At 43.1% G+C, this 144179-nt stretch overlaps 4 protein-coding genes across 4 annotated transcripts; 1 reads left to right on the forward strand and 3 right to left on the reverse strand.

The window, feature by feature from the left end:
• Positions 1-7075: 7075 nt before the first annotated feature.
• On the reverse strand, positions 7076-13422 carry myl7 (myosin, light chain 7, regulatory). The gene is made up of 6 exons (XM_078238568.1): positions 13387-13422; positions 11559-11634; positions 11176-11280; positions 10398-10476; positions 9357-9405; positions 7076-7180 (listed from the first exon to the last, which is right to left on the reverse strand). Exons 1-6 carry the CDS (start codon positions 13420-13422, stop codon positions 7076-7078), a joined length of 450 nt encoding a protein of 149 aa, XP_078094694.1.
• Positions 13423-21137: 7715 nt separating this feature from the next.
• Positions 21138-65467, reverse strand: gck (glucokinase (hexokinase 4)). Its single transcript, XM_078238569.1, has 10 exons — positions 65432-65467; positions 49966-50128; positions 44285-44439; positions 43945-44064; positions 42413-42508; positions 41616-41715; positions 31907-32090; positions 29145-29300; positions 25422-25655; positions 21138-22316 (listed from the first exon to the last, which is right to left on the reverse strand). Exons 1-10 carry the CDS (start codon positions 65438-65440, stop codon positions 22184-22186), a joined length of 1350 nt encoding a protein of 449 aa, XP_078094695.1. The 5' UTR covers positions 65441-65467; the 3' UTR covers positions 21138-22183.
• A 4957-nt stretch (positions 65468-70424) lies between these two features.
• LOC144510131 (V-type proton ATPase subunit B, brain isoform) lies at positions 70425-97062 on the reverse strand. The gene is made up of 14 exons (XM_078239483.1): positions 96927-97062; positions 92806-92861; positions 89050-89148; positions 87255-87348; positions 86044-86121; positions 84442-84581; positions 82848-82949; positions 78698-78795; positions 77051-77174; positions 76286-76436; positions 74486-74568; positions 73671-73775; positions 72917-73046; positions 70425-72453 (listed from the first exon to the last, which is right to left on the reverse strand). The coding sequence occupies exons 1-14, from the start codon at positions 97042-97044 to the stop codon at positions 72311-72313; spliced, it is 1521 nt and encodes a 506-aa protein (XP_078095609.1). The 5' UTR covers positions 97045-97062; the 3' UTR covers positions 70425-72310.
• Positions 97063-111767: 14705 nt separating this feature from the next.
• Positions 111768-134955, forward strand: LOC144509719 (chromaffin granule amine transporter-like). The gene is made up of 15 exons (XM_078238498.1): positions 111768-111828; positions 112630-112945; positions 113814-113872; positions 114493-114576; positions 117421-117513; positions 117876-117965; positions 118434-118477; positions 120322-120382; positions 121993-122088; positions 122195-122273; positions 127561-127612; positions 127726-127789; positions 129218-129337; positions 130454-130587; positions 134842-134955. The coding sequence occupies exons 1-15, from the start codon at positions 111768-111770 to the stop codon at positions 134953-134955; spliced, it is 1467 nt and encodes a 488-aa protein (XP_078094624.1).
• Positions 134956-144179: the final 9224 nt, after the last annotated feature.

The following is a 144179-nucleotide window of genomic DNA, read 5'->3' on the forward strand; positions in this document are numbered from 1 at the left end:
TAGTGAGAGGATTTGAGTATAGGGAAAGGGATGTTTTGCTGCAATTGTTTGTTGGTGAAGTCACACCTGGAGTATTGTGTGCAGTTTTGGTGTCCTTATCTGAGGATGGATGTCCTTGCTATCAAGGGAGTACAGCAAAGGTTTATCAGACTGATTCCTGGGATGGCAGGTCTGTCATATGAGGAGAGACTAATTCGCTTAGGATTATATTCACTGGAGTTTAGAAGAGTGAGAGGGGACGAAACTTATAAATTTCTAATAGGGTTAGATTGGGTAGATTCAGAAAGTATATTCCCAATGGTGGGGAAGTCCAGAACTAGGGGTCATAATTTGTAGATAAGGGATAAACCTTTTAGAACTGAGGTGAGGAGAAATTGTTTCACCCAGAGAGTGATGAATGTGTGGAATTCACCACCACAGCAAGTAGTTGAGGCCAAAACATTGTCTGATTTCAAGAAGAAATTAGATATAGCTCTTGGGGCTAAAAGGATCAAGGGATATGGGGGGGGGGGGGGGGGGAGGAAGTGGGGATCAGGATATTGAATTCGATGATCAACTATGATAAAAATGAATGGCAGAGCAGGCTCGAAGGGCCAAATGGCCTACTCCTGCTTCGAGTTTCTCTGTTTCTATGGCTGCTTCGTCTTTTTTTCAATATTTGTAAAGTTCTCAGTGAGGAACAATGGCAGTGTCAATCGCTCTACTAAAAGCAATGCTTCTTTCCACACTTGTATCACGGTGGGTTGCCTGTTTTTATCATTCCGCTGATTTTATGAGACGTGCCATCACTTTGGTTGTGAATGAGCTTCTTGGGCATTTCATTTTGTTCCTGCTCCAATTTAGTTTCATTTAATTTCAGTTCAACTCATTCTCTGTTAAAGAATTGCTTTTGATGCGATCAAAGCAACTCATCCACTTTGTGATCAGTGTTACAACCACAGATGTTATTTGCTGAGCAAACCAAATCACAGAGGGAACTTGTCTTACTGATCATCACTTTATGTTTTGTATTTGAAAACTAGGAGAAAAAACTACTGATTCCAGAAGCATAGAATTCCAGTAACACTGACAGGATTTTAAAAATTAAAAGATTTATTAACAAGAAGAAGAAAATTTAAGCACACAAGATTAAAGTCACATAGTTAAAAGATCTTACTGTCGGAGTGTTTTTCAGAGACTATGTATGAAGCTGGCTTTCACTTAATTATAGCTCAGCTAACACAGTTCCAAATCACTCTCCCTCATGTGTTGACCAGGCTTGGAAATAAAGGTACATCTTTAACCAGGATACTTGTCTCCACTAGTCTTCGTGTTAACTGAGCCGTAATTAAGTGAAAGCTAGCTTAATACATCGTCTCTGAAAAGCACTCTTGCACTTACAAAACCTCCAAAAAAACTCGTAAAGGCAAAATAACGTGGTGCCGGAATCTAAACAAGGATCCAGCCCTGACAAAGGGTCATCCTGACTCGAAACATTGGTTCTATTCTCTCTCCACAGATCATAAAATAGAATCATAGAATCCTAAAGTGCAGAAGGAGGCCAAAGATGCTGGCAGACCTGCAGAATTTCTCCAGCATTTTCTGTTTTTGTCTCCCAAGAAACCCACTTAGTCAGAACACACAAAAAAACTACTTGGCAACAGTCCCCTTATGAATTTGTAACTATAAAAATTTAGAAATATTAACCAAGACAAGACTGGTTACTTCAGTAAGATATACCACACAACTTCGCAAACTCCTCCACTCTGTTGTGGAAATCCAAGAAAGTTCAGAAACAAAACTGCTGTCTGAACCAAGTATTTTTCTGGTCTCTGGATGTCCAGCACCTTTACCCTTCCATTTCCCAACTCTCCCAGACAAGCTATCTCTAATTCCCTTCCCTTCAGATAAATGGACACACAGGGCAGGATTTTCTGACCGTGCTCACCCCAAGACTGGAAAATCCCACCCAAGGTCAATGGACCTTTGCATGATCTGTGTCCCGCCCATGGGCAGGATGGGAAAATTCCACCCACAGTGTTGTTTACAGAACCACCATATTCGCAAAATATTGAAATAAAATCAATCTTCACACAAAGTCTTCAAATCCTTTCCTCCAACTCCTCTTGTCAAGTCATCAATCCGGACTACTTAAACATCCTCATTGTGGAACCCTGTGAAATTATTCACAGCGTCAGGCCAAACTTTTTTTCCAACTGGCACCTATGGTTGAAGCTCTAACCCATGAGTTCTTAATTACGTCTATTGCAATGACAATGTTGAATTCCTTCCAGCAATCACAGGCTATAGTTGAAGGGTCCGCTCCCATAAGATGTAGAGCTGGAGCAATGTGCCTTGAATAAGGCAATGGCCCTCTGGTCTATTGGTTGGATGTGGGATTGCATTTGGGTAAAAACAAACTATCAACATCCGATGCCCAGGTGCATTATCGAAGATTAGTCGCACCTTGAAAGACAGGTTATTTTTTCTCAGGTAAGTCCTGACCACTGGCAGAAAGCAGTCGGCAAAACAGTCTTCAAAGACAGCTGCAGTAACCCAGGCACTGCTGTTAGCCTTCCAAAAGAGTGACAAAATGAGATTTATTTTTCCCTTTAAAAAGCTCAAGGGTTTTCTGATCTATAAACCAACATTGATTTATATTTAAAGACAGCCACGTTGGCACACAGTAAAAGTGTCACCCTGTCCTTTGCTGCTTAATAACCAAGGCATGTGTTTTTTTCTTTCAAAATGTAGGTCCTACCTGGCATTTTCGTTCAGAACAGGCCAGCTGTCCTGCAGCACATTGAGAAATGCTCCTGCAGCTGTATGGTCAGCTGTTGCAGTCTTCCCCAACAACTTCACATTATGCAGCTCAAAACGCTTTTTAAAACAATCAAACCATCCTGTGTTGGGGGAAAAACCTGTAGTCATCTTCACTGTCACTGGTCACACCAGCACTGCCCCGCCCCGCACTCCCCCTCCCCACCCTTTACTACTCTTTAGGTGCTGGTACAATTCCATTGCTTTGTTTCAAATGATTGGACATTAACTGGGGCCCTCCTTTGATGCTGGTGCTCTATGCACAGGCTGAATAATTTCTCCATTTCCTCCAAGTACAGATCTCCCCTGTTCGCACACATACTTTTTCTTCTGACTGCTGAATGTACCTGATAGTGGATTCATTGACAGGGTATTGTCTGGCCAACATGGGAGTACTTGCACCATTTTTCAGCCTGTCTTAAGATTTTTGTTCAAGTGTCATCACTTTCCTGAGACATTTTCTGCTCTACTCTGACTCACTCATTTTTAGTAAAATACTTGTAGCCAGCAGGCTATTGTCTAATACAAACATGGCCAGGCAAAAGAAAGGACATTGCTATGGCCTGATGGGAAAATGGCTAACTTCAGGACAAGATTTTTAAACTCTGGGCTGACAGCATCCACTGCTTTTGCTTCCCGCTGGGCACTATGGCCTCTGCAAGTCTCCGGGCGCCAGATTTCCAGTGCTGTCAGCCAGAAATAGGTGCGGAGCTGCATAAATTATTTAAATGATCATCTCAATACAATTTCCATGTAACTAGCGGGCCGGGACTTAAGTCTGCAGGCCCACAAGCCTCTCCCCCGCCCCGCCAGCAGTGGTTCACTCCAGCAGGGTTTGCAATAGCTCCCCACTGATAGGGAGCAGGTGGCCTGACCATGCTGGAGTGAAGGGGGCCGTCGAGGCCCCCCCGGGAAGTCGGGGAGGATAAGGGGGGGGTGCCCCTGGAGATTGGGACTGCCGGAGGGGAAGACCAGGACGGTGGGGGGGAGGGGAAGATCGAGGTGGGCTTATGGGGGGGGGGGGGGGGGGGGGCAAGGTTGGCCTGGACACATCTGGGGGCCAGCAATCAGGACTTGAGAGGGGGGGGGGGGAAGGATGTTGGTGAGACAGTGATATGGGGGTCGCGGGGCTGGCCAGCAACCAGGAGGCCAGCAGTGCAGGGATCCCGCGCATGTGCCAATCTCAGTTTTGATAGATGGGCTCGCTCAGCGCTATGCTGCTGGCCTCTCCAGTGGGAATAGGCCCTGCCCACAGATTTTTCGCGTGATTCACGATAGTGCACTCTGCAGCGCACAGAGTGTGGGAGATTCATTTTGAAAATCACACTGAAAAAAACCAGCGGGATTTATTCCATTTTTTATGCGAATTTGACACTTAGAATTTCTTTGGGAGAATCGCCCCCTATATGGTGGAGTTTTGAAGAACAGAATCAGAAGAGAAGGACAACGGAACAGAAGAAAGGAACATCAAGCTTAATGAAGTCTGATCCTTCTCCATGCCTGGCCAGCATAAGTGGATAAAGACACCTTACAGGTCCATTAGCTAAGGATAAATAGTTAAAATGTATACTTTATAGTAGATTTATAGGGGAATAGAAGCATTTAATCGTGATAGTGTGAGTAAGTCAAGTCTTGTAGCAGTCGTACGTATTTAAAGTTTTCTTACATTTTCCTAATAAAGGTGTGATTTGATTTAAAGATATGTTTTGTGTCTCTCAATTAACCAGAGCAAGGGTCTCGGTTAATAGACTGTCGTGCAAAATATTGTTTGGCATTATTGTATCCTATTAATCACAGTAAACCACTCGCCATTGGGGATGGCATGTGTGCATTATGTGGAAAAGAGAACACAGAAACATGGCCTCATTCAGTCCCTTATTTAATTTGGAATCGACATACGTTTCGGTGAGAAATCACAGATGGGTAAAGATTTGGGACCATGAATTGCAATCAGGTGTACAAACACGATCACACAGGTAAACAAATTGGCAGTAGATGGGGGTCACAAACAGCCGGAGTCGATTATATTTGACTCTCGCTTTCTGACACGATCCTGCAATTGAGGTGGAAAAGGAATCAGCAAAGAACGCAAACCCACCACCAGGGCAAAAATAAATCTGAGAAACAAATACAGCTGATGTCACTCAACTTGTGGCGCAGGCAAATGCATGAAAGAATAAAATTTTAAGAAACACACACAAAGGAATTGCCCCACCCTCGTTTTCTGCCTTATTTTTGAAATAAAAATATCTGTGCTCTATTCACTTGTTTTGACTCCCGGTCTGCATCAAGATGGTTCAATTTTAAAATTCTCATGCTTGTTTCTAAATCCCACTCCACAGCTTTACCCTTCCTCATCACCAATCTCCTTCAGTCCCACACAGACCTCCCTTTGTTCCTTCAACATTGACCTCTTGTGCATCCAGTGCTTCATTTGCCCCCATCATTGGTGGCCATGCCTCCAGCTTCCCAGGCCTTAAGCTCTCAAATTCCTTCCCTAAATTTATCCAGCTCTCTCCACTCTTTTAAGCTGCACCTCAGAAACCACCTCTTTGACCAAGCTTTTGGTCAGCTGTCACTTGGTGTCAAATTCTGTCAGCTATTCGCCTGTTCAGCATGTTAAATATCTACACATGAGCAAGATTTTTTATTGTTACCTCATTTCTTTGTTTACTGGTGCATTAAACTGAGTAAATGAAGAGCCTGTGACAATAAAATGCTCTGAGGGGTGGCGGTGTGTGTGTGTGCGCGGTGAGGGTGATGGGGGGGCGGAGGGTGGAGGTGCGGTTGGAGGTGGAGAATTAAAGCCACCCTGTATCTCCAACGAATCGAGCTGTCCCAAAACTTCACACCTTCAGTTCAGCATGAGGTTGAAGTTGCACCCTCATGAGTGTCCTCAGGTTGGAGAATATACAAAATCACCCTTTCTTCTCAAGCAGATTTGAAAATTAACAATGTTGTTGGGCTGAATCCAAAATTTGTGACTTCTATTCCTTCATCTTTGCCTTGAGCAGTCTCTTGAAACACAACACTGTGGTAGCAGCAACAAGAGGACTTTTCTTCGAACCCACTGAATGTTAATCTCGACATGTGGAGTGAAGTTTTAAAAAGAAATCATGTAGCATTTGAGGCTGAAACAAGCATTCTTGTCCCATCAGCAGTTGTCTTGATGTTCAAGCAATTGGAGAACACTCCACCCAACCATAACTGCCAAAGACATACATGCCAACTGACCAAAGGTTTGCAGAAGGCTGACACAAGGCCAAAAATGCTGAAACTCAACAAGAGCTCTGGCATATGGGCTTTGTAACTTCAGCGGTATATGTACATAACGTCCCTTCATGTTATGCTGGAAAAATCTTAAGGGGGGGGCGAAGCAAATTGTGCAAGCAAAATTAGACCATCGCCTTTCCAGTCACCAGCTCAGCAGGCATTCTCTCAGATTTATCTTAGTGAAATTTCGGTGGTGCAAATCCATGCCATTCCAAAGATACCACTGAGCACTGCTCTAAGATTGGGAACCACAAGGAGTGGAGAATCGTGTGTCCACGACAAACAAAAGTATTTGCACACACGGAGACAACCCCATTAACTGGAGAGAAGATGAATTGATTTTATTGCTGAATTTCTCTTTGGAATTACACCTTTTAATAAATATAAGTGGAGGAACAGCCTGAGGGACCTGAAACTGCAAAATAAGTTGAAGTTGTCACTGAAGTAAGATTGCCTGATCACAACTCAGCCATTAAAAAAAACTAGATTTGCTTGCCCAATGGAGTAGAGTGTTTATTCAGTCAGTCACTGAGCATAGGAAGACTTCAATAGCAGCCTGTGCTGAGTAACATTCACAATGTTGAGTTCAGAAGGGAAAGATTAGATAGACTCCTGCTTCTCATTACTATCTAGTGTCTTGCAATGAAGTGGACATGTGTGTGTGAACAGGATTACTCCTCAGTAACAGAATATCCAGTCGGCAGCCACAATCCAGTCTGACACAAGCATCATGGACAAAAACCCAGAAGTATTGACTCTCTGAAGCATCTTCCAGTGAGGGGCCGACGTCTTCAGTGGAATGGGGAAAAATGGCGTGAAAACAATGATTAATGGTGGCCATACCTGGAAAACAGAGCAAGCTTGACAATCTGACATAAGCTGGACATCAGAGGTTAGGTCGTCCATTTTGAGAAACCATATTTAATTTAATGCTGAATCTTACAAACATTATCTTGGATTTTTTAATTGATGTCAGCAAGTCCCTACGTGAACTGCTTTCAGATTATGCCTCTTCCTTCTCATCTCCATGTGTGATGATGTAGCAGAGTGATTTATAATCAATGTTTCCTGCAACATCAATAGGAGTCACAGCAAACATCTGCTGTACCTGTGGGGAGAAAAGGACAAGAACAGAGACATTCAAGATGACATGGTCACACATATTTTGTGAAAAGAATTTATTCAGTTTTACAAGTCTTTTACTACATGATATTTCTTTTGATGACACAAGAGTGAATAAAAAACCGTACCATCATACTCTGCGCATCCCAACTCTTTGTCCCTTTCCATGTCAATAAATTTCCTACACGCCAGGGACCCGAACATTAAAGATGGGGATTTTCACAGTAACTTCATTACAGTGTGAATGTAAGCCTACTCGTGACTAATAAATAAACTTTACTTTTTAAACTTTACTTCATTCCTCACTGGTTAGAGAACCATCCATTGGAAGATCAGTCCTCAGTAAAGTTTCATCTCCTATTGCAAAGAGAACACCCAGAATCACGGAAAGGTTGCAGCACAGAAGGAGGCCATTTGGCCCATCATGTCTGCAGTGGCCCTCCAAAAAAGCAATTTACCTCGTGCCACTCCCTGGCCTTCTTCCCAGAGCCCTGCACATTTTTCCTTTTCAGATAATAATCTAATTCCCTCTTAAAGCTTCAACTGAACCTGCACACTCTGAGGCAGTGCATTCCAGATCTCATCCACTTGCTGCATGAAAAAGTTTTTCCTCATGTTTCCATTGCTCCTTTGGTCAATTATCTCAGATTTCGATCTTTCCAAAAACATGAACTTGTTCCCTCTCCATCCAGGCCCCTCATGATTTTGAATACCTTCACCAAATCGCCTCTCAATCTCTTCCCCAAGGAAAACAGTCCCAACCTCTCTAATATACTCATGTTGCTGAAGTTCCTCATTCCTGGAACTATTTTGTGAATCTTTTCTGCACTCTCTCTAATGCCTTCACATCTCTCCTGAAGTATGGTGTCCAGAACCCCTGATAGTTCAGTTGAGATTGAACCAGTGTTCTAAACAAGCTTAATCTCCTTGCTTTTGCATTTTTATCAAGTTTCAGTTCTGTGATCAAATGGACAAAACCTGAGAAATTAGGCCCAATATAAAACTGGGCACCTTTTAATTAATACAGCTAAAACTGCTTTTATGAGGTTACCGCAGGTCAAAAGCCAACAAGGACATATACCAGAACTGTCTCACGTGTCAAACAAGGGTACTGCACCTTCACAATAGGGAGGTCAACATGACCCGAAACCAGAAACCAGACCTCTTACAAATTGAATAGAGAGTTTCATACTTTACAATAGATGAGTATTATAGCCCAAAACCCATCAGGGGGTACTCAGAAGACATTATGATTGGGTATTCCCTCGTTTCAGCCAGACTCACTGCTTTTAAAGAGATATATATGTACAACTAGGGTGATCTGGCCAAACCTCATTGGGTGTTGTGACTCCCCGCCAACCTTTCACCCCAATGGCTGAAAGCTAGGGAATGTTCAGAGAAGGAAAGAGGACAAAGTAGTCATATTGAAGACAAACTCCAACGAAGACTCCACCAAACCTCATGTGACCTGGGATGATGCAAGAGGGCGTGCGAGATCCACCTTTGTGCTAAGAGGATCCTGAGTTCATCTGTTGCTATGAGCTCAGTGAAGTGAATCCAACAGCCCAATCAATTTCACCAGACCAGCTAATACCTATTTCTTAGGTAATTAGCCTAGATTGGGGAAAGTTAACTTAATCTATTGTGCAAGAATTGTTTCTTTAACCCCTGAGTTTGCTAAGTTTGAACCTTTGTCTGTCTCATGAAATAGAAACACTTGAGTGAATGTAATGAGTAATAAACTTGTCGGAGTGTCTGTGTCTGTATAGAATACTTCATAGACAACAGTTGCTAAGGAGGAACGACCCATTGGTGGTTCATTATTCCTGAGCAGAGTATAGCTGGACACCTCCACTTAGTAAGTGGTCAGTCACCATGGTCAGAACTCTATCCTATGAAGGGTTGATTGCCCAGACAAATAGTTAATTAAACTTATTTCAGAGAACTCAGTTACCCCAGGAGTTAAGTTTACTCAGTGAAGTATCAGCCATGCTTGGCAGCCCTATCCCATGGATGGTTAATATAATCCTGTTCCTGTTTAGATCCACCCCAGATATACTCCTATAGGTTTGGTCTGGTTCCACGCACATCCAACCAGAAAAGCTTGTTGAATACCAACAATCTCATACACAATACTGCTTTTTATTAAAGTAAAACCTTACCTCATCTGCACTGAATTTATCGGCCTGTGACATCAGTAGTCTCTGAAATCTATGAAAGCAATAAAAAAGATACAAGCTGTTAAGGTGTGGCTGAGCAGGATTTGAATGCTTTTGCCAAATCAAATCATAAATGGATTGAACTTGATGGTCTGGACCTATCCTCAGTGAATCCATAATCAGTTCAACTGCACTAAATTCAATCAGCCTTAACTTTATCTTTTGTTGGTGATCAAAGAAATAAAGAACTTGTATTAAAAAGCATCTTTCATGCCTTCAAGAAAATACATCAAGTATATCTTCACCAAATGGGTTTTTAAGACAATCTAGGAGTCGCATAGTCACCAATGTCAATGCCTTACCAATTACATTGTGAATGTTTTAAAATGTCAACTGCATTGTTTGCAGAAACAGGTAATGGGTATTTGCACATATATAAATGGGAGAGAGCTGGGACACTAGGTGAGAGTGAGGAGTATTATTATTGAACAAAGCGAATAAACTCTCTTTGTGTCTTAGTTCCTATTTCACCAACCAGCATAGGCCCCTGTTAACAACCAATACTGATAGGAGCATTTTATTTCCAATTTTAAAAAAAATATCTGAACTTAAATTCCCCAACTGTCATGGTCAAACTCAAGTCTCATGATCATCAGTCAAGGCCTCTGAATTACTAGTTCAGTAATATATATTGCTATGCTACCATATTTCAAAGTACTTGCATTCCAAAGCACTACACAGGTAAGTGTAATCATGGATGCTGCTGGGACCGTGGCCCCACACACGTCAATGCCTTCAGCAGAAGAATGATAAGGTGCAAGACAACCAAGAGCATAGCCTCAAGAAAAAGAAACAACTATGATGATTGGATTAAGAACACACTCTCAGTAAATGTCCTATGTGAAGAAGCTCTGATAATTCACACACTATTTTGAAAATTCAGATTTTACAGGGAGCAGATATTAACTGCATCTCCTCATCTTCATGCAAGGCTTTCATGTGGGTTTGATCTCAGCTCATGCTTTCAATGGCTTTGTTACTCACTCATCCTTGTTCACATGTCCTTTTTCTTGGGGATCAAACAATTTGAAGGCATTCAAAATGGTTTCTTCTGGGTCAGTGCCTGCAGCAGAGATAAAATAAACTGCAAATTTATTGCTCTGGCTCGCAACAGCACTTGTTAGAACATCAGTTGTAAGGTGTGACATTGAAAAAGAAAGGCTTGCATTTTTACACCAAAGGACATGCCCAAAATACTTTACAGCCAATGAAATGCTTTTGTAGTCACTATAATGTAATGTAGGAAATGTGGCAGCCAATTTGCACACGGCAAGGTCCCTCAAACCATAATGCAATCATGGCCAAATTATCTGTCTTCAAAATGCTGGTTGAAGGGCAAATATTGGTTACATCACAGAAAAAAAATCTCCTGCTCATCTTCAAAACAATGCCATGGAATCTTTAACATCCGCTTGAGAGAGCACAGAATCTTGGTTTAATGTCTCATCCGAAAGATGACGCCTCCAAAAGTGCAGTTCCTTCAGTACTGCATTTGAGTGTCAGCCTAGATTTTGTGCTCAAGTGCCTGGATTGGGACTCAAACCCATGACCTTCGGATTCAGAGGCAAGAGCATCTGTCAACTATAGGCCTTGTGACACCAAAGCCACCATCACCACTCTATAAGCAGCTTCAAAACAAGCAGTCAAAAATCCCTCCACTGTTACAAGAGGAAGATAGTTCCGAGAATTGGGGAGATTCCTGAATTATGGAAATAAAGTTGATGAATGACCAACCATTGTAAGATTACTGCCTTTTTCTTACCGTTCAGTTTTTCTCCAAAGAGACTAAGGAACACTGTGAAGTTCATGGGCCCCTTCCCCTCTTTCAACATTTCCTCCAATTCTTCATCCGTCGTATTCAACTTACCTACAAATATATTAATACAAATTAATATTCATATAAACTACCTATTTCAATGTATTTTTAAAATGGCTTCCTCAAACAATCTGATTGCTCTATGGGGCCAGAAACTAGTTAACACCAGTCATATAAGTGCCACAGACTAATTCCAACACTCCTTTCCAAAGGTAACCTTTCCAATCCTATTGGTGTAGCCGATTTCAGTAAATGCTTTGATTCTGGAACAAGATGGATTGTCAATCTCTGGAGATTACTAGCAAGAACTAACAGACCTGTTCACTTACCCAGTTGCATAAAGGTCTCCTTCAGGTCCTGTTTACTAATGATCCCATCACGGTTCTGATCAATGCAACCAAAGGCCTGTGAATCCATGACAGAGACTTAATCAGTAACTGCATTAGCTAAGTTGATATTTATTCTTCATCACTCATAGGATTACCTTCCCAACACAATTTACACTGCAGAGAAATCTCTTACTCCTGTGTGTGCATGTGACTCCAAAACTAATTCTTCTGTAAATGCAGTTCGTCCTTAATCTGCTGATTAAACAGGTAGTTCAAACTCTTCCACTGTTAATAATCTTCACCCTTGCTGTGCTCATTGTGGGAAATTATGGCCCCAATGTCAACTCCAAGTCAATCTTCAGCAGATTGGTTTCACGTCAACCAGGCGAGAAAGACTGACCACGTCCATTTTTTTGGAAGTCCGCAAAGAACACTTGAATGAGGTCTGACTACTAAAATTGGCCAGATAAGAACTAATTTGCACACTGTTTGCCAACCTCCTAATCAAATCAGGCATGATGTCAGCCACAAATAGTTGCCTTGGCATGAAATTCATGCTGATCAGAGGTCACAATCAGGAACCAGAGGAAACAGGAGCCAGATATAGATACATCTGGGTGGGAATTTTGGTAAGAAGTCTAACAACACCAGGTTAAAGTCCAACAGGTTTATTTGGTAGCAAAAGCCACTAGCTTTCGGAACGCTGTTCCTTCGTCAGGTGGGTGGATGTTCTGATCACAAACAGGGCACAAAGACACAAACTCAATTTACATAAATAATGATTGGAATGTGAGTCTTTACAGCTAATCAAGTCTTAAAGGTACAGACAATGTGAGTGGAGAGAGCATTAGGCACCGGTTAAAAAGATGTGTATTGTTTCCAGACAGGAAAGTTAGTGAGATTTTCCAAGTCCAGGCAAGTCATGGGGGTTACTGACAGTGTGACATGTGACATGGGATCTTGGGTTCAAAGCGCATGATTTTTGCCTGATTACCTGTTAAACATATCTTCTAATTAACTTCACTGAGAATAAAGATTGGCAAATGTGTTTAATGGGTGTCTGAACCAATATTGTGTTATGCGAAGTCAAAATTACCCACGATCAGTTTAACAGTTGTTAATGCAGACACCAAGCATTAATATTTTATTTAGATTTGTTCAGCACAAATTAGAGGTAAACATGAAGATATCAAACTGGGCAAGAAACAAAACAGAAATATTGAGGGAAATTTGGCATGGCAGATCCAAACTTCTAGCTAAGTATATGTTATGTCTTCTGGTTCCCGTAAGTTGTCTTTTTGTTTGTTTGTTTTTTATTTATTAGTCACAAGTAAGGCTTGCATTAACACTGTAATGAAATTACTGTGAAATTCCCCTAGTCCGGGGACCACAGTCCGGGACCACAGTCCCCGGACTGTTTGGGTCAATGCACCCTAACCAGCACATCTTTCAGAATGTGGGAGGAAACCGGAGCACCTGGAGGAAACAAATGCAGACACGGGAAGAACGTGCAAACTCCACACAGACAGTGACACAAGCCAGGAATCAAACCCAGGTCCTTGGCACTGCAAAACAGCAGTGCTAGCCACTGCTACAGTGCCAGCCAATTAGAAATAATGCCACCTGAGAGTCAAACGCTGCAGTTTCAGCAAGTGTATTTCTTGTTGCTATCCATCTGGCTGGTCAACTGATACATTGTTACTTGGCAAATGATTGCAGTGTGACAGTGAACATGGTACCCCGGCATATATATTCACATAATGATGAATTCTTGACTGTTTACCAACAATGTAACAACATAATAATATAACAGTATATGGACTCTCACCTCCTTGAACTCCTGAATTTGAGATTGTTCAAACATAGAGAAGACATTGGATGAGCTTCGTTGGTTCTGTTTGGATGAAGCTTTCCCTCTCGCTGCTTTCCTGCTTGCCTAAAAACCAAAAAGGACAAGCAATGTGACAGGAGCTAGTGCATCATAAATCAGCAAACCAGAAGTCTAATGGCACTGTTGTAGGCACTTTGTCAAGCAATATGGTACAATTCATTTGGAAGTTCATTGTTTTATCAGAAGAAAAATCAGAATATATTATTAATAAAGCTAATGGCTGGCTAAAAGATTAAGATCAGTTCCATCTGCTGTCTCAATTCAAACAAAAATTGGATCAAAAACATGCCAGCTGACACATGCAACTCTCCCCTTCCTCAGATACATACAGTTCACTTGGTCACAAACTACCCACCCATTAAAATCTTGAGAGAAAAGTCTGCAGAGATATTGTAGTAACCAAATGGCAGAATATCTATCTCTCCACTTTTCCACAACATAACTTTGGCTTGCAGTCCACCAGAACTTGCGTGATAGATGTTCTCAGGAATCTCCAACGCGTAAAACACGTGTACAATATTCCAAATCTGTCCTCGCCAGTGACCTTCGTGAAGTTACAGGAACCTTTTCAACTTATGGTTAAATTCCCTCATGGTGTCAGCAGCAATTGATGAGCATTGTTGTTAATGGCTTCACATTGACTGAAAATTTTCACAATAAGATGAATAATAATAATCTTTCTTTGGACGATGACTGCCCTCTCATTGTATGTACATCTGTTGTTTTTGGATCCAATATGCATTACACTACACTTACATCCAAACAGAACCAACAAAGCTCAGCCAATATCTTTTCCTTGTTTGAACAGTTGATCTATGATTCCATAGCCCATCTGCTGAGTTTGTTCACGTGTCCATAAATGTTGTTTATCGCTCAGAAACCTGTCAACTGTTCACAAACTTGGTACGGTGACCAAACATTCCTTTCTTTCATTCACTTATGATTGGTGTCAGCGTACCTGCATTTTTCCATGACCGATGTGGAACTCATTGTCTGTAACTCACTACCAGTCTTTGTTGCCCTGTATAAAACTCTGCCAACACTCTTATCCTCTGTCAATTATGACCAGTATTATATCAGATAACAAGCAATTTTAGCAGCATTGAAAAAAGATTACATTCTCAAACCTGACATAATCCAAAGCTCTGCAACATATTGCTATTTGATATTCATTCCCAAGCATCTATTTTTTGTATAGTATTAATTTACCTCCAAATGGATTTTTTTATGGATAACTTTCTGTCTGTCTCTTAAACCATGTTATGTCCTCCTAGGTGGAAACATTGTTAACATTGTATCTGAAGAAATTCTCAATAGCCACGAGAGTCAGAACGTACATGTTTCAATATTTATTTGTTTGTAACATATAAAATATATATTTCAGCTTATTAAGGTAAAAATAAGGTATTACAATCCACTGTACAAATAATCCAACTCTCTCGATGATCAAGGTATTATCACAATTTGCATTCATATAGCTCCATTAATATAGTACAATGCCCCAAAATGCTTCAAGGGAACATTATCTGACAAAGTTTGACACTGGACCACATAAGGGGATGTTAGAAAAGATGACCGAACACAATGTTTTAGAGGTAGGTTTCAAGGAGCATCTTAAAGAAGGAGAGGTAGAAAAGCAGAGAGGCTCAGGGCAGAAATTCCAGGTCCTTGAATCCAGATAGCTGATGGCATGTGCCAATGGTAATGCTGTTAAAGTCAGGTATGCACAAGGGGCCAGAATTAGAGATGTGCAGTGATCTCAAAAGGTTGCAGGGGGCATATGTGCTTTTGGAAAGGGAATTAATAATGACACTCTGCACCCCACATACATTGCTGTTAATATAATTTCAGCACAAGGATTTGGTGCAGTTTCCACTTCCCTTCACCATCAGTGTTCCCTTTGACATCACCAGTGTTTAGTTTTGACAAATCTACAGATGAACAGACAATTCAAACATATTAGAACTTTTAATAATAGATTTGAAGGCTGCAAATCTCGTCCTTTCTTCCCACTGGAGGCTGTGAAGAGATTACATAATGCCTAAAAGCAATAAAAAAGAGCATTTAAAAATGCAGATTTGATTAAAATTGAAAATATACTGGGTGGGATTTTTCCACCGCACTGCGCTGGTCAAGTCGTGTAGTGGGTTGGGAAATATGAGTGTCAGGCATGGGTTTGGGCCTGATTTCTTGTCTCTTGCAATCTTGCTGGCTGCGTTCTACTGCTGAAATCAGCCCTGCACCAGGGAAGGGCACGAGGCTGATTTAAATATTAGTGACATGCTTTGCTGGTACCCTGACACTGCCCAGTGGCCACCGGGCAGGGCCAAGGGGGTATGGCCTGAGGAGGATCCGACGGGGGTGGAGCCAGATGGGGGAGGTAGGGAGGATGGCGGGGGGCAGAGGGGGGGAGGTCCATAGAAGGGAAGGTGGGAACTCTGCACTGGGTGGTGGGGACAGGTTGATGGAGCCAGTGATCAGAGATTAGGCTGATGATCAGTGGTTTGGGCCAGTGATCGTGGTGGGGATATTTGGGGGGGGCAATCAGGGGGTCCATGAAGGAGTGGGGGGCCAATGTCCATAGGTGGGGGGAGGTGATAGTTCTCCCAGTATACTATGTATACAGTGTACACAGTACACTGGGAGATCGGGGTGCCTGTGCAATGGCGCCGCTAGCAGTCTTCAGCCAGCTTCCAGGCATGACTAGGCTACACTCACTCCTCCGACTGGTGAGAATCACATTATGGCATCTGCATTGCACAGAGTGCCGTAAATTACTCGCACTTACCTCGTGAGGCATTTAGAGTGTTTCTGAGAAAATTCCGCCCACTGTGTACTGTGGAAGCTTGACACAAACAAGACTCAGGGCGCAATTTTCCCAAAATATGGCAAAGTGGCAGGTTCTAACTGAAAACAGACTTGTTTCTCCCCAGAGACAGGTTTTCTCTCCAATCTTCTGACACTGTCAAAAAAATCATCACCCACAACCACCCCCCGGCCCGCCCCGTACCTCCCCCCCCACCCCCCCACCCCGCCCCGCCTCCACATAAAGCTCATAATGGGAAGCCCCAGTGGGCTTCCCTGAAGGTCTTGTCGTTGAACATGTCCGAGCCCTGCTCCTGGCAGTGTCAACATTCTCTCTTCCACCTTCTTCCTTCGGGAAAAAGACACAAAAGTCTGAAGTCACGTATCAACCGACTCAAGAACAGCTTCTTCCCTGCTGCTGTCAGAATTTTGAATGGACTTACCGTGCATTAAGTTGATCTTTCTCTGCACCCTAGCTATGACTGTAACACGACATTCTACACTCTCTTGTTTCCTTCTCTATATTTTGTCAGTATAGCGTGCAAGAAACAATACTTTTCACTGTATGTTAATACATGTGACAATAATAAATCAAATCAAATCAAATCTAACATGGTCGTGCCAACTTTGTTGTGCCAATTGGCACTGCCAGAGTGCCTAGTCATTTCCCTCACTATCTGGGGGTTGCTTTGAGTTCCTGGCATGGTCATCACATTAGTTTCCATTTTTGGAAACCAGTCGCGATTCTCATCAGCATGACATCATGCTGGTGGAGGCACATATGGGGAACTCAGAAGTTACGGCATAAAGCCATCTCTGCATATTTAAATATATTTAGATTGATGGAAATCAGGTTCATGTCCTGATTACATTGACAAGGGGGGATAGGGAAGTTCTCATTCTGAGATCTTCCTGGCACAAATCCCATTATGGCCCTTTTGCGCGAGTTCGCAGCTGTAATGCGACTTGTGCCTGTAGTGAACAGGGATGGAAAAATCGTCTCCTCACTAATGGTTGCCCAATTTCTGGCAGTCTTGAGAAGGCTGGAAAGGCTGGAATATTGTTAATAGTGGTCAATGAAACAAAGTCCTGTCATTCCAGTGGACAAATGAACCCACAAAGGGATGTTTGCAGTAAATATTTGAAAAAGAGTCCATTAAATTTCCAGGTAATTAACTGAAAAATATTAATCATTAGATTTGCACTGATAACATCAACATTTATAATCTTTCAGTGTGAATATTGTTATAATTTAACAATAGAGCAGGCAGCCAATCCTGGGGCAGAAAAAAACCAAATTAAATTATGTGCTGGATGAGAAAATTAAGTTTTATTTTTTAAACAAGTGGTCCTCTGGAGTAATTAAGCTCAGTTAACTCATTGTTCCAATACTCTAAATTTCTTGCACAATTTATGACATCTTCTAAACTGATAAATGGCAGTTCTAAAACCATTCCCACTAAATACCTTACTGCCTCTAAATCAGATGGCAAATAATAGTATAACATTGTAAAATATGAATGACTTCAGAACTCATCACTGATGCTAAATTTTGATGACAGCTCATTCAGCTTTTTACCTATATATTTCAGTGAAGATCATGTTGAGTTCATTAAAGTTGAAGAGTGAGACATACATCTTCGTGGAAAATTCTCACCGGCACAAAATGCAGCAGAAACAAATGATCAGGAAAGGGAAATATAGTAAATTATCTCTTCCCAAAGAGATAGTAGTAACATAGAAGGTAGTAAATGATCTTTCTAAAGACGTAACTTTGTTTGACCTTGACAATTTGTACCACACTGAAAAAAACAATGGATTGAGTACAATAAAATATTTTATCACTTACCATTTTGTGTTGCAGTTGTTGGATACAAATGCCAATTGACCTGGTCGCGAAGTCTATATAGTCTTCTTTATCTCCTTTATTTCTAAAAACAGATACACACTGACGGATAAACCTTAAATGGAAATATGCAAGCCAGTGTCCAACTGATAAAACAAATTCCTTCTCTACAGTCCAGATAGTGTAAAGAGGGCAGAACATTCCAAAGTAACTTCACCCTTTAAGCTCAAAAACAGTTTCTTCCCTGCTGCCATCAAACTTTTGAATGGACCTACCATATATTAAGTTGATCTTTCTCTACACCTTAGCTATGATTGTAACTCGATATTCTGAACCTTCTCCTTTCCTCTGCCCCCGTGTTTTCTATGAATGGTATATTTTGTCTGTATAGCACGCAAGAAACAATACTTTTCACTGTATCCCAATACATGCGACAATAATAAATCAAATCAAAACATAATTCATTTTGTGCACTATTCACATGGTGCGCCCATCCATTTGAGTCCCATTTACATAGTGAGAAACCATTCAATTGGTGTCCTCATTAAACCAAACTCAGTTATCTCATTGGATAAAAGCAAATTACTGCGGATGCTGGAATCTGAAATCAAAAGAGAAAATGCTGGAAAATCTCAGCAGGTCTGGCAGCATCTGTAAGGAGAGAAAAGAGCTGACGTTTCGAGTCCAGATGACCCTTTGTCAAAGCTGGACAAAGGGTCATCTGGACTTGAAACGTCAGCTCTGACATCTTTTAAGGATGTGATTTAAGTTCAAAGTCCAGTGAAGAAATGAATACTGCGTAGTTGGAATGTAACCTTTGGAAATGTGAACGTCAGTCCACACTCTCTGCTCAGATGAGCATGAAAGTTCCTGTGACACTGCTTCAAAAATCTATATTCCCCCCACCACTTCCCGTGCCCCTCAACCACCAGAAATAGTTACTTTAAAATTATTCTGAAGACTGAAGGTTCAAATTCCCAAGACAGAAATAATGTAGGGAGGAGTTATACAGTAAATGGCAGAGTCATCAGGAGTATAGAAATACAGAGGGACCTAGGTGTGCAAGTCCACAAATCCTTGAAGGTGGCAACACAGGTGGAGAAGGTGGTGAAGAAGGCATATGGTATGCTTGCCTTTATAGGACGGGGTATAGAGTATAAAAGCTGGAGTCTGATGATGCAGCTGTATAGAACGCTGGTTAGGCCACATTTGGAGTACTGCGTCCAGTTCTGGTCGCCGCACTACCAGAAGGACGTGGAGGCGTTAGAGAGAGTGCAGAGAAGGTTTACCAGGATGTTGCCTGGTATGGAGGGTCTTAGCTATGAGGAGAGATTGGGTAAACTGGGGTTGTTCTCCCTGGAATGACGGAGAATGAGGGGAGATCTAATAGAGGTGTACAAGATTATGAAGGGGATAGATAGGGTGAACAGTGGGAAGCTTTTTCCCAGGTCGGAGGTGACAATCACGAGGGGTCACAGGCTCAAGGTGAGAGGGGCGAAGTATAACTCAGATATCAGAGGGATGTTTTTTACACAGAGGGTGGTGGAGGCCTGGAATGCGCTGCCAAGTAGGGTGGTGGAGGCAGGCACGCTGACATCTTTTAAGACTTACCTGGATAGTCACATGAGCAGCCTGGGAATGGAGGGATACAAACGATTGGTCTAGTTGGACCAAGGAGCGGCACAGGCATGGAGGGCCGAAGGGCCTGTTTCCTGTGCTGTACTGTTCTTTGTTCTTTGGTAGAGATCAGGACTGAAATAATATTTATCACAAAGAGTATTTTTATTCCTATGCTGTAATTTCAAAACCATCTTTTGTACTGCGTATAGCATCTCAATACTGTGTTGACTTCTTGCTGCATTTCTTTGATCATTTGGGCATCCCACATTCAAGATAGCACAAATTCAGTGTTATGAAGGGCCAGGTTAGGACAAGGAAGGAATTCTTTACAGATAGGTGCATCAATAGCCAAAATGAGTGGTGAGTAAGAACAGTCGGAATCAGGACATGATTCATTTAAGAATGGGCCCAACGCTGCAACAGAAAGATTGAACAGTCAATAATTTAAATCACTGCTCCTGTATCGAGACAGGTGGTACAAACAGTTTTGGGACAGAGGAAATTGCTGAACACCAGGAAATATGCATATGATCATCCTGGAGTTACATAATACAAGATCTGAAACTGTTGACTGATACTGACAATCAACCTGTATTAATTATTCTACAATGGACCCAGCACGATGCAAAAAAAAGTTTGAAGTACTGTTTCCAGCTTTATTATAAATTTGTTGCTGATAGCATCAGAAATAATCAATTTAAAGTAGCTTGCTTTTAAAATACTAGGGGAGCCACAGTGGCACAGTGTTTAGCACTGCTGTTTCACAGCGCCAGGGACCCCGGTTCAATTCTGGCCTTGGGTGACTGTCTGTGTGGAGTTTGCACAGTCCAAAGATGTGCAGTTGATTGGCTAGGGCCTGGGTGTGATTGTTGTCGGTGCAGGTTTAATGGGCCGAATGGCCACCTTCTGTACTGTCAGGATTCTATGATAATGAAACTTGCTGATAAACCTTTTACAGTGTTCAACCAGATGATAGATTCTGCTTTCCCTGGGGGTTGCATGTTCTCCCCCGTGTCTGTATGGGTTTCCTCTGGGTGCTCCGGCCTCCTCCCACAGTCCAAAGATGTGCAGTTGATTGGCTATGCAAAAATTGCCCTTTAACGTCAGGGGAACTAGCAGAGTAAATATGTGGAGTTATGGGGCTAGGGCCTGGGTGTGATTGTTGTCGGTGCAGGTTTAATGGGCCGAATGGCCACCTTCTGTACTGTCAGGATTCTATGATAATGAAACTTGCTGATAAACCTTTTACAGTGTTCAACCAGATGATAGATTCTGCTTTCCCTGGGGGTTGCTCCATTATTCCCGTAGTGCAGGATGGCAACTGGAGACAAACCAGATCAACCATAAAATACAAAACGCCCATCACAGGAACAAATTAAATCAGACAAAAACACTTTAAGTGAGTATTTATTCTTCATTTTAACACAGTAGCATTAAATTTGTCGTGTTATTCATTATCTATCTGTAGTTGATTCATACAGTACTCCTAGATAGCAATCATAGGATGTCTAAAAGGTATAATGTATTTCACAATATTTACACTGTTTGGCTGTCGTCATACAGACTGTTACAGGAATTACAAAATACAACAAGGAATGTTCCTATTTGCACTTATCTGAAATTTGTAGTTACAAATGTTTTGCATGAGAAAGTATTAGAATTAAGAGTGAAACTTAACTTTGGTCATGATGACACTGTATATTTGTACATTAATATGGCATTGATGTTTTCACAAAAGATGTCTCAGTAATAAAGATCAGAATGATCCACATTAAAATAAACACTTAAATTTTATCAAAACTGCCAGAGCCTGAAAAATCTCAAGTCGAATAAATTAATATAAAATGCTGTTTCTCTGCAGTATTTCACTCGACGTACTGAGTCTTTGCTCCTTAGATGGACTTATTTTTAGAATAAGTTCATTGCCTACTCACAGCTCCTGTGTGTGAATCCAAGGGAAATTCTCTTTAAAAGATAGCATTGTCGGGATCTGGGAGCAGTTTCTCTTGCTGAAGACATAGGATAGGGCCTGATGTTTACAAGGTTAATGTGGGACTAAGTACAGTACTGTCCACACAATGATGTAAGAAAGGACATGGCCGAAAATCAGGGTCAGATAGTTCATTGACCAACATAATTCTTTCAATCATATTTCTTCACAAAACATGATTTTTACTCAACCTCTGAAGAATTTGTGTGATATTTTATCTTGAGATTCAAACGTGCCAAGTAATTAATAATCTGGCATTTCATTTTCCACTTGCAATTTATAGCTAGTCTTTCAGTGGATATCAAGTACTATACTTTAATCATAAGTGGATTGGCTGAATTATTTTCACCAGTAGTCCTTAAGGAAGTCATTATGTTCAGCCCGTCACAAAATACTGCAGAACTGACCATAGGGATTCTGCAGCTTGTTGCTTATTTTTAGCTCAGTCACTGGTTTGCAAGGTTACCGGTCAATCAGCTGGCCATCTTGCTCGCTACTGCGGAGATTAACGCTGCACCTCGGCCGCTGCCTTCATCGGACTGGAGGAAAGTGATGTCACAGGTAGGTGCAAGTTCTCTTACCATTGTATGAAACCTGTGTTTGAAGCTACGGAATCAAAATGAGATAAGAAAATGTGGTTAACACTGCGGGGAAAAGAAAACCCTCAGCATGAAACTGCCAATTTGGACTCTTGATGGGAAACTGCTGGCTCAAACACACACACACCAGAAGTTACTTTGCATTCAAATAACATCTGGATTGGAATCTAATCCAGACAGAAAGGATGAAACTCTATTCTCTCTGAGGAGGACTGAATTTTGCAAGGTCTAGAAATCCAGTCAAGAAAGATAGGAAGAAAATCTCTTTCTGATCAGGGACATGATTGCTTTTGTAAATTAGACACTGCCTCTGGGACCTGAGCTCATGATAAGGTTGGTTGTGTCTCGTCCAGTCCTTTCTTTGAACATACCAATATAGCTTACAGTTGAGGTCATGTTAACTCTTTCCATTTCCCTGCCGCAGAAGCCAACCACACTTGGGGTTAGCTCCACCCACCTGACTACCATGTAAATCTGTGCAATTCTAATACAGTATCATTCATTGCTAAGAAAGGCATGTATTTGCCGTCAAATCCAGGAACGCACGTTTGTGTACTCATGCCCATAAGCTCCACTCTGTGATCCTGGGGTTTTGGCACGTGAATGGCAGAAACCTACAAATAAAGAGTGGAGATCAGCAGCATAAGAACAGAAACCCCGCTGTCTTTCAAAAATATATGCTTTTTAATTAGGGTGTCGGTCAACTGAAAATACATTTAGATGGTGAGTTCATGCATTATGTGAAAACAGGTAAGAGCAAAGTAGCAGCCTGTTCTACATTTCTCGCAAATTCGATGTTAAAAACTGGCTGCTGATTTGCTTTTACCTCTTTTACAGTGTCAAATAAATTCAGGATCCAGCCCAGTGTGCTTTAGAATTATATAGAAATAGAGGAAAGAGTCTGTTTTCTTAAGGGATAATTGTAAATGTAGCTACATGGTTCATTATTATACACAAATTAGCTGACCTTCTGAGGCACTGTTCACTGGTAGACTGTGGCCTGGTGGAATGACTTGTGATGTTCAGCTGCTAACCTGATCTGTCCCCTTAAGGATACTGCTCAGGCACTCCCTGTGGGGAAGTGGTCTAAGTAGGTACTGGAAACAAACATACGTTAATTCCTGTTAGCAAACATAATCAGCAGATTGTCATGTGCTGTAAATTATTGGTACTAGGTCAATTTGCAAACTTTTCTTTCTGTCATTAATTGGCCTATAACTGACTTTGTGTGAAATTAGGGTCTTGAGGACATCTTGACTCCTTGGAATGCTCAGATGTCAGGAATATATGCAAAACTTACAGATGAAAATTCTACATTTCTACTGGTACTGAATTGAACAATAAAAGCCAGGGTGTAAAGTTTATAAGGCTTAACTGCAAGTACAAAATTTAAGTCAACAACAGCATGGATCAGAGAAGTGAGGTCAATGCATCTAATCTACTGCAGTCTTAATTTTCTGATGATTATATTCAATTGCAGGCAAAAAGGCAAATTGGGAGTGTCGTGAATGGATCTGATTCAGTGCAAAATTTATTCATGTTGCGAATCTACAATCTGCTATTGAATCTGCTTGACATTGCTGATCAGCAATGATGGTCACCTTGGACACACTGACAGGTGAAGCCAGTAGGATGCGAGTCGAGAGTATGAAGTCTTTGCAGAACCACAGCTTTGAGTTTATATTGATTTCTACATAAACCCAAATCTCTCCGTGCGTCTGAGAGAATGCCAGTTCATCTATGCTTTATCCTGACTCTCAATAGTGTGGGTAAAGCTGGTGCAATATAGATGGGGGGTTTGCATTCAATACTAAGGATTAGAAGCTGGCAACTCATTACTTTAAAGTATACTCTAGCTCTCACTCTTTAACCTACAGAGATTTCCTTTCCCTTGATTTAAATACTTTTAACTGAGCAACCTGCTTTTTTAAAGCGAAATAAGGATTGGGATGGGAGTAACTGTTCCATTTAACCAGGATACTTTTGCTAAAATACTAAAGGTCACAGTGTGGGCTTGGAATTAGGGCAGTGTCTCCTTCATTTTCCATGCTGCTGCAACACAAGTCAGCAATATAAATACAATATGAGTCAGCCAAATTTAACTTCACTTCTGATGTGAACAGGGTAACATATCATCATGTTTTGACACTGTTATAAATTGTTTGATTAATGTTCAGGAAAAAGCCTGTATTTCTCCTGCCATGTTCTCAAAAGCCTTTCTCAATACTGCAGATAAGGGAAGCATTTGAAACACAGAAGATGCCTTGGGTACATAACTCAAGAGGATTGACAAGAGCAGGATCATCGTTTATGGGAGCAGTAAATAGCTAAACAGTTTGATGTCAAAAGGGAATGAGGCCTTTCATCTCCAGCAGACTATGTGAAAGAAATGTGTGCTTGTAAAAGACGAGGTAGGAAGAAAAACATTAGCCAAATGGAGACAGATGTTATGTTTACTTAGAAAGGAGGAATGAAAAGTGCATTTGAGACGATTGGGTGTGAAGAAGCCCAGCAGATTTAGCAGTGAGTTTGTGCATCACATCGTCAATTTTGGACACAGGGCTAACATGTGCTATATTGTGAAGTTGCCGGCGTTGGACTGGGGTAGGCACAGTACGTAGTCTCACAACACCGAGTTAAAGTCCAACAGGGCACTCACCTGATGAAGGAGCAGCGCTCCGAAAGCTCGTGCTACCTGTTGGACTTTAACCTAGTGTTGAGAGACTACTTAATGTGCTATATTGTACAGTCGGTTTGGGTGTTTCAGAATACTTTGTCAATGATAAATGGAGTGAATTATCAAACATGTTGCTGTCTCCAGTAAAGATAAAGAATGAACTATGTAATACACAATGTCATTTAATATCTTTCAAACTGTGTAAAGAGCAGCTTCAATGTTGAAGCTGTCTATAGATTCTGTCATGGGAAACTAATACTTGGTAATAATTATAGATCAGGCTTTTGGAAGACCTGGGCCATACATTTCCATTTCCCCCATACCTGATCCGCATATTCACAATTCTGGATGTGCTCCCAGCACAGTCAACGCACCTTGAAGAACAGCGTTGACAACAGCTCCAAAAGATCACTATTCGCTCAGGTGAACACTTACTGAGGATGTAACTTGTAAACTGATCCATCAATTCCGACCGAAATCTTCATTGTTTCTTTGCGCTTGTTCTCCCACATTCGAGTTATAACACCTGCCAATCCAGCAGCACATAGATGTGCTGCCCGTGTCGACACGGTCTCACACACCAAATGGGTAATATCACAATCTGCTTCAGATGGCAACACACCTAGTTTTGTCAGAACTTTATAGATCTGCTTCTTGTCCCCTGTGTCACTTGAAGAAAATAACAGGGATAAGTCAATATGAAATTGTTCTAACTTGCTTGACAGTTGGTAACTGGCCCTGGAATATGGAGAACAGTGGAATGTCAGAATGATACCACAACAAGTGGCCTGAAAATTAGCAAATTCCTGCCATAACTCTGGCCAGGACTCAGAAGAACCAGGTCTCAGCCTGAAGCCCATATCTCCAGGATGCCTCGTGGTGTAGAACCTTGATTTGTCTCTTGAAAAGCCATCAACTCTGGATATATATTAATGTGGAACCAGAGAATTTTACACACACTGGGAGGTCCTTGAGCCCATCAAGCTCATAATGTTACCCATTAATTTCCACTGTTTCCCAGTATGCTCTCTCTGGTTGTTTTTTGATCATTTACCCAACTCCCTTTTAAAGCCTCTTGGGAATTCTGCTTCCATTAGTGGTCCTGGTTGGACATTTTATGTTCTTATAACATTTTACATAACAGTATTCCTTCCAGCATCTCTCTTTGGGTGACAGTCTTTAAATTTATGCCCTCCAATTTCAAGCCACTGAAAATGGAAATTGTCTTTTCCTATAAATTGCATACAAGACAACAAAACACAATTTCTGACTGAGAAAAGAAATAAAATGCAGTTTTTATCTTGCTTCTTTGTCCCTTGCACTGCAGGTCCTGCATTGATCCATTCATACTAAATGTACTTTGACTTGTGCACGTTCAAGCAAAAAATATATTTTATAAAGTAATCTCAATAAATGATAGGGGAAATTGAAACAAAAATGGTTCATGGCAGATCAAGCAGGTATATTATATCTGTATATTCGAGACGTAGGAAGAGAGGGACAGGTATATGATATCAGTATCATTTTTAAATGTACAATAGTTTTTGCCTCAATATGTGAGAAAGTGTTTCAGTGATTTTCATGTTTAAGAAACATTTTCATGTATCAGAAACCTCACTTCAAGTCTTGAGCTGCTCGTGAGAAATGCAAAAGACACTTTAAAAGGATGGATCAAAAACTTCCGGTTGGATTGTGAGTTCTTGTGTGAATAACACATTAGGAAACAGTCAACACCAAAGAATTGGTTAAATGGATCCTTTTATATCACCAGTATATTAAATGCAAATGTAGCATAAAATCATAAAATCAAGTCCAGTGACACTAGCCTCTAATTTTATTTAAAGTTATCTAAAAAGGGTAACTGAATAGAAGAATTGCGAGTACATTGAATGCAAAGAAAATGGAAAAGAGAAACTTCAAATACTGGAAACCTGGAACAGATAACGTTGGAAATAATGCAACATCTTGCAAAGGAAAAAAAGATATGTTAACATTTACTGTTTAAGTCTTAATCTATTTGGACAAATGCTAATCTGTTTTGTCTCCTGCTTAAATACATGCTATGCCATGATTGTCTGTTTCTGCCGCTGAAAAAAGCCCAGTCAACTCTGACAAGCTGTACAATGAGAAAGTTACAAGTCACACACATTTCTTTCTCATGGAAGAAGGTGGATGGGCTTTATGATAGTTGAACAGTTCCAAATACAGTTCCACTAGAGCAGAACACATGAACAAAGAAACAGGAGAAGGAGTATACCATATGACCTTTGTACCTCCTCCACCATTCAATGAGATCATGGCTAATCTTGGGCTTCAGCTCCACTTCACTGCCCACTCCTTTGATTCCCTGACAGACCAAAACTCTGTCTATCCTAACCTCAAATGTATTCAAAGATGAAGCATTCACAACTCTTTGAGGCAGAGGATTTCAAAGATTCACAACTCTTTCAGTGAAATAATTTCTTTAATCTTAGTCATTAATGATTGGCTCCTTATCCTGAGACTGTGGCCCAATGCCTTAGATTGCTAGCCAGCAGAAGCAATCTCTTGGCATCCATTTCATCACCATTTTCAAGTTAGACCACCCTAGTGGGTCGGATCTCAAACAATGGGCGGCACGGTAGCACAGTGGTTAGCACTGCTGCTTCACAGCTCCAGGGTCCTGGGTTCGATTCCCGGCTCGGGTCACTGTCTGTGTGGAGTTTGCACATTCTCCTCGTGTCTGCGTGGGTTTCCTCCGGGTGCTCCGGTTTCCTCCCACAGTCCAAAGATGTGCGGGTTAGGTTGATTGGCCAGGTTAAAAATTGTCACTTAGAGTCCTGGGATGTGTAGGTTAGAGGGATTAGCGGGTAAAAAATATGTGGGGATAGGGCCTAGGTGGGATTGTGGTTGGTGCAGACTCGATGGGCCGAATGGCCTCCTTCTGCACTGTAGGGTTTCTATGTTTCTATGTTATGTTTAATGATGAGACGGAGTACAAGAAAGAGATAGAGAATCTGGTGAAATGATGCGACAACAATAAGCTCTCCCTCAAAGTTAGTAAAATGAAGGATAGTCAGCGACTTCAGGAAGCACAGTGGAGAATATGCCCCTGTCTACAATGGTGGCGAATAGAAAGTCGAGAGCTTCAAGTTTCTAGGTGTCTAAATCACCACCAACCTGTCCTGGTCCCTCCACGCAGATGCTATAGTTAAGAAAGCCCACCAATGCCGCTACTTTCTCAGGAAGCTTAAGAAATTTGACATGTCCACTATGACTCCCACCAATTTTCACAGCTGCACCACAGAAAGCATCCTTTCTGGATGTATCACAGCTTGGTTCCTGCTCTGACCAAGACCATAAGAAACTACAAAGGGTTGTGATCGCAGCCCAGTCCATCACGCAAACTAGCTTCCCATCCATTGACTCCGCCTACATTTCTGCTGCTTCGGAAAAGCAGCCAGCATAATCAAGGACCCCATGCACCCCAGACATACTCTCTTTCACCTTCTTCCATCGGGAAAAAGATACAAAATTTTGAGATCATGTACCAACCAACTCAAAACAGCTTCTTCCCAGCTGCCACCAGACTTTTGAATGCACCTACCATAAATTAAGTTGCTCTTTCTCTACACCCCAGCTGTGACTGTAACACTATATTCTGCACACACTCCTTTCCTTATCCCCAATGTACTCTATGATCAGTATGTTTTGTCTGTTTAGCACGCAAGAAACAATACTTTTCACTGTATCCCAATACATGTGACAATAATAAATCAAATCAAATCAAGTCCTTTCAGAATCTTGTTTGTTTCAGCAAGATTACCTCTCCATCATCTAAACTCCAAAGAACATAGGCTCAATTTACTCAGCTTCTCGTCATAGGACAACACCCTCTTCCCAGGGACCAATTTCGTGAATCTTCACTGTACTGCCTCCAATGAAAGTACATCCTTCTTTAAATCTTAAGCCTCAAACTGCACAGTGTTCCAGAAGTCTATGAATGCTGGAAATACACAGGGGGTAATCAACACATGAAAAGGGAAGATAGACTAGATGCTTGTTGGCTGTGCCTTTCCAGAACATGCTGTATTTAAACTGAAATATACTCTCAACACAGGAGGAAAGTGGAAACTCAAACCTCTCCAATTGATCACAAACAACTCAGTTTCTTTGTACCTTTCTATTTGTGAGAGGAATCTTGTTTCAAAGCTGCCTTGTGTTTTCAGCAGCTGGGATGCCTCTCCATTGAAGAGCAGGTTTTGATCTACCAGTTTCAGCAGCACAAGTCGTGTTAGTTCACCCATGTACTTCCCACCAATAATCTTTTCATATCTGGTTAAGAAAGAGGACATGAATCAAATGCATTGAATTTCTTGTCCATCCCAAGCTCCGATTGTATCTTATGGGATTTTGTTTAGAAAAATAGATATGCTTCAATAATAGCCCAAAATTAAATTGCCTTCATATTCATCCATGCTGCGTTCTGAAAAGTCCATTTTGTTTTCCACTCTATCAAGGTTGCAGGTCCAAAGTGCCATTTTGTGATGCCTCAATTGTTTTACCTTATCAAGCTAACCCCATCTTCCCAGTGGTTGATTCACCTGCTGTTTGTGTTGTTTGTGCTGTTTCTAGGAACCATAATTTTTCTTCCTGCTCCCTCACCCAGTGGGGTTAATGTCAACTCCAGATGCACTCCAGTCAAAAGGCTTTAGCTTTGAGCAGAAACTAGAGAAACTGGGCCCATTTTCAGCTGAGCAAATAAGATTTAAAATAAATTAAAATTACAAGAGGTTTTGATTAGGTAAATAAGGAAAAATTATTTCTATGAATCAGTGATTCACGACCGAGGGGACCTAAATTTGAATCATTCCCAAAAAAGCAAAGGTTCAGAATTTGTATTTTGTTAAGAAAACAGAGGGCGGGATTTTCTGGCCACGCTCGCCCCAAAACCGTAAAATCCCACCCGAGGTCAACGGACCTTTGCATGGTCTGCCCCCTGTTGAGTTGGTAATTGCAGTTGCTATCGGCAATTTAGGTTGATGAGTCGGAGCTGCGTAATGGCACATCATTACTCTCATAGTGTTAAGATTTATTGTTGAATTATGGAACAGTCCCGGGTTCGATTCCCGGCTCGGGTCACTGTCTGTCTGGAGTTTGCACATTCTCCTCGTGTCTGCGTGTGTTTCCTCCGGGTGCTCCGGTTTCCTCCCACAGTCCAAAGATGTGCGGGTTAGGTTGATTGGCCAGGTTAAAAAATTGCCCCTTAGAGTCCTGGGATGTGTAGGTTAGAGGGATTAGTGGGTAAAATATGTGGGGGTAGGGCCTGGGTGGGATTGTGGTCGGTGCAGACTCGATGGGCCGAATGGCCTCCTTCTGCACTGTAGGGTTTCTATGATTTCTATGATTTCAGTGCACACGAGAAACACCAGAAAAACAATGCAGAGAATAAGGATGGGTGTTGTTCGGAAGTAACTGCTTGGTATAAATATTAGGGCAGTTCTGCTCAGACTCTGTCAAAATATTATGAATCCCGCAGCTGGCGAGATGGGAAAATTCCCCACAGAGAATTGTTAGAACACAGACAGTTTGACCAGAAACAGTGAGAAACCAGAATTCAGAATAGTTTTTTAAAAAGAGAGTGCATAAATATTTGAAAAATAAAGATTTAAAAGGACTTTGGGAAAACTGAATATGTTGATCCGAATGGTCTCCTTGTATGATATAAAATTTTATGAACTGTCAGTTAACTCTGCGCATTAAATCTGGGGCCCTCAAATCTGCAAATCCCAATGCCACATTTGCTATACTTTCCTCAATCTGGTGCCCTAAACACAGAATGATGCCATTTAACTGAATACAGAAATCTTCCTATGCCGGGAAGCACTTTAGACCTGACCTTTCTGAGCATCACTGCATTAACTAATAGGTTTAATAATGCTTTGCATCAGCACAAACTCAATCTTTGCCTGCTGCATCCACCATACAGAATATGGTAAAATGCAGCAATTAGACTTTGACCAACTTTAATCTGCTGAGGCTGCGACTAGGTTCTCCCAGCTGTTCTGATTTCAAAGCTGTGACTGGAAGCCACTGAAGTACCTCAAACAAGAGATGAACTTTGACTCCATAACTGCAACAATACTGATCAAAATGGTAAACACTTTAATTCAGATTCTGTTCATCTCATGCGGCTGAAACAGCCATCAGCTGAGTTGGTAATTGCAGTTGCTATAGGCAATTTAGGTTGATGAGTCGGAGCTGCGTAATGGCACATCATTACTCTCAGAGTGTTAAGATTTATTGTTGAATTATGGAACAGTGCACACTAGAAACACCAGAAAAACAACCAAAAGCAGTGATGCAGAGAATAAGGGTGGGTGTTGTTTGGAAGCAACTGCTTGGTATAAATATTAGGGCAGTTCTGCTAAGATTTTGTCAAAATATTACAATCAAGAATGCAAGCTGGGCCCTTTGAACTAGTTAGTTTACAATAAAGTAGGAATAATCCAAATTACTTTTGGAAACATTGTTTATTGAACCTGTGTGAGTATATGAACAAAGCTGTGGGAACATCATTACTAACAAGTCACCCTGCACATTATGTATTATTCTCACTTGGACATGTACTTTGCTGTTACTTCATGATCAAAGTCCTGTCATTGGTTATACCATTGTACATACACCTTCCCCATAGAACTGCAGCAGTTCAAGAAGGATCACCATCACCTTCTCATTACCACAAAGCATGGGCTATTATCAGGAACTCTCAAAGGGAAAAGGAAATTTTAATCCAAGCACTGTCCATCATTCTCATTTTTGTAAGATGTTGATGTACTCCATTTCACCCAAATCTCCTTCACTAATACAAGCGTTTGTGATGCTGCTACGACATTCAATAACAACAATGTTAACTTCAGATATAATGCAGTTTTACTTACAACTGATACCCTGGATTGTTAGATGTCTCATCAACAACACAATCGTATTCTAGACGGAACTCCTCTAGCTCACCCGTGTCTCCAAACCCCCCCCACTCGGTGTTAACGCACATTCTTCCTTCTTCACCTTCCACCAACTCCACATTTTTCATTTCCTCCATGTAACAGGCATTGCAGCCAGTACCTAGAAACATAAACATAAAATGTAGCCACAGACAAAAGATTAAGAGTGAGTGTTAAAGGCTAAGTATTCCACTTGAGAACATTTTTTTGGAGAAGTGGAGATGGTCCAAATCAGCCAAGGATCAAATCATCTTGTGCAGCCCGGCTTTCCTGTTTGTTATTCCACCTGAATGACAATTCTTCATTATTCTGCTATAGCTTATTTGTGCCCCCGTCTCACTTGTTCTAGTTTTTATCTGAAGCCACGTTGATTGTTTTGTAAACATTGTTGAATGCAATTGTGGTAACATGGCCCCTTTGAAAGGATGTTCCTTTGAGGGCCACGTGATTGGGCCAGACTCGATGAAGAGGCTGCATGGGGAGCCAAGTTAATCTGGAACAAAGGTGCATGTCCTGGAATGGGAGGAACTCAGTTGGATCAAGGGAGAAGAAGAGAGCAGACCTGTGTTTATGTTCTGTCAGAACCTTATCTTGTATATCTGTTATAATAATAAATTGTTCATTTATGAAGCCACAAGTCACATGCAACTTTACTACGCTGGAAATGAGGAAAATCTATGCCAATTGTTGGGAAATCACAGTGTTCAGTCAGAGGGGAAGGAGATGATGGTCAAAGCTAAGAAATGCCTTTAATTGGGAATATTGAGTCAGAGGTTGAGAGCTAAGGGCAATATATCGAAATGGTGTGTTCCTTCTTTGGAGCAAATGAGATCATGGCAGATAAAAGACGAAAAGTGATACTACTCAGTCGTTGGCCCACAAACTTACAGCCTAACCTCATCTGACATTCCAGACAAAAGAGCTGGATTCTCGTCAGACAGCCTGCGGGAATTCTGATGCCCCGCTGAATGGGGCATGGGCCAAAAACTGGATTCCCGACAGACATCAAGACAACTGGGATTCGCCTGATCCACCATGCTGGCCGCAATTCGGGTCCCGCCCATAGCGGACAGCTGATTAATATGCAAACCCACTAATTGTAATACAATTAGCAGGTTTGTCAGCACATTCGCTGGCCCCTCCTCATGCACCTGGCCCCTCAGTGGGAAATAAACTGGGCAGGCTTTGGTGCTGGTAATGCCCATCGTGGGCCTGGCATGCTAGACCCCGAGGGTCCAGAGGAGCACCATTAATCCCTCAGCAAAGAGAGATATCTTTCTCCCACCATTCAAATAATGGGTCACCCCCTTTCCCCCCATTGCCACACCACCCAGAAATGAGGGTGCCCTGACTCCCCTCACTCAGAGCCCGACTCCCACCTCCTAAGACTGCCCCATCAGCCTCCTTCCTGCCTCAGATCCCAACTCAGACTCCCCTTCAGGCCATGTGCCTTGGCACTGCCAGCAGTGCACTGCCTCCAGTATTGACACCTTGCCTGGCTCTTTAAGCCCTGAGGGGGGGTCAAGGAGGTATGTCCAATGGTCATTTGCCCCTCCGTTGCCAGACTGAAGAGGGAGGGTCACCCAAAGGTCCTGGGGGTTAGGTGTACTCAGGCTTGGGGGCAAAGGGTTGACCTCGCTATCTCTGGCAGGGAGAGGGTCTCATGACTGAGCTGCCTCTTCTCGCCCTCAAGACCACCCCAGGCATGGTGCACTCAGTCCCAATGTATTCACACAGATTTTATTTGAATCAAAGAATCCTTACACTGCAGAAGGAGACCATTCAGCTCATTGAGTCTGCACCAACACTTCAACAGAACATCCCACCCAGGCCCTGATCCCATAACTCCACATATTTACCCCGCCAATCTCCCTAACCTACACATTTTTGGAATGTGGGCGGAAACCGGAGCACCCAGAGCAAACCCTTGCAGACATGGGGAGAAAATCTCCACAGTCACCCAAGTCTAGAATCGAACCAGAACCCTGGCGCTATAAGGCAGCAGTGCTAACCACTGTGCTACTGTGTCGCCCTTGGTCTGCAAAAAAGGAAGTGAAACCACTTAATCCCTTTGAAGAAACCACAGTTGTCAATCAGGCTTAGAGGTTATGTAAACATTGCGGTTAGGATGGAAGTATTTGAGATGCATTCAAGCATGAAGGGAAAGCTAAATAAACATAGATGACTGGAGGTTGAGTAGAAATCCATTAAGCTGTCAATGAAAGCCTACTTCAAAGCACCTGCAATCTGAAATTGACAGCGATCCGAAAAGTATTCAAGGGAATAGAGAGGATTCCAAAGGTTTCCACGTACTAGGAAGGCTCAGAGACTTAAATAAAAGCTATATGAATACATGGGGGCTGAGTGCACAACTGTGGCGAAGAAACCTCCGCGCCCCCCCCCCCCCCCCCCCCACTGAAATTGACATCTCCTCTGTCTCTGTCTGAGCGGACTTAAAAAGGGTCTAGTCACATCTGTAGCTTCTGACAGAGAGAAAGGGAAATCCCTATTGCTGAATGGACCACTACTGTGATTTAAAAGCCTGTCAGATGACCAGGGTCATGGAGATTAAAGAGACTAGGCCACTTCAGAGTTGACAGGCAAGAATGAAGATGTTGATCACAGGGCTGCCTGAAATCACCATGCGAGGGATGAGCTTTAGGTCTTCCAGGGCTAGAAGGGACAGTCCAGCTACGAGACCCCCATCCTGGGGGAGAATGGTGAGGTCAGCCCTTTGCCAGATCGGGTCTCCCTCATGCCTCTGTGGTGTTGGGGGAGGAGGTGATCACCCATAATTTGAGTGGTGGTGGGGGGAGAGGGTAAAATGCCACTCTTTGCTGAGGGGTTGGTGGTCCTCTCCTAGTCAGCAGCCGGGGAGTCACCATTTCATATTTTGGGGTGAGGGGGTCTGTCACCAACCATGGGTGGGGGGGGTGTGGAGGAGATCAGGGCACTGTTTAAAAATGCGGTCCCAATCTCTGAACAGTGGGGTTGGCTGCCAGGTTTTGCAAGAAGGGCTCATTTGCATCTTTCAAGTGGGTGAATCCCAGCCAACAGACACTACCAGCACCAAATTTCCCATTGGCATACTTAGCCTGAAAAAGGGAGAATTTTGCCCAGAGTTTATTGACCAGATAGTGGAAATGGTCAAGGATCATTTTAGCTCCTGACCTTCAATCATCACGTTGAGATATGAAATTCATTCTGCTGCCAGGGAGCCGGGGGGCGGGGGGGGAGACCATCTCTGGGTTAATGGCCAGATTGAGAGGGTTAGCGGAGCACTGCGATTTCGGCCCATCTTCAGGGGAAATGTTCAGAGACCTTTTGATCTGCGGGTCAACAGCCCCACAATACAAAAAAACCTGCTGGCTGAGACTAAATCTCTTTGGAAAAAGTTGTAGAGATTCCCAGGCAATTAAATGCGCTGAGCAGAGTAAGATGAACTATTTGTGGTGGGAAACGCCTGTTGCAAGGAACAGCCTGTGTGAGGGTGGAGCAGAGCCCAATTGGGGTCGTACATCATTAGGGATGGAAGCTTGTTTTTGGTGTGCGTGAGTACACTCTCAAGAAACTTGTTGCTACAGAAGTTACCTATGTTTCCATTGCAAGGGAAAGATCACTTACAAGCATGGTGCAGAATGAAGCAAGCAGGACAGAATTCACAAAAAAAACAATGGTTAAAGAAACTGGCTAAGGAGCCCAATGAGGGATCTGAATTGTATACTTTAAACCAGGTGCAACTCAACAAGGTGCCACCTATAGAAATAGCCTTGATGGTCAAATGGAGGTTGACACAGGAGCCGTGGCCACAGTCAAAGGGGAACAAGCATTCCCATACCTCTAAAAAGGTCTGCAACCCTTGAGGTTGAGTAATTCAGAAGCCAGATTGTTTTTGTCTATAGGAGAGATGGTGAAGAAAGTAGCGTAAGTTACAGGAACAGTATCCTTCAGAAACCAAACAGCATAATTATCTGTCCTAGTGATTGAGAGTTACAGACATTGTTTCATGGGGCAAGACTGGTTGTAACAGATAAAATTAGACTGGTTGGAGATATTAAGTATTTGGGATTGAGGTTTTCAAGAACTCCTGCAAATACTCTGAAGTTTTCTAGAAGACACTGGGACAAATAAAGGGACGAAAGCCAAAATCTATTTGAACCCCGAGGCAACGCCAAAACTTTCACGGGCCCAGCCAGTGGCTTATGCACTCCATCATAAAGTAGAAATGGAGCTAGGAAGATTGAAAGACTTAGATGTCAACTTGTACAGTTTCCTGAATGGGCTGTGCCCATAGTTCCTATTTGGAAGCCAGATCGCATAGTAAGAATCCGTGGGGATTATAAATTAACTGTAAATTGAGGAGCTCAGATAGATGGGTACCCCATTCCGAGAATTGCGGACTGCTATGTAAAATTAGGCCTTAAGTACGTCAAGTTAATCTCATTCACTCCTATCAGCAGCTGGAGCTGGACTAAGATTCTGAGCGGTTAATTACTATCAACTCCCACAAAGGATTATACCAGTACACACATTTACCCTCTGGAGCCTAATCAGCTTGTCTCATTTTCTAGTGAACGATGGAAAGCTTATTGCAGGGCATTACTAAAATAGTGGTGTACCTGTATAACATCCCGATTACTGGAGTGTCCCCTGAGGAGCACAGGGCAAAGTTAGAAGATTTAAAGAAGATTTAAAGAAGATTTAAAGAAGCAGGCGTTCATTTAAAATGAGAAAAATGCACTTTCCAGGCAGATGAAGTTACGTATCTGGGTTTCACTGTAGACACAAAAGGCCTACATCCTTTGGAAGATAAAGTCAAAGTCATAAAGGAAGTACCACAGCATAAAAATGTATCAGAGTTAAAATCATTCCTAGGAATGGTGAATTATTATCGCAGATTCTTAAATGTGTCTACTATTTTAGTCCCATTTTACCAGCTTCCGAAGAAGCATCAGTGATGGGAATGGGGAGAAGCACAAAAAGATGCTTTTGCAAAAGTAAAACAAGCCTAACAGTCGTCAACACTGCTTGTACATTTTGATCCAACCAAACCATTGGTAGTTAATTGTGATGCATCACCAAATGAAGTGGGAACAGTCCTGCCCCACATGATGCCATTCAAAATAGAGGGGCCAATTGCATTTGCATCAAGAACCTTATCAGATGCTGAGAAAAAGTAGTCTCAGATTGATAAAGCGAGTTTGGCAGTAATTTATGTGGTGAAGAAGTTTCATCAAAATATATATGGTAGACATTTCACCACAGTATCAGATCACAAGCTGTTGGGTTTATTCCAAGAGGATAAGCCAGTGCTTCCAACTCCTCCGCAAGGACACAGAACCTTATTGTTAGCTACATATAGCTACTCTTTCCAGCATGGTCAGGGATGCAAATATCAAATGTGGATGCACTCAGGCACCTCACAGTGACAATACCATCACTGCCTTTACCACAAGAAATAGTGTTGGCGTTTCACCTGATAGAGATTTTGCCAGTCTCAGCTACTCATATGAAAACCAAAAGAGACCTTGTACAATTATAAGTTCAAAGAATGGTGATGTAAGGTTGGTGCAACGATAAATCAGAGCAAATCAAACCTTACTGCAGTTTTTAAAAATTCATTCGTGGGACACAGGCGTTGCTGGCTGGCCAGCATTTATTGTAAGGAGTCTAACAACACCAGGTTAAAGTCCAACAGGTTTATTTGGTAGCAAACGCCACTAGCTTTCGGAGCGCTGCTCCTTCGTCAGGTGAGTGGGAGTTCTGTTCACAAACAGGGCATATAAAGACACAAACTCAATTTACAGAATAATGAATAATGATTGGAATGTGAGTCTTTACAGCTAATCAAGTCTTAAAGGTACAGACAATGTGAGTGGAGAGAACATTAGCACAGGTTAAAGAGATGTGTATTGTCTCTAGACAGGACAGCCAGTGAGACTTTGCAAGTCCAGGCAGGTTGTGGGAGTTACAGATAGTGTGACATAAACCCAAGATCCCGGTTGAGGCCGTCCTCATGTGTGCGGAACCTGGTTTCAGTCCTGCGAAGACAGTCGCATTGAAAACGAGGTTCACCATTAGCCGGATTTGATTAAGAGTTTTTTTAAAAATGTCTGCTCAGCGACTCTGCGCTGCCGTGTGTTGTGAAGGCCACCTTGGAGAATGCTTACCCGAATATTAGAGGCCGAATGCCCGTGACCCACATAAATCCACAGCATTTATTGCCCATCCTAGTTGCCCAAGGGCAGTTGAGAGTCAACCACATTCCTGAGGCTCTGGGGTCACATGTCGGCCAGACCAGGTAAAGACAGCAGATTTCCTTCCCTAAAGGACATTAGTGAACGAGATGGGTTTTTCCGACAAGCAACAATGGTTTCATGGTCATCAGTAGATTCTTAATTCCAGATATTTTTTATTGAATTCAAATTCCACCATCTGCCGTGATGGTATTGGAACACGGGGCCCCAGAACATTAGCTGAGTTTCTGGATTAATATTCTAGCAATGATACCAAGAGTCCATCACTTCCCCTGGTGTAGGATGGAGGTTACATGTGAGGATGGCGTGTCATTGTGGGGAGCTCGTATTATAATGCGATTATAAGAAGCGATGACATTTATTACAGGAGTTGCATGATGCACTCCCCAGACAAAGTAGGCTGAAGGCACTGGCCCCAAATTTATGTTTGGTGGCCGGATATCAATAAAGAAATTGAAAAAATGGTCAGCCAGTGCCCGAATTATGGAGCTCAGCATCATTGCCCACACTAGCAAATTTGCATCCGTGGGAGTGGCCAGGTCGGCCATGGTCAAGACTGCATAGATTTTGCAGGATCATTCGTGAGACATACATTCCTCATTTTGGTTGATGCACATTCAAAATGGCTGGATGTCCAACAGCTGGAAGTCTACAATGGCAGCAGCCACCATTGACAAGTTACGGCAGATTTTTGCCATCCATGGCATCCCAGAGGTCTTAGCATCAGAAAATGGCACAGCATTTACAGTGGAAGAGTATTGAAAATGTTAAAATTAAATGGTGTTCGCTACATTCGATCAGCCCCTTACCACCAGCTTCCAATTGATTAGCAGAACAAGCTGTACAAACATTCACACCATTGATGAAAAAGCAAGTTCATAGGCCACTGCTTTTACATTTGGCAAGTTTCTTGTTGTCATATGCTACACTGAATACTACATTGAATGTGGCCACAGGGGCTACGCCAGCTGAATTGTTAATGGGATGCCAAACCCGGTCGGATATGGTATTTCCAGATTTGGCAGGGAAAGTGGAGGCGAGGCAAGCCTCCCAGAAAGAAAACCACAACTCAAGAAAAAGGCACAGAGTTTTCCAGTTTGATGATTTAGTCTTGTCCAGGAATTTTGGTGGTGGATCTGCATGGGTGGCAACCAAAATTGTGGAAAGAATGGTACCAGTCTCATACCTTGTAGAAGTACAAGGCTGCCATATAAAAAAACATGTGGATCATTTAAGGAAGAGAGTTGATCTGACACAGGGGACCAATAGGTGTGTCCTGTAGTGGACTTGGGCATGCCAGATACTGATACAGGGGTTGCTGCGATTAATGTGGTGCCAAGGTGACCTGCGGTTTCCAAAGCTAAGAAGGATGTTAAGCCCAAATTGATTAATGTGCATTTTACATCTGCCTGCCAGGATTCTATACTCACTGGAGGATCTAGTACTGTGTTGAGACGTTCCTCCAGAGTCCAGAAGTCTCCAGATCGATTGACTTTTTGAATGACTTTTCCCTTGGGTGTCCCTGGTGTGTTATTGTGTTATGTATGCCCATTTATAATGATGTTCTTTTTGCTTTCATTTGTAGGTGGACTCAGGAGTTGGAGGGGGGAAGAGTGAGGTAAAGTGGCCCCTTTAAAGGGGTGATCCTTTGAGGGCCACATGATCGGGCTGGACCAAATGGAGAGGCTGCATCAGAAGCTGAGCCATTCTGGAGCAAGGGCACGCATCCTTGGACAGGGAGGAACCTCAGTTGGAGCCAGAGGGAGGAGAAGAGAGTTGACCTGTGTTTGTGTTCTATCAGGCCCTTACCTTGTATATACAGTATATTAATAATAATTTTTTTTTTCTGAAGCCACAGGTTGCTTTCGACTTTACTACAGCAATCATATCATCAGAGCACAGTAAGTACAACATGCATCGCTATTCTCAAAGCGGAATAAAATTTTAAAACACTAATTAGATGAAGTTTTCTTATTACTCCATATTTCTGTTACAGATCTCATGATAAGTGGTGCTTCCAGTCATCAGACTACAACAAGGATAGTCACTTTTTTGGAAATGAGCTGGAGTGCACGAAGGACCACAAGCATCTCTCACTATCAGAGTGAGACAACTGGTTGCATAGTTTGAGGGGCACAACTCCACATCAAGCATGAGGCAGGCCTCCAAAAGCTACCACTACGTGTATGGGGATTGAACCCGAGCTGTTGGTTTCATTCTGCGCCACACCCTTGCCATCGAGCCAACTGAGCTAACTGATCTCTGCAACATATTACTACTGGATATTCCTCTACTGATATGGAAAATGCAATGAAATCTTTAATATCTCTGACAATACAGCACTCTCAGTACCGAAAGGAAAGACTGGCATTCCAACCATTATTTTGTAAATTGAGTTTGTGTCTTTATATGCCCTGTTTGTGAACAGAACTCCCACTTACCTGACGAAGGAGCAGCGCTCCGAAAGCGAGTGGCTTTTGCTACCAAATAAACCTGTTGGATTTTAACCTGGTGTTGTGAGACTTCTGACGGTGAATACAGCACACGATCAGTGTTGCATTTTTTTGTCAATCCAGATTATGCACTTAATACCTGAATAGAGGCGAAAACTCACAGTTCTTTGGCTTAGAGGGAAAAATGAGACCACTGAGCACAGCAGCCACTTGTGGGGAGTGAGGGAGAATGAATACAGCTTGTGCTGGCATTCCAATATTTAAACATGATTTGGAAAGTATTCCGCTGATTTAGTCATCAGACCACATCTGTACAAAGAGCATAGTATTTTTTGCCTTGCAGTTGTGCTGTTATTGGAAGTAATTTTTATAACCAAACCCTGACTGCAGCAAAAGATTTTAAAATGTGGAAACAATTACAAAATTCTCCTTCAGGTTCAGCTGGCAGTTACAAATTGCAAATGCCTAAATTTTGCATTGTATGACAGTTATCTGAATCCGTTAAAGAGGTCTGACATCATCCTGAGATTAATGTTGCAAATTTTCTCCAAAGCTTTCTGATTTTTTTCCAATCAACAATTCTTATTGATTCACATTTCACCACCATTGAGAAGCAGCTGCTTCAATTTCATCAGCATGCCTTTTAACATTGGTTGCCTGTCAGGTCAGCACAGATTAACTTGTCCGATCATTCTTCTTTGACTCTGCTCTGCACTTCTCAAGATAGTTCCACACAACATGGAAATTTGCCATGTCTGAAACTTCAAATGAACCTGCAGTCTGTCAACTGTTCCACTGCACTTAGAGTTTGCAAGATGGGCAACATTGTCTATTCCTTAACTGAACCGATAACGCTTTGGCCAACTGATCCTGTACGATGCTATATTTCCAATTTTCTTTTCATCATTGTAACTAGGAACTTCAAGTTCTCCTTACCTACAATCATGCCAACCTCACAGCTGTGGTCTTCATAATAACAGGAGATCATTGTTGCAACAGTGTCATTCACCATGGCAACCACATCCATTTCAAAATCCTGCAACATTAAAGAAGCATTTGGAAAACACAATTCATGGTTCCTGTCTTAGCTTATCTAAAGCATATGAGAGAAAACTACCAAGAAACAGAAAAACATACAGTGCAAACTTCTCCAACTATATTAAAATGAAAAGAGTAGCTAAAGTTAGAGCATGAGACTGGGGAATTAACAATGAGAAGCAAGGAAATGGCAGGGACTGAGATGAGGAGGAATTCCTTCTTGAGAGAATTATCTGTCTTCAGAGTTCTCTTTCACAGAGAGCAGTGGACGCTGGGTCATAAAACATATTCAAGTTTGAGTAAGGCAGATTTCTGATTGACAAAAAAGTCTATTGGGGCCAGGCAGGAAAGTGGAGATAAGGCCATAATCAGAATAGCCAAGGTCTTACTGAATGACAGAGTAGGCTTGATGGGCTCCTAAGTCCTATGTTCCTATGTCTGTGGGCTGAATGGCCTACGCCTGCTCCTATTTCTTCTGATCTTCCAAACTCATTTCCGTGGGAAGAGAGGAGTTAGTGTCACAAGACAGATGTCTCAGCACCAACAGTATTCCATTTGGGGCCAGAAGTGCTGGTGATTTTTGATACAATTAAGAATGAGAAATATTTCACATTTGCTGCAAGAAATTTCATTTAATTATAAATATTGAATGGCAACAGCAACGTGTTGTGAGATGTTCTGAATTCAAGACTCACCCCTCTCCTTTTAATGGCATCACGAAGCAGTCCTACCACATTGTTCCCTTCAGCTCCAGATGCTTTAAATCCTTTAGTCCAGTTCAAAAGGATCCCCTGTGAAGAAAATTCAGTGTGATTAGATATAATGTATTCTTGTGCAGAAAGCAATCCGTGACAAGCAATCTGTTTGGGTGGATGTGGCAGCCTCCTCTCATGAGAATGCAGAAATAGTACAACCTGTGGTGAATCATAACTACGTTCATGCTCTGAGCTCGAAACTGAATTGAGAAAGTAAAAAACCCAAGAACCTTCTTAGCCAAAAGAGATCTTTATCCCCTCTGTCTAAGGTACATTTGAAGGCAGTCCAAGAGATGATTACTGGAAGCCAGTGACTGGAAGCCAGTGTCCACATAGATCTGTGTTGGGCCCCCAATTATTTGTCATTTATATAAATGACATTGATAATTATGTTGGGGGTAGGATTAGTAAGTTTGCCGATCATACAAAGATTGGACGGGTGGGGTTAACAGTGAGACGGAGTGTCTTGGGCTACAAGAAGATATAGACGGAATGGTCAAATGGGCAGATCAGTGGCAGATGGAATTTAACTCTGTAAAGTGTGAGGTGATATGCTTTGGAAGGAGTAATTTGACAAGGAAATACTCAATGAATGGTAGGACACTTGGAAGTTCTGTGGAACAAAGGGACCTTGACGTATTTGTCCACAGATCTCTGAAAGCAGAAGGGCATGTTAGTAGGGTGGTGAAAGAGGCATATGGGACACTTGCCTTTATCAATCAAAGCATAGATTAAAAAAGCAGAGAAATCATGTTGGAGTTGTGTAGAACTTTGGTGAGGCCACAGCTCGAGTATTTTGTGCAGTTCTGGTCGCCACATTATCGGAAGGATGTGATTGCACTGGAGGGGGTGCAGAGGAGATTCACCAGGATGCTACCTGGGATGGAACATTTGAGTTATGAAGAGAGGTTGGGTAGGCTTGGGTTGTTTTCTCTGGAGCAGAGAAGACTGAGGGGTGACCTGATCGAGGTGTACAAGATTATGAGAGACATGGACAGAGTGAATAAGGAGCAGCTGTTCCCTTAGTTGAAGGGTCAGTCACAAGGGGACATAGGTTCAAGGCGAGGGGCAGGAAGTTTAGGGAGGATGTGAGGAGAAACTGTTTTACCCAGAGGGTGGTGATGGTCTGCAATGCGCTGCCTGGGAGGGTGGTAGAGGCGAGTTGCCTCACATCCTTTAAAAAATATCTGGATGAGCACTTGGCACATCATAACATTCAGAGCTATGGACCAAGTCCTGGCAGATGGGATTAGGTGGGACTTCAGGTGTTTCTAATGTCTTAGTGTGGGCTCAATGGGCTGAAGGGCCTCTTCTGCGCTGTATGATTCTATGATTTTAGAAAAAACAGTACTTTGGTAATAAAGGAAGCCATTAGTGTTTATTATGATAGTTGTGATGCGAGTGCATTTATACTGCGGTTTGATGTGTCGTACTGTGCAACTGTTATTGACGATCCTTGCTGGCTTTCTCACCTTGTCAATATCCTCATGGCGGACAGGGAATGAGAATGTGAAACCCAATGGCAGCTTCTTATCCTTCATATTGTGCCCATCAAGGAAGTTGGAGATACACAGAGCAATGTAATCAAAGAGCTAGATAAAAACAAAGCAAATAAAATTAGAAAGTTATTGTAATCACAGATAACATGATTAAGAGATTATAAGAAACTCATCTTGTACAGTATATTTCAGGAAAACAGGTTATGGTATTGCTGCAGAATAAATATGCAGAAAAAAAATCAAAATCAGTCACACAAACAGATCATTTCATTTACATCAGACTGAAACATTGGGCAAGCTTATAAAGTCTTACCATTTCTGCTGTACCAGTCATGACAGCGAATGGGATGGAGTACCTCTGGTTACTGGTTGCAATTTTCCAACCCCTTTTCTCATCTTCACCAACTTTCACCAGCATCACACGGAAATTTGTGCCACCCAGGTCCAGTGCCAGGAAGTCTCCCACCTCTGAGTGTAGAAGACAAGGGAGCAATGAGTCACCCAATGTACATAGGTGAACATAAAGCTCAGTTTCAAAAGGAATGACTCAAAGAAAGAAGAACACATTTCAAAGAAGAACAGAGAATTCTGAAAATACTCAGCAGCTCTGGTGAATTGGTGAAGACAGAAAGAGAGCTAATGTTTCAGAATGAAGCCCTTTCAACAGAATTCTTACTTTTCAAAGTTTTGCTTTATGAGTTTTCTGAGGAGAAAGAGTAATCAAAGGGAAAGCTGAAACAGTTCTATGAAATAAGAGGGATCATTTTGTTACAGTGTTAAACAAAGAAATCGCTTATGTACACAAATGTGAAAAGGTACATTAATGAGCTAATGTGCTGGAAGCACTCACCGTCAGCAAACTCTCAAAAACCATAAATACTTCTTAGGTGGTGTGGATAGGTGGAAAACTGTAGAGGAAAGCAATGAGACACGTCAGCCTTAGCCTTGGTGGCATTCTTGCCTTTGAATCACAAGGTCATGGGCTGAAGCCTCACATCAATGACTTCAGCACAAAATGTAGGCTGACACTTCAGTGCAGTATGGAAGAAGTGGTGCACTGTTGGGTGTGTGTCTTTTGGGCAAGATGTTGAAACCCATCTACTCGATGTAAAAGATTCCATGGCTTGATTCGCAAGTGCAGGGGAATTCTTTCTGGTGTCAATATTTGTCTCTCAATCAACATTATAAAATCAGATTATTTAACATCAATGAAACAGGTTACTTGGTCATTTATTTTCCTGCTACTTGTGGGAACTTGCAATGCACAGATGAGCTTACCTGATCCCTGCATAAAAACAATGCTTTCACTTTTAATTACTTCATTGGCTGTGAATTATTTCAGGACATCCTGAGAACATGAAAGGTGCTGTATAAATGCAAGCTCTGTTTTGTTTTAGAACAAAGAACAAAGAAAAATACAGCACAGAACAGGCCCTTCAGCCCACCAAGCCTGTGCTGATCATGATGCCTTAACTAAATTTTTAAAAAACCCTCTGCCCTTACTCGGTCCGTATCCCTCTATTCCCTCCCTATTCATGTACCCATCCAGATGCCTTTCAAAATGTTGCTAATGTGCCTGCTTCCACTACCTCTTCTGATAGCGTGTTCCAGGCACCCACCACTCCCTGCATGGAAACTTGCCCCGCACATCTCCCTTAAACTTTCCCCCTCTCACCTTGAACCTGTGCCCCCTTGTAATTAGCACAGCCACCCTTGGAAAAATCCTCTAACGATCCATCTTGTCTATGTCTCTCATAATTTTATAGACCTCTTGTCAAGTCTCCCCTCAGCCTCCATCTTTTCAGTAAAAGAAATCCTAGTTTATTCAACCTCTCCTTATTGCTAACCTCGAGACCAGGCAACATCCTGGTGAACCTTCTTTGCACTCTCTCCAAAGCTTCCACCAAAGGTAGTCCTTCTGGTGGTGTGATGACCAAAACTGCACGCAATACTACAAATGCAGCCGAACCAAGGTTTTATATGGTTGCAACATGATTTCACAACTCTTGTACTCAATGCCTCGGCTGATGAAGGCAAGCATGCCATATGTTTTCTTTATCACCATGGCCACTTGTGTTGTCACTTTTAGGGAACTGTGGATCTGCACGCCCAGATCCCTCTGTATGTTAATGTTCCTAAGCTTTCTGCCATTTACAGTATAATTCACACCTAAATTTGATCCTCCAAAATGCAATCACCTCGCATTTGTCTGGACTAAACTCTATCTGCCATTTCTGTGCCCAAGTCTCCAATCTATTTTTATCCTGTTGTATCCTCTGACAATCGCTGGCACTATCAGCAACTCCACCAATCTTTGTGCCATCTGCAAACTTACTAATCAGACCACCCACATTTTCCTCCAGATCATTTATATATACTACGAATAACAGAGGTTCCGGCACTGATCCCTGTGGAACACCACGAGCTGCAGATCTCCATTCTGAAAAACACCCTTCCATCACTACTCTCTGTCTTCTATAACCAAGGTAAGAAGTCTCACAACACCAGGTTAAAGTCCAACAGGTTTATTTGGTAGCACAAGCCACAAGCTTTCGGAGTGCTGCTACTTCATCAGGTGAGTGGGAGTTCTGTTCACAAACAGGGCATATAAAGACACAAACTCAATTTACAAAATGATGGTTGGAATGCGAGTCTTTACAGGTAATCAAGTCTTAAAGGTACAGACAATGTGAGTGGAGAGAGGATTAAGCACAGGTTAAAGAGATGCGTATTGTCTCCAGCCAGGACAGTTAGTGAGATTTTGCAAGCCCAGGCAAGCCGTGGGGGTTACAGATAGTGTGACATGAACCCAAGATCCCGGTTGAGGCCGTCCTCGTGTGTGCGGAACTTGGCTATCAGTTTCTGCTCAGCGATTCTGCGTTGTCATGTGTCGTGTAGGCCGCCTTGGAGAACGCTTACCCGAAGATCAGAGGCTGAATGCCCGTGACTGCTGAAGTGTTCCCCAACAGGGAGAGAACACTCCTGCCTGGTGATCACCAGGCAAGAGTGTTCTCTTCCTGTTGGAGAACACTTCAGCAGTCACGGGCATTCAGCCTCTGATCTTCGGGTAAGCGTTCTCCAAGGCGGCCTACACGACACATGACAACGCAGAATCGCTGAGCAGAAACTGATAGCCAAGTTCCGCACACATGAGGACGGCCTCAACCAGGATCCTGGGTTCATGTCACACTATCTGTAACCCCCACGGCTTGCCTGGGCTTGCAAAATCTCACTAACTGTCCTGGCTGGAGACAATACACATCTCTTTAAATGTGCTTAACCCTCTCTCCACTCACATTGTCTGTACCTTTAAGACTTGATTACCTGTAAAGACTCGCATTCCAGCCATTATTTTGTAAATTGAGTTTGTGTCTTCATATGCCCTGTTTGTGAACAGAACTCCCACTCACCTGATGAAGGAACAACGCTCCGAAAGCTTGTGGCTTGTGCTACCAAATAAACCTGTTGGACTTTAGCCTGGTGTTGTGAGACTTCTTATTGTGCTTACCCCAGTCCAACGCTGGCATTTTCACATCATTCTATAACCAAGCCAGTTCTGTACCCATCTAGCTAGCCCATCCTGAATCCCATATGATTTTAGTTTTTGTACCAGTCTGCCATGTCTGGTCAAACACCTTGCTAAAGTTCATACAAACTACATTCACAGCCCTTCCCTCATCAATTATCTTTGTCACCTCTTCAAAAAACTCAATCAAGTTGATGAGACATGACTTTCCCCATACAAAACCATGCTGCCTGTCATTAACCAATCCTTTTTCTTCCAAATGTGCACATATCCTGTCCTTCAATATCTTCTCCAAAAGCTTCCCCACGACTAACGTCAGGTTTACCAGCCTATAATTTCCTGGGTTATCCCTGCTTCCTTTCTTAAACAAGGGAATAACATTGGCTATTTTCAAGTCCTCTGGAACCTCACCTATGGTCAAAGGAGATATGAAGATATCTGTTAAGGCACCAGCTATTTCTTCCCTTTCTTCCCGTAGTAACCTGGGATAGATCCCATCCGGCCCCGGATTATTACCTTAATGCAACTTAGGATACTCAACACTTCCTTCTTTGATATATTGACATTCTCTCGAGCATTCACACACCTATCCCTGAACTCAACATCCGTCATGTCCTTCTCCTTGGTGAATACTGATACAAAGTACTCATTAAGGATCTCACCCACTTTGAGTGACTCCACACATAATTCCCCTCCATTGTCATTGAGTGGGCCTACTCTTTCTCTTGCTACCCTCTTGCTCCTAACAATATGTATAAGAAGCCTTGGATTCTCCTTGGTCCCGTTTGCTAAAGACACTTCATGGCCCCTTATAGCGCTTCTAATTCCACATTTAAGTTCCTTCCTACTTTCACAATACTCCTCAAGGTCTTCGTCAGTTTTTAGATGCCAAGACTATTGTATGCTTCCTTTTTCCTTTATACTAAGTTTACAATTTCCCTTGTCATCCATGGTTCCTGAATCCCGCCATTTCTATCCTTAATTTTTGCTGGGACACAGAATCATAGAATCCTACAGTACATGCCTGTCCTGCACTTTAGTGAACTGGCCTTTAAAAACCTCCCACATGCTAGGCATGGATTTGCCCTCAAATAACTACTCCTAATCCACATTCCCCAGTTCCTGTCTAATTTGGATGTAATTGGTCCTCTTCCAATCAAATACCCTCACCCGAGGGCCATTCTTTTCCCTATCTGTGACTGCCCGAAATCTTATAGAATTATGATTGCTGAGCCCAAAATGCTCCCGCACTGAAACATCGATCACTTGGCCTGGCTCATTCCCCAATACCAAATCCCCAATAGCCCCCTCCCTGGTTGGATTGTCAACATACTGTATCAAAAAGCTCTCCAAGACACCTCTAACAAATTGCTCTCCATCCGAGCCCCTGGGTGGAAGGGAGTCCCAGTCAATATAGGGAAGTTAAAGTCACCCATCACAACTCCCCTGCTTTACAAATCATAGAAATCCTACAGTACAGAAAGAGGCCATTCGGCCCATCGAGTCTGCACCGACCACAATCCCACCCAAGCCCTACCCCCATATCCCTACATATTTACCCACTAGTCCCTCTAACCTACACATCTCAGGACACTAAGGGCAATTTTTAGCGTGGCCAATCAATCTAACCCTCTCATCTTTGGACTGTGGGAGGAAACCGGAGCACCCGGAGAAAACCCACACAGACATGAGGAGAATGTGCAGACACAGACAGTGACCCAAGCCGGGAATTGAACCCAGGTCCCTGGAGCTGTGAAGCAGCAGTGCTAACCACTGTGCCGCCCCTGCTTTATTCCCCTGCTTTATTCACACCTTCTCAGTATCTGACTACACAACTGCTCCTGTCTCTTGTGGGCTGTTGGGTCTATAGTGCACTCCCAATATTGTGAATTCACCCTTCCTATCCCTGAGCTCCACCCATAATGCCTCACTGCAAGATCTCTCCAATGTGTCCTCCCTCGACACAGCTATGATGTGCTCCCTAATCAGCAGTGCAATTCCCCCACCCCTTTTGTTTCCCCTTCTGTCCCGTCTAAAACAATAATATCCTGGAATGTTAAGCTGCCAGTCCTGTCCCTCCTTTAACCATGTCTCCGTAATTGCAATAAATGTCATGTGCATGTTGAAGGAAGCAAATATTTGGCAGAGATGGGGAATAGGAAGAAGAGAGAGTGTCATGTGTGCAATATTTTGAATTTTGGCACTCGGATTAGAATATTGTCTTTCAGTTCTACACATTCCTCTAATCTTATGGGATGACTGAACGGGCAAACCATTGGGCAAATGTCATATACTGGTGAAAATTGTTGTCAGATAGGGTTTGATTGTTCCAATTCAGAAGCAGAGTCAAGTCATTAATGGGAAATTTAATACTGTATTTACAGTAGTAATTTGTCTGATTATAATCATTTTGTCATTAGTCATTAGAATGTGTTGGGACAATGTTACTCAGCAGATTTGTTTTCTACCTGAGCCGTCTGGTGTTGAACGTACGTAAGTGGGCAGCATCTTGACGCTGGCTGTTTTGTGGGTCTCCAACTGTAGGCCCTTCTCCATTTCCTGCTGAATTCTCCGCATCACTTCCAGCAGCTCCCTTTTCTCAAGGTGAAATTCTGACAAAATCTGCTGTACCTATTAGGAAGCAAAGGACCGCACAACAGATGGAAGATGGGTAAAACATATATATGAAAAAGTACGTGCTTCATATGTGAGGCAAACATGGTATGTGGATATGGAACAACAACTTGCATTTATATAGTGTCTTTGATGTAGAAAAGTGTCCCAAGATGTTAAACAAGAGGGATATCAATAATAACATTTGACACCAAGCCACAGAAGGTGATCTAAACAGATGACCAAAAGCTGGATCAAAGAGATAGATTTGAAGGAGCATTTTTAAGGGAGGGAAGTCAATAAAGTTTGGGAGAGAGCTCCAAAGCTGAGGGCCGAGACAGCTGAAAGTCTGTCAGCCAATGGCAGAGTGATTAAAATCAGAGATTGGCAAGGAGCCAGAATTGAAGGAGCACAGAGATCTCAAAGAAAAACCACAGAAATTTACAGCTAAAAAGGCAGTGTTATCCAAAGCAAATCTCACTATCCTCGTTCTTCTCGTCAGAGCTCCATGTTTGTCTTTGCTTCAAATGTTTATCTATTCTCCGAAATAAGATGTAATGATCCCTCCTGCCTCAACCTCTTTACATGGTAAACCATTGCATGTTTATATGGTACGCACAGATTGATGCAGGCTAACCAACTAATTGCGAGGGAAGGTTTACAGTAGGTAGTTGTTGAATATGATGTGTACCATGTTTATACAGGATAAGTGTACTAGAGGCATTACATTAACAAGATATGGTATATACAAGATAAGAACGGGATACCTGTTGTGTTTGGTATAAGCAATATAAATCCAGGTATATGGTAGAAATATGCGAGGAATGGGAAATTCTAAATGTGGTCTTGCACTTGGTAGTGTTTGGACTCTGTGCTGAGATGAAGTTCCCTGGCAGCCCAGCCAGGCATAAATGCTTCTGAGGTCATTATACTTCACTCAGTCCCTGGAAAGTTGTACAAAATAACCTCAGCACCAATTAAGACTGAATTCAAAATGAATATAATGTATATCGACAGTAACATTTAATATTGAATATAAGATCAAATTGCAAATTAGAATTTAGCGAACTGTAACATCTGTCCTGCATGGTTGCCTGGAACATCCTTTTCCTCTAAAATCTTATCAGGTCTCTGCACAACACTGATTCCGAGGACTGCAGAAGCAGGTGTGTCAGTCTTCATGACAGAAAGTTACTATCGTGTAGCGAGTTAAGGCTCAAACTCTGGTCAGTGAATTAACAAAGATTTATTAACAGAACAACTATACACATTACAGAGCAAGGGAAGTCTTAAACTTAAACTTTACAGGCCTAAAACTCCAACTGACAGGAAGTCCCAGTAAGTCCTCCGGCGCTATTTTACGACCTTGCTTGGGCAAGGCTTGTAAAATCCCGCCCGAGGCCAAAGGAGAATTCTGTTCTGCCAGCCTCGCCCGTCTTGATTCCAGGGCAGGCGAGGCAGTAAACTTCCGGCAGGGACGTTCCTGATTGGGCTAGCAGGTCACATGACTCTTTCAGGGAACGGCACCTTAAAGGGTTACAACACCACAGGTATGATGACAATTCTTGGTTGTATGACCTAAGTATAAACCCCCAATCTTTCAGTAGGGTACTGTAGTAATTCAGCCAAATCCCAGTTTCCTGTCATCAACACCCTTTAATGTGCATCAAAGGAAAAGGCTGCTCCAGTCAAGTAGTCTTCATCTCGAAACATTCAACTCTGGTCCAGGTAAAATTAAGGCTTAAAACGCCCCGCTGGCTGATTCCCATTGGGCGAGCCTCCACTCGCTCAATAAGACAGCTGGTACTCCACAAAGCCCACGGGTAGATCTATTGACGATCCCCCTCTTGGCCTTTGTGGTTGTCATAACATCCATCCCCCTTAGGTCCATGTCTCTCCCAGCGGCCGCACTGTGAGGAGGTCCTTTCTGTTATTTTGGCGCTCCAATGGAGGTCCATTGAAGGCGGGGTTGAATCAGGCGTTGTAAATCGGAAGGGGGACCTTCTTTTTCGAAGGGAGTATCACAGGGTTACCGAAGCAGGTTCCTCCTCAGGTTCCGCTTCAGCCCAGAGGCCCACTTCTTCAGCTTCCATCTCCAAGTCCATCCCTTCACTATCTGGAGTGACCAATGCAGAGTCAACTTCAAGGTGAGGATTGGCAGTAGATATCTCCATGACCTGTGGCGGGGGCGCCTTGGGCAAGGACTCTCTGGCCCTGAGGTGATCTAAGTGTTAATTGCTGATCCCCCTTGGTCTTTGTGGTCGTACTAACAGGTATGCAGCAATCTTAGTAAATTAGTATGCTTATTACCGAGTAAAAAAAATGCAGGAACATAGGACAATTTGACAAAGGAACAAGAGTAGGCCATTTAGCTCCTCGAGCCTGCTCCGCCATTCAGTGAGATCATAGGTCATCTGCATCCTAACCCCAGATCGTTTGCTACCTTTGGTGCACAAACTTCTATCAATCTCAGATTTAAAACTAACAACTGACTGAGCAGCAACTATTGTATGGAGAAGAGAGTTTCAAACTTCTCTCATCCTTTCTGTGCAGTCGTGCTTCCTCATTTAATTCCCCAAACAGCAGAAATTGTTTCTTTCTATCCACCCTATATGTTTCTATTAGTGACTTGGAAACTTCAATCAAGTCATCCCTTAACTGTCTAAATTCCATTAAATACAACTGCACTTTGTGTAATATCTCCTCATAACTTAACTTAACCCCAATGTGTCAGCCCTGGCTCACTTAGCAGTCTCTGAATCACAAGGTTCTAGGTTCCAAGCCCACTCTAGGACAAAAATCAATGCTGTACATGCCAGTGCAGTACTGACAGAGCATCATGTTATTAGAGTTGGTGTTTTCCAGATGACAAATTAAAATAAAGCCCCACTTGCCTGCTTGATGGATGTAAAGGTTCCCATCGTACCATTCCAATGAAGAGCAGATAAGTTATACCTGGTTTCTTGTCCAATGCTACCTGGTCATTATCACATGCTGTTTGTGGGAGTCTGCTAAACACCAATTAGTTGTTGCGTTTCCTATGTTACAACAGTAAAGAACCTGTTTTGGGAGTCTTGTGTCAGGCATGCGGATGATATTAGCTGGGTACCCCTAGCCAATGTCTCAACACTGGGGACTGCACCAAAAGGTACTGTTTTGGCTGGCATGTATTTTGAGAAAAGAACTATATAAGTGCAAGTCTTTCTTTTAGAAATCAGTAGCCATAGACTGTTGATTTCCGTCTTGGACAACATATTATTTGAACTCTTAAGGAAAATATGTCACAGTTGTGTATTATTGTGACTGGGTGTGAAGTCTTGACCCGGTCTGAAGAATTCTAATCTCTTCTCCCCTGGTACAGGAAGGACATTAACTGGGTGAAAGGTCACAATGGCAATTCTATTTCATCAGGGTGAGCCAAGGATAACCTCTTCAAGGGAATATACATACATTATTGAATGAGTGTCTTTTCGTGTCCTTTGATGAACTGCTGTGACATGATACCAACCTGGCACTGTTAGCAGTACAGGTTGGCACAATGAGATGGGCAATGATGTTTCCATTACTCTTAAATTAGTAGGGAACTTCAAATATGGCAACCTCTTTCATTACATCTTCTGTCATACCAAAGAATGATGTGGACCAAAGAATCACAGAATCCTGAAAAGTGTTAAAGGAGGCCATTTGGCCCATCGAGTCTGCACCAACTCTCTGAAAGAACATCTTACCCCTCCCCTACCCTATCCCCATAACCCCACGCATTTACCATGGCCAATCCACCGAAGCTACACCCCTTACACATACACACCACTGCCACATTCCTTTGTCTATTGAAAACTCAATTTTACTCCATATCACTCTTTGCCCTGTGAATTTCTGTGATGAACTCCCTATCTCTACTCCCATCAACTTCATAAATAACATGGCAGTGAACTCTTCACAATAGATGGTTGTAGATAGGCCACTGTTAATTAATAACAGAGTCACACCATTCTTGGAAATCTGTGAGTCTAATTTCTACGAAGCAACTACACGAACACGTGAGCTTCTTGACACATCTTGTTATGATGTGAAGTGACAGAGTTAATCAGTAACTTATCACTAATGAGGACAGCAAATCAAAGGTACATGCTTAAAGCATGATCGATTATTCAGAATATCAGTACAACATAGGTGGCCACTGAAAGATTTCCGCTGATTAATGACACCAGATGACAGCAACATTTCGATCCGAGCAGCAGTCTTTCCTTATGTCTATATAATTAGCTTGATACTATGGTGATAGATTTACGATGTGAAAAACAGCAATTCCATATTGCTGAACCAGTCTCTATCATATATATGTGCGTATACAAACACAAATTACATCAAAACCATATTAAATGGACCACAATAGTGAGCTAACAGAGGCAGATTACTTACTATACAAGCAACACAATACAATATCATTAATATCTTCAAATATCAGTGCCAGAGGACTGGAGACTTGCAAATGTTACGCCTTTGTTCAAAAAAATGTTCTCAGGATAGCCCCAGCAATTACAGACCTATCGGTTTAACATCAGTGGTGGACAAGCTTCTCGGAACAATTATTCGGGATAGAATTAGTAGTCACATGGAAAATGTGGGTTGATTAAGAAAAGTCAGCTTGGGTTTCTAAAGGAGAAATTGTGTTTAACTAACTTGCTGGAGTTTTTTGAGGAGGTAACAGAAAGGATCAATGAGGGTAATGCTGTTGATGTGGTGTACATGGACTTTCAAAAAGCATTTGATACAGTGCCACACAACAGTGAGAAAAGTTATAGCTCATGGAATAAAAGGGACAGTCGCAATGTGGATACAATATTGGCTGAATAAAAGAAAGCAGAAAGCAACGGTCAATGGATATTTTTCAGGCTGGAGGAAGGTTTGTAGTGGTGTTCCCCAGAGGTCAGTAGTGGGATCCTTGCTTTTCCTGACATATACCTTGGATGCAGCAAATAATTTCAAAGTTTGTGGACAATTCAAAACTTGGAAATATTGTCAACTGTGAAGAGGACAGTGTAAAACTTCAAATGGATACATTTGGTGGAGTGGGCAGATCGGTGGCAGATGAAGTTCAATGTGGAGATGTGTGAGGTGATGCATCTTAGTGGGAAGTAAATGGAGAGGCAATATAAACTAAGGGGTAAAATTCTTAGGGGGGTACCAAGAGCAAAGGGACCTACTTGGGTGTATAATGCATAGATAATTGAAGGTGGTAAGACAAGTGCAGACAGCAGTTAATAACAGGGTTTTATTAACAGGGGCACAGAGTACAAGAGCAAGGAGGTTATGCTGAACTTATACAAGACACTAGTTAGACCACAGCTGGAATATTGTATACAGTTCCGGGTGCCATACTACTGGGAAGATGTGAATGCATTGGAGAGAATGCAGAAGAAGTTCACAAGAATGGTTCCAGGGATTAGAAACTTCAGTTAAGAAGATTGATCAGAGAAGATGGGACTGGTCTCCTTGGAGAGAAGAAGACTAAAGAAGGGATTTGATAGAGATGTTCGAAATCATGAGAGGGTTGGAGAGGGAGAAACTGTTCCCGTTTGTAAAGGGATCAAAAACAAGAGGGCATAGATTTGAAGTGATTTGCAAAAGAAGCAAATATAATGTGAGAAAAAACTTTTACACAGCAAGTGGTTTGGGTCTGGAATGCTCTGCCTGGAGGTGTGTTGGAGGCAGGTTAAATCAAGGTATTCAAGAGGATATTAGATGATTACTTCCGTCGAAACAATGTGCAGGGGTGTGGAGAAAGGCCAAATGGCCCCTTCTACTCTAACAATTCTATGATTCTGTGATCAATCACCAAGTTATTGGACCAGCTGATCAATGTTTTGATTTGAGACTTACCCCAATACTTTTGTTTCTATCTTTTTTTCACAGCAAAAGGGTGGTTTCTACATGATAGAAAGAATGTATACTCATCTCCTTCCTTTCATGACCTCAAGATGCCCCAGTGTCCTTCATTTATCAAAGGAAAATTCTCTTTGGAAAATCTATTAAAGCTTTTTGAGATACTTAAGTTTATGTTTATTTATTAGTATCATAAGTAGGCTTATGTTAACACTGCAATGAAGTTACTGTGAATCCCCAAGAAATCGAGTAGATAAAGGAAAATCAGTGGATGCAGCATTTTTGGATTTTAAAGACTTTTGAAACAGGCACGCAAAATGTTGCACGGGCTCACAGGCTGGTGGGTACAATATATAATATTACATAATATATTCACATGGATTGAGGATCAATTAAAGGACAAAAAACATGAAATAAATGGTTAATTGCCAGACTGGCAGGCCATTATGAATGGAATACCACGAGTATCAATACTGGAGCCTCAATGACAGACTTCGAAGAATGGACTGAGTGTTTGCTGATGATACAAAGCCAGGTGTGAAAGTAAGCTGTGAGGAGAAAACAATGATTCCACAAAGAGATATAAATAGAGTAAGTGAGTGGGCAGGATGCTGGCAGATGGATCAACTTGGAGAAGTGTGAGGTTATTTGCTTTGGTATGAAGAATAGAAAAACCTAATATTTTTAAATGTTAAGAATGTATGCAATATTAGTGTTCAGAAGGACTTGGGAGTCCTTGTGCAAAAAACACAGATTTAAAACAAGCATTTAGGAAGACAAATAGTCTGTTGGGCTTTATTGCTAGGGATTGGAATTCAATTCCTTTCTTGTTCCTATTCTAGAAGGAGTGAGCATAATAGGCCTATATTTCCAGCAGCTTAAAAAAAATTAATGGTGATTGCATTGCAAACTAGGATTTTGATGGGAGGTTTACAGGGTAGATGCTGAGAAGTTTCCCCTAATTTGAGAGTCGAGAGCTAGGGGTCATCATGTCAGGATAAGGGCTACAGTGTCTCATCAGGTTCCCTTCAGTCACGTATCTTTCATTGTGGCATCATGTTATCATTTCAGTTTCATTGGACAGTGCATAATTCAACTCCATCATGAGAATTCAATGGCAGGACAAAATGACAAAAAACAAGGTCCTTCATCAGGTTGGGTGCAACAACATGGAGACAACCCTCGAGAAAATTCACCTTAGATGAGCATGCCATGTCTCATAGAAACATGTAAACTTCGAAAATAAAAGCAGGAGTAGGCTGTTCGGCCCTTCGAGCCTGCTCCGCCCTTCATTTTGATCAAGGCTGATCATCAAATTCAATATCCTGATCCTGCCTTTGCCCCATATCCTTTGATCCCTTTAGCCCCAAGAGCTATATCTAATTTCTTCTTGAAGTCACACAACATTTTGGCCTTAACTACTGTGGTACTTTCTGTGGTAGTGAATTCCACAGATTCACCACTCTCTGGGTGAAGAAATTTCTCCTCACCTCAGTCCTAAAAGGTTTACCCCTTATCTTCAAACTATGACCCTGAGTTCTGGACTACCCCATCATCAGGAGCATTCTTTCTGAATCTACCCTGTCTAATCCTGTTAGAATTTTATAAGTTTCTATGAGATCCCCTCTCACTCTTCTAAACTCCTATGAATTCAATCCTAACCAACTTAGTCTCTCCTCATATGACAGACCTGCCATTCCAGAAATCAGCCTGGTAAACCTTCACTGCACTCCCTCTCTAGCAATAAGGACACCAAAACTGTACACAATACTCCAGGTGTGGCCTCACCAATGCCCTATACAATTACAGTTAAACATCTCTGTTCCTATACTCAAATCCTTTTGCTATGAAGGCCAACATACCATTTTCCTTCTTTACTGCCTGCCGTACCTGTGCGCTTACTTTCAGCAACTGATGCACGAGGATGCCAGGATCTCGCTGAGTATCCGCCTCTCTCAATTTACACCCATTCAAATAATAATCTACCTTCCTGTTTTTGCTACCAAAGTGGATAACCTCATATTTAGCTCCTGCATGGATGACTGCAAATTATCCAACCAATCATCTTTGGGGAGCTGGTCAGGGCAAATTACATCAAGGTAGTCAGTTAAAAGGCTACAAGGACACCTTAAAAAAGGAGCCTTACAAAGTTATGCATTGCAGAGCAAATCTCCTTGGAAAACACTGCAGTTGACCATCCCACGAGGAGGGAAGCACTGAAATTTGGCTCCAAGGATGATCAACACAAAACTCAGAACATCCAATGTACCCAGAGAAGGCCAGAAGTGACACAGCTGTATCAGATCTCCCAAACAGCAAAAGCGACAACATGAATTGCTAGTTTTGTGGACAAACTGATCTCGCAACGGACACTTCAGTCATGAGAGGGCCCGAGAAGAAGATGAAGCCTTGAGGCTTGGACACACCTGAATAATGAGCAGTCTGCCATCTCACAATTCAACCTCTATACTGAGGTACGCTGTGAAGATTGAGTCAACAGGACTTTGACACTTCTCAACTCTTGAAATGCTCAGAAGCGTGAATGGAATGAATGGTGCCAATGATAGCACACAACTGGGACTTGAGAATGCGAATCAGTGGGAAAGTTCTGATGAGGACAAATAACTGTGTGACCATTAGGCATACACAGATGAACAAAGCTGTTAAGGCACGATGATGCTGATGATCACATGGTGCGACTGATTAAAAGGAAACTAACAGGAAAATGATTGTAGATGTTTTGAACATGGAGACATAAAGGGAGCGAACTTACGCGCTCATCCTGCCACCGATCAATGGGTGTGCCGAGCTGGTGAGATTGGGCAAGAGGCAAAAAATCAGGATGGTGCCTGGTTTTTGGTCTCTTGCAATTTTATCACTCAATATTCATGACATGATTACCATGTTATTAGTGAGTCCCAGACGCAATCATCCAGGCTCACTTGAACTTACCTGCTTACCAGTCCTCACCAGCGTCCCCACCAATGTGGACCAGACGTGATGGCCTCGCTGGTGAGAAAGGAGGCCATTGAAGCCTCCAAGATTACCAGTGCCCCTGGGGCAGTGCCAGCCTGGTGCACTGTCACTGAGGTGAGACCTGAGAGGGCAGGGCCTGAGAGGCTCCTGAGGGGGGAGGGCCATGACATGGGGGAAGCAGGGCATGGAGCTCCATAGTGGGGGGAGAGGGGAACTCTGCAGAGGATAGGGGGGGGGGTGTGATTAATCAGCTCGGCCAGAGATTGGGAGGCTGATCAGCTGGGATGGTGATCAGGGTGGGGGGGGGCAATGTCAAGGACAGCGATTGGCAGGGGGGAGCAGGGGATGATGTCCAGGGTGGCGATCGTGGTGGGGGGGGAGGTGGGGGGGTGGGATGTCCGGAGGTGGGGGGCCCGGCACCGATCAGCGGCGGGTTCCAAGGGGGGAGGGATTGGGGGAATGACAGGAGATTGTCTAGTGCACTGTGTACACTGTGTGTACAGAGTACACTGGGAGATAGTAGCACCTGCGCAACGGCACCCCTTGAGCTCAGCGGCTGACTTCCTGGTGAGATTCGGCTCCACCCCCTCCCTTTGCTGATGAGAATCACATTGTGGATTTTTTTTGACAACGTGTCATAAGATTGCATTTTTCAACTCCCCAAAAAAACAGGTCTAACGCTGAAACGGAATTGGAGCGGGCAAAGGGCAGACAACAGAAATGTCTGTTGACCTCGGGCAGGAATTTCCGGTCTCGCCCGAGTGAGGCTGTAAAATCCTGCCCTGAAGCTCTCCCGTTTTCTCACTTGTTCAAATTTTTTTGATAAGTTCGCCCCCAAAGACTTTCTTTTTGGAAAATGAAGGGATAAAGAAATACTTGGCAGGATATTTTTGAGGGTTTTGGGATCCCGATTGGATCGGGGTGCTGAGCCCTCGCTTGCCTGTTTTGCAATTTTCCTACAGAAGACTTCCTCATAGACCATCTCCTAGCTCGCCAACCAAATAAAGACAGCAGCCAGGAAACAGAACTTGCCACTCAAATATAGGAAGTTCTGAGGCCTTGGCAGCCCCACCTGGAGAGGTGGGTGATGATAAAATAGCTCAGAGATTGACAGGACTGCTCTCTTATGAGGCAGCCTCAAAGACGACAGTGAAAAATTTTAAATCGGAAGGTCCAAGAGACATGATTCTCTGGATGGGCAATGAAGCCAAGGGGACAGTCTACTGCGTCTGCGGGTGCCTCATTGGTCCTTAGGACCTCCAGCTGAAATTAGCACACCACCAGCTCCAGCTGAAATTAGCACACCACCAGCTCCTGTCCCCAGGAAGGCCACAGGGCAGCTGCCTTAATGAAGCTGGTAGACTGCCCATGGCATGGGGAACCTCTCTGCTGCTAATAAAATGCTGGCAGCATAGGAACATTTCCCTTTTAGGACCTTTAATTATCTAACTTGGCTGACCGTGCTTGGTTGGCAGGCAGCCGAATGGCATCCATTCCCACCATGCTCTTGCAGGCTAATGATTGACAGAACAATCTTTGCAAAAGACAGTGGGCAGGATTTTCCCTGGGCTGAAGTGGTTAATTGAATGGGTGACTGAACCTATATCTTCAGAAAAGAATGGTGAGGTGCTATATCTTGACATCAATATCATATGCCTCTGAGATACTGGGGACCTGCTTGGGTAGTGGGACTGAACAGAGAGCCATCTCAACAGGGCTCTCTGATCTTTTCAAGGCCTCCCAGCCAACCACTTTGTTAAAAGTAATTTTCTGTGGAATCTAAAACAAAAACAGAAAATGTTGGAAAATCTCAGCAGGCCTTACAGTGTTTGTGGAGAGAAAGTAGAACTGATGTTTCAATGGACGACTCTTCATCAGAGCTTGAACCCCACTTTGTTCATCAGTTGGCGGCATCGTCTTCCCAGAAGGTTGATTGCAGTGGGTGTGCACCTATGTCTGTCTTGTGCTGCACTTACACCTGTCACACCCATATAATCCCCCCGACAGTGCAGGCGGGGCCACTGGACCCATTCTTAGAAGTAAGGGCTTCTTCCCCAGCGTTCCCCCCCCCCCTCACCCCCACCTGAGCCCTATCCCCATAACCCCGTGCATTTTTACCATGGCTAATCCACCTAACCTGCACATCTTTGGACTGTGGGAGGAAATTGGAGCATCGGAGGAAACCCACACAGACCCGGGGAGAACATGCAAATTCCACAAAAACAGTCATCCAAGGCCGGAATCAAACCTGGACCCCTGGCGCTGTGAAGCAGCAGTGCCAAACATTGTGCCACTGTGCTGCCCCACGGTTCAACTGTTTGCCTCTCCTACATCTTCCATTGATTTTTCCTTCCAGTAATTGTCTCTGTCTGCTCTAATGGTGACACCAAAATCTTGTATCTTCCCCTCTTTGATGTTAAACACTAATTTCCTCTTTTCTCCTTCCTTTCCAGCACTTCTTCATTGGCCTGTCTATCCGTGTAAGATAAGTGGAGCGTTGTCTTGTGTGCACATCTCAAATGCATTCAGGTTATCGATAGCGTATTTGTTTATTGTCAATCTCTCAGAGGCGTATGACATTGATGTCAAGATATAGCACCTCAGCGTTCTTTTCTGAAGATACAGGTTCAGTCACCTGTTCAGTTAACCACTTCAGGCCTTGGAAAATCCTACCTACTGTCTTTTGCAAAGGTTGTTCTGTAGATCATTAGCCTGTAAGAGCATTTACACCAAGTTGCAATTGCTAGGAAGTTATTGAGTGCAATTAGCAATCTGGCCAAGGTCATCTCTTCAGTTAATATGTTACAGAAGAGAGAGTAGCAAATCATTAAAAAAACATATATTTTTTAAATTGAATCTTCTTTCCAAGAGCCTCATTTAATGTCACTCCTCATAGGTTTGTTCTGAAGCACTATTAGGGAGCTCACATCACTGCTTATTAACTTTGGAACTTCTATATCTCGATGTTCACACTGTTCACAGATTGGGTCGTGTCATTCATTCCGCAAGCATGACTCCGAGCTTGTTGTTTGCCATTTTAATTCTCTACCTTGCTCTCATGTTAACACCTTTGTCCTCAGCCTTCTGCTGTGTTCCACTGAAGCTAAACGTAAGCTTTCATCATTTGGCATTTAAAAGCCTTCTGATTTCAACACTGAGTTCAACAATTTCAGGCCATATTCTCTATCACTGTTTAGTTTATTTTTCTTTACATGTTTCAATCTTAATCTTGTTCTTGCTTTTGGATGGCAGCTGTTCATTATTCTGTCATTCACACCTCCGATACATGCACCTTTTATTGGCTCTGCGCACCAACTCTTTTGTCATTTGATGCTTCCCGTCACAGGCTTCCACTTTTAGTTTTTCTTATTCACTTTTCGTCTTTTGCCACTCTCTAGCATTTGATGTAGTTAAAACCTACTGTGTATCTCACTTCTCCCAGTTCTGATGAAAGGTCATCGACCTGAGATGTTAACTCTGTTTAATCTCCAAAGGTGTTTCCTGGCCAGCTGAGTAGTTCAGGATTTTCAATTTTTATTTCAGATTTACAGCATGTGCAACTTTATGCTTTTGTATCAGAAGTTGTGGCAAGTAATTAACTTCTTGACTTCACAAAGCCTTTCCATCGTCTCCAAGGCAGACGTGTGATGCAATACTCTCCACTTGCCTGCTTGACTGGAGGTTCAACAACACTCAAGAAGCACAACACCATTTCTGACAAAACAGCCTGTTTGATTGGTGTGCTATCAATCACCTGAAACATTTCTTCCTGGCATCACTGTGGCTGTGGTGTGTACCAGCTACACAAGGCAGTGCAGCAGCTAGTTATGGTTTCTTCAACATCACCCTCCAAACATGCAACCGTTATTGTCAAGAAGGAGAAAAGCAGCAGACACATGGGAACACCACCTCCTACAAGTTGCCCTCTGTCACCCACTATCCTGACCTGGAAAGAAACCACATCATCACTGGATCAAAAATCTGGAATACCCTCCCTAACAGAAAGTACTGACATGACATAGACTGGAGTGGTTCAAGAAAGTGGCTTCCCATCTCTCAAACACAATTAGGAATTGGCAATATATGCTAACTTCCCAGTGAGACCACATCTCTGAATTAATACAAGAAAGATTCTGAACACTTGACAGAGTGGATGCTTAGAGGCTGTTCATCTGGTTGGAAAGTCTTGAACTGGGAAGCACGGTCTCAGGATGTCTCAGGATAAGGAGGCAACCAGTTTGGACTAAGAGGTGAATTTCTTCACTCTGAGGGTTGTCAGTTTTTGGAATTCTTTCATCCAGGAGGCTATGAATGCTCAGTTGTTGAAAAAATTCAAGGCTGAAGTCAACAGATTTTTGGACTGTAAGAGAATCAAGGGGTATCAGGATCAGAAGAGAAAGTGCAGTGGAGGTGGAAAATAAGTCATAATCTCAAATAATGGTGCAGCAGGCATGAGGGACCAAAAAGCTTAAACCTGCTGCGATTGTTTGTGTGACTGTGTGCTGATGGTTTTAAGTTTATTTATTAGTGTCACAAGTAGGCTTACATTAACACTGCAATAAAGTACTGTGAAAATCCCCTAGTTGCCACACTCCAGCGCCTGTTCGGGTACACTGAGAGAGAATTTAGCATAGCCAAAGCAGCTAACCAGCATGTCCTTTGGACTGTGGGAAGAAACTGGAACACCCGGAGGAAACCCACTGAGACACGGGGAGAATGTACAGACTCTGCACAGGTTGTGACCCAAGCCGGAAGTTAAACCCGGGTCCCTGGCGCTGTGAGGCAGCAGTGCTAACCACTGTGTCACAATGCCACCCTATGGAAGCATGAAGATAATGAATTTCTATTTCAGTGGTACTTTGATGCTGAAATGATAGACCATTTTATTTGCTCCACATTACAAGCTGGCTATTCAAGGTCCGTTCTCCTGTTTTAACCTACACCATTTAATATTTTCATTCAATTGCTCATCTATTTCTCTCTGAAATGTTGATACTCACTCAGCTGCAATGTGCATTCTATGTCATAGTACACTCCGCTCACCCATTACCCATGTTTTATTGGTTTCCAGTCTGTGTTTAAATCTCTCCTTGGCCTCATTGCTCCTTACCTCTGTACATCCTGCAGCCGTACAATCCTCTGACAAATCTGCATCCCTCCAACTCTGGCCTCACGTGCATCCCCGGCTTTCCTCTCCCCACAATTGCTGGCTGAGCATTCAGGTATTTCCTCAAAGCTTTGGAATTTCCTATTTAAACCCCCTCTGCCTTCCTCGAAATCAATAATACGCTTTTGAAAATTTAGCTCATGCCTTTGGTTGCCTGACTGATTACTCTTCTGTGAAGCACCTGAGAATCTTTTGTTCCAATCAAGATGTTATAAATATACAAGGTATAATGATACAATAAAGTTGGTCTGCAGATTTATCATTTCCCCACTTTAATATTCAATTCAGCAAACCTTTTGCCCGTCATATGGACTTCACTTGTGCAATCTCTCTTTTAAAGATCAGTTAACCTGCAATTTTTAATCCCTCAGATCTTCTATTAACATTATTGATTGCATTTGTTATTCCAAATATGCGACTTTACATTTAACTTCTTTGAACGGTAATTCTCATAGATTTTTTAAAATTCTTCTGACCTTTAATTTAAACCCAACCAGCCTCTGAAGTGAGCACAGCAATTATATGATGTGGCCTTAAAAAGAGACATCAAATAGCAAACTGTCACATATTAGCAGCGTGCTCCTGCCCTTCACTTAAAAGAAAGGAAAATATGCAAGTTCTGTTGAAAGTGGACGATTCACTCCATCAGATTACTGCATAGGCAGTGAAGAAATCAACCTAACCTCATGGGGTGGTTGGCGGTCTGCTACTGGTTATTCTAAAACACAACATTTCTGATCTTGAACGTGTTTGTCAATGATTGCAAATCATCTGAAACTCAAAGTGCGACAACAACTTTTTAAACATCATGTACATGAAGGAGAGCAATGTCTCAAGATGCTTCACAGACGGTGAATGAAGGAAAACCCCTGTATCTTCAATCCTGCATACCGATTTAAAGTGCGGGGCACTTAGAACGGTGATCTTTAAACATATTACATTTTCAACACACACAGGTTTGGGAGGAACAACATCCCAGTCTTGGCCACAATTTAATTTCAGAAGTTGGCTGAAGAGAACACAATTATTCCACTTTCTTTTGCAGCAACTTTCTAAAACCAGGGTAGGTTCAAGGGATCCATTCTTCCACTTCCCATTCACAACTTAACTTGCCCAAAAAAGAAACAGAAGTGCTTTCCACAAACTGGTGCCAGTGCAAGTTCACAAATCACAGAGCAACATTTCACTTTCGCTTCAAATAAATAGTCTTCTGTTTGGAAATCGATTTGAAATGTAAAATTTTTTTTGCTCTTAATATTGTATCAGCTTTAAAAACAAATGCCAAGTTTTACCTTCTGCATCCTACTGTGGTCTATCCTGGCTCTGTTGCTCGGCATTAAGGCAGTGTTTGGTCGGGGGGTCTCAGCTTTGAGGATGTCACCCAGCTCCTCTCCTTATTCCTTTATCGGGTTGTCTCCCTCTGCTGATTTTTAATCTCTCCCTCGGATTGTTTTCCTCGTTTTTCGGAATTTATTTACTGATCCCAAACGCTGTCCCCACACACACCCTCTCTCCTGAAATGTTCCCTTCTCCTTGCTGCGTGTGTCTGAGATGGAGGGAGGGATATTCCTGTCACGCTGACTGATTCATCTCTTCCCCCACTCGCGCCGCCGCCGTTTGAAGTCTCTTCCAACCGCCCCGTCACCATGGAGACGGGGCCTGCCCCCTGCCAACCGAGCCTACTCCCAGTCACCAGGGCTGGGGGAGGGGGGGGGGGGGTTGTGGAGAAGAGAGGGTGAGAGTGGCAGCAGCCTCCTATGGCCAATCTCACCACCCCCCCTCCAACAATCTCCAGACCCCTCCAGGGTGGGTGGGTAGGTAGATGGGAAAGAACTTCTCCCCTTCAGTGGAGGGGCCAATTCACCAGGGAACCCAGCCTGAAGGGGGTTAAGGGGCAGGAGATTTGGAGAGCATTTGTGGAAAAGTTTTTTTTCACCAAGAGGATACAGGGAATCAAGAACTTGCTGCCTGAAATCTCACCCACCCCCCCATCCGCAACGTTTAAGAATCGTTTAGATGAGCATTTGAAACACTGTTGCGGATTGGGCTATAAAATTGGGTTAGAATGGCTTGATGGCCAGCACAGACATGATGGGCCAAAGGGCCTCTTTTTGTGCTGTAAAACTTTGTAACTTCAAAGTAAGGAGCCACAGTCTCCAACAGCTAAAATCATCAGGGAGACTGCTTCCAGCATCCCCACACATACACATTGTCAAATCTAGGTAGCCACATTCAGCAAGTAGTGCTGCCAGCCTCCATTCACACTGATTGGTCCTCCACTAAATCCATTAAATCTACAATGGCGGGAGAGACATGTTGCAAAAAGTACAGACATGTGGGCATTTACTAAAGTGAGGTGTTGGTCCACTTCCACAACCCTTCTTTTTCCATGACCAAAAGGGGGCAATTACCTGATACAATACAGGTAAGCCCTAGTCAGTTTGAGGGGAACAAAAATGGGAAAATGGCTTGTGACACAAAGGAGGGAGGTAATGTGGCAGCTCTGGCTCAGTTGGTGGAACTCACCTCAAGTCCGAAGGCTATGTATTCAATTCTCACCACAGAAATGCCAAACCAAAACTCAAAGTTGATGCCCTGGTGCAGTATTGAGGGACTGCTGCAGTGTTGGAGGTGCTATCTTTCGTGAGACATTAAGAGAACAGAAAGAGCTACGGAGCCTGTTTAACATAAAAGGTGCCTTGTAAAAGTTTGAAGAGCGTGGGGAGAGTTCACCCCAGTGTCTTGCCCAATATTTATAACCTCAATCAATATTGCTAAACAGATCTCATCATCATGTTGCTTTGTGGGAGCTTGCTGTAATCACAACCCAAGGTCATGAAAGATGTTATGTAAATTCAAGCTTTTCTTGACAGCAGATGGATAATCAAAACAAAAAGCAATGGGCTTATTGAATTTAATCACATTTTCAAATTATGTTTGAATACTATTTTTCACTAAAAGCTGATGAATGTTATGCAGATTAATGCATACAATTTAAATTGGGTCAAGTGAGCTTAATAAAGATTCCTGAACTGGCTTTGGACTTAACGCTACAGTCTATACTTATTGTAGTTTTGGTGAAAGCTGAAACAACTTCGCATTGATACCACTAAAACGTGATGGCATTCTTAAAAAGTAAGGTGCCAAAATTGAATAGACGATAAACCAAGGAGGGTTTCAGCACACAATCCAACAAAGTTTTAAAATTGTGTAATCAAACTGCTCATTATACTGGATAAAAGCAAATTACTGCGGATGCTGGAATCTGAAACCACAAGAGAAAATGCTGGGCTTTGACAAAGGGTCATCTGGACTCAAAACGTCAGTTCTTTTCTCTCCTTACAGATGCTGCCAGACCTGCTGAGATTTCCCAGCATTTTCTTTGGTTGCTCGTTATACTGTTCATCCTTTTCAAACTCACTTTTAATTTTCCAATATTACCTCCTTTCTACCAAGTAATTAAACAAGTACCACAAGTTTTGTTTTTGTCAATCAGGCGTTCGTAATGCCTCATATGTAAAAATTCAGTTGTGTGTAAATGTTTTCGGCTTGCATGTGTTGGATCAGTATTTTTAAATTATTTTATCACTAAGTCACCGAATTTATTCCCTTGCAACAATTTGATCCTTATATTTAATGGCTTTATAATGGGAACTGTTTGGTTATACCTTGATACAGTCTCAGTGGAGTATCATTTTTTCCTCAGAGTGGTCTTGATACAAGTGAATGGAACAAATTAATTGTGTGTTGAGAGTGTCAAGTCGCAGACTTTTCACAAAAATCTCTAAGTATCTTGGCAAGGTTTTACGGATTACATCTTCCCAAATATAATTCATAATAGTTAATTTCAAATTTTAGGCCTGTGAACTTCTGTCTGAATTATGTTATTCATATCTATGAACATAGAGTCAGAGGTTTACAGCATGGAAACAGGCCCTTCAGCCCAACTTGTCCATGCCACCCTTTTTTTTAAACTCCTAAGCTAATCCCAATTGCCCGCATTTGGCCCATATCCCTCTATACCCACCTTATCCATGTAACTATCTAAATGCTTTTTAAAAGACAACATTGTACCCCACCTCTACTACTACCTCTGGCAGCTTGTTCCAGACACACCACCCTCTGTGAAAAAATTGCCCCTCTGGACACTTTTTTATCTCTTCCCTCTCACCTTAAACCTATGCCCTCTAGTTTTAGACTCCCCTACTTTTGGGAAAAGATATTGACTATCTAGCTGATCTATGCCCCTCATTTTTTTGTAGACCTCTATAAGATCACCCCTCAGCCTCCTACGCTCCAGAGAAAAAAGTCCCAGTCTGTCCAGCCTCTCCTTATAACCCAAACCATAATGTCCCAGTAGCATCCACGTAAATCTTTTCTGCACTCTTTCTACTTTAAAAATATCCTTTCTATAATAGGGTGACCAGAACTGCACACACTATTCCAAATGTGGCTTTACCAATGTCTTGTACAACTTCAACAATCCCAACCCCTGTATTCAATGTTCTGGCCGATGAAACCAAGCATGCCGAATGCCTTCTTCACCACTCTGTCCACCTGTGACTCCACTGTCAAGGAGCTATGAACACGTACCCCTAGATCTCTTTGTTCTGTAACTCTCCCCAACGCCCTACCATTAACTGACTAAGTCCTGCCCTGGTCTGCCCTGGTTCAATCTACCAAAATGCATCACCTCGCATTTGTCCAAACCAAACTCCACCTGCCATTCGTCAGCCCACTGGCCCAATTGATCAAGATCCCGTTGCAATCCACTACGCCACCAATCTTGGTGTCATCTGCAAACTTACTAACCATGCCTCCTATATTCTCATCCAAATCATTTATATAAATGACAAATAAGTGGACCCAGCACTGATCCCTGAGGCACACCACTGGTCACAGGCCTCCAGTTTGAAAAACCCTCTCCAACTACCCTCTGGCTTCTCATAGAAACCCTACAGTACAGAAAGAGGCCATTCGGCCCATCGAGTCTGCACCGACCACAATCCCACCCAGGCCCTACCCCATATCCCTACATATTTACCCACTAATCCCTCTAACCTACGCATCTCAGGACACTAAGGGCAATTTTGAGCATGGCCAATCAACCTAACCCGCACATCTTTGGACTGTGGGAGGAAACCGGAGCACCCAGACATGAAGAGAATGTGCAAACTCCACACAGACAGTGACCCAAGCCGGGAATCGAACCCAGGTCTCTGGAGCTGTGAAGCAGCAGTGCTAACCACTGTGCTACCGTGCAGCCCTGTCATGAAGTCAATTTTGTATCCATTTGGATACCTCACCCTGGATCCTGAGAGATTTAACCTTATGCAACAATCTACCATGCAGTACCGACTCAAAGGCCTTGTTAAAATCCATGTCGACAACATCAACTGCATTACCCTCATCTACCTTCTTGGTTACCCCTTCAAAAAACTCATCATCAGTCTCCATTTTCCTGCAGAATTGTAACATTACCAGCACAATGTACATGAGGTGATATACTTGTGTCAATTCAGCTTCCTGACTTAGTGTGCTGCATGGCAGTTTCCAATGAAGTGCTCACATTATTAGATTTCAAGCATTTTGATGGTTTCTTAGCTTTTGAAATATATTCCAGCAACTACATTATCAACATTTCACTTGCAACAGGCAGTAAGTTTGCTTACTATATCGAATTCATTTCGGAAGCAAATATTTAATCCAAAACAACAGAACTTGTAGTTTTGTCTGGCTATATTGGCTTCAAAGCCAATTGAACACAGGTTTTCCTTATGACATCAATGTCTTGGCTGCTTCTATTTTGTTCCTAATTCTGCCATGAGGACATACTGAGTCAAAAATTGGTTTATTTGAATCGTAAATGGTATCCTTATGTGTGAGCATCAATGTTACTCAACCTTTGGAAATAAAAAGTGAAGTCCTGAGGAGTGTACATATTACAGAGGAGTGTGCTGGAAGTTTTAAAGCACTTCAAGGTAGATAACTCCTGGGGACCTGATGAAGTTACTTCATTGCAGTGTTAATGTGGGCCTACTTGAGACAATAATAAATAAACTTTAAAAAAAGTATATCCCAGGAGTTGTGGCAGGCTAGGCAGGAAATTGCAGGTCCCCTAGCAGTCAGATTCATAGGCAAGGCCATTTTGAATCGAGTAAAGTGTGTTTCCTTCAAATCTGGATGAAAATATTAAAAGCTGGACAGCTGGTTTGTAATTAATAGCATGATCTTTCAAAGCCTCAATGGACTGAGTATCTAAAAGTATGAAAAGTCAACACTGGTCATTGTTCTATTAACATTTATTTATACATTGTGAACATTTAAGATCTTCCAGTATTTTCAGTTTCAACCAGTGGATCCTTGATACACATATCAGAATGGAATGCTTGAAACATAACACAATTTATCAAAAGTAAGCTTACAATATAACATCTAACAACTAAACAATTTGTAGATTTCATGAAGCAGGGTAAATACAATGAAAAAAGTTGCAAGAGAAAGTCAGGTACAACCAGAATTACCCTCTTCTGTGCTCAGAAGGGCTTTAATGTGAAGGACATGAGTTTGCAAGCGACATTCAGGCAGTAATGAGCATAAGAAAAACTCAACTAAAAGACAAGTCATCAGTCATGACAAGGTAAAAAGACCACTGTTCTCACATTGCACAGAGTAAAAAGTGCTTACAGGTTTCATGCAGAATGCAATACAAAAGGCCTGTATTTTCCACGCCAATTACTAGCACACGAAGATAAATATATTACTGATAGATCACACTACATTCCAATTAGGTTGATCCATCTGCAACTGACTAGAGTCCGAACCCAGCAGAACCTAACTTAGACCTGCCCAAAGAAAGGATGGGACCGAACCTCCAGATGGAATAGAAAACCTTTGTCCTCAAGCTACATTACATTTTACAAAACTTGTCCTCATCCAAATGAGAAACAAATATGTAAACTCCCAAAAGCTTAAAGCACAAGCCACATTTTAAGTGCTGACAAGTTTGTTCTACATTTGGCCTTAATACCATTGACTTAGAGTATCATGCTTAGGGTAATATGCAAAAATACTAGCTGCATATATATGCTGGTTGGCCCAAAATAATCAACAGTGCTCTCTGATGACAGCAACTTCAGTAACACACCAATCGTGTGCTGAGAAGTGCAGCAACTGAAATATTCCACAAACTTGGCAGATGCAAATTCAGAAGAACAGCTCAATTCCCAAATGACTTCCTGCATGCTTCTGTAAGTGCATGAGTTGTCTCATCTCTGCTCCAAAATGAACTCAAATCTTTTCCTATTTATGCTCAACTTCACAGACAAAAATGAAAAGATTGCTTGTAAATTAAGTACCTATCCCACCTTCAAAAATCTATAAATGAATTTGAGCACCAGCCCCAGAAACCAAAGAATCAGCGAATCCCTACGATGCAGACCGAGGCCATTCGATTCAAGCACATTCCCCCTCCCTACCCATGTAACTCCACACATTTACCCTGGTCAATCCACCTAACCTGCACATCTTTGGACTGTGGGTGGGCCCAGAGGAAACCACGCAGACATGGGGAGAATGTGCAATTTCTTCACAGACAATCACCCAAGACCGGAATGGAACCCGGGTCCCAGGTGCTGTGAGGCAGCAGTGCTAACCACTGTGCCACCGTACTGCCCTAGCAGGTTGGAAAATGCCATATTTCTGAGCATGAGTGCAGCGAAATGGATTGTGTCATTTGAGAATGTCATATTGTGAAACAGCATGTTGTAAATGTTTCTATTGTTCACTGGATATTATGATACACATGAATTATCGATTGACAGTTATTAACTGCCCATGACACATCGGCAATCAGTTCAGCACCTTTCGCACACTTGAAAGAACAATGGCAATGGTCAATTTCTTGCAAGAAAACCCTCTCAAACCTTCACAAACCCCAATTTGTGCTATGCACAAAATACAAACCTGTCTGGGTAAAGGCCTGCAAGACCAGCAGACACTGACAAGACAGGTCCTTCGAATCCTACTCAGGCTGAAAGATCTCAAAATAAACACCAGCAGAGTCACAAATCTTTGCTTTGTTTAAATACAACTTCCCAAGAAGTTTAACCACTGAAAATAAATAGGTCACATGACGAAATAAAGAACACACAAATACAGAGAGTGAGGAGTTAATGCTTTGCGCCAGAGTCCCTTGGGTAGAACTCAGCCAGGGTGGCCTGTGGGATTCGCTTCAGCATTTCCTTGGGGAAGATGCGCAATAATTGCCAGCCGATATCGAGGGTCTCGTACACAGTGCGGTTTTCGTAAGCTCCTAAAGAAACACAAGTTAAAAAGCTAAACAATCCCCTCTGAATTTCCAAATCATGGGATACACAGCTCAAACTTTCAAAAATATGATCATAATAAAGTACATTAAGTTTAGATCATTCTAACTATCCTGTGTTCCTGGGATTTTGTCAAATGTGAAAACTGTAGCTGGATAGGCTTGATATCAAATTTTTACTCCAGCAAAGGTCAGGTCAGACTTTGCTGATCTCCACAACCACCCAAATGGGAGGGGTTAGGATGTGTGCAGCATCTAACAGCCATGTAGGTGGGTCATCAGCTGAGGCAGGCGATTTGAATATACTTACTGGACTTCCAACTGCTTTCGCTTATTGAATGACCAAAAAGTACTAATTTGAGGCAATACTTTGAGGAGAACAACACAACGTCTATTTGCCACTATGACAGGAAGAAGAGCTATTAAAATTCTGTAGGAAAAGAAACCTTACCCTGAGCAATAAAGTTTTTCTCAAATTTCTGTAAGAATTCCAGAAACAGTAAGTCATCAGCAGTAAGTGCTTCCTCTCCAACCACAGCTTTCATCGCCTGGACATCCTTACCAATAGCATAGCATGCGTACTGCGGACAGAAAAAAACATTGGTAAAGACATCTTCAAAAGACTATGATGGCATTTTGGATGTCATTTCTTTTGTACTTCAGGAATAAAAGCCTACCAGAGATTCTACACATTATCTCTCAATCTCATCACTCTCCTTGAACACTTCTTCAAACTGACTGTGCGTAATCGATGGCTTGTTTGACCCAGAGTTAAGCTCCAAACCCCACATCCAGCTGATCATGAAAGCCACTGACTTCCACTTCCAAAATAACAGTCATCAATCCCTATTTGACTCTCATTGATGGTAAGAATTCAGTTGTCACACAACAATGGATCTAAAAACAAACTCCCCAGAATAGTATTAAATTCTGTGCTTTACTCTGCACAACATTAAAATCAGAGGTCAGCCATTTAGGGTGATGTCAGGAAGTATTTCTTTGTGCAAAAGGAAGCCGTAAGCTGGCACTTGCTCACTAAAAGCTGTTCAGATGAAAACAGCTGAAAATTTCAAACTGAGATGCATAAATTTTTTTACAAGGTATTGATGAGTACAGACGAGGAGAAAGAGCTCCAGTACATATCAGCCATAACAGAGGAATGGCTTTGAGGATGATTGGCCTGCTCCTGCTTCTCTGTTCCTTACCAGCTGGTTGGAAACATCTGCGTGATCCTTGCGTGTCATACCCTCTCCAATCGCCGACTTCATCAATCGTGAAAGTGAAGGAAGCACATTAATTGGAGGATAAATCTGTGGGGCAGCAGCAGCACAAAGTAAAAGAAAAGAATCAAATTACAAACCTGAAAATTCTCACATCAAGGAATTTTCTTCTTAAAAATGGAAATATCATCTTGTCAACACTTCAGGTGACTGTGCATAATCTGTGTCCTGTTTGATCCACAGCTGAGCTTCAAACTCCACATCCAGCCCATCACTAAAGCCACTGACCTCCATCTCCAAAGTAACATCTCTCTGACCTTATTTGCCACTCAATGATAAGAATTCAGCTGCCTCACTTTTTATTCACCCAATCATTCCTTTCGATGGAAATAGTGCAGGGCCTTTGTAAGCAACACCACTTAATGGAGCTCACAACCCATCTGATCAGAATGGGGATGGTATATTGTTTACTAGTGTCACAAGTAGGCGTATATTAACACTGCAATGAAGTTACTATGAAAATCTCCTAGTCGCCACACTCCGGCACCTGTTCGGGTACACTGAGGGAGAATTTAGCATGGCTTGTGCATCTAAGCAGCACATCTTTCGGACTGTGGGAGGAAACTGGAGCACCCAGAAGAAACCCACGGAGACACGGGGAGAACATGCAGAATCCGCACAGACAGTGATCCAAGCCAGAAACCGAACCCTGGTTCCTGGTGCTGTGAGGCAGCAGTGTTAACCACTGTGCCAGGTGCTCACGCAGCGTTTAGGATCAAAGAAAAGCTGTCCTGGCTTACCTGTCTGTTGTGCAACTGTCGATCAACATAGATCTGTCCTTCGGTGATGTAGCCAGTCAGGTCAGGAATGGGATGAGTGATGTCTACATTTAACATACAAAACACCAACCCAAAAAAATAATCAGCCATATGAAAATGTACCAACATCAGCACTATGTGCCATTCCAGCATAATCTACCAGTCTATGAAAGGATTCCCATGCTACCAGACTGGGAATAAATCTGGACTATTTGGAATGTTCTTTTAAGGCAGTATGACTAATTAAAACCCAATGAATAGATTTTCTCATTTGCAGCAGTAAGCTGCAGTTTTAGAGCAGCATGCAATCAATTTCAGTAGAACAGGCTAAGTATCCCTCAGTCTCATCAGAAATGGGTAAACATATGTAATGTGCTGAAACTGACTCTTCAGTTTGTTCACATTAAAATGCAAAGTAAATGCTAATCCTGGACATACTCCCACACAAAGTCATGCATAATTCCCCAGGCTCTGAACCATGAGTGACTCAGTTGACTTTTGGAAAGCATAATTTCACCATGAGCACAAAAACCAGTTTGGGGCGGGGGAAAGTCCATCAGTGACATAAAAATAAAAACTTTTCTGAGAGCTAAGCAAATATGGCCTCTTGTGCATTCCCAATAACTACTTTACCAGTGGTGGTGGTTCCTTCAGTTGCCTCGGCCCAAGCTCTGGAATTCCATCCCAATACCTCTTGTCTGAAAAGCTCGCTTATTTCCTTCAAGGCACTTCTTAAAACCTACCACTATGATCAAGGTTTGGGTCGTCGTACGTAAAATCTCCCCATGTGGCTCGGCATCCATAATGCTCCTGTGAACAGGCTTGGGATGCTTCATTGAATCAAAAGCACGATCAAAATCGAAGTTATTGTTCGAAGAAGTATCCCGAAAGTGCAGGAGGCCACTCGGCCCATGGAGTCTGCATCTACTTTCCGAAAGAGCACCCCATCCAGGCCCTATCCCCTTAACCCCAAGTATTTACCCCAAAAATCCCCCTTCCTGACATATCTTAAAATCAAGATCAAGTGAGCTTTTGCCCTTCTGCTCCACAGGAGGTTTCTGTCCTCCCTGAGCTCGCCTTAGGACACCTGCGTTACAGTGTGACAGGTGTACCGCCCCAGTCAAACTCGCCACCTGCCACTGTCCGCGGAGCGGAGCGGGTCACGCCCGGCTCCGGAGATCTGAACCCGACTCCTTTTCGATCGGCTGAGGGCAACGGAGGCCATCACCCGTCCCTTCGGAACTGTGTTCGCCTATCTCTTAGGACCGACTGACCCATGTTCAACAGCTGTTCTACACACCTTGGGTCACGAAGCGGCACTTTAGCATGGCCAATCCACCTAACCTGCACATCTTTGGACTGTGGGAGGAAACCGGAGCACCGAGAGGAAACACTTGCTGTAATTTGACAGCTAGCAACTTGTAGAGTCACAACTTCCTGAGAAGACCCAAGGAAAAAGATTTTGGGACAACCTACTTTAATGTTCATGTGGACTTCCAGAACGTTTGTGATAACGGTATCTCTCTTGACTTGAAAAACTTGCTTCATGATTCAATTATCCTCGAGATGAAAACATTCCACCTGACTTTTTTTTTAAAAACTTTGTCCAGTTAACAATTTGACTGGATTAATTTTCTCCCTTTCAGAGTAACTTACAGGTCCCCTGAAGCCCAGTAAACTTCTGTATAATATCTAACTTCTGTTAGATTTCGATAAATGGCCAGCGACACCCACAGTAAATGTCCACTGAAGAGCGTTCATCCTCACACTGATAATGCTTACCATCATTAGGCATGGTTAGGATGGGGATCTGTGTGATCGAACCATTCCTGCCCTCCACACGCCCAGCTCTCTCATAAATGGTGGCCAAATCAGTATACATGTAACCAGGGAAACCACGACGACCAGGCACTTCCTCTCGAGCAGCTGAGACCTACCATGATTCAATAGGACAAAATATCCTGAGCTTGTTATATACCAATACAGTGGACAATTGTACACTGACCCCATCAGAAAGGTTTACGGCAGGAAAATGGAGGCAATAGGAGCAATGTGGAAGGTCTGTTCACGATTCTTAAAAATGTAAACGTCCAATCCATTCATCCGGACAGTTACAGTTGTCATGTACAAGTCTAATTTGACTCCTGCAAACTAGACACAAAATGCCCTGAGCAACATCCGAAACTGCTGTTCAAAAATAAGTAAAATGGAAAATTCTAATCTGCAAAGTTGTACAGACCAGGTTTTTATGGCTCGACCACAGCTTGTCTTCCCACTGGCAGATTTTCTTCGGTGGGACTGTAATACCCTGCTGCACAGGAGGGGCTGGAAAATCCTGTCCTATGTCTCGACAAATTTCCAGCTTAGACCTAAATTTATCAGATTTGATAACGAGCTGCTTTGGTGCAACATTTCTTTAAAAACCCAACTGGAAATACAACAATGAACATTATCCTTTCAGCCCCACCTCCAAAATAAGAAATGTAACAAGGCTTTTCCATTATGCAGCTGCGCACAAGTTTATTTTGGTTTCTTGCCGAGACTTACCTCTCGAAGTGCCTCTGCATACGAGCTCATGTCAGTCAGAATAACCAGCACATGCTTCTCACATTGGTATGCAAGGAACTCAGCGGTCGTCAGTGCAAGGCGTGGAGTGATAATACGCTCAATGCTGTGGGAGATAAGTCAAATATTTAGTTCAGAAATACTGGCCGCGATTCTCCCAAAAGCGCTGAATTGGCAGGAAAACTGTTCGAGATCCCGACTGTTTTCTCAGTTTAGCTTCTCACCTGAATCTCCACACTCTGTGCACTGCAGAGGTCCCAGTCATAAATATCATTAAAACCGGAGTGGGCTCAATCACTGGCCAGCCCGGGACCCCTGCAGTGCTGCCGCTCCAGTCCCCCCCATGGCCCGATCATGGCCCCCACAACAATTCCTGGGCCGGGCCAGCCCTGAACCCCTCTCCCCCCCCCAACCATCCCGGAGCGCCCCGATGTACAACCCACCCCCTCCCCCCAGCAGCGGCAATCCCCCCACCCCACTCCCAGCAGACCACTGCCCCCCCAGCAGACCATTGCCCCTGCCCACCTTCCCCCCCCCCCCCCCCCCTCTCAATCGCTGCCCTCCCTCCATCCCAGACCGATTCTGTCTGCAGAGTGGCAGTGGGACCCTCCACCCCCATTGATCATCCCTCGTCCCCTCCCACAGTAGGCCCAGTGGGCAGTGCCAAGGTGCCCTCTGGACATGGGAACTTCCCCCCTTGGGCAGCATCAGGCTGGCAGTGCCAGGGTGCCCATGCCCGGGGCACCACCCCCTCCCCACCGCCTGACCCCTTGGAGAGCCCGGATTGCTCCCCCCCCGCCATTTCATTCCAGTGAGGTCTCCCCCTAGTTCCCCAAACATGGGAGCTAGTCTAAACCCCGCCGGAATGAAGTACTCCTGGCGGGGTGGGAGATTCAATGGGACCTGAAAGTTCCCGATAATCACATTGAAAACATATTTAAAATACATTTAAAAAGATTCAAATTACTTAGCTGCCTTCTTGCCGGTTTCCAGCGTCTGACCGGCGACTGTTCGCCAGCTCTGGGAGACGCGCATGCGTTCCCGGCGCATGTGCAAATCCCGGAACAAGGGCGGCAACATGCATCTCCCACCGCGACCTGCCAGAAAAGTTGCGGGTCGCGATGGGAGAATCGTGGCCACTGTTTCTAGAAGTAAAAATGCTCTTTTTTAACCAAGAAACCAGTCTCTTTCAGAATTGAACTACAAATTCTACACTTTTATCTGTTTTATTATCAAATTGTCGTCAGAACCAATTTATACCAAACTTCCAAACTGACAACTTGCGCCCTTGGTATCTAGAACTGCAATCCAGTTACCTGAAGTCTCCTCTTTAGCAAAGAAAACTAGACTAATTTCCTTCACCCTTTTACATAACTTAGAGTGTTGATACTCAGTCACATCCATTGTCATTTCTTTATTGAACTGTTTGAATTAAACGGCTTCGACAGCTTTCAGCTCTCCTCACAAGAACCAGCTTAAATACACATCAGAGCTTCCCAATATTAGGCAATGCAGGGTCTTCATCAATAGCATTCTAGAACCTTCTGGGCAGTGGAGTCCTCACATTAATTTGGCTGGAAAGGAAGATGCACAGCTTCCCCATGCTCCCCTGGGGAAAAACTAACTTACGTTGGGTCATTGGCCAGATTCAGGAACAGACACACATTATCCATCGAACCATTCTCCTCAAAGTCCGATTTGAAGAATCTGGCAGTCTCCATGTTCACCTTGAATGAGAAAGGTTTGGATCAGAACTTTCAATTCACTTAGTCCCCCTCTGAACAGCTGAACTTAACTCTTTCCTGATCACACACGTTACTCTCAATATTTTGCAATATCTGCTCTGATGATGACATATTCAAAAATGCTGCTTCTAACCTGTCTGCATTTTTTCCTTAGCCAAGGCCTCTCCCCACCTCAGGTTGTCATGACACTCAACTGGGTTCGACCCACTTCCTGCACCTCTGCCCTCACCCCTTCCCCTCCCTCCCAAAACCATGATAGGATCTGCCGATCCTCACTTTCCACCCTACCAGCATCCGTATTCCTAGAATCATCCTCTACCATATCCACCGACTCCAGCATGATGTTACCACTAAACACATCTTCCCCTCAACACCCCACCATCAGCATTCTGCAGACATCATTTCCTCTGTGACAACTTGGTCCATTCCTCCATCACGCACAACTCTCTATCCCCGGGCATCCTCCCTTTCAAATGCAGAAGATGCAACACCTGCCCCTTTACCTCCTCACCAAACACTCCTTTCAGGTTAAGCAGTGTTTCACTTGCATTTCCTTCAATTTGGTCCATTATATTCACTGCTCCCAGTGTGGTCTCATCTACACTAAACGCACTTTGTGGGACACCTTCACTCGGTCCACAAGCACAACACCAACTTGGTTGCTTTCCATTTTAACTTCGCACCTTATTCTCATGCTCACATGTCTGTCCTAGGCCTGCTGCAATGCTCCAGTGAAGTCCAATGCAAACTGGATGAGCAGCATCGCATCTTCTGATCAGGCACTTAAAAGCCCTCAGGATGCAACACTTTACATTGTGACCTTTCTCTTCCATCTTAAACCCTTTATAAACAAAATCCCATACATGTATTGCCCTCAATGCAAACACCACACACCGCCCACCCTCTGCCTCCCCCCACCCCCGCACCAACAGACCACCTATCTTTTGTTCTTTAAGTTGCTACATCTAGTTGACATTTCTCACAGTTGCAGTTTAATATCAAACACATTTCTCCCTCTCTAGCTCTGATGAAGAGTAAGCAGGCTTGAAACACTAACTCTGCTCCCTACATATGCTGCCAGACCTGCTTAGTTTCTCCAGCATCCTCTGTTCTTGAGGGAGCTTTCCAGTTTGGAAAAAGCATAACTTCTCTCAGTTCCTCTTGTACCTTACTCTCCTCACACAAGGTGCAGGAACCCCAGATATTCAGTGTACAAATGCTGACTGGGAGCATCATCAACATGCTGACCAGGTAATCATAACAAAACTGGTCTGTGGAAGACAACGACAAGTCTGGGCAACAAGACAACATCCATTATAAGATACCCGATAGTCGAAAAAAAATAATTGGGTTCACTGCTGCTTTGATGGGACCTATTTTGTGCCATTTGGGCAAATTATCACATTTATGCTTTGCACACTGTATTCCAAAATGTCAAAAACCTCCAAATATTCAGCACTGCACCAGATTTGAATACTAACCTAATTGTGTCACACTGAAGTGAGCACTCATAGCTACCAAGCTACTTGATCCAGCGCTATCCAGCGGGTGGATGGAGCTATTACAAGGGGGCATAACTATAGGGTTCGTGGTGGGAGATACAGGACGGATATCAGAGGTAGGTTCTTTACGCAGAGAGTGGTTGGGGTGTGGAATGGACTGCCTGCAGTGATAGTGGAGTCAGACACTTTAGAAACATTTAAGCGGTTATTGGATAGGCACATGGAGCACACCAGGATGATAGGGAGTGGGATAGCTTGATCTTGGTTTCAGATAAAGCTCGGCACAACATAGTGGGCCGAAGGGCCTGTTCTGTGCTGTACTGTTCTATGTTCTATGTTCTATTCTGCTTCCGTTATACTGTATTGATGAATCTCTGGTCACAACAATCACATTGCAGCTCTATTTAAATGGGAGATACAAACATTGACCTCAATGGGCCAAAAACAGAGGCTAAATTTCCAAGAACTTAACTTGCTTCATCCTCACTATTTGAATCATCGATAGTCACGGGTGAGGTGCCTGAAGATTGGAAGGTGGCAAATGTTGTGCCCTTGTTTAAAAAGGGCTGCAGGGAAAAGAAGCCTGGGAACGACAGGCCAGTGAGCCTCACATCAGTGGTGGGTAGGTTGTTGGAAGGTATTTTGAGAGCTAGGATCTACAGGCATTTAGAGACGCAAGGACTGATTAGGGACAGTCAGCATGGCTTTGTGAGTGGAAAATCATGTCTCACAAATTTGATTGAATTTTTTGAAAGGATGACCAAGAAGTGAGATGAGGACAGTGCAGTTGATGTTGTCTAGAGGGACTTCAGCAAGGCCTTTGACAAGGTACTGCATGGTAGGTTGTTGCATAAGGTTAAATCACATGGGATCCAGGGTGAGATATCTAAATGGATACAAAATTGACTTCTTGCCTGAAGCCAGAGGGTGGTGGTAGAGAGTTGTTTTTCAAACTGGAGGCCTGTGTTCCTCAGGGATCAGCGCCGGGTCCACTGTGTTTGTCATTTATATTAATGATTTGGAGGAGAATATAGGAGGCATGGTTAGTAAGTTTGCAGATGACACCAAGATTGATGGCACAGTGGACAGTGAAGACAGTTATCTCTGCTTGCAACGGGATCTTGATCAATTGGGTCAGTGGGCTGACGAATGGCAGATGAAGTTTAATTTAGATAAATATGAGGTGATGCATTTTGGTAGATTGAACCAGGGCAGGACTTACTCAGTTAATGGTAGGGCGTTGGGGAGAGTTACAGAACAAAGAGATCTCGGGGTACATGTTTATAGCTCCTTGAAAGTGGAGTCACAGGTGGACAGAGTGGTGAAGAAGGCATTCAGCATGCTTGGTTTCATTGGTCAGAACATTGAATACAGGAGTTGGGACATCTTGTTGAAGTTGTACAAGACGTTGGTAAGGTCACACTTGGAAAGCTGTGTACAGTTCTGGTCACCCTATTATAGAAAAGATATTATTAAACTAGAAAGAGTGCAGAAAAAATTTACTACGATGCTACCAGGAATTGATGGTTTGAATTATAAAGGTGAGGCTGGATAGACTGGGACTTTTTTCTCTGGAGCGTAGAAGGCTGAGGGGTGATCTTATAGAGGTCTATAAAATAATGAGGAGCACAGATCAGCTAGTCAATATCTTTTCCCAAAAGTAAGGGAGTCGAAAATTAGAGGGCATAGGTTTAAGGTGAGAGGGGAGAGATACAAGAGTGTCCAGAGGGACAATTCTTTCACGCAGAGGATGGTGAGTGTCTGGAACAAGCTGCCAGAGGTAGTAGGAGAGGCGGGTACAATTTTGTCTTTTAAAAAGCATTTAGACAGTTACATGGGTAAAATGGATATAGAGGCATATGGGCCAAATGCGGGCAATTAGGATTAGCTTAGAGGTTTAAAAAAAGGGCGGCATGGACAAGTTGGGCCGTAGGGCCTGTTTCCATGCTGTAAACCTCTATGACTCTAGTGCATCAATTTTCTCCAAGCCATGCATATCCCAAAGTGCCTCCATCTACTCTGACTGGGTGGAGGTTGCTCTCACTGCCACCTCAGGTGTATCCACTGCAGCGAACAAAAAAACCTGGCAGGCCCAGGCCCATATATGAAATCCACTGATAGTAACAGTAGTTTGAGAAGACAAGTGCCATCAAGGTACCCACTGCTTTCCGCATTGTGTAGGAAGTTGCAATTTTCTGCTGACAATTCTGGATTCTTTCAGCTTCCAAGGATCCCTTTATTTAAGCAGATAAAAACCACCAAGGGAATTTCAACCAAGAGAAACCTAACAAATCCAAGATTGTGGACAGTGTCCGACTTGAGGTCACGAGTGCCCCATATCAAGTCGATGCAAACCATGCAGTTCTCGGCCTCTTTGAACAGTCTTGATGAGTTTCTGCTAATTTTCCTTCATAGGCTGTCACCGACACAACTTTCTCTACACAGCCTCGCTTCCTCACCCTTCACGTAGGCACGCTTCAAGCAGATAACTTGGATTGTTTTGAGGAAGGTGATAGTTCATTGGATACTTACACCCATAGCAGCAAACACGATGGCAAAGTTCTCTTCACTGTAATCCAGAACATCTTTGGATTTCCTTACAAGACCAGCTTGACGGCAAATCTGGGCAGCAATCTATCACAAGACAACATCCATTATTAAATATTCTATAGTTAGTAGAAAAAAAGTATTGGTTCACTGCTGCGTTTTATTTTGTGCCATATCGTCTTCATGCTTTGCACACTGTGTTCCAAATAAATGTAAAAACCTTCAAATATTCAGCATTTCACCAGATTTGAATAGTAATAAAATTGTGTCATGGCTACCAAGCTACTTCATTCAGCACTATTCTGCCTCCTTTATACTGCATTGCAGAATCTCTGATCACAACAATCATATAGCAGCTCTAATTACAAACAGTGACCTTCATTTTTATGTGAATATTCCCCATTATTTTCCAATATCCTCCCCAAACCATCCCTCAGGGCTATAAGACAGCATCGAAGGCCCACTCCACTGACAATGTGAGAACCGGCCTCTGTTTGGCCCAACGGGAAGTACTTCAGCAAAATGGAACAGCACCCACCATTCTTATATGATACAAGGATGTTGGGTCTGGCAGATGGAGTACAATGTAGGTAAATGTGAGGTCATTCATTTTGGTAGGAATAACAGCAAAATGGACTATTATTTAAATGGTAAAAAATTGCAGCATGCTGCTGTGCAGAGGGACCTGGGTGTCCTTGTGCAAGAATCACAAGGAGTTGGTTTGCAGGTGCAGCAGGTAATTAAGGCGGCAGATGGAATTTTGTCCTTCATTGCTCGAGGGATGGAATTTAAAAACAGCGAGGTTATGTTGCAGCTGTACAAGGTGTTGGTGAGGCCACACCTGGAGTCCTGTGTACAGTTTTGGTCTCCTTACTTGAGAAAGGATATACTGGCACTGGAGGGGGTGCAGAGGAGATTCACTAGGTTGATTCCGGAGTCGAGAGGGTTGGCTTATGAGGAGACACTGAGTAGACTGGGGCTATACTCATTGGAATTCAGAAGAATGAGGGGAGATCTTATAGAAACATATAAGATTATGAAGGGAATAGATAAGATGGAAGTAGGGAAGTTGTTTCCACTGGCGGGTGAAACTAGAACTGGGGGACATGGCCTCAAAATAAGGGGAAGCAAATTTAGGACCGGGTTGAAGAGGAACTTCTTCACACAAAGGGTACTGAATGTGTGGAATTCCCTGCCCAGTGAAGCAGTTGAGGCTACATCATTGAATGTTTTAAAGGCAAAGATAGATAAATGTTTGAACAGTAAAGGAACTAAGGGTCATGGTGAGCGGGCGGGTAAGTGGAGCTGGGTCCACGAAAAGATCAGCCATGATTTTATTGAATGGTGGAGCAGGCTCGAGGGGCCAGATGGCCTACTCCTGCTCCTAGTTCTTATGTTCTAATTTAGACAGTCAAACACTGCCCTCGGTTGAGGCCCCAATTTAAACCACTACTCAGCCATGCATTATTTTATGCATGCTACAGACAGGTTCTCTCAAATGTAAAAGCAGTATTTAGATAGTGCCTCCTGATATTCTTAACCGTTGCACTGTGTGGGCTGAATGGGCCCTATCATTTACCTCATTGTGTGGTAAACCAGCTGCTGAGAAGATGGGAATTTTCTGTCCTCGAGCGATGCTGTTCATGCCATCTATAGCAGATATCCCGGTCTGAATCATCTCCTCTGGATAGATGCGACATTGAGGATTTATGGGCTGACCTGAGAAATCCCAGTAATGGAGAAACACAAATTGAAGAAAACTAACTGTAACTAGCTAGCAAGATTCAAGCAAATTTTACTGAAATGGACCACCATGGAGTATGCCAGCTTAGTTGAGACTTTTCTCTTCAAATTCAAAAATGTTGTGCCAAGAGCTGGAATTGCAAGCTCACAATAGCATGGCAAGGAAATGGAGAGTCTAGGATCTTCGTGAACAATGGGATGAACCACTATATTCTGTTAAATACTTTAAGGTTTGAGGAAACAGAAAGGTAAATGGGGCCAACTATAGTCCTATCAGGTACAGAAAGAAAAATAAAAAGGGAAGAAAAAGTGGCTTGAGGAGAGGAAAGGAGACAGAAAAGCAAAACAAAAGTCTAAAACTTTTAAATAGGGTTTAAAAACTCTAAGAATGAGATTCCAGCTTCAACTGATCCCTTTCCGGCCTGGAGAGGTTGAGGGAACAATTAGGAACATGTATCGAGATATTAAAAAGGTTCAATTACAGAATTAACATTCTGCAGTGAGTTTAATTGCAGAGAGTGTGTCATTTTTACGAGGCTAATGGCAGAGCAAATAATGCAGCAACTTCTGGTGATTTACAATCCATGCCATCTTTTCCTCACCATAAGTTGCTGGGCAATTTAAACAATCATATCCCGTGCATTAAACTCATCGTTATTTAAGCATCAAAATCTGGACAAATGATTTGAAGTTTATCACATATCAAATGCCCCAAAGTTATGGTACAGGCAGAGACATTACACATCAAGATGCCACAAGTATCAACGATAACAGCAATTAATCTGTTTCAGGTGATGTTAGTTGAGACTAGGCCATGGAGATAACGCCCCCCCCCCCCCCCCCCCCCCCTCACCTGTGCAAACAGACAGGCCTTTGTTTAATGTGTCAATCAAAAGATGGCATCCCAGACACTGCATACGCATTCAGTATCAGACTGAGGTATCCATTTAGATTTTTTTTCCCTCAAAGCCTAGTGACACTTGGGGTAGGAACGTAACACACTAAAAGGAGGTTTGGAATTCAATGTCATATAATTCCAGCGTTGTTTCACAGTTAGCATAAATTTTAGTGGAGAAAATGTTTCACCATATTTAGCCACATTGTTCCTAGGTTTGAGAGGAGATTACTGACTAGAGTTCCTATTCTTGATCTTTATCAGTTGCACACAATGTACTGTGTGTGAACATCAATTCTGCACGTGAGGCTCAAGTTGATGCATTATGTAATGAAATGTGCTGAGTATACATTAGCTAGTTATACAGGAAGAAAAGTACAAGACTGAGGTACCACGAGATGACAGGCACCAATGAGCACTGGTCAACAGTCCTCAGACAGGCAATTAGGGGATTTGGCTGAAGGGGCTTCAGAGAAGAAATTAGTTTAATTTTACTGCTGTATTTATGCAGAAAACGTTTAGTAATAAAAGTACACCCCATACCCATAATGTCCAAGTAGTCCTCAGCGAGGACAGTGGGACCTCTGTCGATTGGCTTTCCGGATCCATTGAACACACGACCTGGAAAAAACAAAATATAAACTACACTTTGCACAAAAATCATGCAACAATTTTCTTCATTGCTTCCAAGCGGATTTTTCACTCAAACATCTAACACACAAAACAGTCTAAATTTCATCAATATAATTTAAGTGCAAAGAGAACCATATATGAACATAAGAATTAGGAACATGAGAAGGCCAGTCAGCCTCTCCTGCCTGCTATACCATTAAATTAGATCATGGCTGACTTGATTGTGGCCTCAACTCTACTTTCCTGTCCATCCTCGAGACCCTTGTCAATCAAGAATCTACCCAAGTCAGCAAAATACAAAATATTAAAGCACAGGAGGACTGAAGATGCACTATGCTGGATTCTGTTCATTTGTCCAAGACCTGAATCCAGTCGGTCTGCTCGCCGAAAAAACTTCAAGTGAGTCGAATTCAGGGAGGCATCGACCCTCAACACAAAACTCCTTTCTAAGTGGTACAGGTGGTTAAAGCGAAAAATAGAAGGAAAATAAGTAAAAATGCTCCAGTTGGTGGACCCTTCTTGAGCCGAGTCACATGATTATGAAGCTTTAACCGCTATCTAATTGGAAATATTTGATGCTATCACCAATCGTCGAGATGGAAAGTGCTAACAGTACCTAAATAAGTAACTTAAACTGCTCCTGCCTATTTCAAATCGTTTTTGTGAGGGAGCTGAACATGTGCAGTAGATGCTGAACCAGTTTTTCAGCTGGTCACTTTTTCTTCTGTTAATAATTCAGTGCCGACTCAGTCAGCCTCTGTAACTCATTTCAGACTGAATCTGTTGTTCACTTTTCATAACAGAGTAACAAAAATTATGTAACCAGGATGTTGGATGATTTCCTGACATTGAAACCTCTCTTTTTCATTTCAATAATTCACTCAACTTACTGATGCAACCAGCAGATAGAACTACAGAATCGCACAGTCAGGGAGCCGGGCAGCACTTGTGCACTGAGTGCAGGAACATTTTAGCACTGCATTTGGCCCGAGCCCATTATCATGTACACTCACTCACTTCCAGCTGTGATTAAATACAATAGATTGTAAAATGTAGACTCCATCTTGAGAATCACTATTTTGGTGACACTGCACTGTGGCCATGACATCCAAGACACTTACCAAGCATATCTTCAGAAACTGGGGTGCGCAGGATGTCTCCGGTGAATTCACAGCTTGTTTTCTTTGCATCAATACCAGAGGTTCCTTCAAACACCTGTTTAAGTTTAAAGTTTATTTATTAGTGTCACAAGTAGGCTTACATTAACACTGCAATGAAGTTACTGTGAAAATCCCTGAGTCGCCACACTCCAGCATCTGTTCAGGTACACTGAGGGAGAATTTAGCATGGCCAATGCACCTAACCAGCATGTCTTTTGGACTGTGGGAGGAAATCAGAGCACCCAGAGAAACACACGCAGACACGGGGAGAACGTGCAGACTCTGCACAGACAGTGGCCCAAGCCAGGTATGGAACCCAGGTCCCTGGCGCTGTGAGGCAGCAGTGCTAACCACTGTGCCACCGTGCTGCCCATAGGATAAGAAAAATGCCTAATATTCCATGGGTACGGCTTACATTTCACTGTAACTAATGGTAAGATTTCCCAGTACTAAAGCATGACACACATGGGGCATATTGTGCAACTCTACAATCTAACAACATTCACAGCATAAAGTCAACCATTTGTCCACAGCAGAGAGGTGTCATGTGCATACAACAACTGACATCTGTCTGGAGTGAGAGACAATATTTGAAAAAAAGGTGCCTACAGTTCTCTTGTCTAACAGTGTTGTACAATAAAAGTTCTCTCCTTTGAAGAATACTTTATGGTCACTCGTTCATCGGTTTTCTTCTCCTTAACTTATACTGCACAAGCTGAGAGCTTGTCACAACTTAGGAACCAGATACAACCTACTGTCTCCACACAATGGAAAAGGGTAAGCACAGTCCTGATACCAAACACGAAAGTGACTGTTGATTCACAAAACCTCAGTGACACTAATGTTCCATAAATGTCCTGAAATAGTAAATGCCAATCGAACAGAGATGTCTCGGGACTTTTAAAAAATAAAATTGCTCCCGGGATGCGGCATCACTGGCTCGGCTGGGAATTTTACACCAAGTTGAGTTGCTCCAACAGGACATCGGTGTGTTTTCTTCTTTAAGTGCTGTAACTGTCGTGTTTTGTTCCAACTGAGTGACCTGCCAGGCAGGTCAGTTTAAAGCCAACCACCTCGGTGTAGCACTGGAGTCTCCCTGGGTGCGAGGATGGTAGGTTTCTTTCCCTGAAAGCACATCACTGAACTAGCTGGGTTTTTGTAACAATTCAAGAGCTTTGAGGCCAGTTTTATCCATGCCAGATTTTTAGTTCCAGGTGTAACTTGAAACTGGATTTAAATTCTTAGACTGCCATGGTGGAATTTGGCCCATGTTTGTGAATAGTGGATTATTAGTAGGGCTGATGGATTACAGCCCCACTAATAACTAATACAATTACCAAATCTATGGCAGATGTCACAGAATGTCAAAATAGAAATTTATCTGAGTGGCTGATCTCAGCCAAACCATGAACAGGCACGTTCATGCCTAAGGGAAAGGAGGAAGACTCAGAAATGGCACGATATGGGGAGAACACACAGGAGGACAAGAATCAAGAGTTTAGATACAATTAGCTGAAACCTGGTTTTGCAAATGTTGGGAATTTGAAATAATAAAAAAATGCTGCAAGGCAGCCAATGTCTAAAAGAGAAAAGTTAAATCTTTAGGTTTAACCCTTCTTCAGAAGCAAATGTTAACCTCTCTTCCAAATGCTGATTGAGCGGCTGTGCACAATATCCAGTGCTGTATCTTTATCTGCAATTCTGTTCATGTTAAATGCACATTGTCAGTTTACCTGGATACTGAAGGACATCGTACCTGGACCACTGCCTTTGAGCCACTGACTTCCAGTACCTGTCCACTGCGCCTTGTGCCATCTGGGAGTGTCAGGTGCACAATCTCAGCATACCTGGGAAACTGGTGGTAAAACATTTTACAGATAGTGTATTTCTTAAGAGACAGGCATCGAAAATATCAACATTTTAAATGAAAGCATTTTAGACAACCTCATCCAGTTTTGCAGCAGCTTTCAAATTTCACTCACCGGCTGTCAAAGAGGTCACCACTATTTTACGTGACAACTTATATTTTACACCTGGGCGACCCCAACTATGGGGTTGCCAATCCTTCTGGTTCAACTGGGAGTCTACTGGAATCGGTACCTATCCCCTAATGGCTATTGAAAGCAATCCAAGAGATTTCAAAATGTATTTACAGCAAATAACTTAATATGATGCACAGAAACTTAACATTCATTAAAAAGTGATCTGATTGTGTACTTGGCAGTATGATAAAATAAGATGTCACCCAGCACTGACATGCATGGGTACTTCTGAAACACAGCTGCACCAACCAGCTAACAGGAGCAACCACCAAGAAGGGGAAGAAACTCGAACTCCCATCAGATCAGGATCAACACCGCCCAATAAAACTCAAACCCGAAACCAAAATAAAAAAGCAGTGGGCCTCTGATTGGCAGGGATTTTGGCTGACCATGATCGAATTGGTGGCTTTGAATTTCATTGCGGAATCAGGTGCCAGCAGCAAGAGTTAGTCCAACTGTGAATAGGTGCAACGTGTTGGATCTTGCATCTAGCCCCTTAAGATAAACTGTTTTTCTACTTACAGTACAAAAGGAAGCCATTTGGCATGATGTGCCTGTGTTGGCTCGAACGTCCAATTTAGTCCAACACCTGTGGGTGGCACAATGGATAGCACTGCTGCCTCACAGCGCCGGGGCCAGATTCAATTCCACTCTTGGTTGATTGTGCGTGTGGAGTTTGCGCTTTCTCTCCATGTCTGTGAGAGTTTCCTCCGGGTGCTCCGGTTTCCTCCCATTGTCTAGAGACATGCAGGCTAGGTTGATTGGCCATGCTAAATTGTCCCTTAGTGTCAAGGAGATTAGCAGAGCAAATGCGTGTGGTCACAGGGTCTGGGTGGATTGTCGTCGGTGCAGGCTTGATGGGCTGAATGGCCTCTTCCCACACTGTTGGGATTTTATGGTTCTATCTCAGCTTTCCCCCCCATAATCCTACAAATTCATTCTCTTCAGGTATATGTCTGATTGCCTTTTCAAAGTTCTTGTTGAATTGAATATCACCATCCTTTCATGCAATACATTCCAGATCTGAATGACCCTTCAAGTAACAAAAATCTCCATGTCCCTCTAGCTTTCTTTTACTAATTATTTTAAATCTAAGATCTTTGGTTACTGACTCACTCACTCGAAGAAACAGTTTCTCCGTATTTGCTCTGTCAAAGCCCCTCATACTTTTGAATACCTCTGTTCAATCTCCCTTTAACCTTCTGTGCTCTCACAATCCCAGCTTCTCCAAAATATTCACACAACTCAAGTCCTTCATCCCTGGTGTTATTTTGCCAAGTTTCCTCTGTACTCTTCTCAGGCCTTGACGTTATTCCTGCAGTATGGTGGCCGGATTTGCACACAATACTCCAGCTCAGGCCCAGTCAGTGATTTCTTTTTATTCATTCATGCAACATCAGTGTCGCTGGCTGGCCAGATTTACTGCCCATCCCTCGTTGCCCTTGGAGGGCAGTTGAGTGTAAACTATATTTCTGTGGCTCTGGAGCCACATATAGGCCAGACCAGGGAAGGACAGCAGATTTCTTTCCCGAAAGGACATTAGTGAATCAGATGGGTTTTTCCGACAATCGACAATGGTTTCATGGTCATCAGCAGATTCTTAATTCCAGATTTTTTTTTATTGAATCCAAATTGCACCATCTGCCGTGGCGGGATTTGAACCCGAGACCCCAAAACATTAGCTAACTTTCTGGGTTAATAGTCTCGCAATAATACTACTAGGCCGTCACCTTCCCTAGTTTAGCTTGACTTCCTTGCGCTTTTGTTTTTTAGGTGCCTCGTCAACTTACCCTGTCACCTTCAAAGATTTTTAAATATGCATCCCTAGTCTCTCTGCTCTGATATTCCTTTGAAATATTGTTTAGATTTGCATCGCCATGTGTTCTTCCCAAAAGGCACGAGAATGTTAATGGTGAAATGGGAATAGAATTCCTACAATATGTGCTTGACTCCTGCCTCGAGCAGTTTGTTTGAATGCTTACAAAGGAAAGGACATTAACACATTTCGTTAAAGTTAAATTATTAGTCACAATAAGACTTAACACTGCAATGAAGTTACTGCGAAATTCCCCTCGTCGCCACATTCCGGCGCCTGTTCAGGTCAATGCACCTAACTTAACGTCTTTCAGACTGTGGGAGGAAACTGGAGCACCCGGAGGAAACCCATGCAGACACGGGGAGAACATGCAAACTCCACACAGACAGTGACCCAAGCCGGGAATCGAACTCAGGTCCCTGGCGTTGTGAGACAGCAGTGCTAACCACTGTGCCACCCCGATATGTGTAGCAAAATAAATGTTGGCCAAGCATCTCAAAAATAGTGACAATAATATGATGTGACTTCAGTTCAAAATAGAAAGTTAATACAGAAATAAGGTTGGAACAGAGCAGATTTTATAAAGGTAATCCCTATGCACACTGAGATGGAACAGGAAGTTACACACAGAAGACTTATGGTCAATAATGGAAATTTTAAAAAGCTGGTTGCAAAGTTTTATTAATTTGTTCATGTTGTGTAGGTGTCACTGACAAGACCAGCACTCATTGCCAATCCTGAACTGCCCTCTAAAAGGTGGTAATGGTGGAGAATCACCTTCCTAAACAACTGCAAGCAATGTCAGTACAACCACAGTGCCATTGAGAAATCTTGACAGTGACTGTGAGGGAACAGTGATATGTTTCCAAGTCCAAATAAAGTGAAGTAAATAAAATAAATGGGTCTTGGAAAACAAGGTTATCTTAACTTTCAGGATGACTTTAATCTCTATTTATTGATTACAAACTAAATTTGTCAGCAACAGAAGTGCTACATCCTGGTTAAAAAGTAATGGTTACACTTGGGATGGAGAAAGACAGGGTGCTGTGGAAAATCAGAGGGACTTGTGTCCAATTCACAATATGTGACAAAGAACTCCTCAAATGGAGTTTTAATGCAAGAGGTAGAGGATATGAAAGTTGGATTGCGACTCTGTATAAAAATTAGCAAGACCACTGGTGGCGTACTCTGGGCTCAATATTACTTGGAACGTTGGAACAAAAGCAGGTAGGGGACACATTCCGGATACGAAGAAACAAAAAGACTTGCAAAACTTAAGTCATTTCATTACAGAAGGAAATTAGTGAATGATTCAACAGGTAAAATTGTGAAGGGGGCGTACATAGGAGGTTGATACAATCTGTTTCCAGGGATTGTGTGAACCAGGAAAGAAGGGACACAGGTATAAAATTAAATGTAAAAGATTTGAGACAAAGTGAAGGGGAAACAATTTTTGAAAAAAAGAAGCAAGCTACTGACAGGCTTTGGAATGACAAGCAGAGATGAGGTTAACATTTAAAAACAGGTTGATGGAGAAAAGGATAGAGCTACGGCAACAGGATTATAATTACTGTCAGTATGAAGGATAAACACCAAAGGCTGGATGCGCTGAACCTGTCCACTTGAATTCTACAGAAAATATTGAGGTCTGTACCTTGACTTGGTCCAGGATTACCAATGGTCCATTAACACCAGATACAGTCTTGTAAGCTATAAAGCAAAATGCCACAGTAACTCATTTATTCCTAAGTTACTAAACCCAGAACTTGCTTACTGGGCTGCAAAATACATTTTAAATTTATTGAATTTTAAATCTATGTTGATCAAAATGTAAACTTGTTCATATTGCCAAGGTACAAGTGGAATTCTTATATTGGTTCAGTGTGCCCATATGTGCATTGCAAGTTCAATTCCTGTACTGGCTAAGGTTATTCATGAAGACCTCGCGTTCTCAGCCTTGCCCCTCGTCTGAGGTTTGGTGATCCTCAGGTTAAATCACCACCAGTCACAGTCATCTGGTACTATGGCAACTTTACCTTTGTGTTTCAAATGATCAGGAGGGATTGGTTACAGGTTTTGTGATTGGCATCAGACATTTTACAACACGTGTCGAATGCTATCTATCGTACCAATGCAAGCCAAGGCAAGGTTCAGTCATCACATTGGTAACAACTGAAGGCTACAGTTTCAATAGGCTTATACAAGGCTCCAGTGGAACTGGAACATCAAATCAGTTCCACTGTATCAATGCAATAATCATTACAATTTAGAGAACAGGTGAAGCTGTATCAAACTCTAGCATTGATAGGACACTGAAAAATTAGTTACTCAACATTATGAAATAGAAACAGAACAGGCAGGACAAAAAAAGAGAAAAGGTAGATAATTCACTTCGAACCCGAGGAAGGCAAATGAAAATTTGAGAGATTCCGAGCTGTGGGAGAGCAAAGGGGTTCAGGTTCTATGCACACAAATTATCAAAAACTTTATAGGCAGATCCAAGATCAGTCAAAAAGGTCAACCAAACGTTGGTCATTTTCTTGGTCAGATTCCATCAGGCACCAAACCGCAACAAGAATATGAAAAGGATTTAGCAGGGTTTACCAGATTGACCAGGGCTTAACAGGTCAAATGATGAGGGAAAATGGCAGAAATTTATTTTATACAGCTGAGTTTCGAGTGTTAAGGGTGACCAAATCAGGATATTTGAAATGATAAACAGCATCAATAAGGTATCTACAGAGAAACTATTCCCTTTGGTAGAGGAATTCAGAATTTGGGAACAATAATATCAAAATCAGCTTTGAGCTGTCTGAAAGTGAAAACAGGAAGCATTTTTCACGCAAAAGCTGGTAAAATCAACTTACTCCCCAAAAGGATTGTACACGCTGGGTCAATTTAAGCGGTCAAGACTCCAAGCAATAGATTATTTTTATTCAATAAAGAGCATCGATGGATATGGACCAAGGATGGTAAATGGAGTTGAGGAGCAGGTCTGCCATGATCTAACTGAAGGAGATGAGTGGTCCACTTCTCTTCTTTTGTTGGGTTGGACAGAATAGTTATTAAATGCTTCAGCCTCTACTTTCTCAGAAGGTTAAAGAAATTTTGGACTCTCACCAATTTTTACGGATGTCCCCTAGAAAGCATCCTTTCTGTATTTATCACAGCTTGGTGTGGCTCCTGCTCTGACCAAGACCGCAAAAAATGACAAAGGGTTGTGAACATAGCCCAGTCCATCTAGCAAACCAGTCTCCCATCCATTGACACTTCCCACTGCTTCGGAAAAGCAGCCAACATAATCAAGGACCCCATGCACCCTACATATGCTCTCTTCCACCTTCTTCCATCAGGAAACAGATACAAAAGTCTGAGACCACATACCAACCGACTGAAGAACAGCTTCTTTGCTTTTGAATGGAACTACCTTATATTAAGTTGATATTTCTCAACCCCTAGCTATGACTGCAACACTATGTTCTGTACCCTCTCCTTTTCTTTCTTTCTCCCACTGTACTTCATTACTGGTATGCTTTGTCTGTATAGCACACAAGAAACAATGCTTTTCACTGCATACCAATATATGTGACAATAATAATATCAATTTTTTGAACCATGGAAAAGCTGATTTATAGCTTCATTTTCGCTGGTGAGGTTAAGTGAATTCGTTAGGCACATCCTGACTAGAACAAGAGAAGGGGACTGCTGGAGGGGGATCTTTAACAGCCAGATGCACTCTTTTTTTTCCAAGGTGGTAATATTGCCTGTTCCGTAATTTTTCCAAAATCTCACTGGAGGATCAGCTGTTTTTGCTGTTGGGTTTGCCAGTTGTATTTCATCATGATCACATCACTTCATTCAACTGGCACCTGGGAGGGGAAAGGAACAAGTCAAAATGCTAAGCTTTGTGGCCCAAGCAAAATTGTGAATGAAGTGGATTTTGGACTGGAGTATGGACAATCCACCATGATGGGAGTTCAGGTGTTGAGGCCAATGTTTTGTATGGAATTTCCCTGCAGTCACATACTGAAATAAAAATAATAAGAGTTGAACATCATGTAGTCACTGCAGGAAACTTGTACACAAAAGCATGACACAGGTTAGCAAAGAAGAACTGAGACCAGGTCTGAGGAGTCATCCTCTTGGATAATTATCAAATTGGAGAACGTTATCAGACTTCCTATCATGTAAATACATGTTTGACTGCAAAGAATTTCACCTGCAAGGCCTCTGCTGCACACTGCCTCAGGCTTTCAGAGCTGCTAGATCTCCCCACCAGATCTGCACGCAAGTGGAGGGCAGTACGGTAGGGGGATGAGTGTGTGTGTGTGTGTGAAAGATTGGGTGGTTGGATGGAACTAGTGTGTGTGTGTGTGTGTGAGAGAGAGAGAGAGAGAGAGAGAGAGAATGAGAAAGATTGGGTGGTTGGAGAGTTGGGGTGAGGAATTGACATATTCAGTGGAAAATTAAAAGTTTTGTTTTTAAAACTTGTTTCACGCTTAAAGCAGTAATGTCTATGTAGCCTAGATTCGGAATGCAAATTCAGAATGCAAATATGATCAAACAAAAAAACTTGCTCTGACTCAAAGGCTGATGGCTTTTGAGCTGGAGAAGGTCAGACAGAAGGAACAGAGTGGTGAGTAACACTTTTCTGAAGTAGTGGGAAAAAAAGACAAAATGTCATAATTATGAGATGTATTGATTATATGTTGATCTGTACTACACAATTTTTGATTATATACTGAATGTTACAAAAGAAGAAAGTAAAATACTGCTTTGATTTATTATTGTCACATGTATTAACATACAGTGAAAAGTATTGTTTCTTGCGCACTACACAGATAAAACATACCATTCAGAGAGAAGGAAAGGAGAGAGTGCAGAATGTAGTGTTACAGTCATAGCTAGGGTGCAGAGAAAGATCAACTTAATGCAAGGTCGGATGCTGGAATCTGAAACAAAAACAGAAAATGCTTGAGAAACTCAACAGGTCTGACAGCATCTGTGGAGAGAGAATAGAGCAAACATTTTGAAACGTTGGCTCTATTCTCTCTCCACAGATGCTGTCAGACCTGCTGAGTTTCTCCTGCATTTTCTGAATGTCACTACATTGCTTCACTGTTGTTTGTTAGTGCCTGGCGTCATGTTAATTTTCCAAGTGTGAACATGAGGGGGTCACAGCAGGAAATAGTTTGGGAAGCACTGTCTGAAAGGAAACAATGTAAGAAGTCTCACAACACCAGGTTAAAGTCCAACAGATTTATTTCGTAGCACAAGCCACAAGCGTTGGGAGCACTGCCCCTTCATCAGGTGAGTGGGAGTTGTGTTCACAAACAGGGCACATATAGACACAAACAGTTTGTGTCTGTTTGTGAACACAACTCCCACTCACCTGATGAAGGGGCAGTGCTCCGAAAGCTTGTGCTACCAAATAAACCTGTTGGGATTTTAACCCGGTGTTGTGAGGCTTCTTACCCCAGTCCAACGCCGGCATCTCCACATTAAAGGAAACAATCCCAGCCCATCCAATTATTCCTCATGTCTACAATTCCCCGGTCCTGGCAGCATCCTCACAGTGTCTTATTTTGTATTTGTTGATGTCTCTTCCCCTCTCCCGCAGTGTTGGGGTCAGAAGTCCTCCTTCCACAGGGACTGTGTGCGGGTGGCTTCTTGTTATTATTCTCCTCCCACTCCCACCTACCAACTCCTGCAAACAGGGCCGCACCTTTGGTGCTCAATCCTCGGTCATCTCGCCTCCTCCCTTGTAACACTCACTGAGCCTTGGCTGCGACATGTAGTCCCTGCTGACCGCCTGGACGTGCTCGCGGCTCCCCGAGCCCGTTATGTCGCCCATGGCTCCATTGACCATCCTCCCGATCGCCTTCATCGCCATCTTGTCTCTCTCTCTCTGGCCGTCGAAGGGGTGGCGACGGCGCATGCTCCTTCCCGACACCGGACGGCAATAAGCCGACTGCGCATGCTCTTTCCCGGCCCCGGCCGGCAGCCGGCCGACTGCGCGGACGCGCAATGCGGATCCTGCTGCCGACGCTGTGCGCATGAGCATGCTGCTGTCCTTGGTGCTGGAGCTGATCCGTGAGGGTTGACTTGGCAGGAGGGCCTGTTCCCTCGTCTGGGAAATGATCTGAACTGGGGAGGGGAGTGCCGGGGACGGAATAGGCAACCTTACTGCGGATGCTGGAATCTGAAGCCAAAAGAGAAAAGCTTTGACACAGGGTCATCTGGACTCGAAACGTCAGCTCTTTCCTTCCAGATGCTGCCAGACCTGCTGAGATTTTCCAGCATTTCCTCTTTTGGGTTTTACTTTTTCTTTTGCTTTGTTCACTTGTGAAATTCAACTTTTTATTGCAACTGGTCTTTAGGTCAAGGTTGTAAAGATTGAACAACACACAAATTGACTTATTATTGTCAAATGTATTGGCATGCACTGAAAAGTATTGTTTCTTGCGAGTGATGCAGACAAAGCATACCGTTCTTAGAGTACATAGGGGAGAAGGAAAGGAACTTACAACACACCATGTGGAGAGGTCAGAGAAGATTCAAGGCCCGAGGAGAGGGGACATTGGAGACTAGGAGACAGATTGGAGACCTGAGGAGGGGGGTGAGGAAGATTCCAGGCCAGAGATAAGATCGTAATATTCTAAAGGGATTTCAGATTATGTGAGGGTGAATGAAACAAATATACTAGATCCAGCAGAGAAGCGAAAAGGCAATTGTTTTCTGGATCTTACAATCCTCGACTTCCATTTGCTGCCATTTCCTGAGGTCCATAAAACCAGCCAGCCTGGAATAAATTTAAAATGTTGGTGAATATTAGGCATATAGCCTCATTATCATATATAAATGAACAAACAGTCTCCTGAGAGTCGGATGGTTGGACACACAACCCATCCCACCACTGTCTTAACTTTATTAAAACTGATCCAAATCTTAACCCCCATTTTTCAGGGTGGAATAGACTCAATGGACCAAATGGCCTACTTCTGCTCGTACATCTTATGCTCTCATGATCTTATTGAATGGCGGAGCAGGCTTAAGGGCCGAATGGCCTACTCCGGCTCCTAATTTGTATATTTGTACTGTTTTTGTTTATTATTGTCACAAGTAGGCTTACATTAACACTGCAATGAAGTTACTGTGAAAATCCCCTCGTGGTAGCACAACAATGAGGAACAAAATTTGCTTATACTGTTGTTCAAAAAATTCAAAAGCCACAATGACAACTCCACAGAAACGTACAATGGAATAAATGTTAAATGTCCTTTAAAGAAGGAAATCTGCCGTTCTTACCTGGTCTGGCCTACACATGACTCCAGAGCTACAAAACTGCCCTCTGAAATGCCCTAGCAAGCCACTCAGTTTCAAGGGCAACTGGGGATGGACAATAAATGCTGGCTAGCCAGCGACACCGATGTCCCACGAATGAAAAAAAATGAAATTAAGAACTGTCAAATGATTGCTCTTTGCGATGCTTCTGAATAAAGCATATGAACAAAGAATAAAGAACAATACAGCACAGGAACAGGCCCTTCGGCCCTCCAAGCCTGCGCCGCTCATGTGCCCACTAGACCATTCTTTTGTATCCCTCTATTCCCAGTCTGTTCATGTGGTTATCTAGATACGTCTTAAACGATCCCAGCGTGTCTGCCTCAATCATCTTGCTTGGCAGTGCATTCCAGGCCCCCACCACCCTGTGTGTAAAATACGTCCCCCTGACATCTGTGTTGAACCTTGCCCCCCTCACCTTGAACCCGTGACCCCTTGTGTTCGTCACCTCCAACCCGGGAAAAAGCTTCCCACTGTTCACTCTATCTATGCCCTTCATAATTATATACACCTCTATTAGGTTGCCCCTCATCCTCCGTCTTTCCAGGGAGAACAACACCAGTTTACCCAATCTCTCCTCATAGCTAAGACCCTCCATACCAGCCAACATCCTGGTAAACCTTCTCTGTACTCTCTCCAAAGCCTCCACGTCCTTCTGGTAGTGTGGCGACCAGAACTGGATGCAGTATTCCAAATGTGGCCTCACCAACGTTCTATACAGCTGCAACATCATGTGCCAACGTTTATATTCTATGCTCCGTCCAATAAAGGCAAGCATGCCATATGCCTTCTTCACCACCCTCTCCACCTGTGATGCCCCCTTTAAGGATCTGTGGACTTGTACACCCAGGTCCTTCTGTGTGTCTATACTCCTGATGGTTTTGCCATTTATTGTATAGTTCCCCCTTACATTAGATCTACCGAAATGCATCACTTCGCATTTATCTGGATTAAATTCCATCTGCCATTTCTCCGCCCAATGTTCCAGCCTATCTATATCCTGCTGTATTCTCTGATAATGTTCATCACTATCCGCAATTCCAGCAATCTTCGTGTCGTCCGCAAACTTACTGATCACACCAGTTACATCTTCCTCCAAATCATTTATATATATCACAAACAACAGAGGTCCCAGTACAGAGCCCTACGGAACACCACTAGTCACAGACCTCCAACTGGAAAAAGACCCTCCACTGCTATCCTCTGTCTTCTATGGCTAAGCCAGTTCTCCACCCATCTAGCTAGCTCACCTTTTATCCCGTGAGATTTAACCTTTTGCACCAGCCTGCCATGAGGGACCTTGTCAAACGCTTTACTAAAATCTATATAAACGACATCCACGGCCCTTCCCTCGTCAATTGTTTTCGTCACCTCCTCAAAAAACTCAACCAAATTTGTGAGGCATGACCTCCCTCGTACAAAACCATGCTCTCTATCACTAATGAGATTATTCAGTTCTAACTGCGCATATATCCTATCTCTAAGATTCTTCTCCAACAACTTCCCTATGTAGGGGCCTGAAAAAAGGATAAATGAAAGAAAAATGAAAAGAGTGTGTTTTCTTGAAATATGGGTAAATCTAATGAAAAAGACATTTACCATTTTTCTTTATTTTCTTGTGAGTTTCAATATCCTGTTTACTGGGCCAAATACCGTGAACAGATATTGTTTGTTTGAGTGATGTAAGCTAAGCCAATCCATTTTCTAGAGAGCTGCACTTTAAGCCAATCAGATTACTTAGGGGGAGGGAAACAAAACGGTGGGAGGCAGAGGAAGCTGCAGTGGGGAGACACACGTGGGGAAGAGGAGCTGTTTCCATGCGGTAAAAACCCAGTTTTAACGTCAAGGCAAATAATATTTGTAGACCAACATACTTCACAGTATGGGCACAAGTATCACTGTGCAGTTAAAGGTCATATTTGTCGCAGTTTCGTAACTCGTTTTTTTCCAGTTTGAAGTGAAAGGCAGCAAGGTTTAGTCCTGTTTGTTATTTTTATTACTGTTGAGAAAAAGTGTAAAGCGCATCGTCTTGTACTCTCAAGCGTGGATGTTTCTACTAGAAACTGCTGGTGAGGGACAGTCAGCTATAACCACCGGGCGTAGTTTTCACTGAGAAGACGGAGAGAATGAGGATTAGCCGAAGCTAACTTGCTAAGTAGCACTGCCGAGGAGGACAGACTTCAGCGCACTGGACCTGCGTCACTACACGGACAGCTTGCTGCATTTTTTTTTCCTTGCTGCATCATCTTCCCGCAGTAACTGGAGACTATACTATCAGACACTGAACGGTATCAGCAGTGTGTTGTTGAGGGCCTGGTTTCTTCATATGTGCACCAACGTATGGGCCCCAACGTTTATAAATCCAAGCGCTTGGTAATATTTTGAATATTTCTCAGGGTTGAAACTGTTTAATTGAAAATCTTTAGTTTGGGACTCTTTACCTGTTTTATGAGACGCAACAATGCAAAAAAATAAATTTATTTTTGTTATTCCTTTTGCATGGTTGTCCTGAACCTTTTCTTATTATAAGGTTTCCATACTTTCCATTTTAGGAGGCACCAAGCTATTATTAATAGGTTAATACTCTAGATTGCAACTGCATACAGTAATCTCTCGCCTCCCTGAGGAGTCTAGGATAGATGCCATCTGGCCCTGGGGATTTGTCTGTCTTAATGTTTCCTAAAAAACCTAACACTTTCTCCCTTGCAATTGAGATTTTTTCTAACGGTCAACACATCTCTCTGAGACACTACCAGTCAACATGTTCCTCTCCTTTGTGAATACTGATGCAAAGTATTCATTTAGGATCTCACCTACTTCCTTTGGTTCTAAGCATAATTCCCCCCCTTTGTCCCTGAGAGGTCCAATTCTTTCCCTAACAACCCTCTTGTTCCTAACGTATGTATAAAATGCCTTAGGATTCTCCTTAATCCTGTCTGCCAAGGACATTTCGTGACCCCTTTTTGCCCTTCTAAGTACCTGTTTGAGTTCTTTTCTACTTTCTCTGTATTCCTCCAGTGCTCCATCTGTTTTTAGCTACCTGGACCTCATGTATGCCTCTTTTTTCTTTTTGATTAGACCCACAATTTCACAGGTTATCCACGGCTCCCGAATCCTACCTTTCCTATCCTTCCTCTTTACAGGCACATGCCTGTCCTGCAGTCCTGTCAACTGCTCCTTAAAAGACTCCCACATGCCAGATGTGGATTTACCCTCGAACAGCCTCTCCCAATCAACAGCCACCAAATCCTGCCTAATCCGGCTGTAGTTAGCCTTCCCCCAATTCAGTACCTTACCCATAGGACAACACTCATCTTTTTCCATTACTATCCTAAAGTTTACAGAATTGTGGTCACTATTTGCCACATGTTCCCCTCCTGCAACTTTGATGACCTGACCGGGCTCATTCCCCAGTACTAGGTCCAGTATAGCCCCTCTCTAGTTGGACTGTCAACATATTGTTCCAAAGAACCTTCCTGTATGCATTTTATAAATTCTTCCCCATCCAGGCCCCCAGCCCTAAGCAATTTCCAGTCTATACAAGGGTAATTAAAGTCTCCCACTGCAACAACCCTATTTTTTCTGCACCTGTCCAGAATCTCCTTACATATCCGTTCCTCAACTTCCCGTGGGCTGCTGGGAGTTGTGAACTTGACCACAGGATGGCAGCAATGAGTGTGGCTACAAATGCTGATATGATTGCAAACTAGAATTAGGTGAATACATGCAACACATCCTATTCTGTACTGTACTATTTCTTGCAAAATAGCAGTCATTAACCAACAGAGCTCCTTTGTAAACACTTTTACTTCTGTAATCTGGTTCCTTTCAATTATTTTTCACCATTTGTTTTTATTTTAACCGACCCACAGATTACAATGTGGCAGCCATCGATCTCACAAGACAAGTTGCAACACTGCGAAGGCTGAATTCTCAGGCAGCAGCCCTTGCAACAGGTGGTGCAGTCAGAAATCACAGGGTCATAAGATTAAGCCCACACACTATTGACTCCTAAAAACCATGACATGCTTTGCTTTTCTTCTCTATCAATCACCTCTTCAGGCTTTTTGTGCCTTGATTCAGAGCACTCTTCCTGTATGACCTGTTCTTACCTCTGCCAGTAGTCTTAGACATCACAGAATCATAGAACAGTTACAGTACTGTAAGATCATTAGATTACTAACCAGAATACGAATTATTAAAATCTAACGTTATTATTCTAGTAAGTAGTCTCACAACACCAGGTTAAAGTCCAACAGGTTTATTTGGTTGCACGAGCTTTCGGAGTGTTGCCCCTTCATCACCTGATGAGTACCTACCCCAGTCCAACGCCGGCAACGCCACATCTTTTTATTATAAACTAATACTTAACTTAATTAGGAACGTCTCATGGAAATGGGAAAACTTCGAAGGAAGGCACAGAAAAGAAAAGATGCCAAAGTAGACCAATTTTGGGAATTTATGTCAAGTTTTGTTGCATACATTTGAGACCTTGAAAGCTGTCTGTAATTCTTCTTGTGCAACAATGGGACGTAGATGTCTCTTTCTCTATGTGGGATGTAAAAGCCTTGAGGTACATTGGTAAAAACAAAAGGCAAAACAAAAGTTAAAAACAATTTGTACGGTTAGCAAAAGCCACATAAGCTATTCCTGGTTGGTCAAGCAAAGCATGATCACCACGAGACTCAAAATGATTGAGGCGATGAAGGGGTCAAATGAATACGAGGCAGGATAAAAGAGGTCCAACACGTCAGATTTACACAGTTCAGAAATCTAGAGAAGAAGATAAGAACAAATGAGGCAAGAGACGGGCAAGAAACAGGCTATTGGACTAGACGAGATTGAGGTTCATAAGGAGGAGGTGTTAGCAATTCTGGAAAGTGTGAAAATAGATAAGTCCCCTGGGCTGGATGGGATTTATCCCAGGATTCTCTGGGAGGCTAGGGAGGAGATTGCAGAGCCTTTGGCTTTGATCTTTATGTCGTCATTGTCTACAGGAATAGTGCCAGAAGACTGGAGGATAGCAAATGTTGTCCCCTTGTTCAAGAAGGGGAGTAGAGACAACCCTGGTAATTATAGACCAGTGAGCCTTACTTCTGTTGTGGGCAAAGTTTTGGAAAGGATTATTAGAGATAGGATTTATAATCATCGAGAAAGGAATAATTTGATTAGGGCTAGTCAACACGGTTTTGTGAAGGGTAAGTCGTGCCTCACAAACCTTATTGAGTTCTTTGAGAAGGTGACCAAAGAGGTGGATGAGGGTAAAGCAGTTGATGTGGTGTATATGGATTTCAGTAAAGCGTTTGATAAGGTTCCCCATGGTAAGCTATTGCAGAAAATACGGACGCATGGGATTGATGGTGATTTAGCGGTTTGGAGCAGAAATTGGCTAGCTGTAAGAAGACAGAGGGTGGTGGTTGATGGGAAATTTCATCCTGGCGTTCAGTTACTAGTGGTGTACCACAAGGATCTGTTTTGGGGCCACTGCTGCTTGTCATTTTTATAAATAACCTGGATGAGGGCGTAGAAGGATGGGTTAGTAAATTTGCGGATGACACTAAAGTCGGTGGAGTTGTGGACAGTGCGGAAGGATGTTGCAGGTTACAGAGGGACATAGATAAGCTGCAGAGCTGGGCTGAGAGGTGGCAAATGGAGTTTGATGCGGAAAAGTGTGAGGTAATGCACTTTGGAAGGAGTAACAGGAATACAGAGTACTGGGCTAATGGTAAGATACTTGGTAGTGTGGATGAGCAGAGAGATCTCGGTGTCCATGTGCATAGATCCCTGAAAGTTGGCACCCAGGTTGATAGGGTTGTTTAGAAGGCGTACGGTGTGTTAGCTTTTATTGGTAGAGGGATTGAGTTTTGGAGCCATGAGGTCATGTTGCAGTTGTACAAAACTCTGGTGCGGCCGCACTTGGAGTATTGCGTACAGTTCTGGTCGCCGCATTATAGGAAGGATGTGGAAGTGTTGGAGAGGGTGCAGAGGAGATTTACCAGGATGTTGCCTGGTATGGTGGGAAGGCCTTATGAGGAAAGGCTGAGGGACTTGAGGCTGTTTTCGTTGGAGAGAAGAAGGTTAAGAGGTGACTTAATAGAGGCATACAAGATGATCAGAGGATTAGATAGGGTGGACAGTGAGAGCCTTTTTCCTCGGATGGTGATGGCTAGCACAAGGGGACATAGCTTTAAATTGAGGGGTGATAGATATAGGACAGATGTTAGAGGCAAGTTCTTTACTCAGAGAGTAGTAAGGGTGTGGAATGCCCTGCCTGCAGCAGTAGTGGACTCGCCAACATTAAGGGCATTTAAATGGTCATTGGATCAACATATGGATGATATTGAAATAGTGTAGGTTAGATGGGCTTTAGATTGGTTTCACAGGTCGGCGCAACAGCGAGGGCCGAAGGGCCTGTACTGAACAAAGAACAAAGAACAGTACAGCACAGGAAACAGGCCCTTCGGCCCTCCAAGCCTGTGCCGCTCCTTGGTCCAACTAGACCAATCGTTTGTATCCCTCCATTCCCAGGCTGCTCATGTGACTATCCAGGTAAGTCTTAAACGATGTCAGCGTGCCTGCCTCCACCACCCTACTTGGCAGCGCATTCCAGGCCCCCACCACCCTCTGTGTAAAAAACGTCCCTCTGATGTCTGAGTTATACTTCGCCCCTCTCAGCTTGAGCCCATGACCCCTCGTGATCGTCACCTCCAACCTGGGAAAAAGCTTCCCACTGTTCACCCTATCTATACCCTTCATAATCTTGTATACCTCTATTAGATCTCCCCTCATTCTCCATCTTTCCAAGGAGAACAACCCCAGTCTACCCAATCTCTCCTCATAGCTAAGACCCTCCATACCAGGCAACATCCTGGTAAACTGCGCTGTAATGTTCCAGAAGGAGAGAAAGACAGAGAATCACAGAATCCCTACAGTGCAGAAAGAGGCCAATTGGGTAAACCAGCACATTTATCATGGCCAATCCACCTCACCTACACATCTTTGACTGTGGGAGGAAACCAGAGCAACCGGAGGAAACCCACGCAGACACCGGGAGAACGTGCAAACTCCACACAATCACCCAAGGCTTGAATTAAACCTGAGTCCCTGCTGCTGTGAGGCAGCAGTGCTAACCACTGTGCCACCCCATGAGAAGATCTAGAAGACCAAATGCCGCAAGATAATTCACCATGCACGTTCAGTCCAATAATAATATGGGAAGAATAATCGCCCTTGTTAGGCTGTAAATCACATGAAGAGGCTGCAAGAAAGAGATGAAGGAAGAAAAGTGTTTTTGAGAGACGAACGAAAAGCGCCATTATCCTGGGATATTAAGAGAGTGTAAAGCTGGTGTCAAGTTGACACTTGTGTGCAGCACTGAAGAGAAATTGGGATGCTTCCAGAGTGTGCTGTGCAAAATGGATTCTAACAACTGGGTGGACAGAGGTACCAGTGCTGAAGAAAGAATGATCTATGAATTAATCTGATTTGACTTATTATTGTCACACGTATTAGTATACTGTGAAAAGTATTGTTTCTTGTATGCTATACAGACAGAGCATACCGTTCATAGAGAAGGAAAGGAGAGGGTGCAGAATGTAGTGTAGTCATAGCTAGAGTGTAGAGAAAGATCAACTTAATACGAGGTAGGCCCATTCAAAAGTCTGAAGGCAGCAGGGAAGAAGCTGTCCTTGAGTCGGTCGGTACGTGATCTCAGACTTTTGTATCTTTTTCCTGACAGAAGAAAGTGGAAGAGAGTATGTCCGGGGTGCGTGGGATCCTTGATTATACTGGCTGCTTTTCCGAGGCAGCGGGAAGTGTAGATAGAATCAATGGATGGGAGGCTGGTTTGCGTGATAGACTGGACTTCGTTCACAACCCTTTGTAGTTTCTTGTGGTCTTGGAAGAGCAGAAACCATACCAAGCTGTGATATAACCAGAAAGAATGCTTTCTATGATGCATCTGCAAAAGTTGGTGAGAGTCATTGCAGACATGTCAAATTTCCTTAGCCTCCTGAGAAAGTCGAAGCGTTAGTGGGCTTTCTTAACCATAGTGCGGTGGAGGGACCGGGACTAGTTGCTGGTGATCTGGACACCTAGAAACGTGAAGCTCTCGACCATTTCCACTTCATCCCCGCTAATGTAGACAGGGGCATGTCTTCCACTACACTTCCTGAAGTTGATGACTATCTCCTTCGTATGTGCTGTAATGTCATGTGTTATAATCTGCAAGGGCTATGTTGGGCATGTCAAAGATTGGTACAATTGTAACATGATGGGATGAGTACCAGAAACACAAGAAAAGGCCAGAACTGAAATGATGGGGCTAGAAATGTAGAGAGTTGCAGGAGGATGAAGGGAGATAGTGAGGTTTTAAGTTATCTATGGGCAGCCTTGTTAAGATGACAGAATGTCTATTTTATCTCATTGCTATTTTTGTTTCTTTATTCTTGTTGGGCTATCCAACACGTGGGTGGAGAATTTTATTTCAGCTTTTTCTCATCAGGGGAAAAGCTTCAACATGCTGCTGCAGTCAATTGAGGGAACGAGGAAGCTGATGAAATGGAGGGGAGGCACAACATTAGCCCCAAGAAATAGAAGAAGAAATACCAGCATTAAAGAAAACCAGAGAGCGAACATGTGGAGAAAAAGTAGTCTGGTTGGATAATGAGAGGGAACTACTTCAGACAATCAATCAGGAGATGCAAAGAGTGAAAATGAATGATACATCAGATGCTTCATCTCAAGTTACCTGCATTGGGAATATTTAGTGACAGAAACTTATCCAAAGAGGATGTGAGCTTGATTCTGGTTTTAATGCTGACCAAGATAAAGATTATCAGGCACTGGGCAAACCCACAGTTAATAATTGATATATATCACTTGAGGGAAATCAAGGGAAACTGGAAGAGGTTTGTGTTTTTTTGCCAGCTTTCATAGATTACAAGTTTGTCTCTTTTTACATGTGGGTGGGGTACCCTGATAGACCCTATTGGACCTCTTATTATGAAGCAAAAATATAACATCCCTCGCATCCTTGCCACCATACATGCAGTGTATTAGCTGTGTATCAATCATTCTTTCTTCCGCCTTATTCAATGGTTATGTTCTATTAGTTGTTTTAAATAAACTGTATGAATTATAAAGAGAATTTTAAGTTTTGAACAGTTGCCAGCTCTGGATGCTTCATCAAAAAGCCAAACAAAGGAGACACGGTGCATAGGTTTGAACAGAGATTATCTTGAGCAAACAAATCGCAGCAATGTTAAAGTCTCCTTGTTCTGTTCAAATGAAGCCCTGTACCTGATTCATTTCCTCCCCCACTGACGAAAGGAAGCAGCAGCTTTACAGGCTCTGTTTTGTTTCAGACCCTTTATTATATCCTACTCATAAAAACATATCTCTTTATTATCCACTTGCAGCTGAAACTACACACAATATAGCAGAGTGGACAACAATCTGCTACTTCCAGGGGCATAACACAGCACGTTGTGGAGGAGGTAAGTGCAGAATTGCTCAGTGGTGCAAGTATTGTTTTGCTACAAAACTTAAGTAAGATAAAAAGAAAAGCGTCTGATACATGAACATGTGGCAATGGTCAGTTTCAGACTTATCTTGCACACACTAATAATACAGTTGAAGGGGTTTAATGATGATGTTAAGAATCACCCAAAAAGTGTAGATAGAGGGAAACTGTTTCCACGGTCAGAGATCTCAGTAACCAGAGGATACATATTTCAGATAATTACCAAATAACCAAGGAGAAGATGGGGAGCCTTTCTTTGACACAGCAAGTTGCTATAATCTGGAATGTTTGAACGAAAGGAAGCAGATTTAGTGGTCACTTTTAAAAGTGAATTGGATAAATACTTGAAAAGGAAAAATTAGCAGCATTTTGGAGGAGTAGAGAAATGCGATTAATTGGCGAGCTCTTTTTCAAAGAGCTGGCACAGACATGATGGGCCTCATTCTGTGCTCTGGGATTCTATACTTCTTCTTTAGATTTCAATTTTACAAACACACGGCAATATGCTATTAAGTTGAAATGTTCCGTTTTTTCAAGTCTATTCTTTATGTTCTCTAATATTGCAATCCTCGTTTTGATTTTGTCTGTCTCATAAGAACAAAAGAACATAAGAAATAGGAGCAGGAGTAGGCCATCTAACCCCTTGAGCCTGCCCCGCCATTCAACAAGATCATGGCTGATCTGAAGCGAATCAGTTCCACTTACCCGTCTGCTCCCCATATCCCTGAATTCCCTTTTCGATCAGAAATCTATCTACCCGTGATTTAAACATATTCAACGAGGTAGCCTCCCCCACTTCAATGGGAAAAGAATTCCAGAGATTCACTACCCTCTGAGAGAAGAAGTTCCCCCTCAACTCTGTTCTGAACCGGCCCCCACTTATTTTGAGGCTGTGCCCTCTAGTTCTGGTTTCCCTTTTAAGTGGAAAGAAGCTCTCCACCTCTACCCTATCCAGCCCCTTCATTATCTTATATTTCTCCATAAGATCATCCCTCAGCCTTCTAAACTCCAACAAGTACAGACCCAATCTGTTCAATCTCTCCTCATAAGTTACACCCCTCTTCTCCGGTATCAACCTGGTGAACCTTCTCTGCACTCCCTCCAAGGCCAATATATCCTTTCGCAAATAAGGGGACCAAAACTGCACACAGTACTCCAGTTGCGGCCTCACCAGTGCCTTGTATAGTTGCAGCAAGACCTCCCTGCTTTTAGATTCTATCCCCCTCGCGATAAAGGCTCCCTTTTGTTTTTTTGCCAATTTACCCCAATATTCATTTGTCGAATTTATTCATTCCACAATGTGTGAGAGGTGGGAACCATTAATCAGGGCACCAGGTGAACCTGCTTCCCTGAAACCTTTTAATGCCTACCCAAACCATATTACAGCAATGGAATTTATTTCAGGAAAGCATTCTTAAATCCCAAGTAATTCCTGTTGATCTGTCCAAACAAGAGGTGAGGCAAAATGAACTCCCACTTAAGGTTCGCAAATTAAAGACAGCTGAAGCTGGATATGTCTAAGGAGCTCAACGTGAAGAGACAATTTAAGCAGCTTTCCTAAGCTCACAGTTCACACAGATTGTGATGTGGAGATGCTGGTGTTGGATGGAGTGGACAAGATGAGAGGTCACACGACGCCAGGTTATAGTACAAGTTTATTTGATATCACAAGCTTTCGGAGCGCTGCTCCATCGTCAGGTGAAATGGAGCGAGGTGCGCAGGCACTGAATATCTAGGCGGAGTGACAATAGCCCGACACTCACAAGTAATCACGGGTGTCAAAGGATAAGCGCAGAAAGCAGTGCTCCAAAAGCTTGTGATTTCAAATAAACCTGTTGGAATGTAACTTGGTGCCGTGTGACCTCTCACCTTATCCACACAGATTGTGAGTTATCTGTCTTCACATTCCTGAAGCGCGGGTTGAATTGAACATTAAGCTCCTCATTTATTAAACCTTCGGATATGGAGAGCAAAGACCACATCAGATTATTTCTGCAATGTCACTGTGTCAGCTTGGCTCAGTTGGTATTGCTCTTGCCTGAGTCATAAGAGAACAAAGAACAAAGAACAGTACAGCACAGGAAACAGGCCCTTCGGCCCTCCAAGCCTGTGCCGCTCCTTAGTCCAACTAGACCAATCGTTTGTATCCCTCCATTCCCAGGCTGCTCATGTGACTATCCAGGTAAGTCTTAAACGATGTCAGCGTGCCTGCCTCCACCACCCTATTTGGCAGCGCATTCCAGGCCCCCACCACCCTCTGTGTAAAAAACGTCCCTCTGATGTCTGAGTTATACTTCGCCCCTCTCAGCTTGAGCCCGTGACCCCTCGTGATCGTCACCTCCGACCTGGGAAAAAGCTTCCCACTGTTCACCCTATCTATACCCTTCATAATCTTGTATACCTCTATTAGATCTCCCCTCATTCTCCGTCTTTCCAAGGAGAACAACCCCAGTCTACCCAATCTCTCCTCATAGCTAAGACCCTCCATACCAGGCAACATCCTGGTAAACCTTCTCTGCACTCTCTCCAATGCCTCCACGTCCTTCTGGTAGTGCGGCGACCAGAACTGGACGCAGTACTCCAAATGTGGCCTAACCAGCGTTCTATACAGCTGCATCATCAGACTCCAGCTTTTATACTCTATACCTCATCCTATAAAGGCAAGCATACCATATGCCTTCTTCACCACCTTCTCCACCTGTGTTGCCACCTTCAGGGATTTGTGGACTTGCACACCTAGGTCCCTCTGTGTTTCTATACTCCTGATGACTCTGCCATTTATTGTATAACTCCTCCCTACATTATTTCTTCCAAAATGCATCACTTCGCATTTATCCGGATTAAACTCCATCTGCCACCTCTCCGCCCAATTTCCCAGCCTATCTATATCCTGCTGTATTGCCCGACAATGCTCTTCGCTATCCGCAATTCCAGCCATCTTCGTGTCATCCGCAAACTTGCTGATTACACCAGTTACACCTTCTTCCAAATCATTTATATATATCACAAATAGCAGAGGTCCCAGTACAGAGCCCTGCGGAACACCACTGGTCACAGACCTCCAGCCGGAAAAAGACCCTTCGACCACTACCCTCTGTCTCCTATGGCCAAGCCAGTTCTCCACCCATCTAGCCACTTCTCCTTGTATCCCATGAGCCTTAACCTTCTTAACCAACCTGCCATGTGGGACTTTGTCAAATGCCTTACTGAAATCCATATAGACGACATCCACAGCCCTTCCTTCATCAACCGTTTTTGTCACTTTAAATCCAGGCTCCTTCTACAATACTTTGCTACCTACAACATTATTCTGTTTACGCAAAACAGCACAACAGAAATTACACCACAGGAAGAGGCTAACTCTATCCATTTGGCTGTACTGATGCAAATGGAAAACAAAATATTTTGGGAATTATTTTAACTCCCAGATTGGAATAATGGGTTATGTCCAAAAAAGCGCACCTGAACTCCAGACACAACCTGAACACAGGTTTCCATCGGGTTAGGGACATGACAGTCTCAGCTTGGAAAGATTACTCTGTTTAGAATCGTCTCAAGCCCCATCATGAGCCTTTGGTAATTAGAGCTATTAATTAGGGGAAGAGGTTGGGTTTACTTGCATCTTATGAGCAATGTGTCGAGTTGTTTCAGGTCTACAAGAGAGCTACTCACCCAGGAAGAAAATGGTGACATGTGTAAAGGAGTGCAGAGCATGGCAATGGCTGAAGAAAGCAAGGCAGTCCAGGACAATGGTGCTGGTTGTTGTTTACATAGCACTCCTTCTGGACTATATCCTGCTTACTGTCGTTGGTAAGTTGAAGTCAAATATCATCTGGAGAGTGCAGTATAAAAATAACATTCAGTCCATCAAGGAGATTAGGAGAACAATACAGAAAGGCAGAGACATTGGGAGAATTGCATGCCTGAGCATGTACTGAAGGACCAAACTTCTCATTGAGTATCTCAGACACTGAGTTGAGTTTCCCAAACTAATGCGTTCCTTACACAACAATAAACAGTAAACTCGTAGCTCTTCTGCCTCCTCCTCAATTTCTGTTCACTACTTTCTCTACAGTTCCAACCAAAAGGTCAGCTAAGCAATCTGCTCCCCGACCTCCCACAGTGACTGTCCTGAATCATGTTCAGAAGGTTCACATTTGACATGCTTTACAGTTTCTCTTGAAGGATGTTCCTTGTCTTATTGGCTCAGTACCTACCTGACTAACCTGCATGCAGGAAGAAATTATGTGGGAAATTATATTTGAAATCCACAGTCTTCCCACCTGTGGGGCAGCATGTTTGCAAAGCAGCACTTGACATTATTGGGCCTCTCCCCAGCCTTGTCTTGTCTCTTCAGTTATGTGAAGAGATGAGGAATCTCATTCTGTCGAGTGGCAATTTTCTCCAAATGATAACTCTCAGTTATTACAAAGAGCCATTGCCCTTGGGATATTCTAAGGCTTCAGAGAGCTGAACCATAATCCAGATGTGATTGCTCAAGTTTAAAATGGTTACAAAGGGAGAGGATTAAAGTGCACACTCTCTTTTAATTCTTCATCTAAGGAAATTTTAATCACTGGCCAACGATAATGTTTCTTTTTTCTGTTTCAGTACCCATCATCCCCAGTTTTTTAAATGATAAACATTTCATAGAAAAACAGCCTCAAGCATTTTCCTCCACTGCCCCCACTGACATCCCCTCTTCCAGTGATGGCCCACTTACGACTGTGAATGGAACTGAAGGGTTTGAATGGAGAAACACTACAGAAGCTCCCATTCCAGACTTGAGACCAACCACTGGAAATGTCAATTGCAGCCTAAATGAAGCATTTTTCGCAGAGGACAATCTTCGAATTGGCTTGTTATTTGCTTCAAAAGCAATTGTGCAGCTCATAGTGAATCCAATAGTTGGGCCACTGACCAACAGGTAAGCGAGAAAGTCTTTGCACCAGTAGGTAACTGGGTAAATTGTTATGAATTGGCCACTGAGCCTGTACAGACCACCAGCGTACTCGGAGCGCAGTGGTGCTTTAATGTGTTATACCATGAATTTGTGACTGAATATTTTCTCCAGGTAGCCACAACTAAAAGGGCAGTGCCAAAGGTTAGGATGTGCTTCTTACTGGCCCCTTGGTTTAGGGAACAGTGTGCGCAGTGGAGAGATGCAGCAGGGATACAATAACTTGTGAATAACTCTGGTGTATAACTCATTGTTACAATAGAGAATTTCCGATCCAGGTAAATTGTCCAAGATCTCAATTTATGTCATCCTGTTCCTGACTAATTCCAGCCTGTAGGCAGCTTGATTTGACTGAAAACCAGAGGAATAAATGAACTGGCAAACAAAAAGCCAAGATCAAAGTCACTTTATTCTCCTTTACAATTTACACCAGTCATACTCGTTCTTCTCTCGAACTTGTGTCATGTGAATCTGTCAACTTTGGAGGGTCCAAAATTTAAAAGGTCTCCATTCATAAATAAACTGACCAGTTCACCCAGTCAAGATAGCAAGAGTCTGAATGTTCTACTTTCATCACAGTAGTAAGACATTCTTTGTCTTCGTATTAAAAGATACAATGTAGAATATTTAGATTTTTGTCCTCAAAGGAGCATGAAAATATTCAGCTGAGGCTATAAAGATGAGTCATACAGACTCAAAACACTACCTCTGTTTCTCTCTCCATAGATGCTGCCAGACCTGCTGAGTTTTTCCATCATTTACTGTTTTTATTTCAGCCATATGGATACTCCTGGATGCTCGAGCTCATATTAAAAATCTATTTTCTTCCTTTCAGGGTTGGATACCATTGTCCAATGTTTTTCGGTTTTGTGATATTATTTGTGTCAACAACAAGTGAGTAGAGTTTTTCTGAAACAATATTACATTATAAATTATGCAGGATGAGAGTGCATGTCTTCTCGCTCACTTTCAAGAAGCACTTGAAAAAGTGCCAAATAAAAGACTTGCGACCCAAGTGTAAGATTCTGAGTTGAAGGAGAATGTTGTAAACTGGCTGGTAAATTAAATAAGAAATTGAGCAGTTGGAGCAGTTCCAAGTTAAGAGTTGCACCAGGAGAGCTCCTGAATAATAAATAATTCAGTGGATTAAAATAATAGGGGAATGTGGAGGATTTGGGATTTTTAAAAATGCTTCATCCATTCTTCCCATGAGCTCAGATATTCTCTTCACTGAATGAATGAACTGTATCCACCCTATCCCCGTCACCCCACACATTTACCATGGCCAATCCAGCTAACTTGCGCATCTTTGGAGTGTGGGAGAAAGCCGGAGCACTTGGAGGAAACCCACCAGACGTGGGGAGAATGTGCAAACTCCATTCCGAGGCCAGAATCCGGGTCCTTGGCACTGTGAGGCAGCAGTGCTAACCACTATGCCGCTTTGGATAGCTCAGTCATATTCTTCCTCTTCTCATTGACTTAATTTTCATTTTGTTCCTCCCTCTCGTTGACAGTGTATGCTTTTGCGAACACCTACACCTTCCTATTTGTTGCTCGAGCTCTACAAGGAATTGGTTCATCATGTTCCACAGTAGCAGGTATTTATTTTTGGTGTCAAGTAATCCCAGGTGAAGTGTCAAATGTAAGTCCCAAGTAATAGGACAGAAGAAAAAAATGAAGTCGGTTAGAGAGTAGCAATTAGGTGGAAGATTACAGGAAGAAGGAATGGTTGAGGGAAGTATAGGGCTTTGAGATCTTGGGAAAGAATAAATTTGAATATAACACTGTATAATGAGCCTTGATCATGGAATCATAGAGTGATGCAGCATTAAAGATGGCCATTAGCTTATTGTATCTGAGACAGTTCTTTGAAAGAACTGTCCAATTAATCCCATTCCCTTGATCTTTCCACCTGGTTGCAAGTTTTTCCATTTCAAATATTTATCCAGTTGCCTTTTGAAAGTTATGATTGAATCTGCTTCCATCACGACAGGGAGTAGGGATAGCTTATAGGATGCTCTTTATAGGGGACAGAACGAACACAAGAGGAAATTTCAGAGGAGCATTTGGCATAGTCTGAGAAATAGAGTTGTGAGTGAACAAGAATGAAAGAAAGAAGTGACTGAAGGGTTACCACAGATGATGCTTGTATCTGTCCAAGAAAGTGAATTATATGGTTGAAGAGTGTCCCTGACTTGCAGAGTACTTTTGAAACCTTGAGCTTTATGGAGAGACATGAGTTCTGAGAAGATCAAAATTATTTGGTGTGAAAGGGAAAATCAAACTTCTTGGATACAACTTTAGAAGTGAGGGATCCTCTTGAGGTAACTGGTGGGAGAGAAGCAAGGGTGCCAATAGATTAAGGAAGAACAAAGAGGGAGCTAATAAAGGGTGTACCTTTTGATTAGACGAACAAGAGATTTGAAGAATCTGAGTCTTTCAAGTATTGAAAGAAATGTTTTATTGCCAACTACATTGTAATTCAAGATGATTGTAGATTACAAGATTCTAAGTATTAAGGGCAAGCAGCGAAGGAAATTGATGAATGCAGATTTGCCTTGTCAGTAAAATAATGCACAGGATTGAATGTTGAGTAGACGAGAAACTGAAATGGAACAGAGTGGCTGTGAGAGCAGAGTCACAGGGTAATCACGAAGATGAATTAAAAGATAAGTTAGAGGGTGAACCATCAACTATTCCATGGACAGTGTGACAATACTGTGCCTTTAAGAAATGTATTTGGGCCATGTTCTTGTGCAGGATCTATTGTAGCAGTTCTATGCACTCAGAGCCATTGGGCGGAATTTTCTGGCCGCACTCGCCCCAAGGCCGGAAATTCCCATCCTAGGTCAATGGACTTTGCATGGTCCGTCTCTGCCTGCTACGATTCCCGTGGCGGATGGGATGGGATGGGAAAATTCAGCCTGTAGAGTCTACCAGCATCCTGTATTGTTGCTGCAGCAGCATAATTGCTTCTAATGGCTGGAATGTTGGATATAACCAACATTTTGGTTAAATCTGCTCTTTTTCCCAGGGCCTTTGCAGAGTGGGGCTTGATTGGGATGATTGATAGGTACAATGATGTGGTGGGGAAGCTGGGCTTACACAGAATATTCAAGCTTAGATGCTGCTTTTGGAGTTGAGAGATAACAGCATTTCTTTATTCCCCTCTCTGAAGTTGGAGACTGAAATCTGCCAGGAGATAAGTTTCTTTCTTGGAGATCCTGCAATATGAGAGTGGGTCTTCTCTGAAAATTGCTGTGTGAATCTTTGTCCAGAAGTGTTAAAAAGTTAAAAATCTCGCATCACACAAGCATCTTTGGTTTCTGGGCTCACTGGTTCTACAGAAGGGGGTATTGGGGTATTCCTTTAAATTGGAACAACATAGATAGCTAGCTGTTAAGGATCATGCTTTGCCATGGCTAAGTATTTTAATTGGTAAAAGTTAAGCTAATTCTTTTTGTTATATTCCAACTGTGTTCTTAAATACAGTTTGTTTTGATAAAAGCTTCCAAGTGGATCACTTGGATCATATCTGGACTGAAACACATGCTCAAACAAATGCCAAAATCAAATGCAAAAGTTAGGGTCTAGACTAACTTCAAAAAATACCTTGGGGGTTTCTGGTCTGGGGCTTAGCAACAGGTCAGTTAAAGGGGAACCTCGACAGCTCGGAACATAATTTTAGAGAAAGGCAAAATTTAGAAGAGCACAGCACCAAGTTCATCAAAGTTTTCATGAGCATTACTCTGCATGTGAGAAACTGAGGCAAGATGATCAACAGTGAAACACAAAGCCTGAGCGACACTGACATTCGTCCAGAACTTTCAAAGTCATGCATAATTTCAGATTTGATAGTAACTTCTCTAATTTTATGAAGTACCAATGTAAAGGCAAAGAGGCAGTGATTACTCAATGAGAGAGAATCACCATTCTTACAGATCGGGGAATTGAGGAAATTTCCAACAAGGAAAAGTGGAATTAAAACAGCAATTGTTAGAAAAACACAGCAGGTCTGGCAGCATCTGTGAAGAGAGAAACAGTGAGTTTTTCCTGTCTATATGACTCTTCTTCAGAACTAGAGAAATGGAGTCGGAATTGGTGGTTCCTGCTTCAGGCAGGGCCTGTCTTAAAGGTGATGACGGGTAATCAAAAGGACTGGAGTCTGGAGAGTAAGAAAAGTCTGGAGACAATGGAAGAATGATGAAGAAGGTAGGATTTACCGAGCGTATCCTTCAATCAGCATATTAGACGACTGACGAAGGCTGCTTAACTAATCGGAATTTTTCCAAGTATGACAGTGGAATGGTAACAGATTAATTGAAATCCTAAGCAATAGTCAAGTGGGCAGACAGATTAAAGTTAACGTCCTAAGTATGTGGTGAAGTTTCAGTTTTTTTAAAGTTCAATGATTGTTGGTCTAATGGTTTCTTCCTCTATAGGTTTGGCAATGTTAGCCAGTCATTATCCAGATGACATAGAAAGAGGCAAAGCCATGGGGATAGCTCTGGGAGGCATAGCTGTGGGAGTGCTTGGTAAGTAATTAGGACATTGTGCTTATGTCGAACCATGTACTGTTATACTAATGTAAAATAAACCACAAAACTTCTTAGCAGCTGCTTCCATTGTCTCTGGTCACCTTTTAAGGATGCTCAGTAAAAGGACACAACCTGGGCCCACATGTTGAGATCCTGTTCTAAATAAAAATTGTATCGGTTACACGTAGGACAGGGAGGATAAACAATCTCCCTGCTCATTCACTTCCCAAGCATTAATTCTCAGCAGCACTGACAGAGCAGCACACAAGGCTGAATAACCTTTTGTCAATCGACTGATGTTTACAGCTGGTACTTTATCTGTTTAGTGTGATTCATTCCAATGATTTCATTGCTTGCAGTTGGAGCACCTTTTGGAAGTGTGATGTATGAATTTGTGGGGAAGTCAGCTCCCTTCCTGACTTTGGCAGCCTTGGCTTTATTAGATGGAGGTTGGTAAAATTTTGTTCGGTTGTAAAGATTACTGAAAAATGTCATGGACAAAATGTTCTCCCAAGTGCTCGCTCTATTTTGCATGAATCAACTATTTAGAATAATTGAACAATACACAGCACAGAATGGCCTTTGAGGAACCACTTTGTGTGAGTTTGCTTTACACAATTGCTCCTGTATTGTAATCTCTGTGTGCTTGAAGAACAGTGAGGTCGAACACTCGTGAACAGACTGTCACTTAGAAATGCAGGTATTGTTTGTTGGCCAAACTCCCCCAGAAACTATTTCACAACCATAGAAATAAACCCAGAGAGAGCTCAGCAGGAGGGATAATGCCACAGCACAATGCATCCGGCAAAATAAATCAACAGTTCATTTAACTCATAACTTTCTTGAATATTGTGTTTTGACTCACTCAAATGACGAAATATCTTTAATTAATTAATTCCTATCTCTCTTTTACCTAGTTCTCCAGCTCTGCATCCTTCATCCCACTAAAACTATTGGAGAGGTAAGTAACCAGTTTTTTCTCTGCTCCACACAACCATTCATAACAAAATCTTGCATTCATATAGCAACTTGAAATGATTAAAACGTCCCAAGGCTCTTCATGGAAGAGTTATCAGAAAATATTTGACACCAACCTGCTGAAAGGAACATTGACACAAGGAGTGTCTTAACGAGAAGCAGAAGGCAGAGAGATTTAGGAAGGAAATTCCAGATCTTATGACTTGTAGAGCTGGAGGCTGCCAATGGCAGGATGAAGGAACATGGGAATGCATAAGAAATCAGAATTGGAGGAAAACGGAGGAGCGAATTTTCCCATTCCACCCACCACAGGAATCGTAGCAGGCAAGGGGTGGACCATGGAAAGGTCCGTTGACCTCGGGCGGGATTTTCCGGTTTTGGGGCAAGCGTTCTTGGATTGTTTCGCAGCTTGAGAGGGCTATAGAGATAGATTGGGAAAAGGCCAGAGAGGAACAATAACACAAGGATAAGAATTAATAATTTAAGGTGCTGTAGATTAGCCAAAAGCACAAGGGTGGATGGGAGTCATGTAAAATGAACTTCTGAGAGAGCTTAACAAGGCAGGAAAAAGTGAGCACAACAAAGCAAAAACAAAAAAATAATTGAGGGGGAAGAGTCTGATGGTAGCAAAGCAGAGGAACCTTGAAAATGAATTCTGGTGGGCAGGATTGTTTAGAAAGTTTGGAAAGTTTATTTATTGGCGTCACAAGTAGGCTTACATTAACACTGCAATGAAGTTACTGTGAAAATCCCCTACTGGGATTGTAGTGGGTAAGAAAGGAATTGGAAATGGCAGAGAAACTAAACCTTGAACAATTGGAGGTTAAATGAGTAGGCAACAAGATGGAGTGTTTTCTAGGGAAGTGTGAGGTTATTCACTTTGGTCGTTAAGAGTAGAAAAGCAGAGGATGTTTTAAAAGGTGAAAAACTTATAAGTGTTCAAAGAGATTGGGTGTGCTTCTACAAGGAATGCAACAAGTTAACATGCAGGTGTAGCAAGCAATGAGGAAGCACGTTGGCCTTTATTGCAAGGGATTGGAGTCCAAAAATAGTAAGTCTTGTGACAGTTGTACAGAGTTTTTGTGAGACCTCATCTGGAATACTGTGTGTAGTTTTGGTCTCTCCATTTCAGAAAAGGCATACTTGCATTAGAGGTGGTGCAATGAGGGTTCACTAGATTGGTCCCTGGGATGAGGGGGTTGTCTGATGATGAGAGGCTAAGTTAATTGGGCTTACATTCTCCAGAGTTTAGAAGAATAAGAGGCAATCACATTGAAACCTACAAAATTCTGCGGAGACTTAATAGGGTAGACACTGAGAGACAGTTTTCATCAGTTGGGGAGCCCAAAACATGGGGCCTCAGTCTCAGAGTAAGAGGCCAATCATTCAGGGCTAAGATGGGGAAACATTACTGAGTGAAATCTTTGGAATTCCCCAGAGGGTTGCCTGTGCTACATTGTTGAATACATTTAAAGCTGGGATAGAACTAGCCATCCTACATCCTGAATTATAAAGATGTCTGAGCAGTGTAGTTAAAATTCAACTGAGGAGGCCATCAAATTCTATTTTAGATCTGGATCAGGATTAGAGTTTCTTTGAAAGTTACGTTTATCATTTCAACAAGAAATCTATTACTTCAATCTTGGGACTTGCTTTCACTTCCTCATGTTCCAGCAGGGTTTATACTTCATTGTAAACAAGTTACCACACTGGCACTTGGTCTCCTCTTTCAGAATGCAAGCCAGTCTCTCATGCTGAATCTCTTCAATGGTTTGCGGACTAATGTGGCAGCTTGCCTTACCACCCTTTCTGTTAATTTCGTTACAGAATCAGAAAGGAGAGTCACTACTCACATTGTTACGAGACCCCTACATTTTGGTCGCTGCTGGTAAGCAAATTCATTCTTTGCGCATTGTGCCAGGCAGAGTTGAGATCTTCTTAGAGTTTCGACAAATATCTGCTTGACTGTCAACTGTGAATGGTTTTCCAAGTCTGGAGAGCTTGGTTTTGAAGATGTTCTGCAGATTCCCTCATTGGCTAAGAGAACATGAATGCTCATATAGAAAATCTACGAGTTTGCAAGGCGGGGCGGGGTTATATCTGTGGCTCAGACTGTGTGGTTTTTTAATTCTTTCATGGGATGTTGACATTTCCATCCCTCATCACCCTTGAACTGAGTGGCTTGCTAGGCCATTTCAGAGGGCATTTGGTAGTCAACCACGTTGCTGTGGCTCTAGAATCACATGTAAGCCAGACCAAGTAAGGATGGCAGATTAGCTTCCCGAAAGGGCATGAGTGAACCAAATGGGTTTATACAACATAAAAACAGAAATGCTAGAAAACCTCAACAGGTCTGACAGCATCTGTGGAGACAGAGTAGAACCAACGTTTTGAGTCTGGATGGCCCATAGCTCTGTTTTTGTTTCAGATTCCAGCATCCGCGATAATTTGCATTTATCTTGAGTTTTTCCAATTGATGATAGTTTCATGGTTACCATTATTGCAGCTTTCAATTCCAGATCTATGAATTGAATTTAAATTCCACCATCTGCCATGGCGGGATTTGAACCCCTGTCCCCACAGCATTAGCCTGAGTCTCTGGTTTACAAATCCAGTGATGTCACAACTCAGCCACCATCTCCCCCCCCCCCCTGAGGTTTGTCCTGAATGGAAGTTTCAGGACTGTGACACAACAGAATTCATCAAATAAAGAGTATGAAAGTCTAGTGGCCATGTCACTGAACTACTTATCCAGAAGCCTGAACTAATAATCCAAAGAGTGTTAGTTCAGATGGCCAAAAAAGTTGTCTTAGTTTGTTAAGATTGTCTTAAAAACCCTACTGGTTCACTGTTAACTATAAAGAAGGAAACCTTCTTTCTTTATCTATTCTGGTCTAAAAGTGACTCATGTAACTGACTTTCAACTGCCCTCCCAAGTGGCTCAGCAGAGGTTCAAGAAGAAGGTCCACTTGCAGCATCTCGGGGCAGCAAGGGATAGGCAATAAAGGCTGGCCTTTCACGTGACTCCCATGTACCAAGAATTACTTTTTAAAAAATAAGAAAGGAATGCGGAGTAAGAGAATGTCAAGAGAATTTTTTTGAAGAGTTGGGTCAGAGTGACATTTTTTCATGCTGAGGCTGGATTTAACAATGCACCAATCTACTGCACAGCGGGAGTCTGATACATTCAATGGCGGAACGCTGAATTTTCTCCAAGACGGTAAATATTGCCCTTATTTTGTTGGAAGCTGAATTCTCCTCTGCTGAATGGCAATCCATGCACACAAAACTCTATCCCAGCTCAGTGGTGGGTACATAAGGGTTGAATTGCTTGCACACGACCTTGTAATAATGAGTGAATGGACCACTTTGGCATTTTTTTTTCTCATCTGAAATACTGCAAGGAAATCATCCAAATGCTCAGACTTCCAACACATAATTGTCAAATTAGATCAGTCCATGTACAAATTAATAGGTGGGCTTGTTATTTATTTCAAGGAAGTCTGTGCTTCGCAAATATGGCCATCGCGATGCTGGAGCAGGCACTGCCCCTGTGGATGTTGAATACTATGTGTACTCCTCATCTGTACCTGGGTATGTTAATACAAAGTTAAAACCATTGTGTCTGGTGGCGTGTGAGACAAGGCACAGTCAGCTTGCACCCCCGTTCCCTGACCTGGTGTTTCTTCTCTTCTGGTAGGTTTGGTTTTCCTGCCAGGAGCCATCAGCTACTTGATAGCCACAAATCTCTTCGGTATTCTTGCCAACAAAATGGGCAGGTAGGAGCAATGTGGGATTCGGTCATGCACCTGTCCACAGTAATTCTTTACAGTGTGATATTTAAGAAAATATGAAACATACCCAAGGAGGTTTACACCCACATTATATAAATTGCTGGATTCATGACAACCCAAACTACACTTCAAAAGTACTCAATGGTTTAGGAAATTTTGGGATTGCAAAGTACACTGTGTAAAGCATGCTGCTGAGCTAAAAGGTAAGGTCTGGAAATGATGTGAGCAGACAGTGTGGAATTTCTTTCCAATTCTGACCTGCGGCCCACCGCCCCCCAGATTGTGCGCATTGCAAAGCCAACAGCTTTCCTCCATCCCCACCCTATAATTTTGTTGTGAAGGTGATGACTCATGCTGAGGCACTGTTCAATACTTACTATTGTCACGCAAGGTATCACAACAAGGAAGCCTTGAATCACAATGGTGATTTACTGAAGGATAGCTGAAACTATACACAAGCAAGCTCAGTATAGAGACAGGACAATTCCCACCAACTCCTGGGTTCAATCTCATGTCTGCTGGTGGGGAAGGGGGGTTACCTATTATTTTTGGAGCGGTGGAAGATGCCCCTCTTTGGTGAGGGGTTGGTGGTGCTCCCTTGGTCAGTGTAGAGGCCACCATTTATGTTTTTGTGGGAGTGGGGACCTGTGGTGCAGAGATTGGGTCGCCATTTAAAAATATTGGGCCAGTCTTGGAACGGCAATGCTGGCCAGCAGATTGCCCGCTATGCATAAATTAGCATCTATCAACGGGAAGAATTTCACCTGATAGACGCTGCTAACTCCAGCATGAAACCCTCCAGGTTTCCCACTGGGGTGGGCACTTAGTCCCAATTCAGGAGAATCATGGCCATCATTCCCATGAAAGGGCCAGCGAAATCGTTGTGGAGCCTCATCCAAGGGTCGCCGGCCACTCCCAGGGTTGTAGGTTTGCTGTGGGCGAAAGGGTTTGTTATGTTTGATAACGTTGACAAGAGTTGACCACACCCTCTATCTCCTTGTCAATTCCCGGTCACCAAATATACCTCCTGGCCAAAATCTTCATCTTGGTCTGCCCAGGATGTGCACTGTGCAACTCCTGGAGAAGTGGTTGTTGCCCCCAGCGTGGTAACCTGGCTCTCCCACAAGGGCACCCCAACCTCATTGCTGATTTCGTCTCTATGCTGCAAGTAAATGTGACCCACAAACAACTGCCCCCTAAAGGGGCCACACGACCACAATTACTGATGACAAGAAGGCTATGGCAGGTGAGGACATAGAAACGATCATTATCACAAAAGAAGCAGTGTTAGGTAAGCTAATGGGGCTAAAGGTAGACAAGTCTCCTGGCCCTGATGAAATGCATCCCAGGGTAATAAAAGAGATGGCAGGGGAAATACCAAATGCACTAGTGGTAATTTACCAAAATTCCCTGGACTCTGTGGTGGTTCCTGCAGATTGGAAAACAGCAAATGTGACACCACTGTTTAAAAAAGGAGGTAGACAAAAGGCAGGTAACTATAGTGAAAGCTATAGGGAAAGCTAGTGCTGCCAAATAAATCAGTTGGACTTTAACCTGGTGTTGTGAGACTTCTTACTGAGGTAACTATAGGCCAGTTAGCTTAACTTCTGCAGTGGGGAAAATGAATCTAACATCAAGGAAGAAATAGCAAGGCATCCGGATAGAAATTGTCCCATCGAGAAGACACAGCATGGGTTCATGAAAGGCAGGTCATGTTTAACTAATTTAGTGGAATTCTTTGAGGACATTACAAGCAGCAGTGGACAACAAGGAACCGGTGGATGTGGTATGTCTGGATTTTCAGAAGGCATTCGACAAGGTGCCACACAAAAGGCTACTGCATAAGATAAAGGTGCACGGTGTTACGGGTAATGTGTTAGCATAGATAGAGGATTGATAGTGCAAAGTGTGCAGAGGACACTGAATGTCTTCTAAGGGACATAGATAGTTTAAGTGAGTGGGCAGGGTCTGGCAGATGAAGTATAATGTTGGTAAATGTGAGGGCATCCATTTTGGAAGGAATAACAGCAAAATAAACTATTATTTAAATGGTAAAAAATTGCAGCATGCTGCTCTGCAGAAGGACCTGGGTGTCTTTGTGCATGAATTGCAAAAAGTTGGTTTGCAGGTGGAGCAGATAATTAAGGCGGCAAATGGAATTTTCCTTCATTGCTAGAGGGATGGAGTTTAAAAACAGCGAGGTTATGTTGCAGCTGTATAAGAACAAAGAACAAAGAAAATTACAGCACAGGAACAGCCCCTTCGGCCCTCCAAGCCTGCACCGACCATGCTGCCTGACTGAACTAAAACCCCCTACCCTTCCAGGTACCGTATCCCTCTATTCGCATCCTATTCATGTATTTGTCAAGATGCCCCTTAAAAGTCACTCCCGTATCTGCTTCCACTACCTCCCAGCAGCGAGTTTCAGGCACCCACTACCCTCGGTGTAAAAAACTTGCCTCATACATCTCCTTTAAACCTTGCCCCTTGCACCTTAAACCTATGCCCCCTAGTAATTGACTCTTCCACCCTGGGAAAAAGCTTCTGACTATCCACTCTGTCCATGCCTCTCATAATCTTGTTGACTTCTATCAGGTCGCCCCTCAACCTCCGTCATTCAAGTGAGAACAAACCAAGTTTCTCCAACCTCCCCTCATAGCTAATGCCCTCCATACCAGGCAACATGCTGGTAAATCTTTTCTGTACCCTCTCCAAAGCCTCCACATCCTTCTGGTAATGTGGTGACCAGAATTGAACACTATATTCCAAGTGCGGCCTAACTAAGGTTCTATAAAGCTGCAACATGACTTGCCAATTTTTAAACTCAATACCCCGGCCAATGAAGGCAAGCATGCCGTATGCCTTCTTGACTACCTTCTCCACCTGCGTTGCCACTTTCAGTGACCTGTGTACCTGTACACCCAGATCCCTCTGCCTATCAATACTCCTAAGGGTTCTGCCATTTACTGTATATTTCCTATCTGTATTAGACCTTCCAAAATGCATTACCTCACATAAGGTGCTGGAGAGGCCACACCTGGAGTACTGTGTACAGTTTTGGCCTTATTTCTGGAGAAAGTATATACTGACACTGGAGGGGGTGCAGGGGAGATTCACTAGGTTGATTCCGGAGTTGAGAGGGTTGGCTTATGAGGAGAACTGAGTAGACTGAGGCTATACTCATTGAAATTTAGAAGAATGGGGGGACCTCATAGAAATGTATAAAATTATGAAGAGAATAGATAAGGTAGAAGCAGGGAAGTTGTTTCCACTGGCGGGTGAAACCAGAACTAGGGGGCATAGCCTCAAAATAAGGGGAGCAGATTTAGGACTGAGTTGAAGAGGAACTCCTTCACCCAAAGGGTTGTGAATCTGTGGAATGCCCTGCCCAGTGAAGCAATTGAGGCTACCTCATTGAATGTTTTTAAGGCAGATAGATTTTTGAACAGTAAAGGAATTAAGGGTTATGGTGAGCGGGCGGGTAAGTGGAGCTGAGTCCACGAAAAGATCAGCCATGATCTTACTGAATGGCGGAGCAGGCTCGAGGGGCCAGATGGCCTACTCCTGCTAATTCTTATGTTCTTACCCAAATGGTCTTGGAGTGAGTGCTCGCATCACAGCCCACCACATCCTGGTGGGGGTTGGCAAGTCACTGGGCAGTTATCCAGCACAGGAATCCCAGTTAATTAATCTTCCCTTGCCCTGTCCTGAGCCAGAGACACTGAAACTCATGGCGCCTGTCCACGATGGCTGTACCACCTCATTCTAACTGACGGGGGGGGGGGGATGGAGACGGAATCTAATAAAGATCAGTGAACACAGGGGTGGTGGTTGAATGGTTATTGGTAAAAGATAAGAAAAGTGCAACTACTAAATAACACTATTCAGGCGCAATTAAACTGTTATTTCAATTCAGCGTAGCTCCAGTGATTGAAAAAGCTAAGGTACAAACATTAACCAATGGTTTTATCCAGCTCTGGAAATCATCATAGAATCCCTACAGTGCAGAAGGAGGCCATTCGGCCCATCGAGCCTGTACCGACAACAATCCCACCCAGGCCCTATCACCGTAACCTCAAATATTTACCCTGCTAGTCTCCCTGACACTAAGGGGCAATTTAGCATGGTCAATCCACCCAACGTGCACATCTTTGGCTGTGGGAGGAAACCAGAGCACCCAAAGGAAATCCACGCAGACGCAGGGAGAACGTGCAGACTCCATACAGTCACCCAAGCTAGGAATTGAACCCGGGTCCATGGCACTGTGAGGCAGCAGTGCTAACCACTGTGCCACTGTGCTACCCATCATACTGTCATTCTTCAAGCCAAGTGTGATTAACCAGGCTTCAATGATAGTGTAAAGTTAGTGTACCTTTAAGAAAGGTTTTTCTTTAAATCATGATTTCTGCAGCTCTCACAGCTTCAGTGATGTCATTGTTGCTGGCTTGACTGGAGATGTCTCTTTATTTCTCCTTAAGTGGCTTAAATGGGGTTGTTTGTGTTTACTCTGGGATTAGTTTTACGATCCTGCATTGTTAGGAACACGGTCATGTGTTTTTAGACAGTTTTTTCCCCAGTGAGTTTAAGATTTCATTTTGTGTTTGGCTGCAGTTAGATGTGAGGTTTTAGGAGGAACTACAAGCTAAAAAGAAATGTTTTCTCTCTCCCCCTCTCTCCCTGCTGTTTTGGAAATTCTGCTGGTTATCTGAAAGCAAGGTCTTGCCTTCCTGCAGCAAAGATTCTGTGGTTGGTGGCTTGACCAGAGAGTCTCTCCCTGGGGTTTTGGGAAGCTGTCTTGTCTTCAAACTGTTCGGAGTGAATCCAGAGAACTGCAGACTTCAACCAAAGAACTCAATTTCCAGTATCACATTTGCTGTGTTGAACTTTTTTAAAGGGTTTTATCAATGGAAGGTTTTAGTTCTGATTGGAACATCATTAGAAATATTCATTAAGGGTTATATATTAGTGTGGTTGTTTTGTTTTTGTTTGTAATTGATAGAAGTTATTGTTAATTGTCTTTCCATACATGTTAGCTATATTCTTAAATATACTTTGTTTGATAAAAGCTCCCCAGTGGGTCTTTTGAATCACACCTGAAGTGGAACATATTGTGCTTATCCTAGCTAAATTCAAGATGCAAAGATTATGGTTCAGGCTGGCTGCATAAAACACTTTGAAGTTTCTAACTTGAACCATAACAACAGGAATAGTCTCCCATTACAGTTAGCATCTGTGCGCACATTTATTTAAACACTTCTCTCTGTATCTGCAGGTGGCTGTCCGCCCTGATTGGAATGCTGATTTTGGGAGTCAGCATGATCACTGTAAGATATTCAGCTTGATTTTAAAGCATGTTATACTTTACATTTTGTGGAATTTTAAGCTCTGTTCAGCATTTGTTTTTCTTATTTGTAATTCAATATAATTTCTTCTTCAGGTCCCTCTGGCGACGAACATTTTTTTACTGATTGCACCCTTTCTTGGAGTAGGCCTTTCACTCGGTGAGTAGCATACCCGATGTGACTGCATCTGTACCCTTGATCGGACAGGAGGCAGGGCCAGTTATCCATCAACCACCTATCATCTACGTAGATGACAGCTAGTTATAAAAACTGTGACCCTCCCATTTCAAACATTAAAAGGATCAGGAAGGGACGGACTGGCTGGTTCTCTTTTCCCTGGATAAGTGAAAGCTGAGGGGGTGACCAAGTGCAGCCTTTACGATGACAAAAGGTTTTTGACTTGCAGAAAAGAGTAACACTGGAGGCCAGTAACGTAAGAGAACCACCAAAAGAAAACAAATCAGGAATTCTGAAGAAATTGCTTTACCTGGAGAGTGTTGAGAATGTGGAGATAAATGGTACAGATGCAGTTAATAGGATGTGAGGTAATCATCGGAGGGAGATGGGAACCACAGGGTTATGCCAATGGAATTAGATGAGGAAGGATGGAAGGAGGCTCAAGGGAAGCAAGTTTTGCATTTACTTTTTGCTGAATGGACCGTTTCTATATTCTGTGCACGTGCTGTGTAAAAAAAAGTATTGAAAAATAGTCATTCCTTTCCAATTTCTACTGACTGGTCGTCAGAAATTTACTAGCACCTCAGTGTCCGCAAACTTCCATCTTTGACAACTCCTATTTACAGCAATATTATTCTGAATAATAATAAAATTGTGCACTGTACTAATCCTGTTATGAAATAACTTCTCCTCTAATAGGTCTATCAGCAATTTAAGGAGACACTAGTTTTGGGGGATGCAGTGGCGCAGTGGTATTGTCATTGAACCAGAGACCCAGGGTAATCCACTGGGGGACCTGGGTTCAAATCTGATCACGGCAGATGGTGAAATTTCAATTGAACATCTTAAAGCATTTTAATGGTAGTTACTACAACGTTACTAAGGGTGTTAAATTTTCTTTGTGGAGAAGCAGCCAGAGCTGGACGTAAGTGCAGCAAGAATGAGGGTCCCCACAATACTTCTTATTCCCGTCTGTGAGGGACACTTTGACTGGAATTGGTATCTCGTATTTGGGGAAGCCATGTGTCAGTGTGCATTGGGATTTGAGCTAAATTTGAGCTCCAAGTCTGAGGGTTGAGATTTAAATACTTGCTAATGTTAGTGGCACTGAGATGCCTGACAGAGCACGAGAGTCGCAGGAGTTGAACTGGGCCCAGGTCTCTCCACCAAGAGAGGCCTGGAGTAAAGACCGACCCTTGCCCACAGGTGGAGTTACTCGGTTCTAGGATTGGGAGGTAACCCCTCCCCCGCCAACCGCCGCAACCACACAGCTGTTGACAGTGTATGTCAGTGAAGGGTTTCCCCTTTATCGTCCAACTGAACAGGGTGCTGCTTCCAACCTAGTCCTGTATGGCAAAAATGTTGTTGTGTTGCAACCTTAATTTTGAGTGTGTCCTTTGAAATGACCAGGAATGATTGATTCTTCGATGGTTCCCACAATGGGTTACCTGGTGGACATTCGTCATGTGTCTGTGTATGGAAGTGTTTTCGCTCTTGCTGATGTGGCACTGTGTTTGGGATTTGCAATCGGTGAGTCAATACCAATGTTTTCTTGGGTGCACTTTTGCTTGAATGCAAGTCTGTCTCTCTCTTTCTGAAAGTGTCCAATCAGAGAACTGGGGTCGGCTGTAAACTCTCTCAACCTACAGCTGCTTGGGTGTTGACCATTTCAAATTAATGTTGTTTCTCTCAGAGCGCCAACCTTCATTTCAGCATAGTAAGAAGCTTCACAACATCAGGTTAAAGTCCAACAGGTTTACTTGGAATCTCGAGCTTTTGGAGCGCTGCTCCTTCCTCAGGTAAGGCACAGCACTCCGAAAGCTTGTGATTCCAAATAAACCTGTTGGACTTTAACCTGGTGTTGTGAGACTTCTTACTGTGCCCACCCCAGTCCAACTCCGGCGTCTTCACTTCATTTCAGCTGTTTCCATCCAGTGATGATATTCTGTTGTGTCCTTTTTCTCTGAATGTCCTCCTTTCTCTCCTGAAGGCACTGACCCTTGTTGGATTCCAGTTCCACGGGCACCTGTGACTCCTCTGTACCTCACTTGCTCTTTGTAAGTGAGCCAAGACAATCGATGTGGTCAAGGCAGAGCCAGCAGGAGGACAACTCATTAGCCCGTCCATGTTCTCTCGGCTGCTGAGTGAAATCACAGGTGTTCCCCAATGTTCAACAACTTCAGGTTGTCTGCCCAACACCGAACTGTATCCCTCATCTCTACTGCAGTAGCCCAGCTTTTGTTTTCAAATTTAACAAGCTTTCAATTCATTTCTATGTTCATCATTTATGTAGAAACGCCATGGTCAAAGCACCAACCCCAATATTACTCTGCTCAGCTCCCCCTCCATCTCCTGGGTGATACCACACCTCTCGCTATTTCTTAATTTTCCATTTTCTCAATAATTTCTATCCAGTGCCATATTCCACCTTGGATTCTGATAGATTTTAGTTTAAGTGATAGTCTTCCGTGTGAAGTCTTGTCATAAGGCTGAGCCGGAAATTCGCATATTGTCGGAATTTGCACTTAATTTTTCAAACAAAATCAAAGAGCTTCAGCCCTTTGTAGACATGTATCATTAGTTAATTAAAGCTGAAAAAGCGGATGTCTCGCAGTGAAGATAAATAATTTTATTCTTACCTTCCAGGGCCCTCTGTCGGAGGAGCCATTGTCAAACTAATTGGATTCCCTTGGCTAATGTTCACCATTGGAGCCATTAATATTGCCTATGCTCCTTTCTGTGCATTCCTAAAAAATCCTCCAGTCAAAGAAGAAAAAATGGTAAGAGAGGTGTTTTACAATGACAATTTACTTCAGTGAGGGCCAAGGAGGAGGGAGGGAGGATAGAAGTGAAAAAAAGGAAGGGAGGAACAAAGAAAGGAAAGGAAAAGAAAGAGAAGTTAAGAAAAAGATTTGCATTTTTATAGCACCTTTCACGACCACTGGAAGTCCCAAAGCACCTGACAGGCAAAGAACATTGTTGTGATACAGGGAACTCAGCAGCTAAGTTTCACACAGCAATCTCCCACAAACAGCACTGTTACAATGACTAATCTTTATTCTTCAATTAACCTCACAATAACTGTTATTGTGATGCTAATTGAAGAATAAAGATTGGCTGGAACACTGGTGAGAACTCCATTGTGCAATGTGGGTCACGTGCTCCTTATCTGAGGCCTAATGAACTATGGCGTTGGGGATGGACTGGCCAAACCAAGATTAGAGGAATAAATGAACTGTGAAATTACCCACTGGGTAATTCTTTGAGTTTCTTCCGAAAGCAGAGAAGGCAGGTGGAGCCTTGGTTTAATATCTTCACAAAAAGGTGGCATCGCCCACAGTGCTTTGGAGTGTCAGCCCAAGTCCCTCAGATAGTGCTTGAAGTCACCACTTACTGACTCAAGGGGACAGAGTGCTACCCACTCTGTCCCCTTGATAAGGGGAAGAGAGCAGAGGAATGAAGAGTCAGCGAGTAAACTGATTGACTGAGACCAGTGTGTCAGAACAAATGAGTTTGTGAGGATTGGGTGGGGGGGGCGGTGAATGAGTGAGGAAGTCAATCAGCAGCAAATGGATGAAGAACGAGTGAGCGAGCGAGCGAGCGAGTGAGTGAGTGAGCAAATGAGTGAGCGAGCGAGTGAGTGAGTGAGCGAGTGGGCAAGGAAGCGAGCGAGCTCCAAAGCCATTGAGAATTCTGCTCTCCTTTCACTGAACTACGAAACCACTGAAAGCTAACACACAAAAGTTCTTATTCCTGGCACGTTGAGGCATATTCTTCCATGTGCTTTGTTTCCAAGAAGAGAAATCTTAGAAGTCTTAGAAACCCAACAGCACAGAAGGAGGCCATTCGGCCCATCGAGTCTGCACCGACCACAATCCCACCCAGGCCCTACCCCCATATCCCTACATATTTACCCACTAATCCCTCTAACCTACGCATCCCAGGACACAGTAAGGGCAATTTTTTTAGCATGGCCAATCAACCTAACCCGCACATCTTTGGACTTTGGACTAAGAAGGCAGACTTATCTCGGTGCATGTTTGGCCTAACACTTTTGTGTGGTCCCAAAAGTGTTTCTGCTTCAAGAAAAAACTAAAGATGAACACAGTGGGTAATTTCATGGTTCATTTATTCCTTTGGTCTTGAGTTGGCCAGTGCATCCCCAACTCCATTGTTCTTTAGGCCTCAAATAACATGAACAGGCCATTGGAAAAAAGGAACAGTGTTTCAAAAAAACACAATTGAACAACACATCTCCAGTGGATGGCACAATGGCACAATGGTTAGCACTGCTGCCTCACAGTGCTAGGGACCCGGGTTCAATTCCAGCCTCGGCTAACTGTCTGTGTGGAGTTTGCACGCTCTCCCCGTGTCTGTGTGGGTTTCCTCTGGGTGCTCCGGCTTCCTCCCCACAGTCCAAAGATGTGCGGGTTAAGTTGATTGGCCATGATAAATTGACCCTAGTGTCAGGGGGATTAACAGGGTAAATGAGGGTTATGAGAAGAGGGCCTGGGTGGGATTGTGGTTGGTACAGACTCAATGAGCTGAATGGCCTCATTCTGTACAGTAGGGATTCTATGATTCTGCAGGCTTGACAGAAGAAGCTAAGCTTGTGATCAGATGGGATTGTCTTCAACTGCTCCCATCCTCCCTCAGTTTAGAGTCCATCTGTCTTTCGGATAAACAAAGGTGACATAGTCCTATTCAAAGGTGAGCAGGGGAGTTATCGCCTGCCTGTCTGGCAAACATTCATCCCTCTATTACTATTGACCAAGGCTCTGCTATTTGCTGAACACAAACTCTGAATCAGTTCAATCAAAATCAATCTCTAAAGTACTACGATTTATTCCTCTTTACCCCTCAGGCCACCACTCAGGGACTCCCCACTGAGCTCCCCTACCCCCTCAGGCCACCACTCAGGTCTTCCTTCAGCCCACACGCCATGGCAGTGCTAATGGTGCACTTCCCCCTGGCATCCTGCACTAGCACCCTGGTCTGGTGGCTTGGGTCCGAGAGGGTCAAAGAGTTAGGTCCAGTGGCCATTTGCCCCTCTGCTGCGACCAGGCTCATCTCAAGGGTCCCTCAAAGGTCCTGGGGGTTGGTTGTGCTGGGGGCAAGGGGATGAACTCGCCATTCTCCTCCCGGGATGTCTGGACTACCCCTTCTCACCCTGAAGATCACCCCTGGCATGGTGATTTCAGGCAGCCCTGAGATTAACATCTTAATCCCTGCCAGTCAGAAAAGGTTTCAAGCAACCTGGTCTCTTTAATCTCCATGTCCCCTGGTCACCTGGCAGGTTTTAAATCACTCCATTCTGCAGTAGGAATTTCTTTTCATCTCTGCCAGGAGCTGCAGGTATGAGCAGACCCCTTGGAAGTCCTCTGACAGAGAGGAGATAACAATTTCACTCGGCAGTGGGGGGATTCCCTTCTCCAAAACTGTACACTCAGCTCCACTGTATTCACACATCTTTGAGCCTTTCTAGCGAGCTGAAACTTTTGAAACCCTCTCTCACTGTCAATTTCACAGTGCATTGTTTTCATACAAACCCAACAGTGCAGAAAAGGCCATTTGGCTCATCAAGCTTGCACCAACAACAATCGTACCCAGGCCCTATTCCCGTAACCCCATGTATTTACCCTGGTAATCCCCGACACTAAGGGCCAATTTAGCATGGCCAATCAACCTAACCCACATACCTTTGGACAGCGGGAGGAAACCGGAGCACCTGGGGGAAATCCACACAGACATGGGGAGAATGTGCAAACTCCACACAGACAGTCACCCAAGGCTGGAATTGAACCAGGGTCCCTGGCGCTGTGAGGTAGCAGTGCTAGCCACTGTGCCACCATGGCACCCCACAGGCTTCCTTGAAAGACATCCTTTGACAGCTTAATGGATTTCTACTCAGCCTCCAGCCAACTGTGTTTATTTACATTTCACTTCCGCTTGAATGCATCTCCACTGTGCCTCCACTGTTCCCAAGTGCAATGTTTACATTGACTTTAAGCCCGATTGACAGCTGTGATTTCTTCAAAGGGAATTAGTGGTCTGCAAAAGAGGAAGTGAAACCACTCCATCTCTGAACAGTGGGGCTGGCCGGCGGGTTGACCAAGATGAGCTCATTTGCATCTTTCTGGTGGGTAAATCCCACCTGACAGATGTTGCTAGCGCCAGCCGGAGACACTCTCGTTTTCCTGCTGGTGTTTCCAATTTGGGTGAATGATGCCGTACACTTCAAAAATGCTTAATCGGCTACAAAAGGCTGTGGGAAGTCCTGGGATCACAAAAGGTGCTACATAAATACAAGTCCTTTTCTTTTGAGAGGGAGAAAATCTATTGACTGCAATCCTGGAGCAATAGGCCAGGGAGGCGATGGGCGAGTGGTGTTATTGCTAGACTATTAATCCAGAAACTCAGCTAATGTTCTGGGGACCTGGGTTCGAATCCCGCCATGGCAGATGGTGGAATTTGAATTCAATAAAAATAAAAATCTGAATTAAGAATCAACTGATGACCATGAAACCATTGTCGATTGTTGGAAAAACCCATCTGCTTCACTAATGTCCTTGAGGGGAGGAAATCTGCCGTCCTTACCTGGTCTGGCATCCATGTGACTCCAGAGCCACGGCAATGTGGTTGATTCTTAACTGCCCTCCAAGGGCAACTAGGGATGGGCAATAAATGCTGGCCCAGCCAACGACTCCACTGTCCCACAAATGAAAAAAAACCTCTACCACCTCACCTGCCATGGAATCGGCACAGGCGAGGGTCCGACAACGGAAATCTCCGTTGACCTCAGGCGGGAATTTCCTGTCTCGCCCGAGCGAGGCCGTAAAACCCTGTCCATAATGTCTAATATTGCAATATGAACAGTCCACAAAAAAATCCTCAGTTTATTTCTTTCATGGAGACATTAACCAGTTTGTTTTAAAGTAGTGGATTAAAATTGTACGATGCGTTAAGCTGTAAGCATGGCAATAATTCTGCCGTATCGACCAGTCAACTGCTAATGCTTTTGCTTTTATCGATAGGCAATATTGTCCCAGGACAACACAACAAATCCAAATCTTTACACTGCTGAGAGGGACATACAAGAAGTCCCCATGACTGAGGCCAGAAATAAGGAAGCCACAAAGGAGAAGTAAATTCACATGAAGAGCTGAGAGCAAAAAGGTCAAAGACCTGTAACTTCTTTATTCCATTGTCATCCCTTTCAATTAATATACACCACAGTTCTTCCCATGACAAAAATCTCAAGCCAACAGTACTGTCTGACATGACAATACAGATACCAACAAGGAATTGATATCCTGAAGAAGGCAGTTGGACATTGGATTACATGGACTTGCGCTCATTCTACAGCAAAGAAACAAGCTCCAGTCAATGTCTATGCTTCACTCGGACCTCCTCTCACATCTCTCTATCTAAACCTTGTCAATGTATCATTCTATTTCTTTCTTCCTCATGTGCTCATTCAGTTTCCCCTTTACTGCATTTGTACAATTTCCTTCAACTACTCCATGTGGCAGCAAGTTTGGCCTTCTAACCACTTTTGGAGTAAAGAACTTTCTCCAGATTTACCTCATGCTTTAATTGGTGACCATCTCGCATTTATGGTCCCAAGATTTGGTCTTCCCACAACGTTGGAAACATTTTCTCATGGCTACCCCAACAAAACCTTTCATAATCTTAAAGACCTCAGTTAGATCGAGGGCGGCACGGTGGCACAGTGGTTAGCACTGCTGCCTCACAGCACGGGGACTCGGGTTTGATTCCCGGCTTGGCTCATTGTCTGTGTGGAGTTTGCACATTCTCCCCGTGTCTGCATGGGTTTCCTCCGGGTGAACATAGAACATTACAACACAGTACATGCCCTTCGGCCCTCGATGTTGCACCGACCTGTGAAACCAATCTGAAGCCCATCTAACCTACACTATTCCAATATCATCCATATGTTTATCCAATGACCATTTAAATGCCCTTAATGTTGGCGAGTCCACTACTGCTGCAGGCAGGGCATTCCACACCCTTACTACTCTCTGAGTGAAGAACCTACCTCTGACATCTGTCCTGTATCTATCACCCCTCAATTTAAAGCTATGTCCCCTCGTGCTAGCTATCACCATCCAAGGAAAAAGGCTCTCACTATCCACCCTATCTAATCCTCTGATCATCTTGTATGCCTCTATTAAGTCACCTCTTAACCTTCTTCTCTCTAACAAAAACAACCTCAAGTCCCTCAGCCTTTCCTCATAAGACCTTCCCACCATACCAGGCAACATCCTAGTGAATCTCCTCTGCACCCTTTCCAATGCTTCCACACCCTTCCTATAATGCGGTGACCAGAACTGTACGCAATACTCCAAGTGCGGACGCACCAGAGTTTTGTACAGCTGCAACATGACCTCCTGGCTCCAAAACTCAATCCCTCGACCAATAAAAGCTCACACTCCGTACGCCTTCTTAACAACCCTATCAACCCGGGTGCCAACTTTCAGGGACCTATGCACACGGGTGTTCCGGTTTCCTCCCACAGTCCGAAAAATGTGAGGGTTGGGTGCATTGGCCATGTTAAATTCTCCCTCAGTGAACCCGAACAGGTGCCGGAGTGTGGCGACTGAGGGGATTTTCACAGTAACTTCACTGCAGTGTTAATGTAAGTCCACTTGTGACACTAATAAATAAACTTTAAGATCACTCCCTTAGTCTTCTCTTTTCTACAGAAAAGCACCTCGGCCTGTTCAGCCTTTTCTGATCAAGCTCAATGCTTCTTGAATCTTCATTGTGAACCTCTACTTTCTACTGTCTGCAATGCCTCTATATCCTTTTTACAGTGTGAAGAGTTGAATGGTATTCTCCCCTGATCTGAGGGGGTTTCCTCCTGGTGTCCCGGTTTCCTCCCACACTCCAAAGATGTGTGGGTTAGATTGATTGGCCATGCAAAATTGCCCCTTGGTGTCAGTGGGACTAGCAGGGTAAATACGTGGGGTTACGTGGATAGGACTTGGGTAGGATTGTTGTCAGTGCAGGCTCGATGATCCAGAGTACATTCTGCACTCTCTCCTTATCTATGAACGATATGCTTTGTCTGTATAGTGCACAAGAAACAATAGCTTTCACTGTATACCAATAAATGTGACAACAATAAATCAATTCAAATCAAACCTGATGGCTGCCTTCTGTACTGGAGGGATTCTATGGTACACAGTACTCTAAATGTGGTCCAAGCAAAGTTTGATCCAAGTTTAAAATAACTTCTGATTTGCCATCTCACTAAAACTAAGTCCCAGTGCTTGGTTTCCTTTTCATATTATTACTAACCTGCGTTGCTACTTTTAGTAATTTCTGTATCTGTGCCACGGATCATTTGGACCTTTATTATTCAAAATGTTTGTGGCCTCCTTGTCATCGCTACCATAATACAACATCTCAAACTTAGGTGCATTGAAATTAATTTGCCAATTACATGTCCACTTTGCAAATTTATTAATATCTTCTTGCATTTGACTGGTATTCCTCAGTATTTACTGTACACTTCAAACTGGTGTTGCGCACAAACTTTGAAACTGCTTATGGAAATTTTAAATGTTACCAGTACCGATCCCTGCCGACCACCTTTTCCTACTTCTTGCCAGACTGTGCCTTGTAGCCAACTTTCAATCTGTTTTGCTGTTCCACGTGCGATGGCCTCAGTCACGATCCGATAATGTAGTGCCTCTTCCAAGTCCTTTTGAAAATCCAAATATATTACATCAACTGCATTACCCTTGTGCTTTCTGTCTGTTAGTTCTTCAAACATATTCAGTAAAGTTGGTCAGACAAACATGGCCTTCCCTTTTGAATTCTGTCCTGTATTGTATTCGGGTTTTAGATGTTTTTCTGTTGAAGGTTCTGAGTGAAGGTTCCACTTTCTGATGTCAATCTAACTGGTTTCAAGTTCCCTGGACAGCTAAAAGAACTTGGGGGTGAAACTGGCCTACACCAGGACCATAGCGCAAAACCAACTTGCCGCCGATTTCCCATCACTCCAGCTTTTACTTCCCATTGACTTGGAAAATATTGCTGAGATATTTAATCATGAACCAATGAAAGGTGTCTGTGAGACTGGGAAAGCAGTCTACAAAGTAGGTTTGACTGTCATTGTGCAGAAATCAGTGGGAAGAAATTCAGCTGCTGATTCACTTTGAACCTCTGTTGCTGGTGGTGGCCACTCTGAGTCCATCTTGTGTTTTGAGCCCCAATATGCGAGTGGGTCCGTTCCCATCTGCTATTTCATTCCATTTCAACATTTAATCTTGGGATTGCCCAGGGGTCTGGTGGGTTTGTCCGTCAAACAGCTGAGTCATAGGTTACACAAATCTTAGGTTCAATGCTCAGTCGGTGCTGAGATGCTGTTGCCAGGAGGAATGCTAAGATATGCCTCTTTTGAATATTGCTTTGGAATCTTTTACATTCAGTGAAACATAGAAAATAGGGGGATGAGGAGGCCATTTGGCCCTTCGAGTCCCCTCTGTTATTCAGTATGATTATGGCTGATCATCCAAATCAATAGCCTGATCTTCGCCCCCTCCCTCTCCCCCCACATCCTTTGATCCCTTTTGCCTCAAGAGCTACATCTAATTCCTTCAATGTTTTGGCCTCAACTACTTTCTGTGGCAGTGAATTCCACACATTCACACTCTCTGGGTGAAGAAATTTCTCCTCATCTCAGTGCTAAAAGGTTTACCCATTATCCTTATACTCGAACCCCTGGTTTTGGACACCCCCACTATCAGAAAGATCCTTCCTGCATCTACCCTGTCTCGTCCTGTTAGAATTTTAGAGGTTTCTATCAGATTCCACCTCATTCTTCTGAACTCCAGCGAATACAATCCGAACCGACTCAATCTCTCCTCATACATCAGTCCCAGCATCCCAGGAATCAGTCTGGTAAACCTTCTCTGCAGTGCCTCCAGAGCAAGAAAATCCTTCCTCAGATAAGGACACCAAAACCGCACACAATATTTCAGGTGTGGCCTCACCAAGGCCCTGTATAATTGCAGCAAGACATCCCTGCTCCTGTACTCAAATCCTCTCGCTATGAAGGCCCACAAACCATTTGCTTTCTTTACCACCTGCTGCACCTGCATGCTTACCTTCAGTGACTGGTGTACCAGCGCACCTAGGTCTCGTTTCACATTCCCCTCTCTCAATGTATCACCATTCAGATAATAATCTGCCTTCCTGTTTTTGTTACTAAAGTGGATAACTTCAGATTTATCCATATTATCCTGCATCTGCCATGCATTTGCCCACTCACTAAACCTGTCCATCTCACACTGAAGCATCTCTGTCTCCTCCTCACAGCTCATCCTCCCACCCAGCTTTGTGCCACCTGCAAATTTGGAGATAATGCTTTTAGTTTAGTCAGTGTGAATAGCTGGGGTCCCGGCACTGATATCTACGGTACCCCACTCGTCACTGTCTGTCATTTGGAAAAAGACCCGTTTATTCCTACTCTTTGTTTCCTGTCTACCACCCGGTTCTCTATCCATTTCAACACGCTACCCCAATCACATGTACTTTAATTTACACACTAATCTCTTATGTGGGACTTTGCCGTAAGCCTCATGAAAACCCAAATGAACCACATTCACTGACTCCCCCTCATCAGCTCTACTCGTTACATCCTTGAAGAATTCCAGTAGATTTGTCAAGCATGATTTCCTTTTCATAAATCCATGCTGACTGTGCCACTATTTTCCAAGTACTCCGCTATAAAATCCTTGATAATTCACTCTAAATTTTCCCCACTACCGATGTCAGGCTGACTGGTCTATAATTTCCTGTTTTCTCTCTACCTCTCTTTTTAAATAGTGGGGTTACATGAGCTACCCGCCAATCTGTAGTAACTGTTCCAGAGCCTAGAGAATCTTGGAAGATGATCACCGATGTACCCACTATTTTTACTGCCTTTTCTGAAGTCCTCTGGATGTAGGTTATGAGGCCTTGCGGATTTATTGGCTTCCAATCCTCTGGATTTCCTCAATACCATTTATCTACTCATACTGATTTCCTTCCGTTCCTCTCACTCACTAAACCATGTGTTCCCCAACATTTCTGGTATCTTATTTGTGACCTCCTTTGTGAAGACAGAACCAAAGTATATATTTAGTTGATCAGCCATTTCTTTGTCCTCCATTATATATTCCCACTGTTTCTGACAGTGAGGGACTGACATTTGTCTTCACCAATCTATCTCATACTCCCATAGTTTCCTTTATTAAGATTCAAGATCCTGAGAAACAACAATGTCACTCTGCATCTTGATGAATAATTCTATCACATTATGGTCACTCATCCCCAAGGGATCTCGTAGATTGCCAATTATTCCTTTCTCATTACACAATACCCAATCTAGGATGGCCTGTTCGTGAGCTGTCTCAACATATTGGTCCAGAAAACCATCCCATATACACTCCAGGAATTCCTCTTCTACAGTATTGTGACTAATTTGATTTGCCCAAACTATATGCAGATTAAAGTCACACATAATTGCAGATGTTTCTTTATTGCATGCATCTCTTACTCCCTGTTTAATGCCATTCCCAACATCGCTACAGTTTGGGGGTCTATATACAAGCCCCCACTATAATTTTATGCCCCTTAGTGTTTCTCAGCTCAACCCTTGGTTTCCACATTGTTAGAGCAAATATCTTTCCTCACTATTGTGTTAATTTCCTCTTTAACCAGCAAAGCAGCAACTACACTACCTTCACCTGTTTGTCTGTCCCTCTTAAATATTGAATATCCCTGGATGTTCACTTCCCATCCCTGGTCACACTGAAACCATATCTCTGTCGCCCCGATTACCTCATACCTGTTCACATCTATGTGCAATTAATTCATCCACTTTGCGAATGCTCTGTGGGTTAAAGCACAGAGCCTTAGGCTTGTCTTTTTAACATTACTTGACCCATTCTCACTATTTTTCACTGTGGTCCTATTTGATTCTTGCCCTTGATTTCTCTGCCTATTATTTTTCTTATTCCTCTTACTGTGTTTTGTTCTTGTCCTTGATTCCTCCTTCTCTGGTTCCTTGCATAGGTTCCTATTCCCCTGCCATTTTAGTTTCAACCCTCCCCAACCACCGTGGGCGGCACGGTAGCACAGTGGTTAGCACTGCTGCTTCACAGCTCCAGGGACCTGGGTTCGATTCCCGGCTCGGGTCACTGACTGTGTGGAGTTTGCACATTCTCCTCGTGTCTGCGTGGGTTTCCTCCGGGTGCTCCGGTTTCCTCCCACAGTCCAAAGATGTGTGGGTTAGGTTGATTGGCCATGCTAAAATTGCCCTTTAGTGTCCTGAGATGCGTAGGTTAGAGGGATTAGCGGGTAAATGTGTAGGGCCTGGGTGGGATTGTGGTTGGTGCAGACTCGATGGGCTGAATGGCCTCTTTCTGCACTGTAGGGTTTCTATGATTTCTATGAACCACTCCTGCAAATACTGGGAGATCAATCGGTCATCATTCAGCTTTTAATTGAAGATTTTTGTTGAATTCAAATTTCACCATCTGCGGTGGTGGGATTCGAACCTGGGCCTCCAGAGCATTCCCCAGGGTCTTTGGATTACCAGACAATACCACTATGCTTCTGCCTCCCCCTGAGTTGATGCTTTGGACCTGGGTTCAACATCTCATTCAAAGGACGGTACCTCCTACAATGTAACACTTCCTCCACCATGCGGTCACAGCCTAGATTTTACCTTCAACCCTCAAGGTGTCAACACTAGGTGCAGATCATCTCCAGGACCTTCGACAGCACAAGGATTCACTTCGACCTGTGAAATTGAGCTCCAGCCCCCAGCAACCAGACAAGGAAACAAAACCCAGAAAGGCTGCCATTTATATCGGACTTCAGGTCATCATAAGCAATTCACAACCCAGGAAATAATTTTGAAATGTCAGAGACATGGCCAATCCCATGGACAGGAATGTGAGAATGATCAGATCATCTGCGGTTGAGGGATAAATAATGACCAATGAGAACTCCCCTGCTGTTTTTCAAATGCAGGTTGAGTATCCTTTATCCTGTAAATCCAGAAATCAACTCATCTAAAAACACACTTCTTTTGAACCTGATTGACCTTTCGCGTGTCAAGTCCAGTTGTTTATCTGCACTGTTTAATTCTGTGAACAAATCAAAAAGAAACTTTTTCAGGTACCCTGTATTCATTATTCAGTGATACATCTTACCTTTCTAGTTATTTTAACTACTTGAGGCGATAGTTAGCCTCGGCTTAGGCTATTGTAATGTAAGTTGATAGGCGGTATCCAAAAACTGAAATTATCGGAATTCCAAAATGCAATCGGCTCTGAGGGTTTTGGATTCAGGATATTCAACCTGTCATGCATTCCGTGTCCATATAAGAGAGCAAACTTGGTTTGGCATCTCATGCAAAAGACAGCACCTCAGACAGTGCAGCACTCCCACAGTAATGCACCGATGTGTCAGTCTAGATTGTGTGTTCAAGTCTCTGGAGTTGAGCTTGAACCCATAACCAAGTGTTGTACCTATTAATTCTCAGATACTTTCAACCAGTTTACTTACTCCAAGGTTTTACCCCGGTGCCCTTATTTGCAAGGTGGACAAAGGACAAACACAAGTAAAGGTTCAACAAGTTTATTAATAATAACACTATTAACCCTTAAATTACCCACATAAAACAAGAGGATACCCCAGATTCAAGTATACTACCTGTAAAGATGCCTTGGTTAAACTACAGGTCCGATTCTCTGAGTCCCTCTGGTCTGTCATCACGAAGGTGAGTCCCGATGGCAGCTTCTTCCTTCTCTGGTCAGTCTTCCGAATGGTCACAACTGTCTCCCTCGTCGAGTCTTCGCTCTAGTGTGCCTCTGAGTGTGTCCCTTTATCCCCAGCCTGCTTGCCTTTCCAGAAACTTCTCTGGCTTCTGGCCAATGAGGTCCCAGGAGGGGGTTCCAATACCCAGTGGGTTTCTTGATGTCTGCCTGACAGGACACCAGGGTCCGCCCCCCAGGTGTCCATCTCCATGTTGTTGAACTTGTTATCAGGTAAGGTATCTACAGGATCTCTTGGTGACAGAAAGTCTGGCCCGATCTGGGCTTCTAACAATAGACCGATGCATTTCAATGAGGTGCCATGATCTCCTGCTAAGTCTCAAGTAGAGTGTAACGACCTTTGATGGGTGGTTGATGGGTCAGGCCCAGACACATTTGTGTATTGTACAATTGGCCTGCCTGCGGTTTGACTGTGTTTGATTTCAATATGCCCAATTCTTTAATTTAGGATATCCAATTTTATCAGCCTTAAAACTAGGCCCTGTTTATATCACCACACAAGCATGACACTATTATTCACGGACATGCAAACATCGGCAATGGTGGAGTTCTGTTGGCAACATTCAGCTTTTCAACAACAGCTAGGTGACCCAACTGAACCCCAAGAGAGCAAAGAACGAGAACTCTATCACAGTAAGCCATCCAATCCAGCCTGAGCTCTGAATTTATCTAATCTAATGCTGTTTCCTCGCTTGTCCTGGCAGGCTTGGATCTGTCTATGTAGCTGCTTAAGATGTAAAGGTGCACTCCTGGATGAAAAAAACCCAGCTGGGTAGATGTAGGTGCACCTGCCAACCGGAATGCCCTGCGCTCACCCTTGAGTTCCCTCTCCACTCTGAGTCACTATGAGGCACGAGGTTGAGCGCAGTTGAATTCAGATACCTTGATCAACTTTTCTGCGACGGACATCTGTGTTTAGGGAGGGGGGGCACGGTGACACAGTGGTTAGCACCAGGGATCGGGTTCAATTCCGGCTTTGGATGACAGTCTGTATGGAGTTTGCAAGTTCTCCCTGTGTCTGTGTGGGTTTCCTCCGGGTGCTCCGGTTTCCTCCCACAGTGCAAAGATGTGCAGGTTAGGTGGATTGGCCATGCTACATTGCCTCTTATTGTCAGGGGGATTAGCAGGGTAAATATGTGAAGTTACGGGGCAGGGATAGGGCCTGGGTGAAATTGTTGTCAGTGCAGGTTCAATGGGCCAAACGGCCTCCTTCTGCACTGTTATGATTCTATGTAATGTTGTCTGAAAGGAGGTAGAATGGTGAACTGTGCAAAAACGAAAGATTTGCTGCAAAAATAACCAAAGGAAAAAGGCATATCTTGCAGCTGTCCTCGCTCCCACACTTGTTATTGTGATACAGGAAGCCCGATCCTTGAATAAAAAGAATTTACTGAGTAGCCAGATTAAAATCTCCGGAATAAAGAACGTCAAACAGAGGACCTGGTTACATGGGCAACAGTTGATTAAAATTATCCTCCACTTCCTTGCACAAACAGGTCCTCTGCACATTTACG

Source organism: Mustelus asterias, chromosome 22 (assembly GCF_964213995.1).
Source record: "Mustelus asterias chromosome 22, sMusAst1.hap1.1, whole genome shotgun sequence".
Classification (NCBI taxonomy): Eukaryota; Metazoa; Chordata; class Chondrichthyes; order Carcharhiniformes; family Triakidae; genus Mustelus; species Mustelus asterias.

Excerpts from the sequence above, each read along its gene's own strand:
- myl7 (XM_078238568.1), bottom strand. The coding sequence starts at position 13,422 with ATGTTTGAACAATCTCAAATTCAGGAGTTCAAGGAG. Across the intron at positions 10,477-11,175 it reads CTTTGGAGAAAAACTGAACG|GCACTGACCCAGAAGAAACC; the intron begins GTAAGAAAAAGG and ends TCTCTGCTGCAG. Across the intron at positions 7,181-9,356 it reads ATAAATTCAGTGCAGATGAG|GTACAGCAGATGTTTGCTGT; the intron begins GTAAGGTTTTAC and ends TTCTCCCCACAG.
- gck (XM_078238569.1), bottom strand. Across the intron at positions 41,716-42,412 it reads ATGCCATTAAAAGGAGAGGG|GATTTTGAAATGGATGTGGT; the intron begins GTGAGTCTTGAA and ends TTAATGTTGCAG. Across the intron at positions 25,656-29,144 it reads TTCCTCTCACAAATAGAAAG|TGACACAGGGGACAAGAAGC; the intron begins GTACAAAGAAAC and ends ATTTTCTTCAAG.
- LOC144510131 (XM_078239483.1), bottom strand. The coding sequence starts at position 97,044 with ATGGCGATGAAGGCGATCGGGAGGATGGTCAATGGAGCCATGGGCGAC. Across the intron at positions 86,122-87,254 it reads AGTTTCTGAAGATATGCTTG|GTCGTGTGTTCAATGGATCC; the intron begins GTAAGTGTCTTG and ends TGTTTTTTCCAG. Across the intron at positions 84,582-86,043 it reads GGACTACTTGGACATTATGG|GTCAGCCCATAAATCCTCAA; the intron begins GTATGGGGTGTA and ends GGGATTTCTCAG.
- LOC144509719 (XM_078238498.1), top strand. The coding sequence starts at position 111,768 with ATGGTGCTGGTTGTTGTTTACATAGCACTCCTTCTGGACTATATCCTG. Across the intron at positions 114,577-117,420 it reads ATCATGTTCCACAGTAGCAG|GTTTGGCAATGTTAGCCAGT; the intron begins GTATTTATTTTT and ends CTTCCTCTATAG. Across the intron at positions 122,089-122,194 it reads TACTCCTCATCTGTACCTGG|GTTTGGTTTTCCTGCCAGGA; the intron begins GTATGTTAATAC and ends CTCTTCTGGTAG.